This window comes from Oryctolagus cuniculus, chromosome 20, assembly GCF_964237555.1.
Source record: "Oryctolagus cuniculus chromosome 20, mOryCun1.1, whole genome shotgun sequence".
In the NCBI taxonomy this organism is placed as follows: Eukaryota; Metazoa; Chordata; class Mammalia; order Lagomorpha; family Leporidae; genus Oryctolagus; species Oryctolagus cuniculus.
The window spans coordinates 13,507,999-13,648,098 of record NC_091451.1 but is presented as its reverse complement, the minus strand read 5'-3'; the positions used below and the strand labels follow the sequence as shown (position 1 = coordinate 13,648,098).

The 140,100-nt window shown below is 49.6% G+C and overlaps 5 protein-coding genes across 13 annotated transcripts in view; 3 read left to right on the top strand and 2 right to left on the bottom strand.

Annotated features, from left to right (window-relative positions):
* The window catches only part of ZFYVE26 (zinc finger FYVE-type containing 26), a 76,299-nt gene extending 63,599 nt beyond the window's left edge, over positions 1–12,700 (top strand). For all 3 annotated transcript variants that reach the window (XM_017349400.3, XM_002719561.5, XM_070065134.1), the window contains 7 exons: positions 2,463–2,660; positions 3,677–3,876; positions 4,530–4,671; positions 5,536–5,595; positions 6,204–6,386; positions 8,445–8,489; positions 10,618–12,700. In XM_017349400.3, coding sequence (XP_017204889.2) covers positions 2,463–2,660; positions 3,677–3,876; positions 4,530–4,671; positions 5,536–5,595; positions 6,204–6,386; positions 8,445–8,489; positions 10,618–10,821 — 1,032 coding nt within the window. In that variant the 3' untranslated portion in view covers positions 10,822–12,700. The remainder of the gene's footprint in view (positions 1–2,462; positions 2,661–3,676; positions 3,877–4,529; positions 4,672–5,535; positions 5,596–6,203; positions 6,387–8,444; positions 8,490–10,617) is intronic.
* A 15,055-nt stretch (positions 12,701–27,755) lies between these two features.
* RDH12 (retinol dehydrogenase 12) lies at positions 27,756–42,041 on the bottom strand. The gene is made up of 7 exons (XM_002719510.5): positions 41,825–42,041; positions 39,624–39,742; positions 38,488–38,643; positions 36,976–37,080; positions 35,702–35,911; positions 32,012–32,201; positions 27,756–28,429 (listed from the first exon to the last, which is right to left on the bottom strand). The coding sequence occupies exons 1-7, from the start codon at positions 41,890–41,892 to the stop codon at positions 28,327–28,329; spliced, it is 951 nt and encodes a 316-aa protein (XP_002719556.1). The 5' UTR covers positions 41,893–42,041; the 3' UTR covers positions 27,756–28,326.
* A 19,274-nt stretch (positions 42,042–61,315) lies between these two features.
* On the top strand, positions 61,316–81,676 carry RDH11 (retinol dehydrogenase 11). 6 transcript variants are annotated; one of them, XM_008271832.4, is made up of 8 exons: positions 61,465–61,877; positions 65,961–66,079; positions 66,797–66,952; positions 68,745–68,849; positions 69,711–69,920; positions 73,576–73,765; positions 79,735–79,840; positions 79,915–81,676. In XM_008271832.4, exons 1-7 carry the CDS (start codon positions 61,504–61,506, stop codon positions 79,835–79,837), a joined length of 1,257 nt encoding a protein of 418 aa, XP_008270054.2. In that variant the 5' UTR covers positions 61,465–61,503; the 3' UTR covers positions 79,838–79,840; positions 79,915–81,676. The 6 variants fall into 6 exon arrangements, with proteins under 6 accessions (XP_008270055.1, XP_008270054.2, XP_002719608.3 ...); XM_008271833.4 differs by lacking the exon at positions 61,465–61,877 and adding an exon at positions 61,316–61,458 and having other exon boundaries at positions 79,735–81,676; XM_002719562.5 differs by having other exon boundaries at positions 79,735–81,676.
* A 1,195-nt stretch (positions 81,677–82,871) lies between these two features.
* Positions 82,872–104,371, top strand: VTI1B (vesicle transport through interaction with t-SNAREs 1B). 2 transcript variants are annotated; one of them, XM_002719563.5, is made up of 6 exons: positions 82,881–83,143; positions 92,346–92,404; positions 95,646–95,837; positions 100,889–101,062; positions 102,681–102,742; positions 104,111–104,371. In XM_002719563.5, the coding sequence occupies exons 1-6, from the start codon at positions 83,029–83,031 to the stop codon at positions 104,205–104,207; spliced, it is 699 nt and encodes a 232-aa protein (XP_002719609.1). In that variant the 5' UTR covers positions 82,881–83,028; the 3' UTR covers positions 104,208–104,371. The 2 variants fall into 2 exon arrangements, with proteins under 2 accessions (XP_051682311.1, XP_002719609.1); XM_051826351.2 differs by lacking the exon at positions 102,681–102,742 and having other exon boundaries at positions 82,872–83,143.
* Positions 104,372–104,533: 162 nt separating this feature from the next.
* On the bottom strand, positions 104,534–139,772 carry ARG2 (arginase 2). The gene is given in 10 exon segments (NM_001082181.1): positions 104,534–104,798; positions 108,682–108,712; positions 108,714–108,741; positions 108,744–108,818; positions 109,762–109,866; positions 110,376–110,470; positions 111,229–111,388; positions 117,051–117,228; positions 138,927–138,999; positions 139,662–139,772. Coding segments are annotated over 10 exon segments (1,062 nt in total). The 3' UTR covers positions 104,534–104,592.
* Positions 139,773–140,100: the final 328 nt, after the last annotated feature.

The following is a 140,100-nucleotide window of genomic DNA, read 5'->3' as shown; positions in this document are numbered from 1 at the left end:
TTAAAGTGTGGCCTGCAATGCTCAGCTTAGATCTGAGCTTCTCAGGGAGGAGTAGCCAACATCAGGGAAGAGACATGACCCTCACCCGCTGTGGATGTTGACAAAGCCCAGACCTGCCCACTTCTAAACAGCTCCGCAAGCCCCGTGCTGCTCGGCCGGCATGGTGTACTGCCGTTGAGTCGAGTCACCCTGTAGTCTCCAGTAGTTCCTCCTGTCCTTAAAAGCCTAAATGCCAAGCTGATTTCTCTTTCTTTGCTGTGACTATGGATTAGGAATTATGACTCAGGGTCTCTGAACCACAAGTGGGCCTCAGAAGCAGAAAGGCTAATGTGTGCACAGTTTCCTGAGGGGCTGGTCTGGAGTGTTCATCATTATCCATTTGGCTCACAAATATTTCTTAAATAGCCAGGGACTATTCTGGGCAATAGGAAGGCATACAGCACTGGGGGCAGGGCAAGGGGCATGCAAAATTTTAAAAATCTTTCAAAAGGTTTGTGGAAGATGGAATTAAATGATGTGGGTTTTTTTAAAGATTATTTATTTGAAAGTCACAATTAGAGAGAGGAAGAGACAGAGAGAATCTTCCACCCACTGGTTTACTCCCCAGGTAGCTACAATAGCCAGGGCTGGGCCAAGCTGAAGCCAGGAGCCAGGAACTTCCTCCAGGTCTCCCATGTGGGTAGCAGAGTCCCAAGCACTTTGGCCATGTTCCGCTGCTTTTCCCAGGCCATTAGCAGGGTGCTGGATAGAAAGTAGAGCAGCTGGGACATGAACAGGTGCCCATACAGGATGCCAGCATTGCAGGTGGCACCTTTACCCCCTACACCACAATGCCAGCCTCAAAGACATGAGTTTGAAATTCATGTCTGCTTCTTTAATCATGAACTTTCATCATGAACTTTTTAAAACTCCTTGTATGCCTCAACTTTTTGCACTCAAATAGATTTATCTTTTAATTCCATATTCCACAAAGCTTTTGAGGCATGCTCATAGCTGCCCTCATGAAGCTCCCAGTATGGTAGGGAGAAAGACACTAAATGAGGTAAATAGAGTATACCGTGTAGCTGGTGAGTAATAAGACGAAAATAAAGTGAAGGCAAAAGCAAGGATGGCTTGTGAAATTATTGATGGAGAACTCGGCGAAGGCGACACCAGAGTGAAGAGTGATGGCTGTGAGGACTGAGTCATACAGGCAGGTGGAGCACAGGCCAGCAAGAAGGAGTGCCCAGGGCAGAGGCCACTGGCTGAGCAGGGAGGGCTGGGGCTGGGGCAATAGCAGACAAGGTCAGGAAGGTAACAGGTCAAATCACGCAGGGCTTACAGACATTGGGAGGACTTGGACGTTGCCCTGAACATGAGAACCAGACTGAGCCCAGGAGGAGCAGTTGACTTAGGTCTTAACAGAACTGCTCAGGCTGACTTGTTGGTGTTAAACTTAGAAAAGAGGCAGGAGCAGAAGATGGCGGACCAGGGAGGAAGCTCCTGGACTAATCCTGGCAAGTGGGGATGCTGGCATGAGCCAGCATGGTGCAGTGAAGGTGGTGAGAAGTAGTCGAGGCTGAGTGTAATTCCATGGTAGGACCACTAGGTTCTGCTGGTGGATTTCATGCTGGAGTGTGCAGGGAAAGATGACTCCAAGGTTTTTAACCTGAACAACTGGGAGAATGGAGTTCCCATCTGAGAAGGGGAAGACCATGGCGAAAGCAGATTTCAAGGAACCACCAGGAAGGCAGTTGTTGGTATATTAAGTCTGGGAGGTACCAAGAGGACACGTTGAGGAGGTCACTTGATCTAAGCTGGATATGCAGCTCTGGAGTTCAGGGGGAGGGAACCGGCTGGAGATGGGGATTGAGGCCTCATCAGCTGATGGTGAGACTGGATGAAACCACCAAGAGAGTGAGCACAGACAGCAAAGGGGGCAGGCTCCTCTGAAGCCCAGGGGACGCTGGGGGAATCAGCAAAGCAGATTGAGAAGGGGCAGCCGGAGACATAGAGAGAGAACCTGGAGGCCAAGTAAAGAATGTTTTTCTCAGTTAAAAAGTTAAAATTTACTTTAAAAAACAAAAAAGCACAAAGAAGTGTGTTAAGGAGGAGGAAACCAACATCCATATCAAAAGCCGCCAGTAGACCCAGATCCTCAGTTGTTGAGGACCAAGAGTTACCTGTTGGATTTAACCAGCTGGAGGTCACTGGTGACCTGAGGGGCAGTTTCAGTGGCACTATAGGCACAAGAAGCTAGATTAGAGTCGGGTCAGGAGAATGTCCCAGGAGAGAAATTGGAGAGTAGGAGGAAGGAGGGGAGGGGAGCAGTCACCAGAGGGGGTTTCTCGAAGGTTCCTGTGCTGCCCTCAAGGTGAAGAAGCACTGCTGGAGGGGCATGAGTGGAAGGAAACTTGCAGAGGGTCCCACACGGTGCCAGAGCCGGGCCCAACACCTCGTTTTCTCTCCTTGGCCTGCTCCAGGAGAGTCCTCCGGAAGTCTTCATAGAAGGCATTTTCCAGCCAAGCTATAAGAGTGGGAAACTGCACACTTTGGAAAACTTGCTGGAGTCCATCGATCCGACGCTGGAGAGCTGGGGAAAGTACTTGATCGCTGCCTGCCAGCATTTGCAGAAGAAGAACTACTATCACATTCTGTATGAGCTGCAGCAGTTTATGAAGGTAACAGCGGCCCCGTCTCATGCCCTCAACGCCGTGCCGTGCGTGGGAGGCTGGGCTGTGCGAGATGAGGGAGCTGAGGCTATCACTTGGTCCCTGTTCTTGCAGTGTGACCGACCCCAGAGCAAATCCACGTTGCTCTGTAGCGTTGTTGAATAGAGTTAGCGTTTTCATCCTAAATGTTAAGGCAGGCTGTCATCTTGTCACTCGTGGCATTCTTCAGCAGTCAGGAGGTGCCAAGGTTGAAAAAGAAGTCTGGTAGTTTCAGGAGGGGACAGCATGAGTGCAGACCCCACGAGGAATGATGGGAAAGTATCTCTGGAGAAAATGTATAGAGGGAGAGGGAGCAAGCTCCTCCCCATCTGCCCGAGGGTTGCCCATCCTAAATCAGAAAGGTTGAGTTGCTCCGTGCCAGAGTGGGAGGGAAGCTGTTTAGATGGAGAACCAGAAAGGTCCTTTTGGCAGGGGCAGGCGTTTGGCACAGCAGTTAAGACGCTGCCTGGAATGCCCACGTGTGCCGTCAGAGTGCATGGGCTCAAGTCCTGGCCCCTCTCCTTCCATCTTCCTGCTATTGCACACCCTGGGAGGCAGTGGTGATGGCACAGGTGATGGCTCGAGTACCCAGGTGGGAGACCCAGATGGAGTTCTCAGCTCATGGCTTCCACCTGGCTCAGCCCCAGCTCTTACAGGCATTTGGGAGCGAACCAGCAGATGAGAGTTCTCTCCATGTCTGTGTCTGTCTTCCTGCCTTCCAAATAATATTTTTAAATGTTTGTAAAGTGTGCTTGTTTCAGATCTCTTTGGTGGTGGAACAATGTCCTACCCAAGAGCCCAGCAATCAGTTCATGTTAGGACTGCCTGGGCCTTGGAGTGGCTGACCGAAATAGCAGTTCAGCTGGGCTCAGAGTGGGTACTGGCAACCAGGTGTCATGGCTGGCAGTCAGATCAGAATTTCCATTATGACCCACCTTCTGGCATTCCTGATCTCCACTGACCTGAGCGTTCATTTTCCTGTCTAGGACCAAGTCCGGGCCGCCATGACCTGCATCCGGTTCTTCAGTCACAAAGCAAAGTCATACACGGAACTGGGAGAGAAGCTCTCGTGGCTGCTGAAGGCCAAGGACCACCTGAAGATCTACCTCCAAGAAACATCCCGCGGCCCTGGGAGGAAGAAAACGACCTTCTTCCGAAAGAAGATGACGGCAGCTGATGTGTCCAGGTACTCGAGGCTCGGGGAGCTCATGGTGTTCCAGTCGGGGATGAAGCTGCTCTGGCCCTTTCCCTGAACCCTTAAATAAGAAGAGTCGAGAAGGAGCCATCGTGGGCCAACTGTGGCATCTGGCACAGCCGGGAAGCCTGCCGTGGAGCAGACGGAACTCCAAACTCCCACCAGTACCCTGTGTCGCCGGGCCCCATCTTTGCCTCCTGCTGCTCTCTGCTCCCTTGCTAAGCTCAGTTGCTAGCAGCGCCACAGTCTGTCCTGGGCTTTCATGCTGGCTGGCCCCTTGCTCGGAGCACAGGATCTCAAGAAAACGCTCCACCCCGCTCATTGCCCCCTGAGTTTGAATCGCTACCTATTTGATGTTTGTTTACAGTTCCTCTCTCCCCTGGGTTCATATCTGTCTTGCCCTCTGCTGCTGTCCTGGCTTCTAGGTGCTCAGTAGATAGCGATGGATCCGGTGGCTGGAGCACCTTAACTATTGTCTACGCAGGGCACCAGGCCACCTCTTTTCCTCTTGTCATAACCGCTGCAAGGGTAGTTTGGGTCCCTTTCCCATCAGCTGCTTCTTACGACTTCTCAGTCACCCAGCCTGTATCACCCCACCCTGGAAGCCCCGCACGAGGCTGGAGCGTGCTGTCCTGTCACCACAGGCACATGAATACACTTCAGCTGCAGATGGAGGTGACCAGGTTCTTACATCGGTGCGAAAGCGCAGGGACCTCTGAAGTCACCACTTGGCCTCTGCCAACCCTGTTTGGAAATAACCACATGAAGATGGACGTTGCCTGCAAGGTGCGTGCGATGGCTCAGGTTCAGACGCCGGGCAGATGTTCTCATCTTTCAGAACGTTTACCACAACTGTGATTGTCTAGGAATTATTACAGTAGGATTTTGTGTGCTTTTCTTTAACTTTGTATTTATTTGTTTTTGTTTTGTTTGAAAGAAAGATGCAGACAGACAGAGATCTTCGTCTGGCTGGTTCACTCCCCAGATGCCTGCAACAGCTAGAACCGGGTCAGGCTAAGCTAGGTGACTGGAACTCAGTCTGGTCTCCCACATGAGTGGCCGGACCCAAAGACCTGAGCCCTCACTGCAGCCTCCCAGGGTGCACATCAGCAGGAAGCTGGAATCTGAAGCGGGGCTGGGATTTGAACCCGGGCACTCCAGTATGAGCGGCAGGCATCACAAGCAGCCTGTTCCCCCCCTGCCAGCCCCTTGCCCCGTTTCAGTTGTTGGGTGGCTTCCTCACCACTGGAATGTGAGCCACAGAAAGCTGGGACCGAGCCTTTTTTTTGTTTTTTTTTTTTAATTTTATGGTTCTCATTTTTCTCATGATGCATTTTATACTTCAGTGTGTAGGAGCTTTATCATTCACGTGGGGCTTTTGATTTAATCTGGAAGCATTTTTGTTTTTCAACTATACACCAAGTCTGGTTTTAGTTTTTCTCAGTCATAACAAGGTACAAGTATTGCATGTTGGCCGCATTCTTTAAGATATATATAGATATAAAATGCACGTGCTGGCTCTTGGATCCCTAGCACCTGGCGCTGAGTAGGAACCCAGCACATACTGGTTGAATCACTGAACACATAGGCGTACTTGTCCTTGCTCCAGGGCTTGTCGCATCTTCAAGCGTGTCGCCCTCTTCTTTTCAGGTCATGCTCGGGGGGAAAAATGTGGAAGATGGCTTTGGAATCGCATTCCGTGTTCTGCAGGTATGACCCAGCTTATCCAGGATTACGCCGTGGGCCGTCAGTGCCTGGCCACTGTTCTGTGAGGAATTATTCCTCAGAAAAATTTTATCCCAAGAAAAGCAGATTTTCACGTCTCTTAAGGGGGAAATCCAGGAGATGGGTGTTAGGGGACTGAGTCAAATTCATGGCTCTAGGCCACCTCGCCAAAAACCAGTGACAAGCTGATCAAGGCTATCAGATGAATCCCCGAAGCCAGCTTTAGGACAGTTCCTTACCATTGCTCCCCTGCAGAACCCCTGCTCACCCTCACAGGAGAGCGTGGCTGCCACTGGCCCCAACACCTCGCCCTCAATCCTGTCTGCACAGGAGCTGGCTCTGAAGTACATTTTCTGTTCTTGGGATAAGAGGAACAAGGGTGGCTGTGGCACTGGGGCAGGAGCTGGAACAGGCACTAGAACCCCAAGGGGTGGTTTCCCCAAGCCCCCGGCACCACACAGACACCCCAGGAGCTGACTGGGGCATTGTGTGCAGTGTGCATGTCTCAGAGGAGTTTGCACACGTCACCTCCCTGCCTGTGGCTGCCATCCACCACCGTGGTCCTCAAGCCGTCTTCCCTCGTTCCACCCTAGGACTTCCAGCTGGATGCTGCCGCCACCTACTGCAGGGCTGCCCGGCAGCTGGTGGAGAAGGAGAAGTACAGCGAGATCCGGCAGCTGCTCAAGTGTGTCAGCGAGTCGGGCATGGCGGCCAAGAGTGACGGGGACACCATCCTCCTCAACTGCCTGGACGCGTTCCGGAGAATTCCGCCCCAGGTGCTCCGTCCCCGCCTCGCGTCCCCTCCCTCTGTTTCGGTGTCTGCACGTCCCTCTCTCTTTTTTTAAAAAAAGATTTATTTTATTTATTTATTTGAAAGCCAGAGTTACACAGAGAGAAAAGGAGAGGCAGAGAGAGAGAGAGAGAGGTCTTCCATCCACTGGCTCACTCCCCAGATGGCTGCAACGGCCGGAGCTGTGCTGATCAGAAGCCAGGAGCCAGGAGCTTCCTCTGGGTCTCCCACACTGGTGCAGGGGCCGAAGCCAGGAGCCAGGAGCTTCTTCCAGGTCTCCCACGCAGGTGCAAGGGCCCTGGGACTTGAGCCATCCTCCACTGCTTTCCCAGGCCATTGCAGAGAGCTGGATCAGAAATGGAGCAGCTGGGACTTGAACCAGTGCCAATATGGGATGCTGGCACTGCAGGCGGCGGCTTTACCCACTATGCCACAGTGCCGGCCCCTGTCCCCCTCTTTATGTTGCCATTCCCCACACTGTGCCTGAAACACTGCAAGATGCCTTTAGCTTTGTACCTCCTCAGTAATTATGGCCTCACTCTGATCAGCCATTCCCTGAAAAGTGATGACCCTCTGACCCCAGAAGGTGTCCCTCAGTGTCCCTTTGTCTGATGTGATGTGTGCCTGCACGTGTCCCTGCTGATGGAGTTGTGCTTCTCCCTGACCTCCGAGAGGTCAGGGTGGGCTAGCAGGTGACCTTGGAAGCCTGTTGCCTGCAAAACCACGCCCTCTCTCCCCCCGTGATTTCTTCATGGGGTGAGCAGAGCCGCATCCATTAGTGAAGGCCAAAGGCAGGCCTCTCGGGAGCTGTTCCTGCTCTGCAAATTCCCGAGCTCGCTGTTACCACTAGTTTCCCTCTTTGGCTCTTCCAGCAGGACTAAGTCTAAACAGGAAGGGCCTGGCGTGGCACAGCGGGTTAAGCTGCCACTTAGGATGCCAGCATCCCTTATCAGAGTGCTGGCTCAACCCCAGCTACTCTGCTTCTGATCCAGCTTCCTGCTAACGCACCTGGGAAGGCAGTGAAAGATGGCTCAAGGGCTTGGGCCCCTGCACCCATGAGAGAGACCTAGATGGAGTTCCAGGCTCCTGGCTTCAGCCTGGCCTAGACCTGACCATTGCAGCCATTTGGGGAATGAACCAGCAGATGAAAGCTGTCTGTCTGTCTACCATCCCACCACATGTCCCTCTACCTTTTAAATAAATAAATGGATTTTTTTTTTTTTTTTTGACAGGCAGAGTGGACAGTGAGAGAGAGAGAGACAGAGAGAAAGGTCTTCCTTTGCCATTGGTTCACCCTCCAATGGCCGCTGCGGCTGGTGCGCTGCGGCCGGTGCACCGCACTGATCCAAAGGCAGGAGCCAGGTGCTTATCCTGGTCTCCCATGGGGTGCAGGGCCCAAGCACTTGGGCCATCCTCCACTGCACTCCCTGGCCACAGCAGAGAGCTGGCCTGGAAGAGGGGCAACCGGGACAGAATCCAGCACCCCGACCGGGACTAGAACCCAGTGTGCCGGCACCGCAAGGCGGAGGATTAGCCTATTGAGCCGCGGCGCTGGCTATCAATGGATTTTTTTAAAAAAACTAAAAAAGAGGAGTCAGGTGCCAGTGCTGTGGCTCAGCAGGGTAAAGCCATGGCCTGCCATGCCAGCATCCCATATGAGCACCAGTTCAAGTCCCAGCTGCTCCACTTCTGATCCCGCTGCCTGCTGATACGCCTAGGAAAGCAGCAGAGGACGGCCCAAGTCCTTGGCCCCTGCCGCCCCCCTAGGATGCCCAGCAGAAGCTCTTGGCTCCTGGTTCCTGGTTTTGGCCCAGCCCAGCCCTGTCTGTGGCAGCCATTTGGGGAGTGAACCAGCACATGCATGATCTCTGTCTCCCCTTCTCTGCCTCTCTGTAACACTGCCCTTCAAATAAATAAATAAATCTTAAAAAAAAAAAAAAAAAAGAGGAGTCAGGCAGGCTCACCCACCTGGAGTCAGATGGCTGGGCTGAGACTGGTCAGACCCTTTTCCCTTTCTTAACTGCTTTGTTTCTGTTCTGCACAGGAGCTGGAGGGCCTGATCCAGGCAATACATAATGATGACAACAAGGTGAGCCAATGTCTCCTACCCTGGCAGTAGCCATAATCCCTAGGTCCTTACAATGGTTCTCTCCAACTTTGGATCTCAGTGTCTTTGCTGTCCAGAGGTGGAGCTAAGCTTGGATAGAAGGGTGCAGAAGGGAGGGAGTCGATGGGAACCAGGTGAACAATGGCTGCCACTTCCTCCTCCCCAAGACAAGCAGGTCCCAGGCCACTCTGGAGCTTCCCTCTTACTGAGGTCTTTCCACAGAGAGCCCCTGGCGATCCTTCACTTCCATCCTTAGGTTGACTGAATGAATGGGGTTCCCAGACTAGAAAGGCATTTCTTTTCCCCGAAGGGGCAAGGGTACAGTGGTTTAAAAAAAAAAAAAAAAAAAAAACAGTCACCCCTTCGGCCAACAGTGTCCCAACAGTGTCCACTGGTGTCCCATTCTCCAGAATGAGCCTCTTCCCCGGGGTCCATGAACTCCTCCCTGTCCTGGACACTGGCCAGCCTTGGCTTCCACTGCCTCTGTGAGGAGTGCCAGCCAGACTCAGAGCACTCTCAGTAGTCTCCATCTGTGGCCGACCCCAGGATCAGCGCCTTCCTGACTGTAGGAAAACCCCCAGGCCAGGAGAGGCGCGGCCAGGCAGACAGCTCCTTCCACGAGCGCAGGGCCGCTGCCCGTTAGAGATCCCTGGACGGAATGGGATGGCGGCTGAGGGAGTAGGCAGCACGTGTTGTAAATGCTCCTTTGCTATTACTGCAGCAGCCTGGGAGGGGCCGGGGAAGGTGGAGAATCACACTTCTAGAACCACAGTGAGACCCCGACCGCATGACACCAGCTCTCCTGATGCCCAGCGATGTGGTTCTTTCCCAGCCTTCACTGAGCTGCCCGTCAACAGAGGCTTGGAGCCTGGGAAAGACACGCACTCAAGTCTAGGCCATCACCATCCCTTTTTCAGATTTTTTTTTCCCTTCAGCAGCCCTGAAGTGATCTCAGCCCAGAGTCTTGCCAAAAACCAGCTCCAGCCACTTTCCATTCCAGACTCTGGGCAAATTCTTCTTCTCTGGGTAGGAATTCTGCCTGCCAATTTGTGAAATCCGTGTAGCACCATAGATGCCAGGTGGAGCTGACGGCCCCCGTGAGCACCCATCAAGTAGATACCCACACTGCAGGACCGGGTCACTTCTCTGGGCTCAGGACCTGCCAGACCCAGAGCTGTGCGAGCCCATGTGTAAATGAGTTTAGGAAAGAAAGATTTTTGGGACCAAGACAAAAAAAATGCAAAAAAAAAAAAAAAAAAAAGGGCCTCACTGTTCACCATCCCGGAGCACGATTCCCCAGGGGCGTGATGGTGACACTAGGCCAGGGCAGGAAGGGGCTCTCGCCTCCACCAGGCTTGGGATTCTTGAGACGGAGAGCGTGGGAGATACCCATGCCTCCAGTCCAAACAAGAGAAGCCAAGTTCAGCTTTCCTGATGGTGTATGTGTTTTCCTCCCCAAATTTCACATTAAAGAAAACTTAAATTCATTAGGTTGAATACAGAAAAATAGAGAAGGAAGATCTGTGTGTCTGTTGTTGGGGGGGGGGGGGTGAGAGTGTGTTTATTCATAATTTCTTCCATGTAAGATGTATTTATTGAGCATCTACTATGTGCCAGTCCTGGGGCGGGGGTGGGGGGAGCACCAGGAATCCGAGGGGTAGGAAAAGCAGACACTATTCCTGCCCTTCATGGAACTTACAGTCTAGTTAAGAAGACACGAATCAATCAAATAATCAGCCAGACAGCTGTAAAATCACAACCTGGGGGTGGTGACAGTGCTGGCTGTGAAGCCAGGAGAAGGCTGGGAGCCTGGGGTAGTAGGGAGGAGAGCTTTGGGCAGTGGGCAGAGGTGGGACTCAGCCTGGGGAGTGGGCAGACGTGGGAGGAGAGCTTTGGGGAGTGGACAGACGTGAGGGTCAGCCTGCCTGCTTTCCTTTTTAAAGCCTTAGCTTATTTGTGATAACTCAGTGACCAGCATAGGACAGTAACAGGCAAGCCCCCAGCTCCTCGTTTGGCAGGGGAGAAGTGATGTCATTCTGCCTGAGCTCCCGGGTGCAGCCCGCTCATTGGTTGGTGATTCGGTGATGGTGACCTTGTATTCAATCGCCAGGTCCAGGCCTACCTGACGTGTTGCAAGCTGCGTTCTGCCTACCTGATTGCTGTGAAACAGGAGCACTCACGGGCCACGACGCTCGTCCAGCAGGTGCAGCAGGCTGCCAAGAGCAGCGGGGACGCGGTCGTGCAGGACATCTGTGCCCAGTGGCTTCTGACAAGCCACACCCGCGGTGCCCACGGCTCAGGCTCCAGGAAGTGACCATGAGCCAGCAGGGCCAGGAAAACGTAGCCGGGGAATTGTGGCCACAAGAGTGGGGGTTGACGCCCCCCACCGCCATCCTCCAGCGGACTGGGACTTCTCTGGCTCTGCCTGAGATGGGAAAGAGCTGGGTCGGGGCCTGCCTGCCTTCTCGGGCAAGGACAGGACCTTTCACGCAAGTGCCATGTTTCCGTAGCATTGTGGACTCTGTGTGTCGGGCTGGAGATGGCTACTTCCTTCTACCTCAGAGTGAGTGTGTGCACACACGTGTGTGCATGCACCTGCGCACTCGTGTTTACGCCCAAGCGTCTCTGAACAAATGAAACCCTGCCCCATTGAAGAGAGGCACTTTACTTTAGGCTCTGGCCGGTCTGACCCCAGCCCCTGCGTTTTGGTTCTTAACCCGGGTCGTCCTGTTTGTACACAGCCCCCTCCGCGTGGAGACGCTTTAGTGGCTCCTCTTAGCATAGAGCAACACCACAAAGATTGCCTCTTGTCCCTTCTTTCACTGGCCCAAGTTCAGACGTGGCTTTGGGCATGTGCCACCTGTGGAGTAGCGCCATTTGCCAGCAGTCTCCTCTCATGGGCACTAGGGGTCAAGCCGAGAGGCCCTGCCAGGTTGGCTGACTGGGAGAGTTTTCAGGGGATGGCGTCTGAAAGCCAAGGCTGCGTGTGCACACCATCAGGTCTGGGAGGCAGACCCGTGGGCGGGACGAGCCCCAGAGGGGAGCGGAGTGAAGGTGAGCCTCTCCAGCAGGTGTGCAGCGGCGTGGCGCACAGCACGGAGCTGGCCCTCAGTAATGGCCCTGCCGTAGTGCTGTGGGGAGAGAAGGCACAGCTCCCTCTGGGAGGCTGCAGGGAGTGGAAAGGCAGCCAGGGTCCTGCAACTGAAAGGCTAGACCTTGCCTGCTGGAGCTCCAGCCCTGGTGGTGCCCTTCAGTTCGTTAGGAAACTGACTGTTCCTCATCTTACCTGCTTCCCTTCAGTTTTTTTTTTTTTTTTTTTTTTTTTTTTTGACCCTGGGAGAAATACGCAGATGCCCACAATGAGGCAGTGGGAAGGCACAGCACATCTTTGCTCTGTCTGAGCTGTAAGATTCAGGCATTCGGCTCAGAATCGGGCTATAGGAAGGAGTCAGAAAGGGGCCAATGACTGGTCGCATCCAGCTGGCAAGAAACGAGCAAGGGTGCTCCTGTGATGCGTTGGCTTGTCTCCCCGCCCAGGGGACAGTGTTTGAGAAAGGGTCTGTCACACTCAGTGCTGTGGATTTGCAGCTGAGCTGAGCAGCCTGGGCCTCCCACCAGCCGGAGCTCACCTGTTGATCTCCACTCTGATGCTGAGACAAGCGGGGACTGAAGCTGAAGTCAGTGTTCCTGGTGCTTAGAAACCCTGTGGATTTCCCACTGAACCAAGAGTTTTAGGAGTAAAATGAGCAACTACTGTGGACAGCTGTCACATTAAAAGTTTGGGCCCTGTTAGGAGAAAGGCTGTAAGGAAAATTCTAGATCCCTTTGGGGTGGAGCTTAACAAGCAGCTTTCCCTTCCTTGGGCCACAGAACGCGTCCACTCCCCAGGCAGCAGCCTGCCCTCCTCAGTCTGCCTGTTTTGCACTGAACATAAGCACTTTATGAATGAGTTGCAACTCTTGCAGCCCTTAATTTGGGATATTAAGACCAGATTTTTTTTTCTGACTTTTTTCTCTGTTTGAGCTATGAAATGGGCAACCATTGGCCAGACTGACATAAGATGAGGCAATAGAACTTTGAGCATTATGCTGTGGCCTCCAGCAAACAACAGCAACACCAAATCCACTGTACATGTTGAGGCGTTCAATGTCTTACAAGCGAGTCACAATAAAATGTCCTAAAAGTTTCCCGGCTTCCCGACTTCTCTGGGCTGTCTTGTTTTACCCTTACTATCCGTTTTCCTTGTATCCTCTAGAAAAAGAGAAGAGGCTTGGAGTGGTAGCCCCGGTGTTTGGCCTAGTGAGGAAGACGCTGCCTGGGATGCCTGCATCCCATATCTCATTACCTGGGTTTAAGTCCCAGCTCCAGCGCCCACTTCCAGCTTCCTGCCAGTGTGTGTCTAGGAGGAAGCAGATGATGGCTCTGATAGTTTGATCCCTGCCACCCACGTAAGAGGCTCAGATTGGGTTCCTGACTTCTGCCTGGCCCAGCCTCAGCCATTGAGGGCATTTGGGGAGTGAAATCAGTAGATAAGAGGAAGGTCTCTGCCTTCCAGATTAAAAAAGGTGAGTGGGAAAGATCAGATGACCTTCAAATCTCAAAGTTGCTCTAAATGATTCCCATTCATGACTGATGATTCTTTGTTTGGGATTTATGTCAAGTCTCCTATGTGTTTAAAGCTATTCATGGGCCGGCGCCGCGGCTCACTTGACACTCTTAAATGCTCCTCCGCCTTTTGGCGCCAGCACACCGGGTTCTAGTCCCGGTCGGGGCGCTGGATTCTGTCCCAGTTACCCCTCTTCCAGGCCAGCTCTCTGCTGTGGCCCGGGAGTGCAGTGGAGGATGGCCCAGGTGCTTGGGCCCTGCACCCGCATGGGAGACCAGGAGAAGCACCTGGCTCCTGCCTTCGGATCAGCGTGGTGCGCCAGCCGCAGCACGTTGGCCACGGCGGCCACTGGAGGGTGAACCAACGGCAAAAGGAAGACCTTTCTCTCTGTCTCTCTCTCTCTCACTGTCCACTCTGCCTGTCAAAAAATAAAAAAATTTAAAAAAAAATAAAAAGCTATTCATGTACCCTGTATCAGCAGAAAACTGTTTGGTTTTGTTCTTATTATTTATTTATTTGAAAGGCAGAGTTACAGATGGAAAGGAGGAGACAGAGCAAGCTTCTGTCTGCTGGTTCACTCCCCAAATGGTCACAATGGCTGGGACCGGGCCAGGTCAAAACCAAGAGCCTGGAATGCCATCCAGTCTCCCATGTGCATGGCAGGGACCCACTGCCTTCCCGTGCACATTAGCAGTGGAGCAGCCAGAACTCAAAGTGGTACTTGTATGGGTTACTGGCATCATAGGCAGCGGCTTAACCTACTGCACCACAATGCCAGCTCCACCAGAAAATTTATTTTGGCTTCAGCTGAGCTGGTAGGTGAAAATAAGATAACACTCATAAGGTATGAAAAGTGAGTAAAAAGTCCCTCCATCCCTGACCTCCAGCCCGGTCCCCTCCTGGAGGCTGCCAGTCTCTAGTGTGTATTTCCTGAGTACCCTTCTGCCTAAAAAAGCATCAATGACAGAAGTGGTCTATGGTGAAGATATTCCGGAATTATTTAACCAGTCTCTACTGATGGACACAGGTTGTTGCCTCTACAAATAATTCTGCAATGCATTACCTTGACCAGGATTTCTGGGCCAGAGCATATATGCATTTGGTAAGTATCACCAGTTACCTTCTGTATTGGCTTCTCATCACTGTAACAAAGTACCTAAGATAGGGAAGGATGTTTCTTGTGGCTCATGGTTTTGAAGATTACCAGTCCGAGATCAGGTGAGCCCCACTGGTTCAGCAGTCTGGTGAGGCCAGAGGATGAGTGACAGCGGCAGATGGTCACAGGTGAGCCGGGAGGCAGAGAGTGGTGAGCCCCAACCTGGCTTTGACAAACAGCCCTCTCCTGAAGACTTGAGGGCACACCCTCAGTGACTGAAGGACCTCACTAGGCCCACCCTCCAAACACTATTATTGGATTAAGTTTCTGCCCCCTGTAAGTAGCAGACATGATAAGACCCTGGGGTTTAAATGTTATACCTCTGCATGGGTTCAAGAGCCCTGTCTATTCAAGCCATAGCAAGCAATTAGCTCTCCCATCAGCAGTGTAGAGAATGCCTTGTTCCCACACTCTTGCTCCCAACAGCACAGCGCCGGCCATTGTGGCCATTTGGGGAGTGAACCAGTGGAAGGAAGACCTTTCTCTCTGTCTCTCTCTCTCACTGTCTATAACTCTACCTGTCAAATAAAAAAAGAAGAACTTTCTAGATCTTTGCCAATCGGATGGATGGAAAATGCTACTCTAGAACTTTTTTAAAAGCTAGTTGTCATTTTAAAGCTCGGTATGTCCATTTAATGTCAACCAAAATTGTTAATCTTTTTTTTTTAAATATTTATTTGGAAGTCAGAGTTACAGAGGCAGAGAGAGAGGTCTTCCATCCACTGGTTCACTCACCAGATGGCTGCAATGGCTGGAACTGTGCCAATCCGAAGCCAGGAGTCAGGAGCTTCTTCCAGGTCTCCCATACAGGTGCAGGGCCCCAAGGACTTGGGTCATCATCTACTGCTTTCCCAGGCCACAGCAGAGAGCTGGATAGAAAGTGGAGCAGCCAGAACTTGAACCAGCACCCATACAGGAATGCCGACACTGCAGGCTGTGGCTTTACCCACTACACCACAGCACGAGCCGCTGTTAATCATCGAAACCAACTCTGGGGTCTTTGGGGAAAGCAGAGCTCAAACTTAAACTGTTTTCTCGGCACCCTCTTAGGGCATATGTTTGCAATTTGATACCTGAGCTGTGTACAGGGATATCACTGTCGTATCTTCTTTCCCCCAGAAACCTGATATCAATTGCTTTTAAAAGGAAAATAAAGCAACTTTAAGAATGAACACAACAAACAGTCATGTTGAATGCAGACCTGGAAACCATCCGCAGTGAATGAGGCACAGAGAGGAGTCACAACAGTAAATTAGACACTCATCCTAAATCTAGGGTAGTGACCGCTGACTGTGTTTGGAAACCTGAGACACCAGAGGGCTACTGATCTCTTCGGAGTGTGAGCAAAGTAGATCGAAGGCCATGAGAATTTCAATGCTGAAGCAACCAAGCATCAGTAGTCACACAGCCCTGGGGGACACGGGCCTTTCTTGGTCTTTATCATTTCTTCCACAGTGAAAATCTTGACTGGCCCCTCCTTCAAACGCCCAGTTCTACAACAAACTCATTCAACACCTGGTCATCAAATAGCTTCTTTGGAAAAATATCTTCCTGCCCCCTGTTTCTTCCTATTATTTCTGCTTGGAATCCTTCCCCACCCTACAGCCCACCCTCTCCCCAGTGTTCCATTCCCAAAACCCTTCATTCAACCCTGCATCCAGAGCCATCTCCTCTGGAATTGTTTGCTTCTCTCTATATATACTCTACTCCCTCTTCCTCCCAGTTAGAGACTGAAATTCCTCAAGGTTCTAGAAATTTTCTCTTGACACTCTTAAATGCTCCTATGTAATCCCATAGCTTCAGTAATCATCGTGACTGGCTCAGTTCTAAACCAGCTTGGTCCTCCTTAACTCTCTGCCACGCCACACTAGCCCTCTGACTGCCAACTGGAACCCACTGACATAGCTGACCTGGCCTAACAATAGTAGCATGTCCAATTGCTAGTCCACCCACAAACCTCACTTTCCTCTTCAGGAAATATGAGAGCTCTTGAAAAAAATTTATGGAGGGGCCAGAGTTTGGCACAGCAGTTAAGAGGCACCTGCATCCCAAATTGGAGTGCCTGATTCAAGTCCTGACTCAGCTCCCCATTCCAGCTTCCTGCTGTATGAACCCTGGGAGGTGCATGATGATGGCTCAAGTACCTGGTCCATGCCACCCACAAGGGAGACCCGGATTGAGTTCTGAACTCCTGGCCTGGCCCATCCCCAGCTGTTCTGGGCATTTGGGAAGTGAATCAACATCTCTCTCTTTTTCCAGCTTTCAGATAAAATTAAATATTTTAAAAGATAGTAGGAAATGTAGGTTTATTCTGGTACAAAATTTTTTAAAAGATTTATTTATCTGAAAAACAGAGTTACACAGAGGCAGAGAGAGAGACCGTCTATCACTTCACTTCCCAGATGGCCACAATAGCCAGAGCTCACTGATCCGAAGCCAGGAGCCAGGAGCTTCTTCCAGGTCTCCCATGCAGATGCAGGGGCCCAAGGACTTGGGCCATCTTCTACTGCTTTCCCAGGCCATAGCAGAGAGCTGGATTAGAAGCGGAGCAGCTGGGACACGAACAGCGCCCACATAGGATGCCGGCACTGCAGGCAGCGAATACCCACTATGCCACAGCGCTGGGCCCCATCTTAACCATTTTTGAGTGTACAGCTCAGTGGTGTTAAGTCCATCCACAATGTTGTGCCACGGTCACCACCACCCATCTCCGGGGCTTTCATCAGCCCAACCAAAACGCTGTAACCGTTTGACAACAACTGGCCATCTCCCCCTCCCTGTAACCTCTGGTAACCTCTCTACTTTCTGCCTCTGGAATTGACTCTTCTAGGTAGTTCATAGAAGTGGAATCCTTTCGTATTTTCCTCTTGTGTCTCTTCTAGCATAACGGAAAGGATTTTTATGTCTCCAAATGTAATGCTTAAGAAATTTTCAAAGCACTGTAATAATATAAAAAGATCATCAAAGCCTAGAGTGCGGATCTGCGGCCTATTTAATAGTGGTCTGATTTCCATAATTTATCAAGAATTCCTACAAATCAGTTGTAGCAGCAATCCAATTGAAAGCAAGGGAACCATGGGTACAAGTAGTTTCTAGAAAAAGAAATGCCTGGCCAACAAACATGGAAAGAGTTAAACTCATAATAAAAGAAATAAGAGCCACATGAAATGCAATTTGTCAGCAATTGGTAAAGATCAAAAAGTTTGTAAACATTGTCACAGAAGAACATGGGGAAATGGTCATGAAGCACAGTCCATGGGATTGTGCATATTAAATTTATTACATTTATTAAAGTTCATTGTAAATTTCCTTGACTCATCATTGGAAGTATAATAAGCAGATATATAACCTTAAACTCTATATAACAGGGACTGGCATTGTGGCATAGTAGGTTATATGGCTGCCTGCAATGCCAGCAAGCCATATGAACGCCAATTAGAACCCAGCTGTTCCAGTTCCAATCCAGTTCCCTGTTAATGTGCCTGGAAAAGCAGCAGAGGATGGCCTAAGTGTTTGGGTCTCTGCCACCCACACTGGAACTGGATGGAGTTCTTGGCTCCTGGCATCTGCTTGGCCCAACCCAGGCCATTGTGGCCATTTTGGAAGTGAACCACCAGATGGAAAATCTCTCTCTCTCTCTCTCTCTCTGCCTCTGCCCGTCTGCCTTTCAAATAAATAAGAAATAAATCTTAGGGAAAAAAAATCACCAAGAAAAATAGCAGGGGTTAATGGGGAAGGGAAGTTAAAGACTTAACCATTTGCCCTGGTTTTATCCAGCTCATGTAAACCTTTAGTTTTCACCATAGTTATCTTTTGGGAGTGAGATAACAGGAAAATAAGGAGAGAGAGGTTCACTTTGCATTCTGTACTTTATTTGCTTCGTATTTCCATACCACGTGTATTTTCCAGCCTTGGTTGTATACATACTGAACTGTCTACGCTAACAAGCATTCCCTGGCAGGGGTGGGGAACGTCCGGGCCACAGGCCATATAAGGCCCACAAAACATTTGGTCTGGCCCTGCCAAGGCAACTGCAGGCAGGACTCAAAGTTAATTAAATCTACAGCAGGCTAAATTTGTTTTTAAATCAGCTTTTTTATTCTTTTTTTTAAAGATTTATTTTATTTATTTGAAAGAGTTACAGAGAGAGGTAGAGACAGAGAGAAAGGTCTTCCATCTGCTGGTTCACTCCCCAGATAGCTGCAACGGCCGGAGTTGACATCCGAAGCCAGGAGCCAGGAGCTTCTTCCAGGTCTCCCACGTGGGTGCAGGGGTCCAAGGACTTGGGCCATCTTCTACTGCTTTCCCAGGCCATAGCAGAGAGCTGGATCGGAAGAGGAGCAGCCGGGACTAGAACTGGCAGCAGGCTAATTTTTAAGTTGATAAGTTTGTATGATGTGTGCCTTATGTTACAAATACACACATAGCCCTTGGCAGAAAAAAGGCTACTCACCCCTGCCAGACAAGAGAATTATAAGCTGGGTGGTGTTTTTTTTTTTTTTTCTTTGTTACTGTTCTGCAAGAAGAAATAGTGTCTGTGGGAATGGGGATACGCACAGAGGATGACAGAGTGACTGCGGGTAGAAGCCAGGGAGCCTGAAGAACACACATTCCGATCACTGTCCTGCCAGGAACCGTGACCCTGGTTGAGTCACTTTATATCCTGTGCCTCAATGTCCTCATCTGCGAAGAGGACGATGACACCTGTGCCCAGGGGCAAGAGAGTGAGTACAGGTGCAGGGCTTTGAGTGGTTCCTGGCACTGGCCAGCCATTCTTGGTCAATCCTTCCCCTCCTTTGCCGTTCCATCAGATATGCAAGGCTCCTTGTGAAATCTTATTTTATCAGTTTCCTCCTTTCCTTCCCTCTCCTCCTCTCTCTGCTGGATGTGGGTTCTTACTCTTTTAACCCTTCTGTGTCCTGGTTAACATCAATTTTACTTGTCTTTTGGTTGCCTCATAGACCATATGCTCTTTAAAGTCAAGAACCAGGCCGGCGCCGCGGCTCACTAGGCTAATCCTCCGCCTAGCGGCGCCGGCACACCGGGTTCTAGTCCCGGTCGGGGCGCCGGATTCTGTCCCGGTTGCCCCTCTTCCAGGCCAGCCCTCTGCTGTGGCCCGGGAGTGCAGTGGAGGATGGCCCAGGTGCTTGGGCCCTGCACCCCATGGGAGACCAGGAGAAGCACCTGGCTCCTGGCTCCTGCCATCGGATCAGCGCGGTGCGCCGGCCACATCGCGCTGGCCGCGGCGGCCATTGGAGGGTGAACCAACGGCAAAGGAAGACCTTTCTCTCTGTCTCTCTCTCTCTCACTGTCCACTCTGCCTGTCAAAAAAATAAAAAAATAAAAAAAAATAAAGTCAAGAACCACCTCTTAACACCTTCCCAGCAAGCAAAGATTTGCTGAAGTACATTGTATTGAATGTAGTATGTCCCAGAGCATAAATAGTGAAATACTTTGAAGTTATCTAAGAGCTTTTTTCCACCACCAGACTGCAAGATTTTCGAGATGAAGGGACTATATCTCATTTATATATCCCCAGGGCTAAACCTGTCGCATGGCTGGCTCTCAGTTAACTGTACCTGAACCGTGAAAGCGCACTGAACCAATGGGAGCAGCTTGTTTAAGGAAACACCCAATAGAGAAGTGATTTCCTGGGAGGAAAGAAAAGTTCCTCTGTACAGAAAATGGGTAAGATGGAACACTTTTAAAGAAAAGCTGAGGGGCCGGTGCTGTGGTGTAGCGGGTAAAGCCGCCGCCTTCAGTGTCGGCATCCCATATCGGCACTGGCTGCAGTCCCAACTGCTCCACTTCCCATCCAGCTCTCTGCTATGGCCTGGGAAAGCAGTAGAAGATGGCCCAAGTGCTTGGACCCCCGCACTCGCCTGGGAGACCCTCAAGAAGCTCCTGGCTCCTGGCTCCTGGCTCCTGGCTTCAGATTGGCACAGCTCTGGCTGTTGTGGCCAATTGAGGAGTGAACCATCAGATGGAAGACTTCTCTCTCTGTCTCTCTCTGCCTCTCCTTCTCTCTCTGTAACTCTTTCAAGTAAATAAATAAATATTTTTTTTAAAAAAGATGCTAAGAAAAGCTGAGCCATAACACCCACTTCTCTGCAACATAATTAAAAGAAGAATTCCCAGAATGGAAATTGGACTCCTGTCTTTTTTTTTTTTTTTTTTTTTTTTTGACAGATAGAGTTAGACAGTGAGAGAGAGAGAGAGAGAGACAGAGAGAAAGGTCTTCCTTCCGTTGGTTCACCCCCCTAAATGGCCGCTACGGCGGGCGCTGTGCCAATCCGAAGCCAGGAACCAGGTGCTTCCTCCTGGTCTCCCATGCTGGTGCAGAGGCCCAAGCACTTGGGCCATCCTCCACTGCCTTCCTGGGCCACAGCAGAGAGCTGGACTGGAAGAGGAGCAACCGGGACTAGAACCCAGCGCCCATATGGGATTCCAGAGCCGCAGGCGGAGGATTAGCCTAGTGAGCCGCGGCACCGGCCCTGCTGTCTTCTTATAAGTAACTTGTTAAATCATTCGTAAGCCACCTACATCAGACAGGACCTCCAGAGCACCATAGATATTTTGAGCCAGAAGGGATCATAGAGTCCATGGAATACCTGCCTTACTTTATTTTTTCATCCATTTATTTATTCAACAAGTATTGGTTAAGGTTATATTGTGTGCCGCGTACTGGAGATAGAAAGATGATCAAATATACAAAGTTTATATGTTTTACAGTGGTGGCATATACCCGGTCACTTGTTGTAGTCCTATATAGTAAATGTGATAGCAGGAAGTGAGAATGGTAATGAGGGCTCAGGGAGGCCAGTGAAGGCTTTCCGGGGTGTGGTTCACCCCCCACAGACACGCAGGAGCCCCGCCCCCCATCTGCTGTTGAACTTTCTGTGCACTCAGTCACCCTTGACCGACTACAGACTGAAAAGATTAAATGGAAAACTCCAGAAATAGCTCATAAGTTAATTTTTCAAGATTTATTTATTTGAAAGTCTGAATTATAGAGAGAGGAGAGTCTGGGCCAGGCCAAAGCAAGAAAGGCAGAAATAGAGAGAAGGAGAAAGAGGGAGGGAGGGAGGGAGAGAGAGAGCGCGCGCTTCCATCCACTGATTCACTCCCCAAATGGCTGCAACGACTGGAGCTGAGCTGATCTGAAGCCAGGAGCCAGGATCTTCTAGGTCTCCCACATGGGTGCATAGGCCCAAGTACTTGGGCGTCTTCCACTGCTTTCCCAGGCACATAAGCAGGGAACTGGATCAGAAGTGAAGCAGCGGGGACTGAAAACAGCACCCGTATGTGATGCTGGCACTGCAGGTGGAGGCTTAACTTTTTTCTGTTTGTTTATCAATATTTTATTGGTGACAAAGAGCTTAAAACAAATTGACCAAAAATAAAGTTACATTTTCTTGGTACGGATGCTCTTCCATTTGGAAACCTCAGGCTGCGGGGAAGCAGGGGCGTGGTGAGGCGCCCCCGGCAGGCAAAGCAGGGGCACAGCACGAATAAATAAGTCCTTGCTGGAAGAAGGCAGCCTGCGCCACCGCCACCCCCCACGCTTGGGGGTCAGGTGTGGGCCGGCAACAGGGATGGGGGCAAGGAGTCCCATCAGGCAGGGAAGAGCCCTCAGCTGGGGGTCGGGGGTGAGACCACCGCCCACAAAGGCTTAACCTTCTACACCACAGCGCTGCCCCATCTGATCACAAGTTTTAAATTGCACTGCATTCTGAGTAAGTATGATGAAACCTCCTGCCATCTCGCTGTCCTGCCAAGATGGGAATCGTCCCTTTGTCCAGCATACTCACACTGTTTATAGCACCTGCCTGTTCCCAGATGGACTTGTTGTATGGCTGTGCTTTTAGCCTGTATGTAGTGCCTAACACAATGTCACAGAGGCTCCAACAGTCACCTCACTTAATGTATCTCACCACATAAGCATTGCATTGTCTCACATCATCACATAAAGAAGGGGCGAGTATAGTACAAGATGTATTGAGAGAGACAACATGCACATAAATTCTTTTTAAGATTTATTCACTTATTTGAAATGCAGATTTGAGAGAGGGAGAGAGAGAGACCTTCCACCTACTTGTTCATTTCCCAAATGGCCACAACTGCCAGGGCTTGGCCAGGCTGAAGCTAGGAGCCAGGAGATTCTTATGGGTCTCCCACACAGGTGCAGGGGTCCAAGCACTTGGGTCATCTTCCACTGCTTTCCCAGGTGCATTAGCAGGGAGCTGTATCGAAAGTGGAGCAGCCATGACTTGAACCAGCACCCATATGGGATGCCAGCATTGCAGGTATTGGCTTAACCCACTGCACCACAACACTGGTCCCTCACATAAATTCTATTGCAGTACATTATTATAATTGTTCTATTTATAAGGATTTATCTGAAAAGCAGAGCAAGAGAGAGAGAAAGAGAGAGAGGAAGAGACAGAAATCTTCTATCCACTGGTTCACTCCACAAATATCCTCAACAGCCAGGTCTGGGCCAACCCGAAGCCAGGAGCCTGGAACTCTGTTGGGGTCTCCCATGTGTGTAGTAGGTGACCAAGCACTCGTTCCTTCTTCTGTTGCCTTCCCAGGTGCAATGGAAGGAAGTTGAAGTCAGGAGCCCAAACTGGGAATCAAACTTAGGCACTCTGATATGGAATGGGGGTTCTCAACTGGCATTGTATTCAGTAGGCCAAATGCCTGCCCCTTGTTATTATTATTATTGACAGAGTGTGTGTGTGTGTTTATGTGTGTGTTCCTATCCATTGGTTCACTCCCCAAATGCCTGCAATGGCCAAAGCAGAGATGAGATAAAGCTGGGAGCCAGAAACTCAATCCAGGTCTCCCACATGTGTGGCAGGAACCTAGACTTGAAATGTCACCTGCTACCTCGAAGGGTCTGCAACAGCAGGAAGCAGGCGTCAGGAACGGAGCTGGGAATTGAAGCCAGACCCTGCAGTACACGACCTATGTGTCTAACCAGCATCTTAAATGCTGGGTCAAATTCCCAGCACTTACTAAGTTTTTTTTTTTCTTTTTTTTTTTAATAAAGGAGTGATCTGATGGTGGCCCCCAGGAAATCTACAATTTTTAAAAGATTTATTCATTTATTTGAAAGGCAGAGTTTATAGAGAGGCAGAGGCAGTGAGAGAGAGGTCTTCCATCTGCTGGTTCACTCCCTAAATTGTTGCAATGGCTGGAGCTGCGCTGATCCGAAGCCAGGAGCTTCATCCGGGTCTCCCATGTGGGTGCAGGGGCTCAAGCATTTGGACCATCTTCTACTGCTTTCCCAGGCCACAGTAGAGAGCTGGATAAGAAGTGGAGCAGCCAGGACACGAATGGTGCCCATATGGGATGCCAGCACTGCAGGTGCTGGCCCCAAAATCTACAATTTAAGAGACAGGCAGAGGAAGAAGAACCTGAAGGGAGGTCCCAGGGGGAGGAGGAGAATCAGGAGAACAGAGGCCCTGGAAGCCAACTGAGAAAGTGTTGACTGGTTTCCATACGGCTCCTTTCACTCTTAAAAACCAGCGAGGCCAACAAATATCAACAGAAACAGAAAGTCCATCTTTGCTGACAGCAGGAGACAATTGGTAAGGAAGATTCACAATAGAAGACTAAAAAGTGGATGGTGGCCGGCGCCGCGGCTCACTAGGCTAATCCTCCGCCTTGCGGCGCCGGCACACCAGGTTCTAGTCCCGGTCGGGGCGCTGGATTCTCTCCCGGTTGCCCCTCTTCCAGGCCAGCTCTCTGCTGTGGCCAGGGAGTGCAGTGGAGGATGGTCCAAGTGCTTGGGCCCTGCACCCCATGGGAGACCAGGAGAAGCACCTGGCTCCTGGCTTCGGATCAGCGTGGTGCGCCGGCCACGGCGGCCATTGGAGGGTGAACCAACGGCAAAAGGAAGACCTTTCTCTCTGTCTCTCTCTCTCACTGTCCACTCTGGATGGTGTGGCCCTTCTGCTGTGAGATATGGAAAGGAGGACGTGATGAGTGGACCCAGCTAACTGTGTGGGTTTGGTGATAAAAGGTTGAAGGAGTTTACATCTGCTGACTTCTATGAAGGTACTTCCAAACATTTATGGAAAACCAGTATTCAAGGATAAGTTTAGGGGTGAGCATTTGGCCCGGTGGCTAAGTCACCACTTGGGAATCTTGCATTTCATATCAGAGTGCCTGGGTTTGAGTCCAAGCTCTTTTTTCAAGTCCGACCTCCTGCTGATGCACACCCTGGGTGGCAGCAGATGATGGCTCAAGTACTTGGGTTCTTGCCACCCATATGGGATGGAGTTCTGGGTTCTTGTTTTCTGCCTGGCCCATCCCTGGCTTTTGCAGACATTTGGAGAGTGAACTGGTATATGGAAGAACTCTGTCTCTGTCTCTCTGTTCCTCTCTTTCTCTCTCTCTGTTTCTCTCTCTCTCTCTCTCTCTGCCTTTCAAATAAAATAAAAATAAATAATTTTTAATAAGTCTTTTAAGTTAATTTTGGTTCAAAAATTATAAATTCATGCATATGAGGGGTCTTTAAGAAATTCATAGAGAAATGCTTCTCATGGGAAAACTATGCATGGATTTCAAAGTTTTGGCATCAAAATAAGCTTATCTTTTTATTCCAGTTTCCCACAGACTTTCTGACATACTCTCATGTATTCCTCATGAAGTCAGAGAAGAAACCACCTGCTAGCAGTTTAAGGGGAACTGGTGAGCTGAGTGGCCTGAGCAGATGAAGAGGCTATGAACAAGGAGACCTGGAAGAAGCTCCTGGCTCCTGGCTTCAGATCAGCCAAGCTCTGGCCAATGTGGCCTTCTGGGGAGTGAACCAGCAGATGGAGGACCCCCCACCTCTGCCTCTGCCTCTGCCTCTCTGTAACCGTGCCTTTAAAATAAATAAATCTTTAAAAATTTCTTAAAAGATTATCTGTACTGGGATATAAGGGCAGTTATTCCAGTGGATGCTGAAATCAAGTGAAGACGAAAGGTCTTGTGGGTGGAGGAAAAACAAAACAAAGCAGATGTCAACATTTCTCTGGGCAGAGGAGGAAATGAGGGTGATGAAAGTAGGCCAGGACAAAATCTGCCTTAGACAAGCATTAAAGGTGAATAAAATGGGTCCAAAGTGGTTGAGAGCAGTGTTAGATGATCGCACTGTATAAAGGGTCCACATAATGCTATTGTATCAGTTAGGGCATAGCTATAAGCACCAGAGGACAATTTATTATGTCATTTAACGTGATGGCTCAAGGGAAGGTAGCTCCAGTCTTGGTTAATGCAGCGACTCACTCTTGCATCATCAGTAGGCCAGGTTCCTGCTAACTTTCCCTCCACCATCCTCAGCATGTGAGCTTAGTCTCTGGGCTAGTTCAGCTTCCTGCTTGTGGATGCAAGATGATTGTGCCAGCGTAGGGTGTCACATTCAACCTTGACAGCTTCCAACAGAAGGCAAAAATTTCCTCCTATGCATCATTTTTTAATCAATGAAGAAACCTCTTCTGGAAACTACCAGGGACACTTTCCACATCCATTGACTGTGCCTCCATCCCATCTCTTCTGTGACCAGTCACTTGCAAGGGCAATACGATCATTCAGGTTACCTTGGACCCAGCAGCATGTCAGAATCTCCTGACCTTCAAAAACACTGTTCCAGGACCAGCACTGAAGCACAGCAGGTTAAAGCCCTGGCCTGGGCTGGCGCTGTGGCGTAGCAAGTTAAGCCCCCACTGCAGGGCTGGCATCCCATATGGGCCCTGGGTTGAGTCCCGGCTGCTCCTCTTCCAATCCATCTCCCTGCTTTGGCCTGGAAAAGCAAGTTCTTAGGTCCCTGCTCCCACGTGGGAGACCCAGAAGAAGCTCCTGGCTCCTGGCTTCAGATCGGCCCAGCTACAGACATTGTGGCCATTTAGGGAGTGAACCAGCGGATAGAAGACCTATCTCTCTGCCTCTCTGTAACTCTGCCTTTAAAATAAAATAAATAAGGCCGGCGCCGTGGCTCATTAGACTAATCCTCTGCCTGTGGCGCCGGCACCCCAGGTTCTAGTCTCGGTCAGGGTGCCGGATTCTGTCCCGGTTGCCCCTCTTCCAGGCCAGCTCTCTGCTGTGGCCCAAGTCCTTGGGCCCTGCACCCCATGGGAGACCAGGAGAAGCACCTGGCTCCTGGCTTCAGATCAGCGCGGTGCGCCGGCCACAGGGGCCATTGGAGGATGAACCAACGGCAAAGGAGGACCTTTCTCTCTGTCTCTCTCTCTCACTGTCCACTCTGCCTGTCAAAAAATAAAATAAAATAAATCTTTTTTAAAAATATTAAAGTCCTAGCCTGAAGCACCAGCATCCAATATGGGCGCTGGTTCAAGTCCCAGCTGCTCCACTTCTGATCCACCTCCCTGCTGATGCGCCTGGGAAAGCAGCGGAGGATGGTCCAAGTGCACGGACCCCTGCACCCACATGGGAAATCTGGAGAAATCTCCTGGCTCCTGGCTTTGGGAGAGCTCAGCTCAAACCATTGTTGGCCATTTGGGAAGTGAATCAGTGAATTGAAGACTTCTCTCTGTCTCTTTCTCTGTAATTGTGTCTTTCAAATAAATAAAATAATCTTTGTTTTTAAAAAATAAGTTAATATATTAAGTTGGTAAAGTAACCTCCAATATTTAAAAAAAAAAACTTTCCCAAGACGAACCATTAAATATGAGTCTGTGGTAAGGCCTGGGACTACCATTGTAAATATTTTAAAATAAGCAGAAGGCAGGCACTCGGTGCAGGGGTTAAGATACTGCTGGGATGACCGCATCCTGTACGGGAGCGCAGGAGTTCTAGTTCTGGCTCCACTTCTGACTCCAGCTTTCAAATATATATTTATGAAATAATAATGTTGAAGCCGGATGATGAGTACATGGGGATTCATGACACTATTTGCTCCGGGTTTATCTATTTGAAAATTTCCAAAATAAAAGAGTTTTTTTTTAGTCTGTTTACTGTTGAAGAAAGGAGCACAGGAGCATTTTAGTCACCTTTGCCCGCTGAGTGGCTTAGCACTGGGTCGGTTCACTTGGTTGAAAGGTTAGGCGTCCTCCCCACCTCTTTCTGGTGCCCTTCCCGCTTGTGGCAAGAAGCAGGTTGCCTGGGCCACAGCCTCGGAGGTCAGGGAGGCCAGAAGGGAGAAGAGTGATGAATTTCTGCAGAGAGATGATCAGGATCTGAATTTTCTGCCTTTATGTATCAAATCAAAGTCATACCTCTGGCCTTAATCCATGGTGGAGCTCAGAGTCTCTGTAAGTTGAGCCCCTCCTGTCACTTCTCTGACAACAAAAGGCTAGCACTAGAAGAAATTTGAAAAAGTAGGCAACCAGACAATGTATTTTGTACCCAGTTGCTGTGTTCCAAGAAGGCCATGGGTGGGTAGGATGAGATACTACTCACTAAACCAGGAGGCTGGCTTCTCCTCTTTGCTTCATTGTCCCTTTGCTTCCCAAAGAAAACAAATAAGGCAAGGAGATGAATGCAAATCTTTATCTTAACAGCCGAGTTAGAGGGAACTAGAGAAAGAAACCATTTGCATGACCAGATCCAGCTTCACACAGTGGCTCCAAGAACCACTTGTGGCCAGGGCTAGCCAAGATCTTCCCGCCTTGGTCCAGACTCCAGGGTTGTGTCTGGCATTCAAAAGGAAGCGATCCATCGAGAGCTGGGGTCCATGGTCCCTAAAATATTAATACTGATGCTCCTGTTGCCTCGGCTGAACATTCAGGCTGGTCTGATGTGTGATAGGAAGTCGACCCCATCTCCCGGGTTCTTCTGCCACCCCCGTGCCCAGCCTGGACTCTTCCCAGTCCTGCTGCCCACAGAGGGTTGCCAACTCTCCAAGTCCTGGCAAAGAATGCTCTGTAAGTGTGAACATCTCATGCCGTAAGTCAGCCTCATGAGAGCATTGGGCGCACAAAGGTTTCCAGAAAGGTGAGGAGGATCAGAGCGGGCAGGACCCACAGCAGCAGCCGGCCAGTTGGCCCTCTCGGCCCCTCTCGTTAGGACGCAGATTGGGCCTGATAGAGACGTGGCCCTTCCACCAGCTACTCCCACTGGATCCCTAGGAGCTCGCAGCTGACATTCCACAGGCGCTGGGCTGTTTTGTTATTTCGAGCCCTCGGAGACACCCAGGTCCTCTTGCAGTCACTGCAGGGCAGAGAAAGAGGTGAGTACCAGAGTGAGAATCGGCAGCCTAGAGACATGTATGGTCTCTTTTGTTCATATGTTTCTAAATGTACATATAATATGCTGCATTTAAAGAAATGAAATATCTTGAAATTCAGTTTAAAAAAATTTTTTTTTTATTTACTAGAAAGGCAGAGCAACAGAGGGGGGAAAAGTGGGATAGATGATAAACAGGTAGATGATAGAATTTCTATCTGCTGGTTCACATCCCAGTGCCTACAACAGCCAGGGCTGCTGGCCCAGGCCTAAGTCAGGATCCTGGAACGCATTCCGGGTCTCCCATGCTCAAGTAATGGAGCCTTCATTGGCTGCCTCCCAGCATGCAAATTAGCAGGAAGCTGGATTGGAAGCAGAACAGCTGGCTCTCTGATGTGGGATGCAGGCTTCCCAAGCAGCAGTGCAGCGCCACCACACTCACCTAGTTTATAAATATTTTAAGGGTAGGAGATGACGCGTGGCATAGTAGGCTAAGCCTCTGCCTGTGTATGGCACCAACATCCCATATAGGCGCCAGCTTGTGTCCTGGCTTTTTTTGCTCCTCTTATGATCCAGCTCTCTGCGTATGGCCTGGGAGAGCAGCAGAAGATGGCCCAAGTCCTTGGGCACCTGCACCCATGTGGGAGACTCAGAAGAGGCTCCTGGCTCCTGGCTTCAAATCGCCTACCTCTGGCCATTGCAGACATTTGGGGAGGGAACCAGCAGATAGAAGATATTTTTCTCTGTCTCTCTGTCTGTAACTCTCTCAAATAAATAAATGAAATATTTTTAAAAATAAGGAGCTGGTATTGTGGAGTAGCGGGTAAAGGTAAAGTGGCTGCATTAGCAGGGAAAGCGCCTGATACAGCCGCAGAGGAAGGCCCAAGTATGTGGGCCCCTGCACCCCAGAAGCTCTTGGCTCCTGGCTTCAGCCTGGCACAGCCCTAGCCATCACAGCCATTTGAAGAGTGAACCAGCAGACAGAAGATCTCTCTCCCTTTCTGCCTCTCCCTCTCTCTCTGAAACTCTGCCTTTCAAATAAATAAAATAAACCTTAAAAATATTTTAAGAACAGATTTGTGAAACAGCAATACATAGACTTATTTATGAATATATTCTGTAATAAGATCCACCACCAGGACTAACCATATTCAAAGTAGTGGCGAGTAGAAGATGCAGTTTGAAATGTCTGCAACAACAGCGGTGTGATACGAAAACATTTAAATTTTACTGTGACAAAGTTACAGGAATCACTACTACTACTGCAGTTCATTGCCTACATTCATAAGTGAAGAAAATGCTTTCAGTTGGACATGTGAGAAACTAAAGGCGGTATTATTTTCCCATCCAAGTTCACAGACCCCTTGAATATTCTATGCACAGAGCTGCTTGTGTGCCATGAACCTCAGACCAAGTACCCCTGCCTTGTTTTGCAATGAGCACAGGGATGGGGGGGAACTGGGGACTGGGGGGGTAATGCAGTGGAGAGAGAACACAGTTCTAATGGCGGGGCTTGTTAATCATATTTTTAAAAATTATTGAAATCCTGTATAACATTTGGAGAATGCCAGTAAGAGAAGATGAGCCTGTGATTCAGCTGCTTTCTTAACAGTCTTTTTCTTTTAAAGACTTATTTCTATTTATTTTAAAAACAGAGGTACCAAGCAAGGGGGAGAGACAGGGAAGGGGAGAGAGAGAAACACCTTCCATCCGCTGGTTCACTCCCTAAAGGACTGGCAGAACTGGGCTTGGCCAGGCCAAAGCCAAGAGCCCAGAACTTCATCTGGGTCTCCCACAGCGTGGCAAGGGTCCAAGCAGTTGGCTCATTCTCTGCTGCATTCCCAGGCACATTATCAGAGAGATCACAAGTGGAGCAGCCAGGACTCAAACTGGTACTCAGGGGATGCCAGCGCTGCAAGCTGCCGCAAATGCCGGCCCCTCCTTGTAGTCTTGTTTGCTTATATACTAATAGATATGTAGTCTGTCCTTTATATAAAATTGGCATCATACTGTCTCTAGTAGGGTGAGGATATCTTTCTCTTTTTAAAAATATTTGGGGTGGCAGACATTTAGCCTACTGGCAGACGTCCTCGCTTCCCCTATCAGATTTCCTGGATTCAATGCCTGGCTCTGGCTCCTGACTCCAGCTTCCTGCTAATGCACACCCTGGGTCGCAGTGCCAATGGCTCAAGGAGTTGGGTCTCTGCCACCCACATGGGACACCTGGAATGAGTTTCCAGTTCTTGGCTTCAGCCTTGGCCCGGACCTGGCTGTATGGCCATTTGGAGAGGAAATCAGTGGATGGGAGCTCTCTCTCTCTGCCTCTCAAATAGACAAATAATTTTAAAATATTTTAATAAGTATATATATATATATTCAGCACTGAAATTTCTATTCCTGTATTCTAACAGACAATAGCAATCTTTTTTTTTTTTTTTTTTTTTTTTTTTGCCAGGCAGAGTGGACAGTGAGAGAGACAGAGAGAAAGGTCTTCCTTTGCCATTGGTTCACCCTCCAATGGCCGCTGTGGCCAGCGTGCTGCAGCCGGTGCACTGCACCAATCCAAAGATAGGAGCCAGGTGCTTCTCCTGGTCTCCCATGGGGTGCAGGGCCCAAGCACTTGCGCCATCCTCCACTGCACTCTCTGGCCACAGCAGAGAGCTGGCCTGGAAGAGGGGCAACCGGGATAGAATCCGGCGCCCTGACTGGGACTAGAACCCGGTATGCCAGCACCGCAAGGCGGGGGATTAACCTATTGAGCCGAGGCACCGGCTGACAATGGCAATCTTGACAGCACTGGGAGACAGTGCACACTGGGAGACCTCCCACAGCACTTTGTGCTAGGTGGTATTAAAGAATTCATGACTTGGGACTGGTGCTATGGCTCAGCAGGTTATTGCCATGGTCTGCAGCACCGGCATTCCATATGGGCACCAGCTCAAATCCTGGCTGCTCCACTTCTGATCCAGTTCCCTGTTTATGTGCCTGGGAGAGCAGCAGAGGATGGCCCACATGCTTGGGGCCCTGAACCCACATGGTAGACCTGGAGGAAGTTCCTGGCTCCTGCAGACATTTGGGGAGTGAACAAGTGGATAGACGATTCTCTCTCTCTCTCTCTCTCTCTCTCTCTCTCTCTCTCTCTCTCCCCTCCCCTCTCTCTGTTTCTCCTGTTTCTCTCTGTAACTCTACCTCTCAAAAAGATAAATCTTTTTTTTTTTTTTTAATTCATGGCTCAAGTCAGCCAGAAGCTTGAAGAAGGAGAAAACATATCCAGAGGGCGTGCTGATGATCTTTGCACACAGCATGCTGCCGCCGGCGGTCTGAACAGCTCTCAGAAAACTGTCAGTTATAGGGAAACCGGCACACGAACATGAAACAACCATAAAACCACTCTTTCTAACATGAGTTGCCAACGTAAGTTTACTTGGAAAAGTAACCGCATTTGGATTATGGGCCCAGGCCAAACCTGAATTCCGCCAGCAGGCACAGAGTTGCTGGGGATTGAGGCCCCGTGTGTCCCGTGGAAGTGCACAGGTGGTGCAGAGAACGCGCGCTGCCCCCACGCACCTGAAGTACTTGCCGCTCAGGGGCTCCAGGCCCTCAGCCAGGGCGCAGTGCAGGCTGGTCTGCGCCCCCTCCCGCGCCGACTTGACGAAGACGGAGAAGAGCCGCCAGAGCAGGCACAGCAGGAAGGAGTGGCGCACCAGCTCAGAGCTGACGATGCCTGGGTGCACCGCGTACGTGGTGACCCCCGTGCCTAGGGCAAAGAGGGCACAGTGAGACCAGGAATCCACTTGGAGCCTGGGAAAACAGCTCTGCGGCAAACACACGAGGGAGAAGAAGGGAGCCAGGAAAGCTAACCCCGGGGCGTAGGAGGTCCCAGAACCTGCCTTTCTAGGCTCCTATGCTCCAGAAAGAGTGTCATGTTCAAGGTCCTTCTACTTCAATGTCATCTTTGGACTGTGGCTTAAGTACTAATAAAGCAACAGGTCCAAGGCCGGTGCTGTGGCATGGTGGGTTAAGCCGCAGACTGCAATGTTGATGTCCCATACAGATGCTGGTTTGAGTCCTGGCTGCTCCACTTCCCATCTAGCTGCCTGCAGATGGAAGACCTCTCTCTCTGTCTCCGTAACCAGGCTATAGGTAGCATTATCAAGTGCTGACAGTGATGTCGCTGCTTTTTCTATAGAAGAGGCTTAGAGGTAGCAACCTGGTTGGAAAGTGCAGGTCTAGGACTTGGTTTTGAGCTGCATTTGCCTTGCAGGCACATCTAATGAAGTAGATTGAGGGGCATTGACGGAGACTTTGAGAGGTTAATGTGCCGCCCCACCACCCCACCCCACCCCAAGACACCTGTTTTCAGTTCTTATTCTGTGCAAGGGCTATGCTACCTCTTTGACAGGCACTGTCTCATTTAATTCTTAAAGAAGTTTGTGATGTAGGTGAGGAACCTGGGTCACAAAGAGGTTAAATAGGGGCTGGTGCTGTGGCGTAGCTGATAAAGCTTCTGCCTGCAGTGCCAGCATCCCATATGGGGGCCGGTTCAAGCCTCGGCTGCTCCACTTCTGATCCAGCTCGCTGCTATGGCCTGGGAAAGCAGCAGAATGTGGCCCAAGTTCTTGGGCCTTGCACCCGCATGGGAGACCCGGAAGAAGCTCCTGGCTCCCGCCTTTGGATTGGCACAGCTCCGGCCATTGCAGCCATCTGGGGAATGAACCAGCGGAAGGAAGACTTCTCTCTCTCTCTCTCTGCCTCTGCTTATTGGTAACTCTGCTTTTAAAATAAATAAATAAAGCTTTAAAAAACAAAACAGAGAGGTTAAATAAATTGCCTAGGGTCAGACCTAGCAGGCTGCAGGGCCAACCCTGATATAGAGTAAAGGGAACAGATTCCTGAAGCAGGCATTGGGCCTAGTTGAGAAGACATGGGCCAAAACACTCACATCCTACATTACACTGCCTGGGTTCAATTCCCGGCTCCAGCTCCTGATTCCAGCTTCCTCCCAGTGCAGACACTGGGATGTGATGGCTCAAGGAATTGGGTTCCTGCCATCCATGTAGGAGACCCAAATTGATTTCCGAGCTTCTGGCTCCAGCCCCTGGCCCAGCCCCAGTCACAGGAGCTGTGTGTGTGTGTGTCAAATTAAAAAAAAAAAATTAGAAAAAAGTCTGAATACTCTGGAGCTGGATGGTCTAGATTTGAATCCTGGCCCAGGTAGGAAATTAATTGAACTTATTTCTTTATATCTGGGCCTGTATCTTCATTATAAAGTGTGGGAAAATAATAGCTCCTACCACACAGCAATGCTACGAGCATTAAATGAGTGAAGATGCATATTTCATGGCACGCACAAAACTCCTGGTTATTGTTACAAGTATTATTTCTTTTTATGATTACCTTATTCTTCTAACTTTGGCATTCTGATAGTAAAAATCACTATTCCCAAACTCTGGCTTATTTATGGTAGCAAATGATCCCCCAGATTTGGAGTTATCACAGAGCCAGTCGCTCCCCCAAAACCGCAGAGGACCACAGAATCATAAAAGATTAAGAGTCGGCCTCATGGAGCGAGCATTTGGTACAGCAGTTAAGACACCTGGTGGGGGATGTGTGGGATGCCTGCATTCCATATCAAAATGTCAGAGGTTCAAGTCCTGGGTCTACTTCTTATTTATTTTTTTTTAAGATGTATTCATGGGGCCAGCGCTGTGGTGTAGCAGGTAAAGCTGCCGCCTGCAGTGCCAGCATCCCATATGGGTGCTGGTTCAAGTCTTGGCTGCTTCACTTCCAGTCTAGCTCTCTGCTATGACCTGGAAAAGCAGTGGAAGATGGCCCAAGTCCTTGGGCCCCTGCACCCATGTGGGAGACCTGGATGAAGCTCCTGGCTCCTGGCTTCACATCAGCACAGCTCTGATCGTTGCGGTCAATTGGAGAGTGAACCAGTGGATGGAAGATCTCTCTCTCTCTCTCTCTCTCTCTCTCTCTCTCTCTGCCTCTCCTTCTCTCTCTGTGTAACTCTGACTTCTAAATAAGTAAATAAATCTTTAAAAAAAAGAGTGATGGGGAGGAGCAAGGGAGAAGGGAGAGAGAACACACACACACTCAGAGAGAGAGAGAGAGAGATCTTCTATCTGCTGTTTGACTTCCCAAATGGCTGCAACATCTGAGGCTGGTCCAGGCTGAAGCCAGGAGCCCAGAACTTCTACATGGGTGGCAGGGGCCCACGTACCTAGGCCATACTCTGCTGCTTTCCCAGGTGCATTAGCAAGACACTAGATTGGAAACAGAGCCGCTGGGACTCAAACCAGCGCTCCAATATGGGATGCCAACGTCGCAAGTAGTAGTTTAATCTGCTGTGCCGTCACACCAGCCCCGTGGTTCCACTTCTGACTCCAGCTTCCTGCTAATGTGCACCCTGGGAGGTGGCAGGTGATGGTCCAGGTATTAGGAATTGAAGTCAGGCACTGGCGGTTCTGTAGCTCAGCTCACTACGTGGAGCTCAGCATAGGGAACAGAGAAGGCTGCATGCGCCATGACTGGAAGCAGAGCACCCACATTTCAGTTCTTGCCGTATAACCCGGAGCTATTTCCATGCACCTCAGTACTGACCTACTATACAGGAATAAAAATACCCACTTTAGGGGCAGCATTTGGCATAGCAGTTAAGCCACTGCTTGGGACATCCATATCCCACACCAGAGTGCCTGAGTTCAAGTCCCAGCTCTGCTTCCAATCCCAGCTTCCTGCTAATGTGCACTCTGAGAGGCAGCAGGCGATGGCTCCAGTAGTTGGGTCCCTGCCGCCCACGTGGGAGACCTGGATCAAGTTCCAGGATCCTGGTTTCAGCTCTAGCTGTTGTGAGCATTTAGGGAATGAAACAGTGGCTAGAAAATCTCTGTTTCTTTCCCTCCTCTCTCTCTCTCTCTCCTCCTTTCAAATAAATAAATAGCAATTTAAAAATAATACCCTCTCTACTCATTGCTAAGACTGTGAAAATTAAATGAGGTAAAAGTTATGAGATAAGATGTGCCATAAATCCGTAAATGTAAGGTAACAATGAGATTGCTAACTCCCATTCAGTATCAGGTTTCCTAGAAAGCAAGGACTCCATTGTTTTATTCTGTTTATAACCTCATTCTCCATAGAGTGCACAGGGATGAGTGTTTGACAGTGTGTTCAGAAGTGTCTATGAACCTTTCGTGCAGTCAGGGAACCCAGTTTTTACTACTTTAACCCTGGCCCTTTCCTCAAGCTTACCTTGGAGCCTCTTGGCCAGCTCACGAGTGAAAAGCACATTGGCCAGCTTGCTTTGGCAATAGGCAAAACTGCTGCAATAATACTTCTCACCCTGAAGGTCATGGAATCGAATCTTGCCAACATAGTGGGCCACCGATGCCAGGTTCACCACCCGTGCGGGAGCAGACTCCTTCAGCCGCTCCAGGAGCAGGTATGTGAGAAGGAAGTGGCCTACAAGGAGAAGCAGAGGGGGAGATGGCAGCCTGGGCTCAGGGTGTGGGAGCTCACGACAGGACTTCAGTGTTAGCTCACTATCTTCTGGGTGTGAACAAATTTTGCTGCCACAAGTAACAGAGTGCTAACGGTCAGTTAGTGTTAGATTCCCCAAGATGAGGGACAGATCTAGACTACAAGGAAGGCAACAATACCTAATCTAGGCTGGCGCCGTGGCTCAATAGGCTAATCCTCCGCCTGCGGCACCGGCATACCGGGTTCTAGTCCCAGTCAGGGTGCCGGATTCTGTCCCGGTTGCCCCTCTTCCAGGCCAGCTCTCTGATGTGGCCCGGGTGTGCAGTGGAGGATGGCCCAAGTGCTTGGGCCCTGCACCCCATGGGAGACCAGGAGAAGCACCTGGCTCCTGCCTTCGGATCAACGCAGTGCGCCGGCTGCAGCACGCCGGCCACGGCGGCCATTGGAAGGTGAACCAACGGCAAAGGAAGACCTTTCTCTCTGTCTCTCTCTCTCTCATTGTCCACTCTGCCTGTCAAAAAAAAAAATACCTAATCTATACTTATTTGCCCTTGTCCCAGTCAGGAGAAACACCCACCTGCTGGCTTCCAGCTCCCCCGTAGGGCCATGATCGCGCAACCGTGGGACCAGGCACACTCACACCCAGGGAGTGGAACATGTGCCGTGCTCTCCTCTCTGAACCCTAGCATGTTCTCAAGGTTTGTCTACCTTTACAGACCAACCCTGGGCTTCTTTGGCCCTCATCTGGATGTGACCCCATCCAGCCAAGCCCAGATTCCTGCATGCCCCTGGGTCTGGCCCAGAATATAACATGTTGCACTGCCGCTGCCCCAAGCAAGAACAACACTCTCCTCCCTGGCATCCCCTGAGATTTGGGATTTCTTAATGGCATGGGTAGGCTGTCATTATTTTTGACTGCTCATGGGAGGGACAGTGAATGCCAAGCCCTCTGAGGACCCCTGGAGATTCTCCACACGGATACGGGGATCTCCTCCAAAGACTGAGGTGGGGTCTGTCTCACATTTCAGTCACCCAGAGCTACTTACCCAGGTGGTTGACGCCCAGGTGGGTTTCGAAGCCATCGGCCGTCTTGGACTGCGGACACAGCATCACCCCCGCATTGTTGATTAGAATATGGAGCTGCTTTTCCTCTATGGAGCACAACCAAGGAGACCCCGTGGTCAGCAAGGAGCCTGCCAGCTGCCTGTCACAGTGCTGAGTGTCTACCCCTTGCCTTTGTGGGTGAGCTCTCTGTTGGGGTGATAGGTATCACCACTGTCGGTCCCCCTCTTCGCAGAGGAACGACACAGGACCCCGCGCTGTTCTTTTGTTTGCTCAGCCCTCCCCGGGTTTGCTGCTGGTTCTTCCCGGGTTGGCTACCGACCCTTCCACCTCCGTGGAAGGGCGGTTCCCCCTGCCACATTCCCCACTTCCGCGGGGGAGCGGCACACCGCCGGCCGGCTCTCTCGGGGGCTGCACAGGTGTTCCCTTTAGATGTTCCTGGTGCATGTTGTCTCTCTCCTTCTTTATAGTCCTCTTCCACCAATCCCAACTCTGCTACCCACACGCCGAGTATGCTGCTCTCCTCCAATCAGGAGCAGGTCCTGCTGTTTATTGATTGAACTGGAGGCAGCTGTGTAGAAGCTGTTTCCTCCTCTCCCAGCGCCATATTGTGGAAGAGCAGATGCATAGAATAAGTCTTAATTCGAGTAACAGTCTAGTCTGAGTTGCTCCCCACAGATAGTGAGAGAGAGAGACAGAGAGAAAGGTCTTCCTTTGCCGTTGGTTCACCCTCCAACGGCCGCCACGGCTGGTGTGCTGCGGCCAGAGCACCACGCTGATCCGATGGCAGGAGCCAGGTGCTTCTCCTGGTCTCCCATGCGGGTGCAGGGCCCAAGCATTTGGGCCATCCTCCACTGCACTCCCGGGCCACAGCAGAGAGCTGGCCTGGAAGAGGGGCAACCGGGACAGAATCCGGCGCCCCTACCGGGACTAGAACCTGGTGTGCTGGCGCCGCAGGCGGAGGATTAGCCTATTGAGCCACGGCACTGGCCCAGCAAATACATTCTTATTACTGACTCTGGACCAGACCACGCTGTTGGGGCACTGGGAACCCCGTGCTAAAGCAAGGCAGACATGGTCCCTGTGCTGTATGGATTTCATAGTTCCTGGTAGAAGCTGGTCATTTTCTAAGAGCCAGAAAATTCTTGGGAGCAGCACAACCTCGTCTAGTGCCTGTGGCCGCAGAAGGTTGATTCTGAGAATGAAAATAAAAGTGAGTGGCACCAGGGCCACACCTTGATGCCAAGGAGGCAAGCCCAGACAGGGAGCTGACACCTCCGACATTCCCACTGCAGAGGCAAAAAGAGGCGATAAGGATCCTGCCCAGCTCGTCTACCCACCCTGCCCTTGCCAGTCCTCTGTCCTGAGGGTTCATGTGGCAGAACCTGTCCAGTGGGATCCACAGCGGTTCTGATGATGGCTGCAGATAGTCCAGGGTGGGGTGGCCACTCCCCTGCCCAGTTTCCTGCTTTTCCAGCTATCCACCAGGGCCTCACCTGCCAAGAAGCCCTCAGCAAAGGCTCTGATGGATTTGGTGTCAGAGAGGTCCAATTTCCGCACCAGCACCTGGGAGTTCTTGGTATCCGCTCGGATTTCACTGGCAGCAGACTCCCCCTTCAGTATGTCTCGACAGGCGATGTACACTCGAGCTCCTGCGGCCAAACAAAGAGAGGACAATGCGCTCGGATCCTAGGCTAAGAAAGACTGGGTGCGTGTGAGTCAGCTTGGGACTGGCGCTCAGCGCATTCTAACAGCCATCCCTAGAGCTGTGGAGTAGCCAAATTCTCAGTGCAGGATTCTCATGGAAGGACTGCTCAGTATTCTAGGTTTTTAAGAATGTTTATCTATTTTCGACTACTTGAAAGGCAGAGAGAGAGAGAGAGATCTTCTACCCACTGGTCCACTCTGCCCAAATGCCTACAACAGCCAGGGATGGGCTAGGCCAAAGCCAAAAACCCAGAACCCCATCTGGGTCTCCCATAGGGGTGGCAGGACACCAAGCACTTGAGTCATTACCAGCTGCCTCCCAGAGTGCAATAGCATAAAGCTGGATTGGAAACAGAGAAGCCGGGACTCAAACCAGCGCTCGGCTATGGGATGTGGGCAGTGCAGGCAGCAGCTTAACCTGCTGTGCCCCCACGCCTGCCCGGCTCAGTATTCTTGCTGGCAGCTTAATGTCATGCTGGCAACCTAGTTTTATACTCCAATATCTCACATTGCTTAGTGTCTCCTTTTAGAATAACTGACTTGACCAATATTACAAGGGATCTTCAAAAGTTTATGGAAAATGCACATGGGAAATAAAACTCTGATATGCATGGATTTCAAAATCTTTTTGCTCCAAAAATAAATTTGCCTTTAATTCCGATTTCTACAAACTTTTTGAAATGTCACTGCATACGCACGCGTCCCTGGTTTCCTGACTTTATCGAGTAGTGAAGGAGCAAGGAAGAAGGAAGCTCTGTTGAAGGCCACAGAGTGAACTGGTGTCAGCTTCGAGCCTGAATTCCCAGGGTCCTTGAATTCCTGATCAGAACCTCCAAGTCCAGGAGGGAAGACAGGGAGATGTGGTAGAGGCCGCAGGGAGAAGGGTGAGAGGCACCACCCCACAGAGACGGGAGAGGAGACTTGCCTCGGCGAGCGAGCTCCCTGGCTGTCTCCTTGCCGATGCCTGTGTTAGCGCCAGTGATCACCACCACCTTCCCGGGAAGCTGTATGTTTGTTTGGCAGACTCCACCGGCAAAGAACTTCCTAGCAGCAAGGGAAACAAGAGCATCACGTATCTCCCTTCCCAGCGGCACACTGAGACACATAAAATAAAGCCATCCAGGCTCAAAGAGTGATATCTTCAAGGTAGATCAAGGAGGCCCAAAAAAGCTAATCTTCATGGGACAAAGGCTTTTTTTATGTATGTGTTTATTTTCACTTTATTTGAAAGGCAACAAGAAGGGGAAGGGGAGAGGAAAGAGAGAGAGAGACAGACAGACAGACAGAGATATCTTTGATCCACTGGTTCACTTCCCAAATGCCCACAACAGCCAGACATGGGCCAGGCCAAAACTAGAAGCCAGGACCTTATTCCAGCTCTCCCACATGGGTGTCAAGGACCCAACCACCTAAGCTGCCATCCGCTGCCTCCCAGGAAGCAGGAAGCTGGACTGGAAGTGGAGGAACTGGGACTGGAACCAGGTACTCCAAAAAGATGTAGACGTCTCATAAGCGACAACTTGACCACTGGACCAAACACCAGCCCCTGGGACAAGGATTTCCACTGGACAAGGTTGTCACTAGCTCTTCAGCACAAGTTAGACGGTCATGTGCCCAGAAGCTACAAACAACCATCTAGGCAAATTAGTAAGTGCTCTTGAGCCAAGGCCAACAGAGACCTCCCTTGTTAGGTGCCCGACATATCGAGCCCTTCTCTCCAGAGGTCTTTGGAGGTCAGCCTCCTCCTCCAGCCGACATCCAGGACATATGTGTGACCAACATTGGTGGCTTCAATGGTCTGGAGTCCTAGGTCTTTTATTTTATTTTATTTTATTTGACAGATAGAGTTAGACAGTGAGAGAGAGAGAAAGGTCTTCCTTCCATTGGTTCACCCCCGAGATGGCCACCATGGCTGGAGCTATGCCAATCTGAAACCAGGAGCCAGGCGCTTTTTCCTGGTCTCCCACACGGGTGCAGGAGCCCAAGCACCTGGGCTATCCTCCACTGCCTTCCTGGGTCACAGCAGAGAGCTGGACTGGAAGAGGAGCAACTGGGACTAGAACCCGGCACCCATATGGGATGCTGGCACTGCAGGCAGAGGATTAACCAAGTGAGCACGGCACTGGCCCCCCCAGTCCTAAGTCTTCAAAAAGCATCCTTGGGAGTACCTGATCAACAGCACTTGGGGGATTGGAGGGGGTCGACATCCACCCTGGGCTGCCTCTCCAGTTTTAGACGATGGGGCATCCTCTGAGACCCTGTGCCATCATACCAGAGATTTTATTCTGGCCATCAGCACACAGAGAAAAACCTCCCTCGTTTAGACCTCTGTGCATGCGGCATTCCTTTACATGAGGTTGGCATCACAGGTTCCAAAAAAGAAGACCAGAGGGGAGCAGAACTGACATTTCTGAACCGTCTGCCAAGCACTGGGCTAGGCACCTGCCAGTATTGTCTCCACATGAGAGTGGAGAAGACCGAAAAGAAGTTCGAGTCACTTCTATTAGTGATAGAACTGGGATTTGAACCTAGGTCTCTATGCCAGGACCTAGGGAACCCCCTGCCCCTCATGTGTCCCTTTAGCTTCCTTTATCATCAGCCATTTTTAAAAATTCTCCATGCAGAATACATGTGGTTTCAGCACCTCCACAAATCCCACAGGAAAAGAGCCATCTCAGGACATCAGTTGAGGGTCGTCACAAGGGGAACACAGTGTGTCTGTTTCCTTCCCAAAGTGCCTGGTACTGTGGTTCAAGCTGAGTCCCTCAACAAAGGCCACCCATGACAACCCAACAGAGTCACCTCCTCGGTCAGGGACAGAAGAGAGCTCATCAGAGAACCCAAGGCAAAGGAGTGAAAGAGCCAGGGCTCCACCTAAGTTGCCTGGTGAGCTACTTTGAGCAAAGCCAGCCACTCAACCAGCCGCCAGCACCAGAATTCAAATCAGCCTCACCCCTCTCAGCCCCAGGTGCCTCCTTCTTATCTTCCCCCACGGTGTCCATTACCCCTCCTTCCTTCCTGTTCTCCTCTCCCAGACTTTCTCTCCCTTCCCTTTCTCCTCCCACAGCAGGCTCCCTGCGCAGGACTCTGCAAGCAATGGTTAGGAGCTGTTGAATTAAGACAAACCTGATGGACGGAGCTGTCACGTACAAAACAGAAAGGAAGCAGGTGAGCAGTCCCAAGACAACCAACATCTTTTCAACTTCTTCAGTTGCTGCTGCTCCAGCCTCCACCCCAACTCCGGCTCAGGCTCCTGGTCTGGCTCCAACTCTTGGCTGCTTCTTCGTCCTCTCGCTGCCTGCCTGCCTGCCTGGTGCTGAGCAACAGCCTGGCCCCACGCAGCGCCCAGAATCCTATTTAAATCCGAAGGCTGTCAGAGCACAGCCTCCTGGGAGATGTAGTCCTGGCGGGAAGGGGCTGAAGGCAAGATTAGAACCTGACACTCGCGGACCGAGAGAAGGTGGGGGAAACCGGAATGCCTGCCTCCTAATTCTCACACCATCAACGATTTCCCCGCCTCTACTCCTGCAGGTAGAACATTTTTAACTTTAGCAACAGACTCCGTGATGCTTGAAATACAAGCGTGATTCAAGCAGGATGAGGAAGAATGTCGCAGAGGAATGGTGGGAGAAGTCAGGAGAGAGGTCTGCCTTAGGGAAGCTGGCAGAGTGATTAGGCGGGGGCGTGGCTGGAGCGCCTGGGGCACAGGCCATGTCCTGATCCTTAAGCTGGGTGCTAGCATACCCTCCTGTACTTATTTTGGGGGGAAAAAATCTGTTGAGTCACAAATCTGTCGGTTTGTGCACTTTTCTGCATTTTTATCTTGCACTTCGGTGAAACTAACACACACTTGCACGTGCCAAGGAAAGAGTTCAGAGTGCAGGTACCCTGGCCTCTAGAGCCAGACTTGCTGGTTCAAATTCCAGGTCATCTACTTGTAGCTCTGTGACCCCGGGCAACTTACTAAAGCGCATTTCCCTCCCTTGTACAATGGGCATGATAGGAAAAAACATATGCCCACTTGTTTCAAGCATACCGTAATTAAACAGGAGATCTGAGACAGATACTAGCGTGTACTGAGCATGTAAGTCAGCTGTTCGGGTCAGCCGTACTGACGTCTGTTTCCCTGCCGTCCCACTTGCTTTCCCCAACAGTGTGGTGTAGAAAGAGGAGAGGTGATGAAGGAGGGTGAGGTTTCAGTTGAATGTTGTGAAAGATGAGGGGAAACACAAGAAAAAAGTCGCAGAAGCTCTGAGCCTCTGGCTGCCTGTTAGGGGATGGGAGAAGGAGAAGTGGGGTTCGTTGCTCTCCGGGAAAGGAGCTGGGAAATGGGCCCAGGAATCCTGCCCCATTCGTGTGCTCTGCTGTGAAGCCAGAGGAGCCTGCAGACGACTCACGCATGACAGAAGGCTCCCGGGGCAGCAGGTGTTCCCTCCTGTGCTCACCGATCCACCCGTCCAGCAACATGTGAGCACGTCTCAGCGCCAGGCATCGCACCAAGTCCGAGGAAGGCACAGTGCCTGTCCCTTGCACCCGATCAACTGAACAAGGAGCCATCAGATAATTCCCAGGGGGAACTTCTCCTGACTCAGATCCAAGATGCCCTGCCCTCAACTTGTCTTGAGTTTGTCTGGGAGGCAGAGAGCTCTAAAGAGTCTCATGCAGCCCTTTGAAGAGAAGATATTAGAAGGAACATAAGGCATCTAGAATTATAGAAATACACAAATAGTTTTCTAGAAACAAATGTTAAATATTATAATCCCAAAGATCAGCATCAGATCATTGACTAAAGCTACCAAAATGTTAATCTATGAGTATTACGAAGTTTTACTAATTTGTTTTTAATTTACTTATTTTATTGATTTGAAAAAGAAGAAAGAGGGGGAGAGGGAGAACGAGAGAGCGTTCCTATTCTCTGGATTACTTCCCAAGTGCCCGCAACAGCTGGGGCTTGGCCAGACTGAATCCAGGAGCTGGAAACTCAATCCAGGCCTCCCAGGTAGGTACTAGGGACACAGCTACCTAATCCATCACCTGCTGCCTTCCAGGGTGTGCGTTAGCAGAAGCAGGAATGGAGAGTGAAACCAAGACTTGAGCCCAGGCACTCCAATATAGGATGCAGGCATCCCAGGCAGTACCTTAACCACCACACCAAATCTGCCTAAGGCTGTAATGACTTGAAACAATGAGGTGCAGGTAGGTGAATAGATATACAAGTCAGCAGAACAGAATGGAAAGGCAAGAAATAGATCCTCATATATAAGGGCATTTAGATATGAAAAATGTCATTTCAGATCAGTGGGGAAAAGATGGATTATTTAATAAAGTATTCTAACACCTTGGTGTCCAGTTAGGAAAAAACAAACTTATACTTACTGTACTCTTTTCATCAAAATTCCAACAGATCAAAGTTATAAATATGAAAAATGAAACCATTAAATGACCATTGGACAAATTTTAAAATAATTTTAGAATGGTAAGAACTTGCTAGTAAGATGGAAAACCCAGAAACCAAGAAAAAAAAACTCTTCCTGAAAAAGCCTACCATCTACAGCAAGGCAAGGAACAAGAAACTGGGGGAACATTCAGAACACATATCACAAACAAGAGTCTAATTTACTTGGTATGCAAGCAACTCTTAGAAATCAAAAAGAAAAGGAACAACCCTACTGAAGTAATGATTTTCAGAAAAGGAAATATAGTATCTCTGGGACCGGCACGGTGGCGTAGTGGGTAAAGCCATATGGGCGCTGGTTCGAGTCCCGGATGCTCTACTTCTGATCCAGCTCTCTGCTTTGGCTTGGGAAGGCAGCGAAAGATGGCCCAAGTGCTTGGGCCCCTGCATCCGCGTGGGAGACCCAGAAGAAGCTCCTGATTCTTGGCTTCAGATCGGCACAGCTCCAGCTGTTTTGGCCAATTGGGGCGTGAACCAGCGGATGAAAGACCTCTCTTTCTCTCTCTCTGCCTCTCCTTCTCTCTGTGTAAATCTGACTTTCAAATAAATAAATCTTAAGAAATACGGTGGCTCTGCAACCTCACTTGCAGGTAGGGCCTGGAGTCTCCTTGCTCCTTATTGGTTTGGAGCTGGGGGAGGGGGCACATGGTGCTACTCAGTCTGGTAGGGAGGTGCTTGATTTTGTGAGTGCTGTTTCTATCCTGTCTCGAAGTACACACATCACCTTTCTGAAAATGCAACAAGCTGGCTGCCAGTGTGTCACTCGCATTGATCTTTTTCCCCCCAGAGGTCAGCGACCCTCACCTTTAACCTACAGGAGCACTACTGACCTTCTGGGCCAGATGGTTCTTAGTTGTGTGTTGGAGGATGGCTGGCAGCCTCCCTGGCCTCCACCCACTGAGATGCCTGTAGCAATCCTACCTCGGATTGTCCTACTTTCAGACAACCCAAGATAGCTCCAGACATTGCCACTCTCCACTGTGGGACCACGTCATCCCCATTTGGAAACCACTGCCCACCAGGAATGCGGCCTGCAGGGTAAGTCAGGCGTGTGTGGTGTTGAAAAGGATTACTACACAGCAATGTTTCACTCGGTGCTCCACGCCTTTGACACAGCTCCAGCCAAGCTAATCTGCTTACTGTCCACAGTAAATTGTGAGTACCTTCTCAGGGCCTCTGGCCATCTGTTAACCTTCTTGACCTTCAAAATCTCACCTTCCTTATCTAAGCTTAATTCTTTTTTCCTCTGGTGACTCTGTTAGTTTACTATGGCTGGGATCTGTGCACATATATACTTCAGAAACATAGCTCACATGAGTGACTTCCTGGGGTGTGGGAATGCTCCATGTCTTGGTGAGGGTCTGGGTTACATGGGGCTACGCATTTGTCAAAACAGCAATTACACTCATAATACCCGTGCATTTCCCTGTGTGTACTTTTACACCAAAAGGAAACCACTGTAAATAAATATTAAATTCTAGTTAATGATTTATATGCTGAAGTTTTTAGAGGGAAAGTGTACTGATGGCAACGATGTACTTTGAAGGATATTAATAAGATGGAATTACAGAGAAAATGCAATGGGCATTATATGTGAAATAAAACAAATATAGCAAAATGTACAGTTCTAGAATCTAAGTGATGGATATATGGATGTTTACTGTCAAATTCTTCGAAGTTTCATGAAAGTTTGAAAATTTTTGGATTAACACAATGGAAATATGTATGCATACACACAAACCCACGTGCACATCTCTGTCATGGACAAGCAAGATCATTACATTTCAGAATGAAAAGCTGGGGTGGGGTGTTGGCACAATGGTTAATGTACCACTTGAAATGCCTGCATCCCGAATTGGAGTGCCTGGATTCCAGTCCTGGCTCTGCTTCTGAGTCCAGCTTCCTCCCGCTGCTCACCCTGGGAGACAGCTGAGATGGCTCAAGTAGTCGGTCCCTGCCATCCTCGCTGGGGACCTGGCTTCAGTCTGAGCTCTTCTCGGAAGCTGTCACCCATCCAAATCAACCGTCGCCTTCTCTTGCTCCCATGTGCTGTATGTCCCTCTTGTAAGAAAGTCACCACAGTTTGACTTGCAGCTTATTTATGCAAATTATTACCTCGACCACTCAGGGGGAGAAGCTGGAGCTGCATGTTGGTGTACTCGTGGTGCTGAGAGGATGTACAGCTGACGTGCAGTAGACAGTGACCAGCATGGCTCAGTTCGCAGTAAGCACCCTGTGATCATGACACTCTGGAATACTGTAATTTCATTTTTGCAGTTGTAAAAGTTGTTGGAATCAGAATGGGATCACCTGTGTCAACCCCAACAAAAAACATTTTTTTAAGAATTATTTTGGCCGGCGCCGTGGCTCACTAGGCTAATCCTCCGCCTGCAGCACCTGCACACCGGGTTCTAGTCCCGGTCAGGGCGCCGGATTCTGTCCCGATTGTTCCTTTTCCAGTCCAGCTCTCTGCTGTGGCCTGGGAATGCAGTGGAGGATGGCCCAAGTGCTTGGACCCTGCACCCCATGGGAGACCAGGGGAAGCACCTGGCTCCTGCCTTCGGATCAGCGCGATGCGCTGGCCACAGCACACCGGCCGCAGCGGCCATTGGAGGGTGAACCAAGGGCAAAGGAAGACCTTTCTCTCTGTCTCTCTCTCTCACTGTCCACTCTGAAAAAAAAAAAAGAATTATTTTATTTATTTTGAAAGACAGAGGAGTTACAGAGAGAAGCAGAGCCAGAGAGAGAGAGAGAGAGAGAGAGGTCTTCTGTTCCACTGGTTCACTCCCTGAATGACCGAAGGGCCAGAGCTGAGCTGATCTGAAGCCAGGAGCCAGGAGCTTCTTCCAGGTCTCCCACGTGGGTGCAGGGGCCCAAAGAGTTGGGCCATCTTCTACTGCTTTCCCAGGCCATAGCAGAGAGCTGGATCAGAAGAGGAGCAGCCGGGACTAGAACCAGCGCCCATATGGGATGCTGGCACTGCAGGCTGGGGCCTTAAGCTGCTGCGCCACAGTGCCGCCACCCCCACCCCCAACAAAAACATTAACAAAATGGAAGGCTATGAAGGAGAGGAACTCACGCACGTGTGTCTGATAACAAGAGCTATTCACAAAGGCCACTGCCACTTGACAAAAATACTCTGCAAGGATATCTGGCCAGCAACTGTCTGTTCAGCCTCAGACTGGCATCAGCCGTGTACTGAATCCTGTAGCCAAGGATTACTGTTTCAAAATATCTTTTGTAATCCTCTTTATCTCCCCTTTAAAAACTTTCCCTTGCCTTAACCTCCTTGAACAGTTCACAGTTCACTATGGCAAGTGTATTCCCATTACAATGCAATTCTATTCTCGAATAAACTTAATTCCTCTTTGGAGAAAATCTTTCTGATTGTTATTTCGGTTGACACAGTTTAGTGAGCACTGCAAAATCTTGGTTCCAATAGAAATGAATTATGACTCACTCCTACAGAGGATAATTAAAAAAAAAAAAAGAACAGACTAGGTACTAGGAGTTTTTGCTATGAATGTTGGGATTTTTTTTTTTTTTTTTAAAAAGAGCCAATAAGCCCATAGCTTAGACCTACACTGAAATGAAGTATCAAGTTTAAATGGGCAAAACCGCCCAAAGCTTCTGTCGACCTGGGTGCCCATGGGAATCAACAAAGTCAAGGAAATAGATGTAAGGATGAGGACTGATAAAGAAAACAAATGCTTCCTGGACTACTTAAAAATGTCTGGGGCCAGTGCTGTGGTATAGCCAGTAAAGTGACCATGTGCAGTGCCGGCATCCCATATGGGTGCTGGTTCAAGTCCCAGCTGTTCCACTTTTGATCCAGCTCTTTGCTATGGCCTGGGAAAGCAGTAGAAGATGGCCCAAGGCCTTGGGCCCCTGCACCCACATGAAGACCCAGAAGAAGCTCCTGGCTCCTGGCTTCGGATCAGCGCAGCTCCAGCCATTGCAGCCATCTGGGGAGTGAACCAGCGGATGGAAGACCTCTCTCTCTGCCTTTGCCTCTCTGTAACTCTACTTTTCAAATAAATAAATAAAATATTAAAAAAAAGAAGTTGATTTAGATATTGTGCAGCCCAAAGTCTATTAAATTTAAGGGACTATTTTAAAGAAAAAGTAAATATAAATATAAATCAATTACAAGTAAAAAAAGCCAATACATTCTACACATTTGAAATATCTAACAATTGCCACAAATACCAGAAAATGACATTATAGTTTTTATTAATCAAGTACTAGGTGCTCTTTTTTTTTTTTAAGATTTGTTTATTTATTTGAAAAGTAGAATTACAGAGAGGCAAAGGCAGAGAGAGAGGTCTTCCATCCGCTGGTTCACTCCCCAAATGACCGTAATGGCCAGAGTTGTGCCCATCTGAAGCTAGGAGCCAGGAACTTCTTCCAGGTCTCCCACATGGGTGCAGGGTCCCACGCACTTGGGCCATCTTCACTGCTTTCCCAGGCCATAGCAGAGAGCTAGTTGGGAAGAGAAGCAGCCAGGGCTCAAATTGGCACCCATGTGGCAGGCAGTGGCTTTACCCACTATGACTATGCCACAGCGCCAGCCCCTAGGCATTCTTATTGATATCTGTTTCTTGTATTTTGGTTGCATAATTTTAAAAATCCATTTTATTTGAAAGGCCAAGAGTCAGGGAGATAGATCTTCCATTCCCAAATATCTGCTGGACTAAGCTGAAGCTAAGAGCCAGGAGCTAGGAACTCACACTGGGTCTCCCACATGGGTGGCAGGGACCCGAGTACTTGAGCTACCACCTGCTGCCTCCCAGGGTGTGCATCAGCAGGAAACTGGGTGGGAAGCAGAGCTGGGACTGGAGCCAAGCACTCTGATAGCAGATGTGGGCATCCCAAGTGGTGACCCATTAGCTTGTTGAGTACCCTTACATGTATCTGCAGCTCAGAGAAGTCTGGGCAGTCAGATTGCTTTATTCATCACTTTGATTTGATTGGGAGATGAAGCAGGGCATAAAGCTGTCTCATTCTGCTTTAGAACTTTCCACTGGCTTGATGTGGACTCCAGCTTTTCATAATCCAAACACTGTGTTTCTTTTTATTAATTAATTAATTAATTTATTTATTTTGAGAGGCGGAGAGACAAAATGCCCATCAGCCTGATGACTCCCCCAAATGACTGCGATGGCTGGGGCTGGGCCAGGCTGAAGCTGGGAGGTGGGAACTCAATCCAGGTGCAGGAACCCAACTACTTGGGCCATCACCTCCTGCCTCCAGGGATCTACAGGGGCTGGAAGTCTGAGTCAGGGGCCAGAGTTGGGGTTGAACCCAGGCATCCAATGTGGCACAAAGGCGTCTTTGCTCGTTTCTTCACCACTGAGCTTGAACGCCCGCCCTGGCCTGTGCCTCTGACCTTGTCTACCGACCCTCACCCATTCCTACCCGCGTCCAAGTTCTCAGTCGGAGTCCTGCCCCTCGCCATGCCTTGCGTCTGTGCCTGAAATGCTTGGGTTCCCCCTCCACCTCATCTGCCGGCTAACTGGGGTCAACTCTCCCTCCTCCTGACTCCTTGCCTGGCCCTTTCCTGCGTCACTTGGAGCCGTGTGCCCCTCCCCAGGGGTGCTCAGCTTCTCTCTGGCCCCCAAATGCCCTGTGCTGTCTGAACTGTAGCCGCTACCACAATGCATTAACACCGCCAGTCAGAGCAAACACACCACTGCTCTCAGGGCTGCTATGTGAACCAGCGGATGCCTGTTTGTCTTCTCTCCAACTAAGCCTACAGTCCTCTCCCAGACTTCTCACTGGAATCCCCATTGTGTGAATAGTAAATTCCAGCACATCTTCACCTTTGTGTCTAACATCCCGGGCACTTCCTGGCCTCGGCTGAAACTTACTTAGATCTGAGGACACCGCTTTGTTTGCAGCTTCTGAAATGGGGGCTGCTTGTTGCCACGCCCGGCACGCCTCAGCCTCCAGCAGCTGGCTCCCTGTTCTCTCCACAGCGCGCTTCTGCTTCTGGGCCCTGACTCCAACCTTGTATGAAACCACTGCTTCTTTTCAAAATAGTGTTTTAGGGGCCAGGGCTGTGGCATAGTGGGTAAAGCAACCACCTGCAGCGCCGGCATCCCATATGGGTGTTGGTTCAAGTCCCGGCTGCTCTACTTCTGATCCAGCTCTCTGCTATGGCCTGGGAAAGCAGCACAGATGACCCAAGTGCTTGGGCCCCTGCACCCACATGGGAGACCCAGAGGAGGCTCCTGGCTCCTGGCTTCAGATAGGTGCAACTTTGGCCGTTGCAGCCAAGTGGACAGTGAACCAGCAGATGAATGCCCTCTCTCTCTCTCTCTCTCTCTCTCTCTGCCTCTCTTTCTCTCTGTGTATAACTCTGACTTTCAAATAAATAAATAAATAAAATTTAAAAAGAGAGAGAAAGATCATCCATCTGTTAATTCAGTCCCCAAATTTCCTAGGTGGCCAGAGCTGGGCACCTGAAGCCAGGAGACAGAAATTCCATCCACGTTTCCCAGGTAAGTGGCAGGGACCCCAGTTCCTGAGCCGTCACCTGCTGCTGTCTCCCAGATGCAGGTCTTCTAGGCAGCATCTTCAACCCCAGTGCAAGAGTCCACCCCACCCCGCTCCTTGGAGGCCCAAGTCCTGCGGCCAGCGCTCCCCTGCCCAGCTCCTGTGTTCACTTCCCTCTCACGTTCTTTGACTGCAGGTTCTGGTGCCCAGCTCAGTCTTCTCATCCAAGACCTGCAGCAACAGGTGACTTTATTGCCTTCATGAACAAGCCAGAAGCTCACTGGAGCCCCAGGTCCAGGAACATTCTCCTCTAAGTCCTGCCCTCATCCCTGCCCCCCAGTCTGTCGGCGTCTGGAGCCAGCATCCCACACTGGGACCACACACCCTGCTCTTGGGATGAGAATCCAACACGGCACTACCTTAGCCGCAGGGGCACTCAGAACCACTTTAAGCCCCTCTTACCATCACTTCCTTTTCTTTTTTGAATGATTATATTTTTTGTATTCACTAAGTTGCTGTGGGTTATTTTCCATTTTATTTGAAAGGCAGAGAGAGAGAAAGAGAGAGAGAGAGAGAGACCAAGAGATCTGTCATCCACTGGTTCCCTCCCCAGATACCTGCAACAGCTGAGGCTAGGCCAAGCTAAAGCCAGGAGCCCAATAATCGATCCAGGTCTCCCATGTCGGTGGCAGGAACCATTACCTGCTGCCTCCCAGAGTGTGCATCCGCAGGAAGCCGGAATTGGAATCAGAGCTGGGACTGGAAGCCAGGCACTTGGATATGGACTGTGGGCATTCCAATCAGTACCCTAACCCCTGTGCTGGCTGCCAGCCTGCCCTACCTTCACCAGTTTTGCAAATTTATTTTTTCATGACAACAATTAATATTAGATGTTTAAGAGCTTTATTGAAGTATAGAATTGATGTGTAATATTTTTCACGTTTAAAGAGCACAATGGTATAAGCTTTGACATTTATATACACTAATGAAAATATCACCACAGGCAAGACAATAAACAAAGTCATTACTTCCAGGAGTTTCCTCATTCTCCTTGGTAATCCCCACCATCTCAACTCTCTTCACTTCTGTCCTGGAGAAGATTCTGATCTGCTTTCTGTCACCACAATCTACACCCTACAATTTGCACTTTTAAAAGTGTATTTAAATGGAATCATACAGTATGTGCTCCCTTTTGTCTGTCTGCTTGCACTCAGCATAACGGTGGTGACTGGGAATTCATTCAGGCTGTTACGTATTTACAGACACCCCCTTCCTGTAAGGGTGTTGCTTGAGACGCATGCCTGGGTTGGAGGCTCAGGGCTGCTCCTGACTCTGGCTTCCTGTTAGCTTATGTACATCTTGGAAGGCAGCTGCTGATGGCTCAAGACATGGGTTCCTGCCAGCCACGTGGGAGACTTGGATGGAGTTCCCTGGTTTAGCCTGGCACAGCCCTGCCTGTTGTAGGCATTCAGGGAGTGAAACAGTTGGGTGGAAGATATCTAGTTCCTTCTATTTCTCTGCCTTTCAAATAAAACTTTTTAAAACATCTACTCGTTTTTTTTAAAAGGATTTTGTTGTTGTTTGCATTTTTATTTGAGAGGCATAGAGACAGGGAGAGACAGACAGACAGCAGACAAAGAGCTGCCGTTCGATCTACTGGCTCACTTCCCCAAATACCTGCAATGGCCAGAGCTAGGAGCTGGAAACCCAGTCCAGGCCTCCTACATGGATGCAGGGACGCAGCCACTCGAGCTATCACCACTGTCTCCCAGGATGTGTATCAGCAGGAAGCCAGAACTGGAGTTGGAGCCAGGACTCACACAAGAGGAACTCTGACATGGTATGCAGTTATCGTAACTGCTAGGCCAAATGCTAACCCCACAACTGCTAAGTAGCATTTAATTGTATGTATATATCATGATTTGTTTATTTGCTGGTGATGGACATTAGGGTTTTTTGTTTGTTTGTTTGTTTGTTTGACAAGCAGAGTGGACAGTGAGAGAGAGAGGGACAGAGAGAAAGGTCTTCCTTTGCCGTTGGTTCACCCCCCAATGGTTGCCGCGGCCGGTGTGCTGCGGCCGGCGCATCGCGCTGATCCGAAGGCAGGAGCCAGGTGCTTCTCCTGGTCTCCCATGCGGGTGCAGGGCCCAAGCACTTGGGCCATCCTCTACTGCACTCTTGGGCCAGAGCAGAGAGCTGGACTAGAAGAGGAGCAACTGGGACAGAATCCGGTGCCCCGACCAGGACTAGAACCGGCGGTGCTGGCACCACAGGTGGAGGATTAACCTATTGAGCCACGGCACCGGCATTAGGGTTGTTTTTTTGTTTGTTTGTTTGGTTGGTTGGTTGGTTTTTTTTTTTTTTTTTTTTTTTTTTTTTTTTTTTTGACAGGCAGAGTGGACAGTGAGAGAGTGAGAGAGACAGAGAGAAAGGTCTTCCTTTTGCCGTTGGTTCACCCCCCAATGGCCGCCATGGCCGGCGCACCGCACTGATCCGATGGCAGGAGCCAGGTGCTTCTCCTGGTCTCCCATGGGGTGCAGGGCCCAAGCACTTGGGCCATCCTCCACTGCACTCCCTGGTCACAGCAGAGAGCTGGCCTGGAAGAGAGGCAACCGGGAAAATACCTGGAATCATATTATAGGTGTATATTTAATTTAGGCTTAACTTTTCAAGAAATTGCTAGACTGCTTTCCACACTGGTTGTACCATTCTACTCACTTAGAAGCAGTGCTGGCAGTTCCAGTTGCTCTACACCTGGGCGGGGAACATCCAGTCCAGGGGCTGAATAAGGCCAGCGAAATCATTTGGTCTGATCCTGCCAAGGCAACCGTAGATGAGACTTGAAACCCAATACATCTATAGCAGGCTAATTTTTGAAAGATTTATTTGAGGCCGGCCCCGCGGCTCAATAAGCTAATCCTCCGCCTGCAGCGCCGGCACACCAGGTTCTAGTCCCGATCGGGGCACCGGATTCTGTCCCAGTTGCCCCTCTTCCAGCCCAGCTCTCTGCTGTGGCCCGGGAGTGCAGTGGAGGATGGCCCAAGTGCTTGGGCCCTGCACCCCATGGGAGACCAGGAGAAGCACCTGATTCCTGACTTTGGATCAGTGCAGTGCGCCTGCCGCAGCGGCCATTGGGGGGTGAACCAACTGCAAAGGAAGACCTTTCTCTCTGTCTCTCTCACTGTCCACTCTGCCTGTCAAAAAATAAAATAAAATAAAAATAAAAGATTTATTTGAGAGTCAGAGTTAGAGAGAGAGAGAGAGAGATCTTCTATCCATGGGATCATTCCCCTGATGGCTCGCAAGGAGCTTCAGCCAGGTCTCCCATGTGGGTAGCAGGAGCCCAGGCACTTGGGCCATCTTCTGCTGTTTTTCCCAGGCCATTTGCTGAGAGCTGGATTAGAATTGGAGCAGACAGGATATGAACCAGTGCCCACAGGGGATGCAGGCATTGCAGGTGGTGGTTTAACCTTGCTACACCACAATGCCAGCAAGCTAATTGTTAAGTTGATGGTTTTGTTTGGCCTGCAAATTACATTATAAACATCCAAATGGCCCTTGGCAGAAAAAATGTTGCCCAACCTTGCCATTCTTGTCAATCAATACATGATGTGGTCAGTCTTTTTCATTTTGGCAGTTCTTGTGGGTGTGCAGGGATATCTTCCTGTGGTTTTAATTTGAATTTTTCTAATGACTGATGGTATTGATCATAATTGTTTTCATATACCTATTCATCATCCATCTAGCATGCGCAAGACATCCGTTCAAATCACTTGACCAATTAAAAAATTGGGTTGTTTAAATCTCAGTGATGACTGGGGCTGGCACTGTGGCGTAGTGGGCTAAGTCACTACCTGCAGTGTGTCAGCATTCCACGTGGGCACCTGTTTGAGTTCCAGCTGCTCTACTTCCAATCCAGCTTCCCGCTAATGTGCCTGGGAAAGCAGCAGAAGATGGCCCAAGGCCATGGGCCCCTGCACCCATATGGGAGACCCGGAAGAAGCTCCTGGCTCCTGGCTTCGGATCCGTGCAGCTCCAGCCATTGTGACCATCTGGGGAGTGAACCATCGGATGGAAAACCTCTGTCTCTACCTCTCTTCTCTCTGTGTAACTCTTTCAAATAAATAAATAAATATTTTTAAAAAATAAAACCAGATTATTTATTTTCTTAACCCCAAGTTTGGAGAGTTTTTAACATATATTTTGAGTACAAGCTCTTCTCAGATACATGATTTTCAAATATTTTCTACTAGTCCGGTTTCTTTCCACTACATTCTGAAGAGCAGAACTTACTAATTTTACACTCTAGCTTATTGATATTCTCCTCTGCAGGCTCTTATTTTTGCATTGTAAGTACCTACTTTCTTGAGATAGTTTTTAAATGCACTGTATTGCACCACATTCTCCAGTTTGCCTAATGTGCCTCTCAATTCCAAGTCGTCTTTCTTGTCCGTAGATGGACACCTGGCGCAATGCTAAACTTTGTCAATAGATGGCGCTGGAGAGACACGACAGGAGAGTCTGCTCTATTCGGTTCTATTCCGGATTCTGCTCACCAGCGGAGCAGGCTACCGCGGATCCTCAGCTTCCGCTGCAAGCTGGGCTTCCCCACCACTAGGTTCCTGCAGTGCACAGAGCTTCTCCAATGCCTGGCTCCGTTCGCGAGCAGCTTCCCCGATACTGATTTTCAATGGCAGGGTCTCTAGTGAGACGGCCTCTCCCTGTAGCAGCCTCCTCTGCCACCCTAACCATGGGTTTCCAGCAAGTTCCACCGAGGCAGGTCACAACTACTGCACAACTGACGCTGAGGGCCTCATCCTTGTGCCCTCTCCAGCAAGAGCTGGCCTCAGCAAGACGTGCAAGGAGTCTTCCTTGGGAGCTCTGCCAAGTTCCAGATGGAGGTTCATATATATATATATACACACATATACATATATAATTCTATTCTGTTCTGTTCTATTCTATTCTATTCTATTAATAGGCTATTGTGTTGTTCTTTTGTTTGTTTGTTTTTTTTTACAGGCAGAGTGGATAGTGAGAGAGAGAGAGACAGAGAGAAAGGTCTTCCTTTGCCGTTGGTTCACCTTCCAATGGCCGCCTTGGCTGGTGCGCCGCGCTGATCCGATGGCAGGAGCCAGGTGCTTCTCCTGGTCTCCCATGGGGTGCAGGGCCCAAGCACTTGGGCCATCCTCCACTGCACTCCCTGGCCACAGCAGAGAGCTGGCCTGGAAGAGGGGCAACCGGGACAGAATCCGGCGCCCCGACCGGGACTAGAACCTGGTGTGCCAGCGCCGCAAGGCGGAGGATTAGCCTAGTGAGCTGCGGCGCCAGCTGGTTGTTCTTTTTAAAAACCTGTTGCTGTCATCTTTCCTTATTTGTTTTTATTTGAAAAGCAGAGAGAGAGAGAGAGAGAGAGAGAGAGAGAGAGAGATCTTCCATCTCCTAGTTCATTCCCCAAATGGCCACAACAACAACCCAGGTTGGGCTAGGCCAAATCTGGAAGTGAGGAACCCCATCTGGGTCTCCCACATGGGTACAGGGAGCCAGGTACTTGAACTGTCACTGCTACCTCCCAGGATGTGCATAAACAGGAAGCTGGAACAGCCAGGACTTGAACCCAGGCACTCTGATATAGGATCAGGCGTCTCGAGAGGCATGTTAATCATACCCCAAGCACTCCACCTCTGTCTGCTCCTTTATCTTCTTTAGCGTTCTCTTTTCTCTTTCCTAGCCCACAGGTTGATAAACCGTGGCCCACGGGCCAGATCCTGCCCTCTGCCTGTTTTCCTAAATAAAGTTTTATTGGAACCCAACCACACTCATTTGCTTATATTTCACCTCTGGAGGCTTCCATGCTATGAGCGCAGAGCTGAGTCATTGTAACAGAAACATATGACCCCCAAAGCCAAAGATACTTATTATTCTTTACAGAAGAAGTTTAGCAATTCCTGTGTGAGCGGCCCCTCATGAGGACAACACCCCGTGTTAATTAGTAGTTCTTTATATTAAATCTTCCCTATTCAGATTACTGTGAGGTCTCTCTCCTGAGGTGAACAGAGTCAGGTTCATCCCGACCCCCTATGGCCCCTTTTTCGCAGTCCATTTTCAGGTCCTCCTTCTTCTATTTTTTTTTTTTTTTTTGACAGGCAGAGTGGACAGTGAGAGAGAGAGAGACAGAGAGAAAGGTCTTCCTTTGCCGTTGGTTCACCCTCCAATGGCCCCTGCAGCTGGCGCACTGTGGCCGGCGCACCGCGCTGATCCGAAGGCAGGAGTCAGGTGCTTCTCCTGGTCTCCCATGGGGTGCAGGACCCAAGCACCTGGGCCATCCTCCACTGCACTCCCAGGCCACATCAGAGAGCTGGCCTGGAAGAGGGGCAACCGGGACAGAATCCGGTGCCCCGACCGGGACTAGAACCTGGTGTGCTGGCGCCGCTAGGCAGAGGATTAGCCTAGTGAGCCACAGCGCCGGCCTCTTCTGCCTATTTTACAGCATCAGTCCTCCTCAGACTCTTCCCTTTGCTTTCTGGAATGGTCTCTCTAAGCATCTACTTATCAGTGTTCAACTACTGGGCTTAACCAATGGCTTTTTGTTCTGTGGATAACTCCAATGTGTCAATAAACCACCTGAAATCACATACAAAGTTCCTGTAGAGAAGCAAATGTGCATGTTTTGGAATAAGGTATTTTGCTTCATTGTTTTAACGATTTTTATTTATTTGAAAGTCAGAGTTACAAAGAGAGAGACAGAGATCTTCCATCCACTGGTTCACACTCCCCAAATGGCTGCAACAGTCTGGGCGGGAAACCAGGAGCCAAGAGTTTCATCTGGGTCTCCCCCACAGGTGCAGAGGCCCAAGCACTTGGGTCATCTTCAGCTGCTTTCCCAGGCACATTAGCAGGGAGCTGGATTGGAAATGGAAAAATTGGGGGCTGGCGCCGCGGCTCACAAGGCTAATCCCCCCGCCTTGCGGCACCAGCATACCTTCTGCATACCCTAACCCTAACCCTAACCCTAACCCTAATCCTAATCCTAACCCTAACCCTAACCCTAGGGACAGCATCGGGGCGCCGGATGCTGTCCCGGTTGCCCCTCTTCCAGGCCAGCTCTCTGCTGTGGCCCGGGAGTGCAGTGGAGGATGGCCCAGGTGCTTGGGCCCTGCACCCCATGGGAGACCAGGATAAGTACCTGGCTCCTGCCATCGGATCAGCGCGGTGCACCAGCCGCAGCGCGCCAGCCGTGGCAGCCCTTGGAGGGTGAACCAACGGCAAAGGAAGACCTTTCTCTCTGTCTCTCTCTCTCACTGTCCACTCTGCCTGTCAAAAATAAAAATAAAAAAAAAAATTGGGATTTGAAGCAACGCCCATATGGGATGCCACGTCAGAGGTGGGTCCCTGCTTCATCTCTCTCTCTCTCTCTCTCTCTCTTTTTTTTAAGAATCATTTTTTATTTATTTGAAAGGCAGAGAGAGGTCTTCCATCTACTGGTTCACTCTCCAAATGGCCACAAGGGCCAGGTCTGGGCCTGATCAAAGTCAGGAGCCTGGAGCTTCTTCCAGGTCTCCCCCATGGGTGCAGGAGCCCAAGGACTTGGGTCATCTTCTGCTGCTTTCCCAGGTGCATTAACAGGGAACTGGATCGGAAGTAGCAGCTGGGTCTTGAATCAATGCCCATATGAAATGCTGGTGTCGCAGATGGAGGCTTAACCTACTACACCACAAAGCCAGCCCCTACTACATCTTTCTTTTTTTTTTTTTTCTAGGATTTATTTATTTATTTGAAAGTCATAGTTACACAGAGAGAAAAGGAGAGGCAAAGAGGGAGAGAGAGAGAGAATGAGAGAGGCCTTTCATCCATTGGTTCCCTCCCCAATTGGCTGCAATGGCTGGAGCTGTGCAGATCCGAAGCTAGGAGCCAGGAGCTTCTTCCAGGTCTCCCACACAGGTGCAAGGGCCCTGGGACTTGAGCCATCCTCCACTGCTTTCTCAGGCCATAGCAGAGAGCTGGATCAGAAGTGGAGCAGCCAGGACTCGAACCAGTGTCCATATGGGATGTCAGCACTGCAGGTGGCAGCTTTACTTGCTACGCCACAGTGCCAGCACCTACTTCATCTAAAATATATATATATATATATATATATTGTATTAGAAAGCCAGAAAGAGGGGCCGGCGCCGTGGCTCACTTTGTTAATCCTCCACCTGCTGCACCAGCATCCCATATGGGTGCTGGGTTCTAGTCCCAGTTGCTCCTCTTCCAGTCCAGCCCTCTGCTGTGGCCCGGGAAGGCAGTGGAGGTTGGCCCAAGTGCTTGGGCCCCTGTACCCGCTTGGGAGACCGGGAAGAAACACCTGGCTCCTGGCTTTGGATTGGCGAAGCGCCAGCCGTGGCGGTCATTTCGGGGGTGAACCAACGGAAGGAAGACCTCTCTCTCTGTCTCTCTCTCACACTGTGTGTAACTCTGTCAAATAAATAAACAACATCAAAAAAATCTTTTAAAAAAAAGTCAGAAAGAGAGGGAGAGAGAGAAACCGATTGACAAACACCCAGCTCCCCGTGTGTTGGTTTACTCCCTAAATGCCTACAATGGCCAGGACTGGGTAAAGTCTGAGACTAGGAGCCAGGAATGCACTGCAGGTCTCCTACAGGGCTGCAGGAACCCACTTGGGCCATCACTGCTGCCTCCCAGGGTCCACATTAGCAGTTAGGAATCAAACAAGGCACTCTGATGTGGGACATGGGTGTCCCAATCACTAGGTTAAATGCCTTCTCCCTACGGCTTCATCCTTTGGCAATATGGCTTAGTAGTTAGGGCACAGACCCTGGTGACAGACAACCTGCCTAAGTCTGCCATTGTGACTGGACTAACTTGCTTAAGCTCACTGTGCCTAATAAAACAAGGGAAAAGCAGAATGCCTTCTTCACCCCACTGTCATGGTGATAAAGCGAGTTAAAATATGTAAAGCACTTGAACAGGATCTGGCACATAAAAAGCATTATACAGGGGTTGGTATCGTTACCATCTCTGGCTCTCACTCTTGCCCTTAGATCCCAGCTGGACCAACAGTACCTGTTGCTCTACCAAACCTGCCCTCTCTGACTGCGCCCTCAAGGGGCTCTTTGCTCGGAGCACTCTTGCCTTGTGCGTTCCTTGTCCACTAATTTCTGAGCTTGCCCCTGGCCTCAGCTCAAATGCTGTTTTCTCTAAGAAGCCTATCCTGAACTCTGGACCGGGAGAGCCCTGCTGTAACTGCCAAAGCTTTCTGTTGCCCCTCTTTTTTTTTTTTTTGACAGACAGAGTTAGACAGTGAGAGAGAGAAAGAGAGTCAGAAAGGTCTTCCTTTCTGTTGGTTCACCCCCCAAATGGCTGCTACGGCCGGCGCGCTGCACCGATCTGAAGCCAGGAGCCAGGTGCTTTCTCCTGGTCTCCCATGCGGGTGCAGGGCCCAACCATCTGGGCCATCCTCCATTGCCTTCCTGGGCCACAGCAGAGAGCTGGACTGGAAGAGAAGCAACCCAGACAGAATCCGGCGCCCCAACCGGAACTAGAACCCTGAGTGCCGGTGCCGCAGGTGGAGGATTAGCCAAGTGCGCCGGCCTCTGTTGCCCCTCTTCATCATGATTACAGTGGTCTCTCATCTAAGATTTTCCCTGAGAGTCCAGAAGCTCTGGGGGGTGCAGAGGTAGTGTCCGCCTGGCTCCATACTGGACCCCAGAACTAGCACAGAGCCCAGTATACCATAGTAAAAGCAGAAACACTAGTCACACAACTAAGGAGAAAAACAGATGAAAGATGCTTATAAAGTTGTAAAATCCTGGAGCTGGTGCCATGGGGTAGCAGGTAAAGCCGCCGCCTACAGCACAGCCGTTCCATGTGGGCATCGGCTCGAGTCCCAGCTGCTCCACTTCCAATCCAGCTCCCTGATAATGTGCCTGGGAAAGCAGTGGAAGATGAAAACCCCTGCACCCACGTGGGAGACCCAGGAGAAGCTCCTGGCTTCTGGCTTCGGATCAGCCCAGCTCCAGCCATTGCAGCCATCTGGGGAGCGAACCAGTGGATGAAGACTTCTGTCTCTGCTTCTCCTTCTTTGTAACTCTGCCTTTCAAATAAATAAGTAAATCTTAAAAAAAAAAAAAAAAGTTGTAAAATCCTATACAAAGTTCAAGTAACAATAATAAGAGTGTGACAAAATCTGATGGTTACCAGACAACCTAATGTTCAAACAGTAGGAAATTTTATTGTAAGAAGGAAACCCTAATTGCTGTAAAATATACTGGAACACGTGTCATTCAATCAAATGGAAAAGAGGTAGGCAAAAATAACCCCAACTCTTACAGTATATTTTCAGGGAATCACAGACAATATTTTGATAATACAGCCTCCACATTCACCCCCAGGTAAGAGGCCTCAGATGGGCAGGGGTCTGCTTGTTCCCAGAGAACATGTTCGTGGCTCTCGTTCAAGACAGGATTAAATACTTTGGCGAGCTGACAAAACCAACGGTGCCGATCTGAGCAAGGCATTGTTATCCTGGCACTTAGCATACAAGTGAGCCAAGCCATGAGGAAAACTGTAGTCGACCATCAATCAATCAGACACCAGCAACACGATGGCAGTGGCCATCGCAACTCAAAACAGCACAAAGTGAGTCCTGGGAATGTCTTCAGGGACCAAAGGTTGCTTCCTCTCTATTGGACCGAGGAATTCCTGCGGAGGAAAGGTCACCAACCGTCAGATTCCAACGGCTCCGCTGCGGTGCCATCGACCTTAGAACATTCCCCAAGATGCCAGTATTTCCAGCAGAAACGATGCGGTAACTGCCTGGTCACCATGGGGGAAACTGACCCGGGGACTGGACATGGGCCCCGGGGAGAGAGAGAACAGGGAAGATTTCACAAGACCCGCTGGTGGCCTGGGGCTGTGGGAGAGTTGGCTGGATGACTCCACAGCCCCCAGACCCTGGTCCGGAGCTTGGTCGGGCGCCATTCGCTTCTCACGAGGCTCTCCCCGGAGGCTGGCGGTCGCCGGCCAAGCCCGGGACTACATTTCCCAGAGGGCATCGCTCGGGGCCGTGGCTATTTGCATAGGGGCGTGGCCGGGCTGGGAAGCCATAGTCCGCGGCGCTCGCCAGGGCTTCAGCTTGCTGCAGCCGCTGCCGGCAGAGATGGTCGCGCTCCTGTTGCTGCTCCTCCTTGTCCCCTTGCTCCTGTTCTTGGCGGCGCCCCATATCAGGTCTGTGCGAATGCATCGCCTTCTCTTGCAAGATCTCGGAGGCACACGAATCTTCACAGACGCGCTTTCGTGTTTCAAAAGCAGGGAAAGGGAAAACTCCCCTGGGGGGCTCCAAGATGGCGAGGCCGGGAGTTGGGTGGGTTTGAGGCCAAGTGTAGCGATCCTGGATGCGAGGAAGGCGAGTCCAGGGACCCCAGGCCGTGGGAAGGGGCTGCAGCCCGAGGCATCCTGCTTTTGCTTCTCCCTGACCCCCCCCCCCTTTCTCCTTTAAATTCTTTTTTTTTCTAAAAATATATGTACCTGAGAGGCAGAGCTCTCCCATCCGCAGCTTCACTCCCCACCCAGATGCCGGCAGCAGCCAGGGCTGGGCCGAGCCGGAGCCAGGAGCTCCCTCGGGACTGGCACGTGGGTGGCAGGGACCCAAGCACACGAGCCATCGCCTGCTGCCTCCTGGCATCGGGTGGGAGCTGGACTCGGACCCAGGCACTCTGGCACAGGATGCGAGCGTCCTAACCGCGAGTTCAGGGTCCCACCCCCGTAGCCCCCTTTTGACATGTGAGCGCCCTCTACTTATAGCTCCCGGGAACCCCGTAGCAAGACTGCTTCAAATGCTGGGGTCTGCAGCTTTGCGAGTTTCAGACCCTGGAGTGGGTGGGATGCGGCTCCCGACACTGTGTTCCCCGCAACCCCCTGCGCCTTGACCCAGCCTCTTCTGGCTTCCGGCCTTTGGGGTTTCGAAGGGGCGGTCCCACTTCGTGCTGATGGATTTGCTTAGGCGCCGAGAAGGGGAGAAGTAAAGAGGGCAAGTGTGTGATGGTGAGCCGGGTCTGCCTTCCGCACTGGAGCCGGCGGGATCTGAGCTGCGCGCTGCACCGGGGAGGGGAACCGCGTGGGAGAGCCGGGGCTGGGGTGGGGTCTGCGGAGCAGGCGATAGATCAGCCCGAGGCTGCCCCCTGCTCGGCAGGCAATCAGCGGCCGCCTGCACAGCGGGCCGCCTGCTGGTTGGTGCTGAGTGAGTCACCAGGAGTGACGGTGCACCGGGAGGTGGGGTCACGGTTCACGTGGAGCCTGTAGCCAGGGTGGATCGTGGCTGGATCACGCTCTGTACTCCCTGGTACCCCCCCCCTTGAAGACTCACTACTTCCCTCCCTGGTACCCCCCCCCCTTCCCAACTCCAGGCACACGCCGGTGCTCACCCTCAGATGAAAACCCCAACTTTTCTCTTTTCACCACGAAGCAAGCCCTCTTACCACGTGAGCTGAAGCTGAACCGAAAAGAACCGCAAAGAGTGCTCCTAACCCTGGGAGCCTTTTCGGAGAAAGATCCTATGCCAAGGGCTGTATCGTGGGAGCTGGGTCATGGGAGCTGGCCCCAGCTGGACTGTGCAGTTGAGTGTCTCCCTCTCCTTCCTGCTGGTCAAGGAGGAGGAGCCAAGCACAGGTCCCTCTATGTGGCCGTGGGTCCGGGAGCTCAAGCTGAGGGAAGTGAGACAGCCCTGGGAAGAGGGGTGTCGGTTTAGTTGATGGGCCCTGTGAGTTTGTTTGCGTCCTTGTGAGCCTGTTTGCATTAAGCAGATGGCTTCAGTGGCTAGCTGTGTGTACCATGAAATTTCAAGTTCGGTGAAAAAGACCTAAATGCCTTTTAAAAAGGCGTCTGGGGGCCAGCGCTGTGGCGTAGTGGATAAAGCCGCTGCCTGCAGTGCCGGCATCCCATATGGTCACTGGTTCAAATCTTGGCTGCTCCACTTCCGATCCAGCTCTCTGCTATGGCCTGAGAAAGCGATAGAAGAAGGCCCAATTCCTTGGGCCCTTGCACCCATGTGGGAGACCTGAAGAAGCTCCTGGCTTTGGATCGGCACAGATCCGGCCGTCGTGGCCATGTGGGGAGTGAACCAACAGATGGAAGACCTCTCTTGCTCTCTCTGCCTCTGCCTCTCTGCTTTTCAAATAAATAAAAAAAAATTTTTAAAGCATCTCCTGGTTAACAGCTTCTGGCCCAAATTTGCAGAGAAGAGAAAGGACAGTCTGTGGGCAGCTAATATGTTTGTGAGAATGTGTGTTAAGACTGCACAGGTTTCAAAACATGTTTGCACCAATAAATAAACCTTTTACTTCCACTTTCTCATGAAGTTTTTTAAACTTAGATTTTAAAACACGATTTTTTTTTTTTTTTAATTTTTGACAGGCAGAGTGGACAGTGAGAGAGAGAGACAGAGAGAAAGGTCTTCCTTTGCTGTTGGTTCACCCTCCAATGGCCGCCGCGGCTGGCGCGCTGTGACCGGCGCATCGGGCTGATCCAAAGCCAGGAGCCAGGTGCTTCCTCCTGGTCTCCCATGCAGGACTTGGGCCATCCTCCTCTGCACTCCCTGGCCACAGCAGAGAGCTGGCCTGGAAGAGGAGCAACCGGGACAGAATCCGGTGCCCCGACCGGGAATAGAACCTGGTGTGCCGGTGCCGCAAGGCGGAGGATTAGCCTATTGAGCTGCGGCGCCAGCCGATTCTTTTTTTTTTTTTTTTTTTTTTAAGTTTTATTTGAAAGGCAGTGACAGGGCAAGACAGAGGGAGAGATCTTCCATCCTCTGGTTCCTTCCCAAACAGCCTCAACAGTCAGGGTTGTGCCAGGCTAAAGCCAGGAGCCAGGAGTTCCATCTGGGTCTCCCACGTGGGTGACAGGGGCCCGAGTACTTGGGCCATCAGCTGCTGCTTTGCCATGTGCATTAGCAGGGAGCTGGATCAGAAGCAGAGCGGCCGGGACTTGAACCAGCGCTGGGATGTGGGATTTTGACATCACAAGCGGCTGCTGACCTCGCTGCTCCCCGACACCAGCCCTCATGAAGTGTTAAGTCCCCACATATCTGCGTTCATTCGCTTGGAAAGGCAGTGTGGTAACTGGAGTGCTGAGGAACAAGGGCTAATTAGACGAACCAGGACTTGGATTCCAGTTCCCCTTATTTAACTCTTGTCTTCTTTTTAGAATATTTATTTGAGAGGCAGGGAGAAAGCTAGGCGCTTGGTTCACTCCCCAAATGCCTGCAGTGACAGAGGGGCCGAGGGTTAAGCTGGGAACCGGAACTCAGTGTAGGTCTCCCACATAGGTGGTGGGAGCCCAGTTTCCTAAGCTGTTACCGCTGTCTCCCAGGTGCACCTCAGCAGGAAGCTGGGCCCAGGAGCCAGACGCAGGCATCAGACCCAGGCACTCTGTTGTGGATGCTGACATCCTAACCGCTGGGCTAAACACTTGCTTCCCCTTTATCTATTTTTTAAGTGTGTGTGCATGAGTGTGTTGGGGAGAGGTGGTTCTGTATGTTTTGTCACAGATTTACAAACTTTCATAATTTCTTTTTTTAAGATTATTTATTTGAAAGGCAGAGTTAGAGAGGGGGAGAGACAGAGTGAGATCTCACATCTGCTGGGTCACTCCCCAAATGGCCGCAATGGCCGGAGCTGGGCTGATCAGATCCAAGAGCCAGGAGCTTCTTCCAAGTGTCCACCATGGGTGCAGGGGCCCAAGTACTGCTTTCCCAGGCCATAGCAGAGAGCTGGATTGGAAGAGGGGCAGCCAGGACCAGAACCAGCGCCCACATGGGATGGCAGCGCTGTAGGCGGCAGCTTCTCCTGCTACGCCACGGCGCTGGCCCCAAACTTTCATAATTTCACTCCGTGTGTTACGTTAGCATTTCTCAAGGCTCCTCATGCCGGTTGTGGGCAGATTGACTTTGCACAGGCCAGTTCTTTCTTGTTCTCAGCTGAGTCTTATGATTTCCTAAGCCAAAGTACCTTATGGGGAGCTCACACCGAAGTCAGGTGCCTGGATAATGAAATAGTCATCCAGTTTTGGTACAGCAAGGAGGGCCTCTAGGCATTGCCTTTGTAACAGAATATCAGTTTTGTCTTTGAGCAAGAGCAGAAAACTCTCCTCTCCTTTTAAAACTACTCTTTTTCAACTTGCATCCACTTAAACAAAGGACGACAGTGGGAGGAACTAAAGCAAACCCGGGCCTTGGGATCTGAAGACACAGGGAGTTACAGAAGGGCCCGGCTGAGCTGAGCAATGAAGAACTGATGAGCTCTCCTTTGTCTGCAGAAAAATGCTATCCAGTGGGGTGTGTACGTCAACTGTCCAGCTTCCCGGGAAGGTGGTGGTGGTCACCGGAGCTAACACAGGCATCGGCAAGGAGACAGCCAAGGAGCTGGCTCAAAGAGGCAAGTCGTGTGCTTCTGCCCCCCTCCTGCTACTGCCATTGTACCCCTCACAGGGACTGTTCTGTGTCTTCCCAGGCTTGGAATTCAAGAACGCTCCAAATGTCCCATTGATTTGCTAGTCTGAGCCCAGTCCAATGCTCTACATAACACTGTCACTTCACAGAGACGATTGATTTCTTTTTCTTCCCTGATTTGTCCATTTAGATCCCTCTAGTATAAAAGTAGGGGTTAAAAATTCTTCTTTTTTTTTTTTTTTTTTTTTTTTTTTTTTTTTGACAGGCAGAGTGGACAGAGAGAGAGAGACAGAGAGAAAGGTCTTCCTTTGCCGTTGGTTCACCCTCCAATGGCCGCTGCAGCCGGCGCGCTGCGGCCGGTGCACCGCGCTGATCCGATGGCAGGAGCCAGGAGCCCAGGTGCTTTTCCTGGTCTCCCATGGGGTGCAGGGCCCAAGCACCTGGGCCATCCTCCACTGCACTCCCTGGCCACAGCAGAGAGCTGGCCTGGAAGAGGGGCAACAGGGACAGAATCCGGCGCCCCGACCGGGACTAGAACCCGGTGTGCTGGCGCCGCTAGGCGGAGGATTAGCCTAGTGAGCCGCGGCGCCGGCCAAAAATTCTTGTCTTTTAAGAAATCAGTAGAAAATAACGTTCACCACGAGCCTACGAGGAAAATCAAAAGCGGAGCTGACAGTGTTCTTTCTCGAATGTCGGTTGTCAGGAGCCCGCGTGTACATAGCTTGCCGGGATGTGCAGAAGGGGGAATTGGTGGCCAGAGAAATCCAGAGCAGCACAGGGAACCAACAGGTGCTGGTGCGGAAACTGGACCTGGCCGACACCAAGTCTATCCGGGCCTTTGCTGAGGACTTCTCGGCAGGTAAGTGTCGAGCCGGGGACTGTGCTGTGAGCCGTGATCGGCGTGGCAGGCCCACCTAAGAGGAAAACCCTGCTCTCCTACTACCAATACATACGGATGGTGAAAAAAATCCACCTGAGCACTTGGGAGACCTAGCTGAACCCACTGTGACCACGCGGGATGTGACTTTTGTCAAAGGCACACCCTCCGGAGGCAGAAGCAGAAAGGGAATTTGAAAAGCCCTTGCAGCGAGCAAAAGCCGACGCTGAAAATCTCGCGGGACAATCAGAACTCACTGTGGACATTTTCAGGTCCAGGGTCTTAAACGCCCATACAGGGATAGGAGGCGAGGCCACTGGGCCCTTGAGAGCTGGGTCTGTTTGTATCTGAGGCTCCTTGTGAGCTTGAGATTCACAAGGAACCCTCTGGTCCATGGTATAGTGGCCAAAAAATAAACCCTGGCTACCAGCTGAGGGACATGACATAGAAGCTTACAGGACACAGAGAGAGAAATAGTCATCGGCAAGAAATGAGACTTGTTTGTGCGTGTGCAAGAAGCTGGAATTGAAGTTGACACAAAAACCTGTAAAAGCACATTCATGCACACTCTGTAGGCACATCCCCTCAACAACCCGAGGATCTAGGCTTCCCAGGGCAAACAGCGTCCGCTGATGGGAACTTAATAAACCACAAGCCACATAAGGAAATGAACCATGAGAGAGAGTGCAACAGAGATGAAACCGGTATTTCTTTTGGGATCTGAATCCCAGTGGCGGGGGCCCACATAATACAGCCTTTTTGCTTTTTTTTTTTTTTTTTCCCCCTCTCTTGCCTTGGAATCTTTTTCTTGCAGCTTGGGAAGCCTTTCTGCTGGGAGAGGTAAACAAAACACTTCCCCAAAGCAGTCTGTAAGTAGCGCCAGGACTGGAAGGATTGCAAAGGCCACTCGGTAGTCGACAATGAGCTTTTGTAGTAAAAGTAGATGGGATTCAGCTTAAGTCTTACAGTGAGAAACACCACAGAATAAGGGTGAGGGAGAAGTGGAGGAAAGATGAAAGCCCAGCCTCTGCACTTTTTTAAAGATTTATTTTTTTTTATTTGAAAGGCAGAGTTACAGAGAGAGGAGGAGAGGCAGAGAGAGAGAGAGAGAGAGGGGTCTTCCATCTGCTGGTTCACTCCCCAGTTGGCCGCAATGGCCAGAGCTGAGCTGATCCAAAGACAGGAGCCAGGAGCTTTTTCCGGGTCTCCCATGCAGGTGCAGAGACCCAAGGACTTGGGCCATCTTCCACTGCCTTCTCAGGCCATAGCAGAGAGCTGGATCGGAAGTGGAGCAGCAGGTCTTGAACCAGTGCCCATATGGGATGCCATTGCTTCAGGCCAGGGTGTTAACCTGCTGTGCCACAGTGCTAGCCCCTGCACTTTTTAAAAAAAAAAGAATTATTTATTTGAAAGGCAAAGTTAGAGAGGAGGAAAGAAAGAGAATCTTTCATCTGCTGGTTCACTCCCCAACTGGCTGCAATGGCTGGGGCTGGGCCAGGCTGAAGCTAGGAGTCTGGAGCTTCTTCCAGAGCTCCAACATGGGTACAGGGGCCCAAGCACTTGGGCCATCATCCACTGCTTTCCCAGGCACATTAGCAGGGAGCTGGATTGGAAGTGGAGCAGCCGGGTTTCAAATCGTTGCCCATAGGGGATGCTGGCCTCACGGGCGGAGGCTTTACCTGCTATGCCACGGTGCTGACCTGGGTGAGGCAGGTTTCTAAGATGGGACAGCTGTGGCTGGCCATCTCCACGCTCTGTCTTCTCTTCCCTGCAGAAGAGAAGCACCTCCACATTTTGATCAACAATGCAGGAGTGATGATGTGTCCCTACTCCAAGACAGCAGACGGCTTTGAGATGCACATGGGCGTCAACCACTTGGGTAAGAAATCTGGCCCCATCACAAAGCTAGAGGGGCCTAAAGTTCTCCTTGGAAAAGTTAGAGTCACACTGGGACTTCTTTATGGTGTGATTGGACAGCAGGCCCCTAACAGACCATGGATGAATAGTAAGTAGTTTGGTTTTGCTGGAAAGCTAAGAAATAAATGAGGGCTGCCCCAGATTCTGCCCACTTTTTAACAGTGATTAGGTTCAGTTTACCTGGCAGCATGTTTTAAAAAAAACTATTTAAGAGGCAGAGAGAGAGAGAGAGAGACAGATTCCATTCACTGGTTCACTCTGCAAATGCCTGCATCAGCCAGGACTGTGCTGAGCCAAAGCCAAGAATTGGGAACTGAGTCCTATCTCTAATGTGGGTAGAGACCTGCCTAGTTGAACAGTCTCCTGCTGCTTCCCGTGATCTGTATTAACAGGAAGCTAGGATTGGAGACTGGAGTCTGGCATTGAACCGAAGCACTCTGATACGGGGTGCAGGCACCTGAACCAGCCAAATGCATTCTTGGGACATTTTGAACAGTCTTATTGGATTTGGCGCTGGCTTGCTTTTCTTAGTAATGATCCTGTGGCCAGTGAGAGGCCACGTGATGTTGACCAAAGCTGGAATAAGATAGGACTTCATACTCACACAGTCCAGAGCTGCCGCATATTACGGTGTCTCTCATGTCTTTGGCTGTTCCCATTTCCCCAAACCATCCCTGAACTTACTCCCAAGTCAACAATGAAAAGCTGAGTTCCTAGATGTTACTCCTGGTTCTCTGCCTCCCGGAGCCTAGCCCCGCTCATCAGTACTCCTGACACCCCCACACTGACCCCGAACTCTGTTAATTCTGGCTTTTCTCAACAGGTCACTTCCTCCTGACCCATCTGCTGTTAGCAAAGCTAAAGGAATCAGCCCCATCAAGGGTCATAAATGTGTCTTCCCTGGCACATCACCTGGGAAGGATCTACTTCCATAACCTGCAGGGCGAGAAGTTCTACAACGCGGGTCTGGCCTACTGCCACAGCAAGTTGGCCAACATTCTCTTCACCCGGGAGCTGGCCCGGAGGCTGAAAGGTGGGATTGCAGGGCACGAGCGTGGAGACTGGGGGGGGGGGGGGGGGGGCGCTGAAAGCCGCGGGAGTGGAGGCAGGACCTGCCCCCGTGACTGTTAGTGGGTATGGTTTTAGTGAGGTGGTTTTAGGAGGTGGCCAACTGGGGACAGGCACTGGTGGCTGCGTGACCTGCAGCAGGTTGCTTAGCTTTCAAGGCTTACATCCTCCTACTAGGGTGCTTCAAAGGTTCACAGAGAATGGAGTGAGAAGATGTGTTGCTTTGGTGATATCTGTAATGCAGGGTTTTCTTAATGCACATTTCCCAAGGTCTTTTTGAAGATCCCCTCATAGATACAAATCCCCCCCTTTTTTGAAACAGTAAACTTTTACTTTTCCATGAATTCTTATATATAAAACTAGACTATCTGAAGGGTTATTGTCATAATTAATTTAGGCCTTGCATGCAACACAGGGTTGTTTTTTTGTTTTTTAGGTTTTTTTTGTTTGTTTTTTTTTTTTACTCCTAGTAAGACTGAGTGGAAGGGAGGAGGGAGACCCTGGAATGGCACCATCACAGGCATTAGCCTAAAACTCCGGACCCACGTGGGTGGCTAAGCAGTAGCAAAGGGCTGAATAGAGGGAAATGTATGCTTGAGAAGGGAGTCTCCTGTCAGAAATGGAGGGCCTTAGCACGGCCTCCTCTGGATTTCCAATTAAGAGAAAGGAAATCAAGGCTGGGCAGTGCTTAGGACGGGAGCCAAGCAAAATTCATGGTTAAGGAATCAGGCACAGGAGAGCCACTGTTGGAAAAAGGCCTCCGGGCCACACAGGCAGCTGCAAGATGAGGAAGGAAGGAAGCTGGTGGTCCGGGCCATGGCATCTTGTGTCTGGCCGGAGCAGACAGCCGTCGCTGAGGGATGAAGCCCATCCCGCAGGTGATCAGGGAACGAGGGCCATCTGGAGGTGGAAAGGTGGGCCCAGCTGTGAGAAGCAGATCCAAGCAGGCTGTACACGAGGGAGGTAGCTCACTTGGTTGTGAGGACCAGGTGCGAGATAGCCATGGTGCCGGGAAAGAACCCAGGCATGGTGGAGACTCGTGCAGTTCCCCAGCAGGCCACGTGGTCAGCGCCCATGCCATTCCGTGCACCAGATGGCGAGCAGGACAGGTACGCTCGGTCCCTGGACTTGTTCACTCTAACTAGCAAGTCATGTTTTTAAGTGTCACATGTAAAACCAGTCCAGTAATACATGAACAAGTCTCACTGTAGAAAGCACGAATAGTGTGGAAGCAGAGTGAAAGGTGAACCTCCCCCCCTTCATTTCTTCCTGTTTCTCCCTTTCTTCTTCTTTCCGCACCATCAGCAACTTCTTGTGCCCCTTTCCACTCGTTTCATGCATTTCCATGTGTGCATCACACAGAGGAACTGAAATTCCAGCTTTTCCATGTAGCACAAACAGAATCAGCCTTTCGGTACTGCACAGTAAGGGGTTGCTTAGTGTATGTATCCGTTTCCTTAGCAACTCTAGATTGTCTCCTGTCTGTTGTTGCTGGCTAACTGGAAGTGTGATAAGTGCTATCAAGGAGAAGGACAAGGAACTATAATGGATGTTCTGCAGAGAGAGGGAGGGCTTTCCACGTGGACCCTGGGTCTGCATTACTGTGGGTCATCCAGGGCAGGGGTCAAGTAGATGGCCCGACACCATTCAAGCCCCCAGTTCTTTTTGGTTGTGAAATCCACAAAGACCTGGGAGTTTTGGTTTTTCACAAGCTCCGCACCACAACTAAGGCAGCATAACCTTCCCTTAGCTGGGGGATTAGATGATGGAGGCTCTAGGTGTATGTTTCCTGTTAGCTTTCTGAGATCAGAAACAGTTTGAAACATTTCTGGCACCAAGGTTTCAGTAAAGGGTGGCCTACCTGAAATAGCGGGTCTCAAAGCGGCACCTCGCATTCACCACACACCTCTTGCCATTCTAAGTTCTTTTACAAAAGTGAGCCCATTTAACCCTCAGAACAACTCTTATGATTATCCTCATTTTATTTTTTTAATTTAGTTTTTATTTACTTGAAAGGCAGAGACAGACAGAAGACTTCCATTTGTTGTTCACTGCCCAGATGCCTACAGTAGCTGGGGTTAGACTGGGCTGAAGCCAGGAGCCCAGATCTCAGTCTGGGTCTCCTGTGTGTGTTAGGCACCCAAATACTTCAGCCATCACTTGCTGCCTCCCAGGGTACTCCTTAGCAGAAGGTTGGAATTGGGGGCGTAGTCGGGATTTGAACTCAGGCATTGCAGCAGGGGGTGCTGGCATCCCCACTGATGGCTTCATTGCTGTGTCAAACGTCCACTCTTGACTGTCCTCATCTTTGAGCTGAGTCACAAAAACAGGAGCTTGTCCAGGCTTACACAGCTGACAAGTGAAACTGGGACTTGACAGAGTGTATATAGTGCGCCATGAGAGCCCAGCATTTAAAGTTTGGGTAGAGAGGCAGGCGTTTGGTGCAGCCCTTAAATCTCTGGTTGACAGCACCCCATATCTGAGAGCCTGGTTTGAGCCCTAGCTGTAGGACCCCAAAAGCGGTGTCCTCTTGTGACGACCCCAGAAACACAGACTCCAGACCAGACGATGCAATAGAGCAGGAGGTAATTTTATTTCATTTGCGCAAATGGGCCCCCTACTGCTGCAAGCAGCAAGCAAGTGAGAGGAGCCCCGAGCAGCTATCTCACACAGCTTTTAAAGGGCAAAACCACAAAATTAACATATTATAGGCTGGCGTAAGTTCATTGGATAATTTTCAGTAGCGGGCCTTGTATGGCAGTCTAAAAGTGGTAATGTCGGTGGAAAAGTACTAGGTCAAAGGGATACATTAGGGGAGGGGGTCTCCAGGAGAGAGGAATAGGTTGCTACGTGCCTTGCAGCTTTCTTTGTTAACCTTGAGCAAGCGTAGGGAAGGGGCTTATCTACAAGGCAGGTGTTCTGTGTATCTCTGGTTAGTAGCTGACTGCTTTCTCTGTGAACCGGTTTACTCCCCATTTCCCAAGGCCGTCTCTGGAACGGTTTGTCTCAGGAGCCCCATTTTTTTTTTTTTTTTATGGTGGCTCTTGGCTCCTTTCACTGGCTACCCCAGTTCCAGTCCGGCTTCCTGTGATGCACACCCTGGATAAACAGCTGGTGATGGTCCAAGTACTTGGGTTCCTGCAGCCCATGTGGGAGACCCAGATGGAGTTCTGGGCTCCTGGCCTTGGCCTGGCCCAGACCTGGCTGCTGCAGGCATGTGAACCAGCGAATGGAAGACCTCTGTCTGTCCGACTGCCTTTCAAATTAGATGAAAATAAATAAAATTTTTTTAATTTAAAACTTGGGTAAATAATAATGGACTGTCTGGGAAATAGACAAAGCAGCCAGAAAGGTTAGGAAAACCAGGAGAGGGGTGGGGTCCTGGAAGCCAGTAGAAAAGAAGCCTCTAAAGCGACAGCGGCCAGCTGTGTAACGTGCCCCTGAGAGGCTGGCCCCCGGCTCTGCTGCTTTGTAACAGCCCCTGAGAGCAGTGCTGCCACGGGCAGGGGTCCACATGTGGGGTCACCGCTCTATTCACATCGTTGTTCTGATTGGCTGTTCAGCAAAACATCAAGGCATGTCCTCCCCTCTCCCTGCCCCCCCACCCCATCCCACCCCAGGCTCTGGCGTGACGGCGTATTCTGTGCACCCTGGCACGGTCAACTCGGAGCTGATTCGGCACTCGGCTCTCATGAGATGGATGTGGCGGCTTTTCTCCTTCTTCATCAAGACTCCCCAGCAGGGGGCGCAGACCAGCCTGTACTGCGCCTTGACCGAAGGGCTGGAGAGTCTCAGTGGGAACCATTTCAGGTAGGGGCGTTTTTGTTTCCGAAGAGGGGATGTTGTGGCCCGGGGGAAATCATCTGGATCTGTCTGGTATAAGAGTACCTTGCCTACTAGAGCTTTGTCTCTGACGCTAGGATTTTTATTTTTGCATTGATGTGGAAGAATTGTGCCTGTTTGTGGGGTGCAGGGTGATATTTTGCAACATACACACAATGTGTAATGGACAAATCAGGGCCATTAGCTCAGCCATCTCCCCAGGCGCGTGTAGGCTTGTTGTTGGGAGCAAAGCCCTCTCTCGTAGCTATTTTGAAACATACAGTAAGTTGTAATTCACTATACTGACCCTATGGTGCTGTTGGAGACTAGAATTTATTCCTCCCATCCAAATGCAGTTGTGTGCCTTGTGATACGGCCTCTGCCTGTCTCCCTCCTCACCGACCTCAGCCTCTGCATGCGTGAGGTCAACATCTTTACCTTCGAGAAAGGAGTGAGGACACGCAGTGCTGTCTTTCTGTGCCTTGAGTATTTCACTTAGCATTATGTCCCCCAGGTTTCCCTGTGTTGCCACGAATGGCTGACTAGGGCTCCATTGTGTATATTATGCAATGTTTTCTCTGTCCACTCACCCATTTAAGGACACTGAGGTTAGCTCCTTATCTTGGCTGCTATGAATAATACTGCAGAAACATGAGGGTGCAGGTGTCTCCAACATGCTTCCTTCCCCTTGGACGTGAGCCCAGTGGTGGAATCACTGGGAGCGGAACTGATCCACTCACCCATTCACGTTTTTGTGATAACTAAGGTTGGATTCTCTCATGTCATCTTTTTTTTTTTTTTTTTTTTTAGATTTATTTATTTATTTCAGAGGTAGAGTTACAGAGAGAGAGGGAGAGAGGTCTTCCATCCGCTGGTTCACTCCCCTCAATGGTCAGAGCTGGGCTGATCAGGAGCCAGGAGCTTCTTTCTGGTTTCCCACGTGGGTGCAGGGACCCAAGTGCTTGAGCCATCCTCTGCTGCTTTCCCAGGCCATAGCAGGGAGCTGGATTGGTAGTGGAACAGCCAGGACACAAACTGGAGCCCAAATGGGGTGCCAGTGCTGCAGGCGGAGGCTTAACCTCCTACACACAGAACCAGCCCCTCATGTCGTCTTTTTATACTGATAATTTCACTTCCTGGTGTTTTTTTTTTTTGTCAGTCTAGCTTTCTTTATTCCTTTCTGGATTCTTAGCTCTATTTTTTTTATATTAAAAAGAGTTTGAATCTCTATTTTTTTCTTGTCTTCAAGATTGAAATGTTACATATGCATTTCATGTTTTGTATAAGTAAAGACTTAAAATCATTTTATTAAGATTTATTTATTTGAGGGGCCGGCGCTGTGGCACAGCAGGTTAAAGCCCTGGCCTGAAGCGCCGGCATCCCATATGGGCGCCGGTTCTAGTCCCGGCTGCTCTACTTCCCATCCAGTCTGCTGTGGCCTGGAAAAGCAGCAGAGGATGGTCCAAGTCCTTGGGCCTCTGCACCTGCATTGGAGACCTGGAGGAAGCTCCTGGCTCCTGGCTTCAGATCGGCACAGCTCCGGCTGTTGAGGCCATCTGGGGAGTGAACCAGCGGATGGAAGACTTCTCTCTCTCTCTCTCTGCCTCTCTGTAACTCTGTCTTTCAAATAAATAAAATAAATCTTAAAAAAAAAAGATTTATTTATTTGAAAGGCAGAGTTGCACAGAGAAAGAGTGAAATCTCCCATCTACTGGTTCACTTCCCAGATGGCAGCAATGGCTGAGGCTTCACCAGGCTGAAGCCAAGAGCCTGGAACTCCATCTGGGTCTCCCACATGGGTGCAGGGGCCCAGGGACTTGGGCCATCCCCTGCTGCTTTCCCAGGCGCATTAGCAGGGAGCTGGATTGGAAGCAGAGTGGCTGAGACTCAAACCAGCACTCACTTGGGATGTTGATGTTGCAGGTGGCAGCCTAACCCACTACACCACAGCACCAGCCCCTTAAAACGTTTTTAAATGTTTATTTTCCTGTACTTGAAAAGCAGATTGACGGGTGGGGTGGCAGGGGTAGGAAGGGAAAGATCATCCATCCACTGGTTCACTACCCAAATGCCCACAACAGCTAGGGCTGGGCCAAGCCAAAGCCAGGAGCCAGAAGCTCCACCTGTGTCTCCCACATGAGTAGCAGGGATCCAAGCACTTGAGCTGTCACCTGCTGCTCCCCAGGAGGCATTAGTTTCCTTTTTTCTTTTTTCTTTTTGACAGGCAGAGTGGACAGTGAGAGAGAGACAGAGAGAAAGGTCTTCCTTTTGCCGTTGGTTCACCCTCCAATGGCCGCCGCGGCCGGCGTCTGCGGCCGGCGCACCACGCTGATCCGATGGCAGGAGCCAGGTGCTTATCCTGGTCTCCCATGGGGTGCAGGGCCCAAGCACTTGGGCCATCCTCCACTGTACTCTGGGCCACAGCAGAGAGCTGGCCTGGAAGAGGGGCAACCGGGACAGAATCCAGCACCCCGATCGGGACTAGAACCCGGTGTGCCGGTGCCGCAAGGCGGAGGATTAGATTATTGAGCCGCGGCGCCAGCTGCATTAGTTTCCTAAAGCTGGATCAGAAGTAGAGCAGCAGCCAGGGGGCTGGCATTGTGGTCCAGCAAGTCAAGCCATTGCCTGTGATGCCGGCATCCCATATGAGCGCTGGTTTAAGTCCCAGCTGCTCCATTTCTGATCCAGCTTCCCGATACTGTGCCTGGGAAGGCAGTGGATGATGGCCCAAGTGCCATCTCACCACATGGGAGACCCAGATGAAGCTTCTGGCTCCTGGCTTTGGCCTGGTCCAGCCCTGGCCATTGCGGCCATTTCGGGGGGTAAACCAACAGACAACAGATGGAAGATCTCTATCTGTCCTTCTCTCTCTGTTACTCTGCCTTTCCAATAAATAAATTAGTATCTTTCAAAAAAAAAAAAAAAAAGGAAGAAGTGGAACAGCAGGCCTCAAACTGCCACTCCGATGTGAGATGCAGGTGTCACAAACAGTAGCTTGACCCACTGTACCACCCACAAGACTTCAAACCTCTTATTGTGAAGAAAATGTCAAATGATCCAACCTCAGCCACCGTGTCCAGTCCTGCCCCATCCCTATACCCCACACCCTCTCATATTTTTCTTGTATTTCAAAGCAAAGCCCATACGTCACATAAAATCAAAATTTTACCATGTTTTGACTTCTACCTTGAAGATGTTATTGAAATGACCTGAAGTCTTGGAGGAAGGGCTGTAACTGCCTTGGGATTGGCAAGTCTGGTGTGGAAGACCTATCCTGGCAGACTTACGGCGAAGCCACAGTTGTTTAGATAAAAATCATGGTTTGAGAGAGGCCCTGAAGAGGCAGACATTGTATCCCTGGCTCATCACTCATTGAGGGGAGGGGAGGAATTTGGTAACCTGGGTTTCAGGCCTGAGTCACCAGGAGGTTGATGATGACCTCAACTGAGACAGCAGACGCAGGAAAATAATGTGGCTTAGGTGATTCCAAAGTAGTGGGGATGGCTTCTGGGTAACCTAAGAAGAAAATGTACCAAAATTTGGTTAGAAGGGTGCCTGCAGGTCCAAAGGGATGTTAGATTGGATTGGCCAGTCGGCTGACTCTGGCACTTTTCCTGGAGTGAGTGCCAGCTGTCTTTGGTCTTTTTTTGCTGCTTCACTCCCCAAATACCTGCAACCACCAGGGCTGGACCAGGCCAAACCAGGAGCCTGGAACCCAACCTGGATGTCCCATGTGGGTGGAAGGAACCCACGTACTTGAGCCCTTACATGCTGTCTCCCAGCGTGTTCATGGGCAGGAAGCTGGAGCAGAAGTCGAGGAGCTGGGACTTGAACCCAGGCATTCCCGGATGGCATGTGGGCATCTCAAGTGGCATCTCCACCGTATGGCAAACATCTGCCCGGTTTAGTTTGGTTTTCTTGCTTACTGTCCACTCTCCAAGGGCGATGCGTTGGCTCCCCTTCCTTCCTATCCCTTTGCCTCCCCTCTCTTGGCCAAGGGAAGACACACACCTGATTAACAGTCTCATGAAACTACATCCAGGGAGAAAACACAATTCTGCAGGACACCAAGGGTAACAGTGTCTTAATGGACATAGTGTTAGGAGTTTGCTTTATATGGTTAATTAAGACTTGTCCAGTCTCCTTTTGCCTTCAGAATTTGCTTAAAATATCCAGGGCACAGCTTCCTTGAAATAGTGTATTTTTGTTTGTTTGTTTGTTTGTTTTGACAGGCAGAGTGGACAGTGAGAGAGAGAGACAGAGAGAAAGGTCTTCCTTTGCCGTTGGTTTACCCTCCAATGGCCGCCGCGGCTGGCGCACCGTGCTGATCCGAAGGCAGGAGCCAGGTGCTTCTCCTGGTCTCCCATGCGGGTGCAGGGCCCAAGTACTTGGGCCATCCTCCACTGTACTCCCGGGCCACAGCAGAGAGCTGGCCTGGAAGAGGGGCAACCGGGACAGAATCCAGTGCCCCGACCGGGACTAGAACCCAGTATGCCGGCGCCACAAGGCAGAGGATTAGCCTAGTGAGCCGCAGCGCCGGCCAAAATAGTGTATGTTTAAAAATGGCTTCTCACATGACTTTCAAAGACTGTGATCCACTCAATTATTAAAAAAAGAAAAAGTCTTCATTGAATACCTACTGTGTGCTAGATACAGAAAAGTAAAGCATGAGTCAGAGAATTTCTGAGTGGTGTGGAGTTAGGATAGCCCTCCCACATTTAGTATTTGAATTACAACAATGAAGCAGGGGCACATGAAACACCTTGCTATGGTTTGGCTGCATCTCCCAAGGTTCATGTGTTGGAAACTTAATGCCCACACAGTGTTGCAGCTGAGACAGGTGAGTAGGTGACGAGGGCAGCCTCATAAATGGATTCATGCCGTTATTTCAGGAGGGGGTTCCTTATACAAGAATGAGTTGGGGCTGCCAGTATTGTGGCCTAGTGGATTGAGCTGCCCCTTGTGATGCTGGTATCCCCATCAGAAAGCTGGTTTGAGTCCCAGCCTCTCCACTTCTGATCCAACTCCCTGCTAATGCACCTGGGAAAGCAGCAGAAGCTGGCCCAGGTACTTGAGTGCCTGCTACCATGTGGGAGACCAGAATGGAGTTCCTGGCTCCTGGCTTTGCCCTGGCCCAGCCCTGGCTGTTGTGGCCATTTGGGGAGAGAACCAGCAAATGCACGATTTCTCTGTCTCTTGCTCTTTCTCTGTTGTTCTGCCTTTCAAATAAATAAATAGAGGGTATTGGGGAACGAATTGGGCCCTTCTCTCTCTTTCTGTGGCCCACGTGATGCCTTCTGCCGTGTGATGATGAAGCAAGAAGGCCCTCACCAGATGCTGGCCCCTGTATCTCGGGCTTCCCGGCCTCCATAAGCGTGGACCAGTAAATTCCTTCTGTTCCTTATAAATTGCCCAGTCTGTGGTACTGTTACGGTAGCACAAAAGGGACTAAGACACATGTGGTACCTTGTTACCACATCTTTTCTATTACATTTAGCGCCTTTGGCTTATGACGCCAGCTTATCAATATGAGTTTAAACTGTTATGAGTGCAGATAGTCCAGAACTAATTGGTGTTTTCTTTCTACTCCAAGCATTTGTGTGGCCAATGCAGAATCTCAGTTAACATGACACTCTCCAAGGCTAAGCAGAATGGACCTTTTGGACTTGCACAGGTGTCGGCAGATGTTGACATTGGAGTTCAGTACATACAGGCACATCTCAGACACACTGCAGGTCTAAGGAGGCGTCTGTTTTCTCTGGGGTAAAGATAGGAGAAGGAAGGCCCAAGACAAGCAGTGGCCCTGTGCAGCCCTGGAGGCCCTGGGACCCCGGGGTTTCTGTTTTTTTTTGTTTGTTTGTTTGTTTGTTTTGTTTTTCTGTCGTATCTCTTATTCCCAGCTGAGAGCAGACTCTCTTCTTCACCCTCTGCTTCACGCCTCTCTGTTTCCCTTGCAGCGACTGCCATCTGGCATGGGTCTCTGCCCAGGCTCGAAACGAGACGATAGGAAGGCGGCTGTGGGATGTCAGCTGTGACCTGCTGGGCCTCCCCACGGACTGACAGGTAGGGCATTTGGACCCAAAAGAAGACTGCGGGCGACTGTGCAGTACTCCCTGCCAAAATGATTCTCCTTCAAGGTGACCAAGGGCTTGAACACGGAGAGAACAAAGCTTTTCCAGCCTTCCCTGCTTGGTGTCCGGTTACACCCCATCCACTGCCGCATTTGCCTAAACACCTTTCATGGCCTGGACTGGCTCGACTAGCAGAGTTGCTGGCTGTATCACAGGACGTGAGGACCCTTACGTGACCTGCACTGGAGCTGCTCCTACCCCGGGGAAGCTAAGCTACTTGTTTTTTTACCCTGCTCACTCACAACGTCCTTCCTCCCATTCCAACCAATCCCCGCGCAGAGAGGGCCACGCCAAAGCCTCTGCCCAACACCATGGCCGCAGTGCCGTGTGCAGAGTGCGGCTTGTCCCTCCTCTTGTCACCTGTCAGGGCGCCAGCATCTGGATTCTTGGAGGACTGTGGCACGACCTTGTCTGTGACAGCCCAAAGCCTGTGCCATTAGAGGACCCTTCCCCGTCTGGACTGCAGAGGGGCTTCCTCTGCTAAGACGTGTATGGGGCTTGGGACGGCAGAAATAAAAAAAAAAAAAAATCCAGCTCAAGCTCATTTTCCTGCTGTTTCTCAAATCAGTTCAGAGGCAATGAACTCTGAGAAGGCAGGCCACTTCCAAGGCTGCTGCAGGCCCACAGAGGCCTCCCTTTCGTGCCGTAGTTTCTCTTAGAAGACCAGACAAAGAAAGGACAGGCTTTTCTGGGCACTGTCATTGTGTGTATCTTTTGCATGTTTCCTTGTGTTTTTACCTAATTGGTAGTGTTTGCAGGAAATTCAAACTGCCACAAAGGAATAGCATGAAAGCAGGTAAATGATCAGGGATGGAGCAAACCAGTCTTTGATGTCAGTGGATGGAGCCGCAGAGGGAGGCAGACTCCGTGCTCACAGATGTTGGTGACCACTCACCAAGAAGCGCATGCCCTGTGGGGAGGACATCCCCAAACCCGCATCTAGGGAATAATGCATGAAATGCAGGGGTCGGGTAAGGACTGAAATGAATGGAAGGCAGACAGAATTGAGGTGAGCACCGGAGCTGGCAGGACTGATGAGGCACTGTGTTAAAGACACCAGTCCATCAGTGTGGTATCTTAAAGCCTCCAACTGGTAATTCCAGCCGGTCTAACAGCCTTCCAGGGCATTTCCTTATGGTATCTGGACAAGATTTAAATGATTATGTGCTTACATCCTGTGGGTACCAGTTCACGTCCCAGCTGCTCCACTTCCAATCCAGCTCCCTGCTATGGCCCGGGAGAGCAGCGGAGGATGGTCCTAGTGCTTGGACCTCTGTACCCATGTGGGAAACCTGGAGGAGGCTGCTGGCTCCTAGCTTTGGCCTGGCTCAGCCCTGGCCATTGGGGCCATTTGGGGAGTGAACCAGTGGATGGAAGACCTCTCTCTCTTTCTCTCTCTCTGTATCTCTGCCTTTCAAATAAATAAATATTTTTTAGAATAATACTGCTCAAGGAAGTCTAAAGAATTGGTGACATTGCCATCTCCTGTTTGCAGTATGTTATTCTAACAGAGTTTGTGATTTTCTTGGACTGAGAATTTTAACTTTGGTAGGGCAGAGTCCTAAGACTACCGTCTTCACTTCTGTCTGTAAGTAAATATAAATCTTCGGTTGCACTTGTTTTGACCGCTAAACTTGTAAATATTTAGAAATGGTCATTTTATAGGAAAATTGGCAAACTTTTGATAATACGGTAGAACAGATGAATTAATATTTTACTTAATTTATATTGAACATGCAATAACAAATAAAAATCTTTTTCAGTTGTTTGTCATGTTTTTACTTATGAGAATAAAAACCGTAAGAATTAAGCACAAGCTCACTTATAGTCGAAAGAAGACAACACTTCGTCGTTACAGCTTGGCAGTTATTTCTCACGTTAAGGGCCGTTTAGCCCGGAGTTGAGCTGTAATGCTACAATCTGCAGATGACAGTAACCTGGATTGTGTGCTGACTTGACGCCTCGCGCCCATTGCCTGCTTTGCCGACACAGCTGGAGGTCACTTTGTCCTCGTGTTCTGACCGCGGCATGCTGTTGATCTCTGCGCTGTAGCACAGTGCGCTGCCACCGCCACCCTCAGCTCTTGTCATCTCCGTGCTGGGTGTCACCTCCACGCACTGAGAGCTCAGCACTGTTAAAATCAAGCCTCAAATCTACTAGAAATAAGGGCCCGGGAGACACAAGTCACCAACATTATCCTCTCAGCATTCGCGGGCATTAAAATGTGCGTGCGTTTAAACTGGGCTCCCAGGCAAGCGAGAGCGAAGCGTGAAATCAGCGCCAAGGGGCACCTGTGCGCATGCAGTGCAGGAGAGGGCTTTGTCCACCTAGTGGTGGACCAGCTGAGGAAGCCCCGCCATCGGTGGCCCCTAGTTCATGTGCCCAATGAACTAGGCGAGCCCAGCCTAGAGACCAAGAACGCACACTTTGGGGTCCACTGCCCGGGGTTTCATGACCCTAGCCACCTGACATCCCAGTCCGAGGGCAGGCAGGACCCCGGCCCCGCTGTCTTTCCCAGGCTGAAAGCTAACACCTGATGAGGACACTAATTGTGGAAGCCGGGGTAGCACAGCAACGTGCAGACCCCATATCCAATAGATACCAAACCGCTGCGCAACTGGGCAGGAGGAGACGCCAGCTGAAGCAACACGTGACGCCCGAGCCTGCGCGTCCACTGCGCCGAACTACAACTCCCGGCATGCGCTGCGGCGCCGCCCTCACGGGCAGGGCCGTCAAGGAGGCGGCCGAGCTGCCCGACCCGCGGGCCCGTCGGGCCCTTCCGCTGTGACAACTTCCCCCAACAGCGAACCGGATATTCTAAGCGCTCCGGGAATATCGCTCTAACGTGCGGTGCCGCTGTCCCTCAGGACCCGCTCGGCAGCGAAACCCTTCCGACTTTCCATCAGGCTTTCGCGCACGGCGCTCCCATAGCGTTAGGCTGGAGGGCGTGGACGTTCCGGCGCGGGAGGACCCCGCCGCGGCCCCGGAAGCGCCTCGTCCGCGGCGGCGGGGGCGCGGCGGTCGCCGTGATGGCCGTGGGGCTGGGCGGCTGACCGCCGGGCCGGGAGCAAACTCAGAGCCCAGAACCTCGGCGGCCGCGGCCGTAGCTCGGCCTTCGTGATGGCTACCTCCGCCGCCTCCTCGGAGCATTTCGAAAAGTTGCACGAGATCTTCCGGGGCCTCCATGAAGACCTCTTAGGGGTGCCCGGGCGGCTGCTGGGGACGGCAGGGACCGGTGAGGCAGGGGCGGGACAGACCGTGGGCAGTGCAACCCCGTGCGGCCGGGCGCCAGTCTCGCCGCCCCTCATCAGACACGCCTCCCGGGGACCCCCCCCCCCCCCCGTGGCTTCTTAAAATTCGCATTTTGGGTGGGGAGGAGAGGTCTTTAAATCTGTGATCCTGTGTTCTGGGGAATGGGCTTCTTTCGTAGCTCCCTGTGTATTGTTTTACGCATTTAAAGGCCTTATTCTTGGGGGAGGCCCGTCGTTTCTATCAGTCTGGCAGTAGAGGGGGTGGAACGGGCGTTTGCAAAGAGAAGGGGAAAAAGGGGGAAGAAGCTGCGAGGGAGCGCGGAATCTCACGCTCTCAGCTGTGGAGTCGGGGGTACGTGGGGGAGAGCGCGTCAGCCAGGACGTGGAGGGGTCTGATTGTCCACGCCAGACACTTGGACTTGAGGTGGCGAGTCGGGCGAAGCGTTTCGGGCGGCTGGTTAATGCGGATTTTACTTTCGAGAGAGGGTGCTGGTGGCTGGATAGAGGAGCCGCACAAGAGTGAGGGGCCCGGGCTGAGAGCCCTAGTGGCGGGCGTCCGGGTGCGTGGGTTTCTGGGGAGTTCTGCATCCAAGAGCTGGCTCGGAGGCAGGAGCTGACCGGCCGGAGCGGCTGTGGGGAGCGAGGAGCAGCCGCGCAGGGGCCGGCGCGCTCACCTGCAGGCAGCGGAAGCCCACTTGCCCGGGTGTGTGTGTGAGGGCGGCGGGGGCGCCTGTGGAGCGGACATCACGGGGTCGCGTCCGTTGTAGCCTGACGAAATACGTGGTCTGCCGCGGGGAAGAACAGACCGGGGAACTGGGAGGCAGCGGTGAAGCAGGAATCCTAGGGCCGGGGTTCAGATCCACTTCAGCAGTGTGACCGCGGACACGTTTCTTTAACCAAACTAGTGTCCCCTGCAAAATGGGAATAAACTGAACTGTCTGCTTCTAGGGTTTTTGTGAGGAATAAATGCGTGAATCAGGATAACGCCCCTGACGATAGTAGGCAATTTCTTGTCATTAATATGTGGGGAACTGAGTGTTTCGGGCGAGACTACCAGCTCTGTATACTACCTCTCTTAGCTTGCTCTGCGTTTCCCCCAGATCGCTTAGTCTCTAACAGCGTACTAGACACTCCGCATATTTGTGATAGTTACAGTTGTTTGTCTTCTTTCCCCAGAGTAGTTTTTTTTTTTTTTTTTTTTTTTTTTTTTTAATTTATTTGAAAGGCAGAGTTAGAGAGAGAGACAGAGAAAAGTCTTCCATCCGCTGGTTCACTCCCCAATGGCCGCAACAGCCAGAGCTGAGCTGATCCAAAGCCAGGAGTCTCCGGGTCTCTCATGTGGGTGCGGGGGCCCAAGGACTTGGGCCATCTTCTACTGCTTTCCCAGGCCACAGCAGGGAGCTGAATCAGAAGTGGAGCAGCCGGGACTCAAACCCATGCTCATCTGGGATGCGTGGCAGGTGGTGGCTTACTTCACAGTGCTGGTCCCCAGAAACTGTTTTTTGTTTGTTTGTTTGTTTTTTAATATTTATTTATTTGAAAAAGTTACACAGAGAGGAGAGGCAGAGAGAGAGAGAGAGAGAGAGAGAGATGTCTTCCATCCAATGGTTCACTCCCCACTGGCCACGACGGAGCTGCGCTGATCCGAAGCCAGGAGCCAGGAGTTTCTTCCGGGTCTCCCATGTGGGTACAGGGGCCCAAGGACTTGGGCCATCTTCTGCTTTCCCAGGCCATAGCAGAGAGCTGGATTGGAAGTAGAGCAGCCAGGTCTGGAACCGGTGCCCATATGGGATGCTGATGCTTCAGGCCGGGGCATTACCCCACTGTACCACAGCGCTGGCCCCCAGAAACTGTTTTAACAAGCAGTTTGGTTTAACCACCCACCTGGGGATATTTTTTAAATTTACAAAAGAAAAATTGTGTTGTACCCCCCAAGTAGTTACCATATTCTCACTGCATTTCCATTTCCCTATGAACATGTCTTATTACTATATTTGTCAGAATTAAAGAGCTCACACCCAGTTTCCCTTGTTTTTAAACCCAAACTCTTTTTATCCCTTCCAGCACGCCCAGCCTCTAGTAATCAACATTCAGTGTTCAGATTGAGAGGTTTGGTTTGGTTTTGTTGGTTTTTTAAATTTTAGCTCCCACATACAAGGGAGAACAATGCAGTATGTGTCTGTCTGTGTCTGGCCTTACTTCACACAACATGATGTCCTCCGATTCCAACCATTTTGCTACAAATGACAAGATTTCATTCTTTTTTAAAAGTAACACTTCAGTGTATATACATTCCACATTCTCTTCATCCATTCCTCCCATGGTGGACACCTTGGCTGAGTCGTTACTTTGTCTGTTGTGATGAGCACGGTGGAGCAGGCCCGCTGGGTGAGCTCTGAGTCACTATTGAAGTCAGTGCTGTGTTCGTGTGTTATGTATCCTAAGCACTTAGAGTGTCTGGTGCCTCCTGGATGCTCCATAAATAGCTGTTGAACGATTGATTATATAATTGCTGCGAAGAAGGTACTCATTTATGACTGTTGAGACTCAGTGACTGACTTCTGTTCACGTTTTCATTACTTTTAAGATGGACATCTAGACCCATTAGAACCACAGGAGAGATTTTTTTCCCCATAGTGTACATTCAGTTTCTGCCTTTGAAGGATAACTAAGACTGGGGAATGAAGCCCAGATTCAAACCCTCTGCCCGGGCAGGCTCAACCCCACTCTCTCTTTAACCTCCCCCTCTTCCCATTCTGTCTCCCTTAAAATAAAGTTGTCTTCACTTAAAAGACACAGTGTGGCAGTGCTGGTCCATTAACGTGATAATTATCAATCCATTTACTATTACAGTAAGCACCCACAGCTGTCATTTCTAGTGTTTTGCAACATCTGAAGAAATCCCTCCATATATTTAAGTGCTATTATTTTTTTTTTTATTTTTGTGGTTTTTTTTTGTTTTTCTTCCTGCACTTTTTTGGTTTTTTAAAATTTCATTTAGTTAATTATTTGAGAGGTGGAGTTACAGACAGAGGGAAAGACAGAAAGGTCTTCCATCCGCTGGTTAATTCCTCAGATGGCTGCAATGGCTAGAGCTGGGCCAGTCCAAAGCCAGGAGCTTCTTCGGGGTCTCCCATGCTGGTGCAGGGGCCCAAGCACTTGAACCATCTTTCACTCCTTTCCAGGCCATAAACAGAGAGCTGGATCAGAAGTGAAGCAGCCAGGACACGAACCAAAACCCACATGGGATGCCAGTGCTGCAGGCAGAGGCTTAGCCTACTGCACCACAGCTCCGGCCCCAGTGCTGTAATTCCCTAATCTAATTAATAGGTTAAGTGCCTATAGTCATGGTTTCTAGTTTTGGTTTTGCAGTTTCTGAAGACTTCTCTCTGCCCGTCTTTATGAATATGGTGATATCCTTACACGTTTTACATTTTAATTCAATTATATTTCAGTATCTCTACCCAGGACCCCATTATTTTGGGAGCCAGAAAAAATAATCATTAATTTCTTATAGCCTACCAAATTTTAATTACTCTCTTCATATTCTTTGGTGAATTTTTTTTAGATTTATTTATTGAAAGAGTTATGGCCGGCGCTGCAGCTCACTAGGCTAATCCTCCGCCTTGCAGCGCCGGCACACAGGGTTCTAGTCCCGGTTGGGGTGCCGGATTCTTTCCCGGTTGCTCCTCTTCCAGGCCAGCTCTCTGCTGTGGCCAGGGAGTGCAGTGGAGGATGGCCCAAGTCCTTGGGCCCTGCACCCCATGGGAGACCAGGAGAAGCGCCTGGCTCCTGCCATTGGATCAGCGCGGTGTGCTGGCCGCAGCGCACCGGCTGCAGCAGCCATTGGAGGGTGAACCAACGGCAAAGGAAGACCTTTCTCTCTGTCTCTCTCTCTCACTGTCCACTCTGCCTGTCAAAAAAATAAAAAAATAAAAAAAAATAAAATAAAGAGTTACAGAGAGAAGGAGAGGCAGAGAGAGAGAAGTCTTCCATCTGCTGGGTTTGCTCCCCAATTGGCTGCAATGGCTGAAGCTGAGCTGATCCAAAGCTGGGAGCCAAGAGCTTCTTCTGGGTCTCCTGCACGGGTGCAGGGACCCTAGGACTTGGGCCATCCTCCACTGCTTTCCCAGGCCATAGCAGAGAGCTGGATTGGAAGTGGAGCAGTCGGGACTTGAACCGGTGCCCATATGGGATGCTGGCACTGCAGGTGGCAGCTTTACCCATTATGCCACAGTGCTGGCCCCTCTTTGGTGAATTTTTTTTTTTTGCTCTTGGGTCTTGCTGCCTAGGATTCACTTTCTTTTTTTAATTTTTATTTATTTATTTATTTTGACAGGCAGAGTTAGAGAGACGGACAGAGAGAAAGGTCTTCCTTCCGTTGGTTCACCCCCCAAATGGCTGCTATGGCTAGCAAGCTGTGCCGATCCAAAGCCAGGAGCCAGGTGCTTCCTCCTGGTCTCCCATGCGGGTGCAAGGCCCAAGCACTTGGGCCATCCTCCACTGCACTCCCAGGCCACAGCAGAAAGCTGGACTAGAAGAGGAGCAACCAGGACAGAATCTGGTGCCCCAACCGGGACTAGAACCCCAGGGTGCCAGCGCCACAGGCAGAGGATTAGCCAAGTGAGCCGGCCTCTTTTTTTTTTTTTTTTTTTTAATTGAGGTAGAGTTAGAAAGGTCTTCCATCCGCTGGTTCACTCCCCAAAGGCTGCAACAGCTGGAGTGGGGCCGATCTGAAGCCAGGAACCAGGGACTTCTTCTAGGTCTCCCATGTGGGTGCAGAGGCCCAAGCACTTGGGCCATCTTCTGCTTTCCCAGGCCATGAACAAGGAACTTGATCGGAAGGGGAGCAGCCGGGTCTCAAACTGGCGCCCATATGGGATGCTGGCACTACAGGCAGTGGCTTTACCTGCTACGCCACAGCGCCCGCCCCTCAAGATTTACTTTCAAAATCAGTGGTTCCTATTTATCAAACCCTTCTCATGCCTGGCCCTTGATAAGTGCTTGCTATGTGTGTTCTCTCTTTTAACCCTTTCAAACTACCCTGTAAGGTCAGGGTTATATAACCTTGTTATATTCCCTTTTTACTGATTGAGGAAACAGGTTAAGAAAGACCTGATGGTTTTAACTCCTGTGTAGTGGGAGAGATCAAGTAACCTCTTGTGGTCTGCAGAGAGGATGTTGGCCCTAGAAATGTCCAGTGAGGCACCAACAGCAAAAAATCACGTATGTTTGAGATCCTTGTGGAACTGAAGTTATTTCCACGAGTCTAAAGGGACGAGAGCATTTCTGAGCTGGTAATTCGAATCTCCACAAGGAAGACACGCTGCTTACGTGGCCAAGCCTTTAGGTAGGCTTTCTGTAGCTCTGTTTTTCAGAGCTGGCTGTATTCCTTTATCCCAGGTCCAGGAGATGGTGCCACCATGCACCCAGTTTACCAAACAAGACAGTTATTCCCAGGGTGAGTCCCTCACACATAATTGGTTTGGCAGGCCTATGGGGCAGGAGACCACGCTGTTTGGAGTGGCCCGTGCTACCCAGCATGGAGTCTTGCTGTTTAGAAGTTGATTGCAGCCTTAATTCTCATTCTCTTAAAAAAAAAGTAAAAGGTTCTTCAATGTTATTTTTTAATAAATTATACCAGTTTCTAAAAGCTGTATCCCAGGAGCACAGACGTGCCTGTCAGTTGTGTGCCGTAGCATGGAGAAACATGGGCGTGGGTGTCAGGAGAGTCTCCTTTGAGGGCCAGTGCTGCTGTAGACTCACTCCTGTGGTCGCGACACTCTGTTTCTCCAGCTCGAGTCTCCTTGGCACAGAACTCAAGATGGTTTGCCATCATCTGTTTTTTCTTTTAGATCTTAGGCGCCCATAAAGGATCTCATAAATGTGACGTTCTTTGTGTTGTTTTCAGAGGAGGAAGTGTGTGTTCTGTAAGATCTGAAAGTGGAATATTTCCAACTTTCAGAAGATGGCACAGGGCGGCTAGTCAAGGAGAGTTTCTAGAATTTGCCTTGTGGAATGCCGATTTTCTTATCCATTAACAAAGGAGATAAAGGAGACTTTCGCAGGAACACTTGTAGGAGACTGAGCCTGGGAGAGTGTGTGTGCAGCACTGCTTCGTGCTGATCGGCTTGGGTCGGGAGAGCAACTGCTGGAGTTCGGAGGTGTGCCGATTCAGAGTGCTGGCAGTCAGCTTCGCTGCCGCGGCAGCTTATTACAGAACGCCAGGGTGCTGCCGCCTGGAAGTCGCCACTCAGGACTGCAGGGATCACTGTTTCGTTGCTGGTGGCTGAGGACTTAGCCCCGTCAGGAGCGGTAATGGCCACGTTGCTGATACGTACCACTTTCCTTGGCTGAACATTCTTCTGTTTTCTTAAAAAAAAAAAAAAAAAAAAAAAAAAAAAGGAAGTGATGGGTTTGTAAGCAGTGTGAAGGTGTGAAGAGATAGCACACCTGGAGCGCCCCGTGTGTGTGCAGGCAGCGTCACGTGAGAATGAGTGGGTCAGAGAACAGGGGGAAAGGCTCTCAGAGCAGCAGCATCTAAAGAGGTTTAAAGTTCCAGAACTATGGACACAGTAAATGTCCCTGTTCTGGAGGAGTCTGATGTCAAGTTGAGAATATAAAACAAATATACCCAAAATAATTTATGATCATTTGAAAACCAGACAGCTGGCCTGTTAGTTGCTGTTGTGACTAACAAAATGTAAACTCGTATGAAGCATTACTTCTTATGTAGGGTTGGGTTCAAAAGTCAGGGCCTAAGATGAAGATCAGGATAGGCAAAATTATCCAAGAAAAGTCTCAGGACAGCAGAACAGTTACCCACATGCCATCTCTCCATAAGCCCAGCTCATCTGTTTTCTTTAGTATTGGAAAAGGTTGCTCCTCAGCTGGTGACTGTACTGGCATGTGTTTAGGAATCACACTGGAAGAAAAATCCATAACTTAAAAGACTATAACCCTGATCTGCTACAGCATGGGTAACCTTCCAGGCATGCTAAATGAAATGAGTCAGACACTTAGGACAAGTCTCAATGACTCCACTAATATGTTGGACCTAGGGTTACTCTTTCATAGAATGCATAGTTAGTGTTTAATGGGTGTAGCATTTTAGTTTGAGATGGTGAAAAAGTTCTAGAGATAGATATAATTGGGGATGGTTGCACTGAGTTATGTACTTAATGGTCATAGTGGTCAGTCTTACTACCATTAAGAAAATAAAAGCTGTGAAGGTAATTCCAAAGGATGAGTTCAAAAAACATTGTAAGCAAAGGTGACTTTGCGGTAATAAGTAGATTGTGGGTAGATTTCCAGGGAGAACTTTGATTTGAATGTATACATTTAAAAAAGAACATACACAGCTGTTTCTAAATGGGGCTGCTTTTATTATTGTTATTTGGGAGGCAGAGGAGGTGAGAGTGAGCTCCCATTTGCTGTTTGGTTCCCAGATATCCACAGTGATGCTGGGCTGGATCAGACACAAGCCAGGAGCCAGCACCACAAGCCAGGTGTCCCACACGGTGTCAGGAAGCCAGTCCCTTGAGTCATTATGGCTGCCTCTCAGGGTTTGCATTTCCAGGAAGCTGGAGTCAGGAGTTGAACCCAGATGCTCCAGTGTGGGAAATGGGCTTCTGGACTACTAGGCTAAACACCTGTCACAATGGGGTTGATTTTTGTTAATATGAGGGTACATCAGTAATTAAATGGGAAAATGGAATTAAAAGATAAGTTTAGGGGCCGGTGCTGTGGCACAGCAGGATAAAGCCCTGGCCTGAAGCGTCAGCATCCCATATGGGCGCCGGTTTGAGACCCGGCTGCTCTACTTCTGATCCACCTCCCTGCTGTGGCCTGGGAAAGCAGTAGAAGATGGCCCAGGTCCTTGGGCTCCTGCACCCGCATGGGAGACCCAGAAGAAACTCCTGGCTCCTGGCTTTGGATCAGCGCAGCTCTGGCTGTTGCGGCCGTCTGGGGAGTGAACCAGTAGATGGAAGACCTCTCTCTCTGTCTCTACCTCTGTAACTTTCAAATAAAGTTTGGTGCAAAAAATATTTGAAATCCATGAATAGTTTTTTTTATAACACGTATTTTCCATGAACTTTTTGAAGTGCCCATGAATAAAGAGATGGCCCACCTCTCATTTTATAGCCAAGAAAAGAGGTCAGGTTCCAAAGTGCTGAAGAAAACTATCCAAGCCTACATGTTGAGGCAGACCCAAAGCTAGTACCAGAACCTAAGCCCACGACTGATCGCTCTCCCCAGATGTTTCCTGGGTAACAGCATTCCAGTATCCTCTTAGTATTTTTGCCATGTCCAAGTACCATTTTTACTTTTAATTGTTTTCTTTACATAAACTTATTTCACGTAAAACACATCTATTTAACATGTAAAGTTAGAAGGAAACGGTATCATATTTTAAATGGAAAATCTATATAATCTTATTGGAAAAATTACAGTGAAAGCAAAAGAACACTGTTTTACTTAGTTACTGCTCTGGAGCTAGAACCTATATTTGTTAAAGGAGGAGTTTAGTAATTTTACATATAAAGACATACCAGCACCAAAATAACGTGTAGGGTTGAAAAAGGGAATGACACTCATGGTGCATGTCATTACCCATGCCACCACCAGGGGGAGACAAGCACCACACCCTGCAGCCTCCCAAAGGAGCAGACTTGCAGAAAAGCAGTAACTAAGAGTTGTTTTTTTTTTTTTTTTTTTTAATATTTTATTTATTTGAAAGAGTTACACAGAAAGAGAAGGAGAAGCAGAGAGAGAGAGGTCTTCCACCTGCTGGTTCACTCCCTGAATGGCCACAATTGCCAGGGCTATGCCGGCCAAAGCCAGGAGGCTGGAACTTCTTCCTTGTCTCACGTGGGTACAGGGGCCCGAGCACTTGGGCCGTCTCCTGCTGCTTTCTCAGGTGCAATAGCAGGGAGCTGGATTAGAGCTGGAGCAGCTGTGTTTCAAACTGGCACCCATAAGGGATGCTGGCATCGCAGAGGGTGGTTTTACCTCTACGCCACAACACCAGCCCCAATCATAGGTTTTTAAATGCCTTTGGGGTGAATAAATACTGCTACCCCCACCAGGCCAGGAATGGGAAGTTTATTCTAAGCTAAAGGAATGGCCTATATACAAATGTATGGAAGCAGTAATGAGACTTAGAAACTTACCTGTCTTTTCTAGAAGAGAAGAAGAAGTTGATCAGAGATTTTGATGAAAAGCAGCAAGAAGCAAATGAAACCGTAAGAGCAAGTCTTTGTTTCTTTTTCTACCTGGTATTTCCAGAAGTAATGCTATGACCTGATTGCAGATTAACTGTCACTGTCTATTGATTTTGATTTTTACCATTTCTCACTAAATTAGTGAGGCAACTAAAGGGGGTGGGTGTTGAGGGAGTTGACAAACACAAATGGGTGAAGCTTGAATACTCTCCTGAAGTAGAGTTTTGATAACATCTTCCTGATGTGAGTAGTAAGAGTATTCTCAAGCTTTTAACTGCGTGGTCTCTTTAAATCTCTAGCCATTAAGATGGTGAATTTTTTTTTTTTTTTTTTTTTTTTTAAGATTTATTTCTTTGAAAGAGTTACAGAGAGGCAGAGAGAGAAAGAGAGAGAGAGGTCTTCCATATGCTGGTTCACTCCACAGATGGCTGCAGTGGCTGGAGCTGCACCAATCCAAAGCCAGGAGCCTCCTCTGGGTCTCTCACGTGGGTGCAGAGGCCTGAAGATTTGGGCCATCTTCTGCTTTCCAAGGCCATAGCAGAGAGCTTGGTCGGAAGTGGAGCAACCAGGACTTGAACTGGCACCCATATGGGATGCTAGCACTGTAGGCAGTGACTTTACCCAATATGCCACAGTGCCAGCCCCTTAACATTGTTTTTCTGCCTTTTTTTTTTTTTTAAATTGATTTATTGGAAAGGCAGAGAAATCTTTCATCTTCTGGTTCACCAAATGGCTGTAATAAACAGAGCTAGACTGGGCCAGGCCAAAGCCAGAACCAGGAACTCCATCTGAGTCTCCCATGTGAGTGGCATGGGAGCATAAGCAGAAAGCTGGATTGGAAGCAGCAGAGTAGCTGAAACTCAGACCAGCATTCCAGTATGGAATCCTGGCATCGCAAGTGGTAGCTTGACCCAGTGTACCACAGTTACTGTTCTTTGTTAAACTTTTACTGTCACAGAAGCTGTGGCCCACAGGTGGATCTAGCCATGTTCCGTCCTGTCCTGAAAGACAAAATAGTAGCCAGATGTGGTTCCTTAATAGGACGAATTCCCAGATAGGATCTAAAGCTTGTCATAGTACAGCTTATTAAGGGCAGAGGTCCTAAATGTGGAGCCAGTGCACAGCATTATTAATTTAACAATTAACACTTTATTTATGACATCAGTGATCACCCAAGGCTTTTATCATGAGCTGCCAAGGCTATGGAAGCCTTTTGAGTCCACAAACTCCATCAGTATTTAGACAGGGCCATAAGCAAAGTGGACGTTCTCTCCTCCCTTCAGAGAAAGGTACCTCCTTTGATGGCCCCTTCTTTCCACTGGGATCTCACAAAGATCCTTCATGTAGATTATTTGTTACCACAGTGTCTTGGCTTTCCATGCCTGAAATGCTCTCATGGGCTTTTCAGCCAGATCCAAATGCCTTACAGGCTGATCCTGAGGTCAGAGTGCTAATTAGAGCATTTGTCATTCTGTAAGTCTGCTGTGTGGCCTGCTTCCCATGTTGGATCACTGAATCAGTTTTAAAAAGGACCAGGCCACCAGGCTGTGGAGACCATCTCCTTTATAATGGGAGTACTAGAATCTCTTAATACCTTCTTAGTACAGGTGAATATACCCGTAATACCCGTTTTGTGACCAGTCGTCTTGGTAGCATAAAAAAAAAAAAATCTTTTCCCTACCACCGTTCTGTTTGGTGCTTAGATGCTTTATTTCTCAGAACTTAGAAAAATTAACAAAGCTACTCTGGTCACCCAGGCTGATGAGTAATATAGGCCCTCTTGTGAACCTAGCTAGGTGTTTTATCTATCCCACAAAGGGGAAAGCAGTCTGCTCTGTGGTCCCTGGTTATCTTCTGCATGAAGACAAACATAACTTTTTCAGAAACAGGAGGAAGTGAATAATGCAAGTGCCAAACCCTGTCATTTTTACTGTAGACCGCAAAGTGCTCCTCTTTTTAATATTTTTTTAAAAGGCAGAGCAAGAGGGAGAGATCGATCTTCTATCTGCTGGTTCATGATTCTCTCCCACCCCCCAAAATGGCCAAAACAGGTTAGGCTAGTCCAAAGCCAAGAGCTAGGAACTCCATCCTGGTCTCTCATATCGGGGCCGGTCCCAAGCACTTGGGCCATCTTTGGCTGTCTTCACAGGCACCTTAACAGGGAGCTGGATCAGAAGCAGAGCAGCCAAGACTTGAGCTGGCACTCTGGTACGGTATGCCGGCATTGCGAGCATCACCTTAACCCACTGTGCCACAAGGCTAGTCCTCACAGGACTTCTTGGCCGCACTGTTGAGCCAACCAGGCTGAAAACTAGTATATTGAGGAGAGCTAAGAAGTTGATTTTTGATTCCTGACTCCTCTTATTATGTAATCTTGAGCAGTTTTTTTTTTTAAGTCTTATATGTAAGATGGAGAGAGTATTTCCTATTGAATCGATTTATTAAGGATAAAATGACAAAATGTAAATACTTAGTAAGCTATAGGAGGGCCAGCGTTGTGGCACAGTGGTTGAGCTGCCACTTAAGATGCTGTCATCCCATATCGAAGTGCCAGTTCAAATCCCAGCCAGTCCGCCTCCCACCCAGCTCGCTGCTAATGTGCCTGGAAGCACAATAGAAAATGGCACAAATACTTGGATCACTGCCACCCTTGTGGGAGACCAGATGGAGTTCTGGGCACCTGGCTTCGGCCTGGCCCAGCCCAACATTTTGGTCATTTGAGGTGCTTCTGTTTTGTTTTCTCATCAGATTTTTTTTTTTTTTTTTTAAAGATTTATTCACTTGAAAGGCACAGTTAGAGGGAGCAACAGAGAGAGAAAGATCTTCCATCGGTTGGTTCACTCCTCAAGCAGCCACAACCACTAAGGCTAGACCAGGCAGAAGCCAGGAGCCTGGAACGCCATCTGCATCTCCCATGTGGGTGGCAGGGATCCAGGCACTTGGACCATCTCGTCTGTCTTCTCAGGTGCATTAGCAGGGAGCTGGATGGGAACTGGAGCAGCCAGGACTGGAATCGGTATCCATGTGGGATGCCGATGTTGCAGGTGGCTTAACCTGCTGCGCCACAACACCAGTTCCCATCAGATTTTTTTTAATGCTTGTGAGATACTCAGATGAGTTAAGCATGCCAGGTGCAGTTCTGCCTCATGAAGCATTTGGCTGAGGACGTACGTGGGGCACTCTGTGGTTTGATTACTCTAAACCAGGCCCATCCCCCGAGGAACCAGGCCATCTACTCATGACTGACTTTCTGCCTTCCCAGCTGGCAGAGATGGAAGAGGAATTACGTTACGCACCCTTGTCTTTCCGCAACCCGATGATGTCTAAGCTTCGAAATTACCGGAAAGACCTTGCCAAACTCCACCGGGAAGTGAAAAGCACACCTTTGACAGCCACGCCTGGGGGCCGAGGAGACATGAAGTACGGAACATATGCCATGGAGAATGAGCACATGGTAAGCTCCAGCTGTTCTTTATCAGGGCCTGGGAGACAAGAATGAACCACGTTGTAGAGCATAGCCTACATTCTATGTCCTAGATTGTTGTCTTGTGTATACCCTTCTCCTTTTTCCTGTATCCAGTCTCCTCCTCCCCGGGTCCCCACCTAAACAAATCTTTCTAAACCATACACATACCTATTTATCTCCATGCTTCATGTATGAGGGGATCTCCAACAAGTTCATGAACAATGGAGTTGTGCAGTGAAGTCCTCGCGTCCCGTGTCTGAGTGCCTGGTTTGAGTCCCTGCTACTCTGCTTCTGACCCAGCTTCCTGCACGCCCTGGGAAGCAGCAGATGATGGCAGAAGTGTTTGGGTCCCTACCATGGATGTCAGAGACCTGGATAAAGTTCCTGGCTTCTGGCTTTGGCCTATCTGAACTCCAGCTGATGTGGACATTTAGGGATTGAACCAGCAGGTGGAAGATTTAATTCTGCCTTTCAAAGGAATAAAAGTTTTCCCTTTTTTTAATATAATAGATTTATTTATTTTTTATTTATTTGACAGATAGAGTTAGTGTGAGAGAGACAAAGATCTTCCTTCCATTGGTTCACTCCCCAAATGGCCACTACGGCCGGAGCTACACTGATCCGAAGCCAGGAGCCAGGTGCTTCCCCCGGGTCTCCCACGTGGGTGCAGGGCCCAAGCACTTGGGCCATCCTCCATTGCCCTCCTGGGACACAGCAGAAAGCTGGACTGTAAGAGGAGCAACCAGGACTAGAACCCGGCGCCCATTTGGGATGCCAGTGCCACAGGCAGAGGATTAGCTAAGTGAGCCACGGTGCCGGCCCCCAATGAATAAGTTTTCTTAGTTTTTTCGCAGTACGTGCTTTCCATGAACTTTTTGAAGACATATATATAAAACAATGCTTTGTGTGTAGCAGCATGTAAGTGAAACCTGTTATTATATCCGGACTCTGTATCCCTGACCCATTAACGTAATTTCTTATCTTCTTGAGCTTTTATGTTTTCAAATGAGTTTTAGAGTCACTGTCTCAAATATGCCAAAAAAAATTCAGTTTGACTTTTTGTCTTATGTTAATGATTGAGTGGCAGAGAGACAGAGACAGAGATCTCCCATGCTGGCAACATCTGGGGCTGGGCCATGCTAAAGCCAGGAGCCAGAAACTGAATCCATGTCTCCCATGTGGGTGGCAGGAACCCAAGCACACGACCCATTTCATGCATTAGCCTTCATTTCATGTGTACATTAGCAGAAAGTTGGAATTGGGAGTCGGGACTCAAATCCAGCACTTGGATATAGGATATGGGTATTCCAAACAACATTTTAACCACTGTACCAAACACCTGTCTTCATTTAGGTTTTTATCAGAGCATTGTTACAAAACCAATCCAAGCCTTCCTTCACATTAATATCAAGATGACACATAGAGTGGAGAATGCAGGATGCTTCCTAAGAAGGGACTAATACTTTGTTTTGTTGTAATGGGAAGTGAACCAGATTGCCTTTCTTGCCTTCAAGATTCTTATAAAATTGGACTCATTGAAAAATCTGTATTCTGAAACCATCCAGAGATGCTGAACAGTTGGATTCTTTTCTACAAATGCAGTACAAGATAGAAATTGGCAAGTAGCATGGAGTAGAAATGGAAAAGGGGGTCCACCAGTGCAGACTGAACATGTGTAGAAAGGCTGGTAATGTAATTATAAACAAGTTACATTTCATAATGCATCTGGATTATAGTTTGAGACATTCAGAATGATACTGTCTTGACACTGCTATTGTTAAAACTAGACATTGTGGAGCCAGCATTGTGACATAGCGGGTAAAGCCTCTGCCTGCAATGCCAGCATCCCATATGGGCACTAGTTCATGTCCTATCTGCTCCACTTCTGATCTAACTCCCTGTCAATGTGCTTGGGAAAAGCAGTGGAATATAGCCCAAGTACTTGGGCCCCTGCCACCCACGTGGGAGACCTGAAAGAACCTCTTGGCTTCAGTCTGGCCCAGTACTAGCCGCTGTGGCCATCTGGGGAGTGAACCAGCAGATAGAAGTCTCAGTCTCTCTCTCTCTCTCTCTAAATCTGACTTTCAAAATACATACTTTTTTTTTTTTTTTTTTTGACAGGAGAGTTGGAGAGAGAGACAGAAAGGTTTTCCTTCCGTTGGTTCACCCCCTAAATGGCCACTACGGCCAGCGTGCTGATCCAAAGCCAGGAGCCAGATGCTTTCTCCTGGTCTCCCATGCAGGTGCAGGGCCCAAGCACTTGGGCCATCCTCCACTGCCTTCCTGGGCCACAGCAGAGAGCTGGCCTGGAAGAGGGGCAACTGGGACTAGAACCCGGGGTACCGGCGCCGCAGGCAGAGGATTAGCCAAGTGAGCCACGGCCCCGGCCACAAAATATATACACTTCTTAAGACATTATGAGAATGATGTAAAAATTTTAAGTGGATGCACAAGGCATCACACGCTGACACTAAAGGGATGAGCATTATGGTGCAATGGATTAAGCTGTCAGTGTTGGATGTCTGGGTTTGAGTCCTGCTTCTGCTTCCAATCCAGTTTCCTACTAATTCACACCCCGGGAGGCAAGAAGTGATGACCCAGTACTTGGGTCCCTGCCACCCACACAGGAGGTCAGGATAGAGTTCCTGGCTTCTGGCTTCAACCCAGCCCTTATTTGAAAGATACAGAGATCTTCCATCTGTTAGTTTAATCCCAAAATGGCTGCAACAGCCCTGGCTGAAGCCAGGAGCCCAGAACCGTGTGGCCATCATCATCTGCCTTCCCAGATGCATTAGCGGGGAGCTGGAGGAAAGCAGAGCAGCTGGGACTGGAGCTGGCGCTCTGATACAGGATGCCAGCACTGCAGGTGGTGCTTACCCTGCTGTGCCACAGTGCAACCCCTCAAAGTAAACATTTTTTAAAAAGCAGCAGCAGCTGACCTAGGAGACTGGGAAGAGGTGGGCAGGTACAACTTGTTAAAGTGACTTTGGTAATTTGTTACCCAAAAAAGGGGAGAATAAGTCCAAACAATAACTTTTCTTTAAAATTAGCTTCAGAAATTTTGTAAAGACATAATTTAGGTAGACACAGGTTTAGTAGTAGGGGTACTGTTTTATTTGAAAGGCAGAGTTAGAGAGGCAGAGAGAAGTTGGTCTTCCATCCACTGGTTCACTCCCCAGATAGCCACAACGGCCAGAGCTGCACTGATCCGAAGCCAGGAGCCAGGAGCTTCTGGGTCTCCCACATGAGTGCAGGAGCCCAAGGGCGCGGGCCATCTTCCACTTTTTTCCTAGGCCATAGCAGAGAGTCAGACCTGAAGAGGTGCAGCTGAGTTTCAAACTGCCACCCATATGGGCTGTCAGCACTGCAGGCAGCGGCTTTACCCACTATGCTGCGGTGCCGGCCCCAAAACTGTTCCAAATCTGTCTCTTTCACTAAAATTTTTTCTTCCTCTGAGCTAATGTAACGTGGCTTATTTGGACCGGATTCAGTGGTTTCCTCGTCCACTGGTCTGTGTACTTTCCTGTGTGAAAATGTCTTGTCCCTTCTGCTCTGGGAGCTTATCTTTTGGCTTCTAGATGGTTTTCAGCTGGTGTTCACCTGCTCTGTAATAGGCCTGTGAGCTGGGCCCATTTTGACTGCACTTTGAGTAGCTAAAGACTTAGAGCTGCACCCTTTTTGGTCAGTGGTTAATTCTGGCTGACAAAGGCTACTTTTGTCTTCTTGCTGCCCGTGTTTTGGATTATAGGTAGAGAAAATCTTCATTGAGGGCACTGGAGAAATTAGGGCAGCTGGGGAAACTTATGTGAGATGAAATCCACTGTTTGGCAGCTTTGAAAAAAATTTTTTTTTTTTTTTTTTAAGATTTGAGGGGCCAGCACTGTGGTATAGCAAGTAAAGCTGCTGCCTGCAGTGCCAGCATCCCATATAGGTGCCAGTTCAAGACCCTGCTGCTCCACTCCTGATCCAGCTCTCTGTTATGGCCTGGGAAAACAGTGGAAGATGGCTCAAGTGGTTGGGCCCCTGCACCCACATGGGAGACCCAGAACTAGCTCCTGGCTTTGGATCAGCCCAGCTCCGGCAGTTCTGGCCATTTGGGGAGTGGACCAGTGGATGGAGGATCTCTCTCTGCCTCTGTAACTCTTTTTTTTTTTTTTTTTTAAGATTTATTTGTATGAAAGGCAGAGTTACAGAGAGGTCTTCCATCCTCTGGTTCACTCCTCAAATGGCCACAATGCCTAGGGCTGGGCCAGGCCAGAGCCAGAAGCTTCTTCCAGGGCTCCCATGTGAGTGCAAGCCAAGCACTTGGGCCATCCTCCACTGCTTTCCCAGGCGCACTGGCAGGGAGCTGAATTGGAAGTGGAGCAGCTGGGACTTGAACTAGCTCCCATATGGGATGCTGGCTCTGCAGACAGTAGCTTAAGCCACTACACCACAGTGGCGGCCCCAAGTTTTACCTCAGGCCAAAACAACAACAAAAACTTTTGAGCACACCAAGAGTGTAGCCACATAATTTTCTAGAATGTGGGAGTGTCCCAGACTTCTGAATGATTTCTTTATGTGCAAGAGAATAATTCACTCATGGCCATGGGATCCTCAGTGAATTATTTTTCTAGAGCTGCAGAATTTAGTTGGTTTGTTTATGGCACCATTAAAGTTAACAGGCTCCATGCGTTCTCAGGTAGCTCCTGTACCTCTGTGATCTGGGCTGCTCTCTCTCAGAAGGTGCTGGTGAACCAGTTCAGACTCGTCACAGACAGAGCTGTGTTTTGTTTAATCCACCTTTCCTTCCCAAGTGTAACAAGCAGTGGAGTGGCGGGTAACTGTGATCCTGTGGATTGGATTCCAGGTTCTGCTTTAGCTGTGACCTTGAACAGGATCTTATAGTTCATTAGAAGCAGCATCTTGAATTCCATCGTCAGGGTAATGAAAATTATTGTTCACTGTATCCTTTCTTACACAAGGAAGGTCATAAGGAATGTGCTGGCATTAATTTATAATGGAAAAAGTATAACTTTTCTTTCCCATACTCCCGTCAGAATCGGCTTCAGTCTCAAAGGGCATTGCTTCTGCAAGGCACTGAAAGTCTGAACCGAGCCACCCAAAGTATTGAGCGTTCTCATCGGATTGCCACAGAGACTGACCAGATTGGCTCAGAAATCATAGAAGAGCTGGGGGAGCAACGAGAGCAGTTGGAACGTACCAAAGGCAGAGTAAGTCTGGGCAATGGGAATGTAGGGTGGGCGCAGTACACCTGGATGCCATGCTGAGGCCTGCAGCTACAGTATTTTTAGATTTAGGGAGTAATTTTTAGGTACTGATTTTTCAACTTGGCTTTGTTTAGTTGAGGAGTAATTTTACCCCTAATATTTAGATGTCATTGGAAATCATTTTATACAAGGGGAAAAGGACGGAAGGAACCCGATTCTGCATTTATAAAAATCTTAGCCACTCCATTTATATCTATAGTTTCTGTATTGTCTGTCTTTGACAAGAATGTCAAAAAGTACTTAAAAATCTCAGATTGGTAGCTTTGAATCCTTATTTTCTTATACATCTGATGGTATAATCTGCTATTATGAAGACATCTACTTTACAAGGGTGCTTCAAAAAGTTCATAGAAAATGGAATTAAAAGGGGACTAGCATTGTGGAATAGCAGATAAAGCCACCACATGTAACACCAGCATCCCATATGGACACTGGTTGGTGTCCCAACTGCTCCACTCCTGATCCAGTTCCTGCTTAATGGCCTGGGAAAAGCAGCAGAAGACAGCACAGGTGTTTGGCCCCTGCCACCCACACCAGAGTCCTAGATGAAGCCCCTGGCTTTGGCCTGGCCTGTGTGGCCTTCTGGGGAGTGACCAGCGGATGGAGAATCTTTAACTCTGACTTTCAAATAAGTAAAATCTTTAACAAAAAGGGAGTTCAAAGTATGAATTTATTTTGGTGCAAAAACTTTCAGGGACTTCTAATCTGTTACTCTAAGAAGCTCTGAAACATAACTTGTTTCTTCCTTTCCGTGAATGAGTTAATCCATACAGAATTTTAACTAGTGCCTTTGGAATGCTATAATTTTTAATAGCATGAGGAAAATTCAAACAAACATAATTGTAGCCAAGATTTGGACAGGAAAATATCTGCGTACTACCTACAATTCTCCATTCTTAGAGCAGTGAAAATTCACAAACAAGCTTTGGAGAACGCAGCTTGCTTACAGGTTGTGTGGACTGGTTGAATTTAGAAGCTAAGAGATCAGCTTACCAAAGCTACTGGGAATGGGAACAGGTGGCAAATGGCATCCATTTAAATACCCTCTTGCTCTCTAGGTTAGAAACGGTAGCTGAAAGGGAAAGGTTCTTGGAGCCAGTTCCTTTTATAGTTCAATGCACCTTTATCTTAAAGGGGCAAAGAAAAAAAAAAAAAGGAAAACCAGATTCTAAAAGTGGTAGCCCACCAACTTATAAAAACAAACATCACTCAGTAGGCTTTCCTGGAATTTGGCTGATGAAATTCAAATCTTAAATTGCTCACAGGTTGCATCAGTCACTGGCTGGGGACATTCAAAGCCTTCCTCTTCTGAAGAGCCAAGGCACGGGGTTAGCTTAGTCCATCCCCCAGCAACACTGGGATCTCCTTGATGAGCGCTAGAGCAGCTTGTCCTTTCCAGGTTTTCCTGCCAGTATCCAGAGGCAGTCATGCTGTGTATTTACTTTTGTTTTGGGGGGTGGGATTTTTCAACATAAACCCTGTAGTGCCTACCCTTAGTTGAATATTCAGTTCTACAGCATGCACTTTTGAAAAGGAAGTAATTGCTATTTTCTCTTCTCAGCTGGTAAACACAAGTGAAAACCTGAGCAAAAGTCGAAAGATTCTCCGTTCAATGTCCAGAAAGTAAGTTTTAAAATAAGGAGTAACAATTTAACTCTTACCTTCCAAGCAAGAAAGCTTAAAACAGTAACTTACTTGAAAGGGTCCCAAATAAAGCATCTCAGGACTTGATGCCATGTAGTCCCCCTCTGCTCAGTACCTCCCAGCACTTCATGAGAAAGTAGGGGCTGTGGTCTTGGGTAGTCTGCTATCCCAGTATAAGATCCCGTGTTAAAAGTAATCCACTCTCACTTGGAGCAGTGTACATGTTGACTGCTGACGGGACTCAAGTCCCAGTTTATGTTCCTTACAGAAGATGACACCTGGGAATAACAGCTCTGTATGTTTGACAGCTTCATTAGAAAAGCATTTGTTGCTATTGTTAAGTCCTTGTTTTTGGCTCTGCTTGCCCTTCATGAGAGTTGGCCCCTTTTCTCAAAGTTTTGCCTTATGAGCAAGAACTAGACTTTAAAACAGAACCCTACAGGAAAGCAATTTTTTTAAAAAAGATTTTGAGAGGGAGAGACAGATTCTCCATCCGCTGGTTCACCCCCCCACAAATGGCAAGGGCTGGGCCAGGAGCTTCTTCCCAGTCTCCAGTGTGGGTGCAGGAGCCCAACACTTGGACCATCTTCCACTGCTCTCCCAGGCCAGGAGCTGGATCAGAAGTGGAGTAGCACCGGGCACCCATATGGGATTCTGGCATTGCAGGTGGTGGCTTAATCCATTATGCCATAATGCTAGTGCCAGAAAAGGAATTTTTAAGTTAAAGTTCCTAGAATTTTTTTTTTTTTTTTTTGGACAGGCAGAGTGGACAGTGAGAGAGAGAGACAGAGAGAAAGGTCTTCCTTTGCCGTTGGTTCACCCTCCAATGGCCGCCGCGGCCAGCGCGCTGCGGCCGGCACACCGCGCTGATCCGATGGCAGGAGCCAGGAGCCAGGTGCTTTTCCTGGTCTCCCATGAGGTGCAGGGCCCAAGCACCTGGGCCATCCTCCACTGCACTCCCGGGCCACAGCAGAGAGCTGGCCTGGAAGAGGGGCAACCGGGACAGAATCCGGCGCCCCGACCGGGACTAGAACCCGGTGTGCCGGCGCCGCTAGGCGGAGGATTAGCCTAGTGAGCCGCGGCGCCGGCAAGTTCCTAGAATTTTTATATAAAAAAAGACATTCTTGTATTTTGTTAACGCTGTCTACCTCATGACCACAAGTTATCCCTAGGTTATGGCTAACAAGCCTCATGAGGTGTTGCCTACTCATTAAAGAACCTTCGAAGTACTTAGTGCTAAGTGACTGCATGATGAAACTCGATGGGCCTTACAACCCCAAAATACTCAGATAGGAAGAAATAAGGTTATGAGGATTCTGACTACTCCACTCTGGCTTCTCTTCTTAGAGTGATAACCAACAAGCTGCTACTTTCCATTGTCATCCTGCTGGAGCTGGTGATCCTGGGAATCCTGATCTATTACAAATTCTTTCACAAGCATTGAACTTTCTGAGTGGAGGAGTGTGGACCAGAACTTTGACCCTGTGAATGAAGCATGTTACTGCTGTGAACATGCTGTGTAGCCGGAGTGTGGGAGGAGGGGGGGAAGAACAGCGACAAGACGAGTGATATACCAAGGTAATAAATGCTGTTTATGACCCCTTTAAATGTACATAGTACCATAACATGTTCATACCTGTGGACTGGGAAAAATACATTTGCAGTAGGATTATTGGTCACCAAAATGCAGAGGGGCACCTGTACCGTTGTGAGAATGCGCAGATGTGCCCATTAAGGCAGTGCTGACCCAGACAACCCCGTCAGTCTGTCCCCTCAAGTGCCTGCGGTTCTGGAATGCCCGTTGTGAAAGACCGTCAGTGCAGTGTCTCCTAAATTCTCACGCGCTCTGCATTTTCCGATTCGTGTGGTGAGCTGGGTGGAGGAAGTTGCTCATAGACGGTGTGTCCTCCTTCCCTTGTCTGACCAAAACTTGAAGCAATCACATCCACCGCCAGGCTAGCTGTGGCCTTCGCCTCTTCGTCTGAAGCAGCTAACCGAGGATTGACTTCAACCAGGTCCAGTGCTGACAGCAACCCTGGGAGAGCAGAGTGCGACAGAACCTCAGAAAGTCCCCTAGCTGCCACTCATGAGGGTCATCGCGCCTGGGCAGGAAGAAAAGCCCGGGAAGACGAGAAGCATTTTCTACTATAAGGTCACCTCTTGGGCCTCATCCTCTTGGCCATGACTTTAAAATAAGGAAATAAATCATTCTTTTTCTGCTAACGTAGTAGTGCAGCCGTTAGGCTTTCTGAATAAGGAAAGGGAGGGGACAGAATGGTGTTTCACCTGCTTGTTGGGAAAATGTGTGCTGTTTCCAGCATGACCAAAAACCTTCCAGATGCCCTCGAAGTATCAAGGCAGAGGAATCTCATTCTGGGAACTCAGTGGTGTGTTTGTCTCTTACAGCACCAGGCCATGTGCCCTGAAACACGGTCACTACCACAAACCTTACTCTCACCCCTGCAGGCCTGAGCTCTAAGTGCAGGCTCTCCTAGCAGACTGATCCAGTATCTTGCACTTGGTTGGGATTCAGCCATGTGTTCAATTTGGACTCCAGTTACCTTCTGTGAGGTTTTGCAGACTGGTGCCAAAGTTCCCAGCACTATTCCTTTGGCCTGAGGTACGCCGAGGGGAAGGAAAGGTTCGATCAGAACCTAACTAGACCTGTCCTCTGTCCCCTACGTGTTCTACTTCCTACGTTTAGTTGGTTTTCTGGGTAAAGCTAATCTACCTCTAGAGTAATTTGAAGAAGTACTGTATCAGAGTATTTAGGGTAGCATCAAAGTCTAGAACCATGGCTAAGTGTCCCTAATGGTTTATTGACATCACATTATTACAGGGGTGAGGAACCTTTTTTCTGCCAAGGACCATTGGGTATTTATAACATCATTCGCAAGCCATACAAAATTATCAGCCTAAAATTTAACCTGCTATATAGTTGTTGACTTTTGAGTTCCATCTGTTGCTGCCTCGGCAGGGAAAGACCAGATGGGCCAGACATTCCCCACTGCTTAGTGCCGTTGCATTCATTCAGTGTCAGAATGTCTTCCCTTATTAGCAGTGCATACTCGAGTGTACTGTGTGAACTTAGAATGAGCAGGCTTCTATCATTTCTTGCACATGGACCTGTGTCCCTGATGATTTGTCACTCTGGATTTCCACTGGCTAAACCGAACATATCTTAAAACTAATCAGAATGTTTGTACTATTAATGTATTACCTGGTTCCAGATTACTGCTACCCTTTAAATTAGTTTAAGCAAACTGCTGTGTGTATCTAGCCTACAGTGTTGCGACAGTCTTCTGGAATAAAATATTGTAGCAAGGGAAGGGAAGGCCAAGGCCTGACCCCTCTCTGAGTGGTTATTGGAAGCAAAGTGTAACACTGAACTCTTGGAATCTGTTCCCTAAACATAGGATCACTGGCAACACTTTAAGATTGTGACTCAGAATTAGACTGTCTGGCCACTATCCCATCTGATGGACCAACACTGTCTCCTTTTCTGTGTTGCTTTTTCGGTTCTAGTAGGCTCCAGAGTCAGGGAGACCATTTCTCACATGGCAAGGGCTCCTTGTAGCCCTAAACCTTTAAATATGCGCATTATCCTTCTGTGTTTACCCTAGAATTACCTTTATCCTTTCTGTGCCTACCCTAGAAATACCCTAGACTGGCTCTGTCTCAGCCCGTCACCTAATGTTGTTAGTTGAGAGAGAAACAGCTCCCCTCTGCTGGTTCACTCCCCCAAATTCCCGGGGGTCAGGAGGCACATTCTAGGTCTCCTGTGTAGATGGCAAGGACACAACTACTCAAGTCATCACCTGCTGCCTCCCAGGGTATGTATTAGCAGGAAGCTGGAATCAGGAGTGGGATTCTGGGTGCCAAATGCTCACCTATCTGCCTTTATTAAAGCTCCTATCAAATAAGCATAGGTCAAGGGTACTTCAGAATATTTAGGGAAAAAAATGGAAAAGATTTTGGTATAAAATATTATGAAATCATGTATTGTTTTTTCCTAACATACATTTTTGAAGACCTCTCCTGTATACATAGATTTTAAAAGCTTTTGGCACAAAATAAATACCTTTTAATTCCAATTTCCACAAAACTTTTTGAAGTACCCTCATAGGATTTTAATCCTACATGAAAGATCCAAGATACAGTCCACCTTGCAAATTTTTAGACCAGCTTTAATTCTAAATCCCCAACTCCCAATAAACCAAGCTCTTGGCTGTTGATTAAAAAAAAAAATACAGCTACTTGGTCTTACGTTTTTTATTTTGATTTTTGAGAGAGGGAGCACCTATCGGCTGTTTCACTCACCAAAGGCCCATGTAGGAGCCAAAGCATCCAGGAATGCTATCCACGTCTTCCATGTGGGTGGCAAGGACCTCACCGCTGGGTTTAAGAAGTGTTTAGAGGCCAGTGCTGCGGCTCACTTGGCTGATCCCCTGCCTGCAGCGCCGGCACCCCGGTTCTAGTCCCGGTCGGGGCGCCGGATTCTGTCCCGGTTGCTCCTCTTCCAGGCCAGCTCTCTGCTGTGGCCTGGGAAGGCAGTGGAGGATGGCCCAAGTACTTGGGCCCTGCACCTGCATGGGAAACCAGGAGGAAGCACCTGGCTCCTGGCTTCGGATCAGTGCAGCGCACCAGCTGTAGTGGCCATTTGAGGGTGAACTAGTGGAAAAGGAAGACCTTTCTCTCTGTCTCTAACTCTGCCTGTCAAAAAAAATTTTAAAGAAAGAAGTGTTTAGAGGGTTTTTGCTGTGGTGTAGCAAGTTAAACTGCCACCTGCATGCACCACTTGGCAGCCCACGTGGGTGCCAATTCAAGTTCCAGCTCCTCCACTTCTGATCCAGCTCCCTGCTAATGTGCTGGGAAAGCAGCAGAAGATGGCCCAAATACTTGGGCCCCTGCACCCAATGGGAGACCTGGATGGAATTCTAGACTTCTGGCCTAGTCCTGGCTGTTGCAGCCATTTGGGGAGTACACTAGCAGATGGAAAACTTCTCAGTCTCTCCCTAACTCTGCCTTTAAAATAAATCTTTTTTAAAAGAAGTGTTTAGGGGTGTCCTTGAGACCATTGGGAGAGTGAAGCAGTGGCTGTAAGATCTCTCCCTGTGTGCCTTCAAGTAAATCAATATATTTTTAAAAAAATATTTGGGGCTGGTGCTGTGGTGTAGCAGGTTAAGCCACTGTCTGCAGCGCTGGCATCCCGCAGTAGAGTGCCTTTTCAAGTCCCAGCTGCTCCACTCCCCATCTAGCCCCTTGCTAATGCAGCTGGGAAAGCAGCAGAGGATGGCCCAAGTGCTTGGGGCCCTGCAGCCATTTGGGGAATGAATCAGCAAATGGAAAGTCTCTCTCTACCATTCAAATAAAATAAATCTTTAAAAATAAAGTGTTTAAGTAGGGATGGGTGCTGTGGCACAGTGGGTTAAGCTGCTGCTTAGAACACCTGCATCACATATCAAAGTGCTAGTATGAATCCTGGTTTCTCTGCTTCTGATCCAGCTTCCTGCTAATGTGCCAGAGAAGTCAGCAGATGATGGCCCATCCACCTGGGTCCCTGCCTCCCATGTTGGGGACCCAGATGGAATTCTATTCCTGGTTTAGGCCTGGCCAAGTCCCAACTGTTGTGACCATTTGGGGAGTGAACCAGCAGCTGGAAGATATCTGTCACTCACCTTTCAAATCAGTAATCTTAAAGTGTTCAAGTAGACATAGGAGTTTTTGGTATAGCTCAGATTCAAACACGACTCTAAATATGTCCTTTATTAGGCTGGCCTTAGGATTTTTATCTATAAAAGCTCAAGAAAAACGAAAGTCTGCAGTGGCACGGAGTGTTAGAAAAGATCGCCTGCAGCTGGGAGACTTCAGCACATTTACATCACAGTTACTAGGCTTCAGACTTAGTTGCTACATACCTGTATTATGTATTTCCTCAGAAATGTACATGCCTTCTCGATAGGTCAGCCCCCCCACAACAGGGGTTCCTGTGGCCGGCGCCAGTGTAGGGTCAAATGCATCAATATCAAAACTCAGGTGGATTGGCCTTTGTCTTCTGGAAAAGAGGAGGATATGAGAATACTTCAGTTGTGCTTGGATGCATATTCTTCCCATGGCTTCAGCGCCTTACGTTTGTTGCTGTTGGTCCTGGTACTTTGCTGCTATTACAGCTTATTTCCAGGTTTCCTATTAATTATGGCCATTATTAATTATTAATATTCCTATTACTGTCATATTTGCTTCTGTATACCACTTTGTGATGCTGTTTCACATGCCTCAAACTGTATATTTCTGGCTTACCCTGGGCATTGGAACCTTTTACATTAATAACTGTCAGGAGAAAGAATTCCTCACTTCCATGTTTCACTGGGGCCTGACACATTCTAATTTAAGTTGGCTTGATCTAGGTTCTAGTTGCAGTTATTCTCTAATATAACAGGAGCTGGACTTAATTCTGATTTTATGTCTGCATCTTATCTTCCGAGTTAAGTTTAACCCAGGTTTCCAGTGGCTGAAACTAGCATCTCCATGCCAAGTAACTTGATTTGTTAACAGCTTAATTAAGAAATGACATACTAACAGATGACAGTTCTGACATTGATCACCCAGAAGCAGAGACTGAAGCTTTTTTTTTAGCATTCATTTGCCATCTTTCTATGCTACCAGGATTTACTTGATATAAAAACTCAAATGAAGCAATAGCAAGACTATAGGAATGGGACAGCTGGACCGACATCAAAAGATAAGCTTTACAGTGGAGATAAAAAGAAACGCCTGAGAGACAGAGGATCCCGTCAGCAGCTGAAAGGAAACCACTCCCCATAGCCCAGGAGGAAGAATGACCCGAGTTTCACATTCTGCCTTTCTGAACTACCTGAAGTTTTTCTATATACATGTTCAGAGCTGTTCTCGAGGACAGGCTAAAGTGTACTGCCTATTGGGAGTTTGCCCCATTGCCCTTTGGGATGGAGAAGTAGACATCCACTGTAGTTACTTACTTGCCAATCAGGAGATCAAACGTCTGTTCCATGACCTTCTGGATACCAAGCCGATCGATGTCCCTCATGGAAAAATACTGGATATCATACTTCTTTAAAATAAAACTGTGGTGAGAGATGAAGGAAGAGTCCTTAGCTTAAATAGCACTTCTTTTTTAAAAAATTTATTTATTTAAAGGCAGAATGACAGAGAGGGAGAGGCAGAAATGTCTTCCATTCACTCTCTAGATGCTCACAACAGCCAGAAGTAGGCCAGGCTAAAGCCAGGACCTCTGAGTCTCCCAGTAGATGGCAGAACCCGAGTACTTGGGCCATCATCTACTGCTTCGCAGGCACGTTAGCAGAAAGCTGGATCAGAGGCCTGTGCAAGTAGCTGGGAAGGGAACTAGGCCCTCCAGTATGCAACGCAGAGTCCCAAGCAGCAGCCCAACCTGCTGCGCCCCAGCACTTGGCCCCCTTAAAAAGCATTTGTGACAAATGTATATTCAGGAGAAATTTACCTTTATAGTGACTTACAGCCATTAAGTTAGGCATTAAAGTATGTTCCTTTCAAACAGGAGCGTAAGTAGCTAGTATAGACAGACCCAAGGCTCAATCCTAAGGCAGCAACTTACTGTTCAGGCGGATCCACGTCTCTTAAACCGATATACACAATACTTGGAGAAGAGATACAAGGTTTGATCCAGGAAAATCCTGGGAGTTGTGGTACCTATGAAGAGGGGAATGAGTAAGATTAATCAAGAATCCTTAGGTGTGAATTCTTCCCAGGGTATACAGTCTGCACTCATCTCATCCACAGGATGTGTCCAAGGAAAACACTTGATTTGGGAATGACAGGAGTGGAAATATTCCCAAAGGGCAGCTTTCTCTAGAAGAATAAAACTCTGTCCTGAGGTTGTCTCGCTTTCCCATTAAGTAACCTAAATAGCATGAGTACTGCTGCATACCCCTTCTCCATCCTTGTGAACGTTATTGAGTTGTCTAATTCAGTTGCCACCTCAAACTGCCAACTCCCAAATCACAAATTTGTATGGTCCTAGTGCAGATTTTAGTCTGTGCCTAGCATGGATTTCCAGTATATTCCAAACAGCTCAGGAAAACACTACCCACAGGCAGTCCTGATCTTACTTGTCTTTTAGACCCAGCTGTCTGACATGGTGGCCCGGAGCTCTAGCCAGGAAGTCCTGTGGATGTACCTATCACTACAGCTACTATCAGCTACTATCTTCTACTGCCTTACTTTCTTACAGGATACTGAGTCCCCTAAGAACAGGGGCCCTGTCCTCGTTATCTTATGCCCCTAGCATCTAGCAGACTGCCTGGCCCTTAATAGCATTTAATGACCAATGAAGGAACGGTGAGCAACACTCAACCCACCCTTCACCAAAGTCTCCCTGAACTAGACCCCCAGAGGCCCAGGACAACCCTGTACGTCATTCACCTTGCTTTTTATTTCAGCCCACTCACCTTGTCCTGTAGTTCTCGTAGGAGAAATGACACTGGCTGGCCATGGAGGTTTCCCGACGAGGTGGTGAGGGGTGTATTGATGTCAGCATGGGCATCAACCCAGACAACACAAAGGTCTGGGCAGTGCCGGGCGTGGCCACTAATGGTGCCAATTGCCAGGCTGTAAAGAACAAATACAGTCTTCAAGGTCCTCCACTTGGCAAACATCAGCAGTACACAGCTTACACTCTGTCCTTAGGGCAAAGTCGGGGTCTGCACTGAGGCTGGGTTTGGGTGAGACAAAAGTCCTGGGGGTGTAGTTCCCAAAGGTTAACCCTGAGCAAGTTTGAGGGCACAAGATGTACAGCTCTTAAGATTCAGAGCTGACTGATGCTTGCCCTGCAGTGCGCCTGACACATGCGAGTGCTGCCTCTAGATCTTTCTACTGTCATCCATTAGCCCTGTCCTAGAAAAGGAACCAAGCATTTGTTCAGTGAATGAAGTCCAGTTAAATGATGTGGTCTAGAAGTAGCAACTCAACAACAGCAAAAATGAGTGCTTAAAGCATGTTGGAGGGTGGGGTGGGGAGGCAGCATTGTAGCACAGTGGGTCAGGCTGGTGCGTGGACAGCGGCATCCCGGATCAGAGAGCTGGTTGAGTCCTGGTTGCTTCCAATCCAGCTCCCTGCTAATGTGCCTGGGAAAGCAGTGGAAGATGTTCCGACTACCCAGACCCCTGCCACCCACATTGGAGACCAGATGGAGTTCTTGGCTCCTGGCTTCAAAAGCCTGGCTCAGCTCCAACGCATGTGGCCAACTGGGGAGTGAACCAGCAGATCGAAGTTCTGTCTCCCTGTCACTCTGCCTTTCAAATAAAATGAGGCTTTAAAACAAAATTATTTGAAAGTTACAGAGAGAGGGAGAGACAGATACTTTCTTTCTGCTGGTGTACTCCCAAAATGGCTGCAATGGCCAGGGCTGAACCAGGCTGAAGCCAGTAGCCAGGAGCTACTCCCACATGGGTGGCAGGGGCTCAGGAACTTGGGCCCTCTTCTGCTGCTTTCCCAGGCACAGTAGCAGGGAGCTGGATCAGAAGTAAAGCAGCCAAGACACGAACTGGCACCCATTTGGATGCTGGCACCATGGACCACAGCTGAACCCACTGCACCACATTGCTGGCCCCTAAAAATGAGGAGTCTTACAACATATTAAGGGAGACCTGGAAGACCTACCTTACTAACAATGAATTATATTCACTTTTTAAGGATAAAAATAGAAAGCATTACAGGTTTTAGGGAAGCTTCTATGTGATACTTCTTAAACCTGAAATGGCTTGTAAAGATATGAAAGCAACAGGACAACTCAATTAAAGATTACTTAGACCACTGAATAACAAGTTTATTTGGTTGCGTATTAGCATTAACATTCAAACATCTTTTAAGTGTCTGTTTTTGCCTTTCTTTGTCCTTGAATTCCGGTCTACATTAGCAAGCTGTCCATCTTCCTAGTAACCAAGGAATTAGATTGCTGTGATTTGGTTCCTGAAGTCTTACAGATATTTGAACCCCAAAGTCCTAAAATAATGGGAGGAAGGTAGTGATGTTGAACCCTATTGTGCTGTTTAGGAGGTACGCCTAGTAGCGGGGTCCTTCAGTCATGGGGGTTTGCCCTCAGAAGATAATTCACACAAGAAGGTTATTATCGGAGCCTGAGCTTGGCTCCGCCTCCTTGCTTCCTGGGTCACCATTGTGACGCTTCCTCTGTGCGAGCTCTGCCATCACTGTCTGCTGCCGGGTACCCGACCAATGGGGCCACCTTATCTTGCACTTCAAGCTCCCAAAATTGTGAGATAAATAAATCTTCTCTTTATAGTTAGTTGCCTGAGGTATTGTAACAGAAGCTAATACATGGGACGTGGGTAAGAAATGTAGCTTAAGCAACTTAGGAACTAACTGCAACCATCCGTCTTGGTCCATAGAGCATGAGGTAGCACTTTAGGATCCATGCCCCCCACACTGGGCCTTTTTCAGGGGTACTGCCATCTAACACTAAAGGCAGTGGATTGGAGTTTTGGTCCAGGAAGAGCTGTGTGATAAAAGACGCTGAATTCCTCTGGATTTCAGTTTCCCCTTCTGTAAGGTAGGGAAATAAAACTTTTAGCCTGATAAAGTCAGAGCTCGTTTGATGATTAAGGTGACAGTATATACTTACTACGTTAAAGAAGCAGTAACCTACAAATGTCTTCCTTTAAAATGTTTAACAGTTGTTCAAGTTATATACTTACCCCTTTCTCTTTAGAATCTTCAATTGCCTAATTTTTAGCATTGAATAGGAAATAAGCAAATAGTAACATGGTGTATTGGTCAGCTTAACTAAATCCCTGACACAGACCACAGACAGGCTACTCATGAAGGAAGGAGGTTTGTTTTGGTTCATAGTTTGAGGTTGACAGTCCAAGATTGGGTATCCCATTGGGCTGACACCTGTTGAGGATAGTAACTGGCAGAATGTATGCAGAGTAAGGAATACATGATCAACCAGGAAGTGGAGAGGGAGCAAGTGTCTTCTTGCTGTGTCTGTGTGTGTGATCTCCTTGAAAAGCACCATGACTCGATCCACTGGGGCTGTGCTCAGTTTAACCTAGTTCAACCTAGTCACTTCCCAAAGGCCCTACCCTTATTTGAATTTAAGTTTCCACTCCAGGACCAGTACCATAAAATGTCAGGGGCCTGGCCTTTAACACATGGGCCTTTGAGGCACATTCAGTTATCCAATCTAGAGCACATGGCTACAGTACAGATAGCTGCAGGCAAAAAAAGAACCAAGGCCTGGGAATCACATTGCTGAGAGATCCCCAGGTGATGAGACTGGATCAGAAGAAAGACTGTGTAAACTTCCAGAGACAGTAATACTGCAGCTGGGTCTGAGCGCTCTTGGTGTGCCTGATTTGTATTCCTGATGAGGAATCCACCTGCCTCTCCAGTTCTAACAAGGATTTGACTTCTATTTAGAGATCTGAAAACCTCTGAGAACTTCAGTGGAAACTGCTAAATTGGATCTGGAAAAGGAAGTTAATTGCCATGGGGGACACTTCGGATTTGAATTCCCCACTTTGCTACTTCCTGGCTGTAGGCCCTGGATAAGTTATCTAACGAATGTATTAGATAAAACCACATCTACCTCGTGGCATTGTTAGGATGATAATAAAATATGTAAGAAGTACTCATTACTTCAGTGCCTCTTCTACCAGAAATCTTCACCACGTGGCTCAAATCACACTCCCCTGTGAAGTCTTACTGATCCCTTCTCAAATTCTGTAGAACTCGGTATTAGGGATTTTTTTCCCCCTCATTGCATATGGACTTATTTCATCTAGTTCTAACAGATCACAGTTTCCCACATCCCTAGTACTGTTGAGAAAACAGAACAGTGCTTGATAAAGTACACACTGATCGACTAAGAGACCAGGAGCGCAGGATTGCATTAGGCACCTAGGAGACACTGTGGAGGTAGAAATTCCTTTTACACGCCAAGAGGGAATCTTTAACAGACTAATCTGCAGAAATGCCAACAAAATGCCTGCACTCAGCCTGCTGATGGCTACTGCCAAGCTTTCAGAGTGCTGGGTGAAAGTCCTAAGAAACCTTTCCACTAGGTAAGCACCAAGACAGCACCTACAAACCTTGCTCAGCCACCCCTGCACTTAGTATGTACATCTAGCTGTGGATACAACATGTTGTATAGGGAAAACCACTGTGTCTCAGTAGCGCATCATCTTGGGCATAAAAATACTATTACTGGGGGTCATTGTGGTACAGCAGGTTAAGATGCTACTTGGAACACTGGCATCCAATATCATTGTATGTGGTTTGAGTCCCAGTTAATTCTGTGCTTCTGGTACAGGTTCCTGCTAATGTGCCCGAGAGGCACCGGATGATGGCCTAAGCATATGGGTTCCTGCCACCCACATGGGAGACTCTGATGGAATTCCTGGCTCCCTGGCTTTTGCCTGTCCTGTCCCTGGCTATTACAGGCATTTGGGGGGTAAAGCAGCAGATACAAGATATGTTTGTCTCCTTCCCTCTCTCTGCCACTCTGCCTTTCAAATAAAAATTGTTTTAAAAACAAATGCTGGGCGGCGCCGCGGCTCAATAGGCTAATCCTCCACCTTGCGGCGCCAGCACAACGGCTTCCAGTCCCGGTCGGGGCGCCGGATTCTGTCCCGGTTGCCCCTCTTTCAGGCCAGCTCTCTGCTGTGGCCAGGGAGTGCAGTGGAGGATGGCCCAAGTGCTTGGGCCCTGCACCCCATGGGAGACCAGGAGAAGCACCTGGCTTCTGCCTTCGGATCAGTGCGGTGTGCCGGTAGCCACGCGCCGGCCATTGGAGGGTGAACCAATGGCAAAAGGAAGACCTTTCTCTCTGTCTCTCTCTCTCTCACTGTCCACTCTGCCTGTCAAAAAAAAAAAAAAAAAAAGCTACTATAGGGGTAAGCATTTGGCCTAGTGGTTAAGACCAGTAAGGATGACCACCCCCATATCAGAGTTCCTGGATTTGCTAACTGTCTCTGATCCAGACTCCACTTCCTGCTAATGCAGACTGAGAGGTGGCCATAATGGCTGAAGTAGTTGAGCACCTGTCACCTCCATGAGACACCGGATTAAATTCTCGGGCCCAGCCTCATCCCAGCCAAGCCCCAGAGCAGTTGTAGGTACTTAGAGTGATTCAGCAGATCAGAGCTCCCCATTTGTCTCTCTTTCAAAGCAGATTTTTTTTTTTTTAAGATTTAATCATTTGAAAGGCAGAGTTACAGAGAGGCAGAGAGAAAGGTCTTCCATCCACTGATTCACTCCCCAAAAGGCTGCAATGGTTGGAGCTGGGCCAATCTGAAGCCAGGAGCCTGGAGCTTCCCCCAGGTCTCTCACTCCGGTGCAGGGGCCGAAACACTTGGGCCATCTTCTGCTGCCTTCCCAGGCCATAGCAGAGAGCTGGATCAGAAGTGGAGCAGCCGGGACTTGAACTGGTGGCCATATGGGATGCCAGCACTGCAAGCAGCAGCTTTACCTGCTACACCACAATGCCAGCTCCTCAAAGTAGTTTTAAAAAAATGCTATCACGGGCCGGTGCCGTGGCTCACTAGGCTAATCCTCCGCCTGCGGCGCCGGCACACCAGGTTCTAGTCCCGGTCAGGGCGCCGGATTCTGTCCCAATTGCCCCTCTTCCAGGCCAGCTCTCTGCTGTGGCCCGGGAGTGTAGTGGAGGATGGCCCAAGTGCTTGGGCCTTGCACCCACATGGGAGACCAGGATAAGCGCCTGGCTCCTGCCATCGGATCAGTGCAGTGCGCCAGCCGCAGTGCGCTGGCCACGGCGGCCATTGGAGGGTGAACCAACGGCAAAGGAAGACCTTTCTCTCTGTCTTTCTCTCTCTCACTGTCCACTCTGCCTGTCAAAAAAAAAAAAAAAAAAATGCTATCACACGGGTTAAGCCACTGCTTGTGGTCACTAATGTTTCTGGAAAAGCAGTGGAAGATGGTCCAAGTAGTTGAAACCCCTGCCACCCATGTGGGAGACCTGGATGGAGTTCCTGGCTCCTGGCTGCAGCCTGATCCAGGCATGGTATTACAGCCATCTGGGGAGTGAGCTAGTGGATGGAAGGTCTGCTTCTTCTCCCCTCCCTTGCTCTGCCTTTCAAACAAATTTTTTTCAAAATGCTATTATATACTTGTACATCATACCCTAAGCTTTCTACGGGGTATTTCCTCCACGTGAAGAAACAGCTAAAGGATCTGAGGGACAGTCAAAGCATCTTGTGAGCCAGCCCTCCACTAGCCCAGGCTCCCAGCTTACCTGTGATCGCCTCCCACAGTGACACAGCTGTAGCCACCAGACACCGCTCTGTTAACCACCTCAGCCAGCTCCTGGTTGGCAAGGCCCACCGAGCGTGGATTCACTATCAGGTTGTTATAGAGATCATCTTTGGGGACTGGAGTGAAACTCAAATCTCCATAGTCTTTTAGACGGCAGCCTGAAAACAAACGAGGAAAGATGAATTGTATGTGCTATTCCAACTGTGACAGGCCTGGGCCATGAGTAGTCACTTGTGGCAAAGCGTAGGACAGACTTGTTTTGTAATGAATGTCCCTGACGGCGGCAGGATCATCTGGATCCTCCCAGTGATCCCTAGAGGTAGATCCTGTTGTGAACACATTTTGCAAAAGAACCTAGGCTTTCGAAAGTGAATCCAGAGATTTTAATTGACTTAGCCAACAGTCATGAAATCAGTAGCAGTTGGACTTCAAATACCCCAGAGTTATACAGTGGAAGTAAAATACCAAGAGGAAACAGGACTTGAAGAATTTACTATGGACTTACTATGAAAACACAAATTCTTATACACTGTTTCTTAAATAAAAAGTAAATCTGAGAACCTAAAGCATTGTAGAAGAGAACTACATCATCCAAAGCACTATTCTATTCAACAGATTTTTTTTTTAAAGATTATTTATTTGAAAGGTAGAGTTACACAGAGGCAGAGAGAGAGAAAAAGGTCTTCCATCTGCTGGTTCACTCCTCAGATGGCCTCACAGCTGGAGCTTCTTCCAGGTCTCCCATGCGGGTTCAGGGGCCAAGCACTTGGGCCACCTTCTGCTGCTTTCCTAGGCCATAGCAGAGAGCTGGATCTGAAGTGGAACAGCCAGGACTCGAACCGATACCCATAAGGGATGCCCGCACTGCAGGTGGTGGCTTTACCCACTATGCCACAGCACCAGCCCCCCAACAAACTCTTATTCATCTTATGGACAGTTGTATAAGGCACTAAAATATGCCTATTCGTAAATGAGAAAATTGAAGGTCACACAGAGCTGCTAGGTGCCAGAACAGGGATCTAAACCTAGGCCAGCTGGCTTCAGAGTTTGTATTTACTATATTTTGTCTCCCAAAGAATCCCTCCTGATTCCAGCACATTATGAACTAATAAGTATTCTGAGAGCTTTGAATATTTTCCTACCCAGTTTGGCTGCTACTTTTAGGTATAAGTATAAATAACTCAGCTGTATCAAAAAGGGATTTGAATTATCAGGAAATGTTATCATTGATTATATCCCTAGCTTTTGCAGTATAGCTTATGCCACTGCACAATGAGTTTTAAATTTCAAATGCTATAATCATTCACTTTTCTCAAAAGAATAAAATTCTAAAAACAATACTTCAGAGTAGTAGGTGGTATATTTATTGCTCAGTTAAAATTTTTATGGGTGTCCTTATATAGATATAGGAAGGATGGGACATAATGGGTTAAAACCAGCATGGGACTCATCATGAATTTAAATCAGACTGACCTAACTCTTGAACCCAAACTGAGTCCAGAACCAAACTTCTAAAGGAAAGTGACAAATTGAGAAGCAATAATAAGGAACATAAACCCAAGCAGGTGACTGCTACCAAAAGGAATTTTAGAAGCAAAATAGAAACGCTTATCCTGTTCTTGACTGAAGGAAGGACGCACCTATAGCTACAGTCTTTGTCAGTGCATTGTAAGAAATAATCATATGGGAGGAAGGCCCCAAACCAGAAAAGATCCCGAGAACTAAAATAAGAAGGGGGGTGGGAGGGAAGAGGTGGGAGAATATGACAACAGGCCAAAGACATGGGGTACCAAGAGAAAAATGACCAAATAAAACATCTATAAAATATTCTTAAGACATTAAAAAAGGTGTAAGTCATTATAGACTTCACCAGTCTTAAAATCTGGGAGGATGCCGGCGCCGCGGCTCACTAGGCTAATCCTCCGCCTTGCGACACCGACACACCGGGTCCTAGTCCCGATCGGGGCGCCGGATTCTGTCCCCGTTGCCCCTCTTCCAGGCCAGCTCTCTGCTGTGGCCAGGGAGTGCAGTGGAGGATGGCCCAAGTGCTTGGGCCCTGCACCCCATGGGAGACCAGGATAAGTACCTGGCTCCTGCCATCGGATCAGCGTGGTGCGCTGCCCACAGCGCACCGGCCGCGGCGGCCATTGGAGGGTGAACCAACGGCAAAAGGAAGACCTTTCTCTCTGTCTCTCTCTCTCACTGTCCACTCTGCCTGTCAAAAAAAAAAAAAAAAAAAAAAAAAAAATCTGGGAGGATACTTTGGACTTCAGAGAAAAGAAGCTTTAACTTCAAGTCACTATCAGGTCTTGCTTCTGTTGACGGCACGCTCCTGGACTGGACAGTCTTGCCCAGTGGAGCTCATCCCAGGGCGTTCCTGCTTCCACAGTTATCAGCAGTCTCCTTAGACCAGATCCAGCCTGAGTCTTACTAGATAGAAGACACCAGAGCATGTCTGCGGTGTTGTCACATTTTTAGATCTACAGTCATAAAAGATTTTATAATCTAATAATGTTAATATTAACTTTTCAGAACCACTTTCCAGGTACTTGAACTTGCCAAACCACACATGACCAATAAGAAATGCAGGGAAATTAAAGTGATAAGATAAGTACTAGAACTTGGGGAACACTCAAGTCCAATCACAGATACTAAGATATAAACTCTGATAAGTAAAAAACAAGTTAGCAGAGTACCATCTTCTGTCACACTTATCAGAAGAAAACTGCACAAAGCCTAAAAAGGAGTCTCCAGAGATTTGGTCGTCTCATGGTCAAAGGATTTTGGTCAGTAAATGTGTAACCCTTCCTTGCGGTTGTTCACCAAATGAATCACAGCTTGGATGGTGATTCCCCCAAGATTATCCAACCCCATTTGCTCTGGTTCCTTCTCACCATCACCACACAGCCTCTGGTTATTCGCTTTATTTCCCAGATGCCTTCATACCAACCAGAGCTTCCAGCCCATGGGTGCTAGAAGAACTATTTGCTGCACATAGCTATGCACGGGCACTTGGGTTTATGCAGCATGGTCGGCGTGAGCCTCGGGCTCTGCACACCTGGCGACCCCTGCACACAGCAAGCCTTGTGTTTCTGGATCTGCAGAGCTGAGGGATTATCTTGACAGGCCTGGCCGAGCAGCCCACCCTACAGGACTCCATCTGTCCTGCAACTGCCATAATTTTAAGTGTCAGGTGACGACTCCTACAGCAAGCTAAGTTTATTATCAGGGCTGTTTTGCTGTTTCCCACCCTCGTTACTAACAACAGGAATTATTTGTGAAACTGAATATGTAATGGTGGAAAGCCCTGTCCTGCTCCCCATACACTACTCTCTCAGACTTTTATGTGTAAACACGACACATGACGAACGGCACCCCCACCCCAAAGTCGACTCAAACACTGTTTCCTGTTCATCGAACACCCAGGGCAGGGATTCCAGCTCAGCAGGGAGCTTTGGTGATTAGGGCTTTGTGGCTAAGGCCAGGTCTTCCCAGGTGCTAAGCAGCAGAGGGGAAGAAAGCATTGGTGGCCTGAGGTGGCACATTGCCCCTGCTCATGTGGCACTGGCCAGCAAATGCAAATCTAGCTTATGTCCAGAAGAGGCAGAATGTGGATTTTGGTGGATAGGCAAAAACTCTGGCCCATCGAGGACTGTTTAATTCTAATGCTGTAACCCTTTAAGTAATTAACAACTCAAAACACTGAGACCTTGGTTGCTCCAGGATTACCAGTGTTTACTATTTTTTAACTGTTCTAGTTCATTACAGAGCTGAATTGCCAAATACATTATACCATCATGATGTAGCTCTCAGGAGTTTGCTCCACCAGTGCTAACTGTGCCAACAGCATTGAGACACCCATAAGACTAGAGTTGGCCAACTTAATAGGAATGAAAAGTTTGAGTATTGGAGGAGTGGGCCTTTGCCAGAGCTGTCACAACGCCACTTGGGAAGCCCACACCTCATATCAGAGTGCCTGGGTCTGAGCTCCAGTTCTGCTCCCAATTCCAGTTTTCTATCAGTACAAACCCTGGGAGGCAACAAGTGATGGTTCAAGTGGTTGGGTCCCTGCCACCCACACAGGAGACCTGGATTGAGTTCCCGGCTTCTGGCCCAGCCCCACTCTGAGCATTTGAGGAGTAAGCTCACTCCTTTCTCTCTCTCTCCCTCTTAGATAAGATTTTTTTAAATTATTTATTTATTTATTTTTGACAGGCAGAGTGGACAGCGAGAGAGACAGACAGAGAGAAAGGTCTTCCTTTTTCCATTGGTTCACCCCCCAATGGCCGCTGTGGCCGGCACTCTGCGCTGATCCGAATCCAGGAGCCAGGTGCTTCTCCTGGTCTCCCATGCGAGTGCAGGGCCCAAGCACTTGGGCCATCCTCCACTGTGCTCCCGGGCCACAGCAGAGAGCTGGACTGGAAGAGGAGCAACTTGGACAGAATCTGGCACCCCAACCAGGACTAGAACCCAGGATGACAGTGCCGCAGGCAGAGGATTAGCCTATTGAGCCGGCCAATAAAATGTTTTAATATTAGAACAATGTGATATAAGGTTGCTGAGAACGCGAGTTGTAACCAATAGGCTAGTTTTTTGAGTAGGGAGGCTGATGGGAGGTTAATTTTTTCTAAGAGTAGGATGAACTGAGTAATGTTAAAGGTAGTGGTTTGGGGCCAGTGCTGTGGCATCGCGGGTAAAGCTGCTGCCTGCAGTGCCGGCATCTCATATGGGCGCTGGTTGGAGTCCCAGCTGCTCCACTTCCAATCCAGCTCTCTGCTATGGCCTGGAAAAGCAGTAGAAGACGGCCCAAGTACATGGGCCCCTGCACCCGCGTCAGAGACAGAGAAAAAGCTCCTGGCTTCTGGCTCCTGGCTCCTGGCTTCGGATCGGCACAGCTCCAGCTGTAGTGGCCCACTGGGGAGTGAACCAGCAGATGGACCTCTTTGTCTCTGCTTTTGCTTCTCTCTGTGTATCTCTGACTTTCAAATAAATAAATAAATCTTTTCTTAAAAAAAAAAAAAAGGTATTGGTTTATCAGAGTGCTGGTGATGTGGGCAGGCAAGGAGCAGAGAGCAGAGGAGCTGGGAGACGGCAGCAGGCTCTGTGCTGCAGCCCAGCACTGCACCCACGCCACCCACTTCATGCTGATGCGACACAGCTGCAGGCTCAGCACACCCATTCCCCATCACGCCCAAGGTGCCGGGATGACTGACGTGTATGCTGCAGCCCCATTTGAAAACACCAAGAAACTTCCGAGATTCCCCTCCTCCCAAAAAGGGGGACAGAGGTGAGTGGAATTCACGCCCCTCAAACTCTGCCCCATTTGAATATTCAATTAGGGTACCACCTCCTACCCTATAAAGGGGTGGCCCTAGCTTGGTGGGGGCAGCCATCCTTCCTTCCTCATGAAGAGGTTGTCCACCCTCACATCTGAGTATGTGCTATCCCTTTAAAAATAAATCCTGTTGGGGCCGGTCCTGTGGCATAGCGGGTAAAGCTGCTGCCTACAGTGCCGGCCCATATGGGCGCCGGTTCTAGTCCCGGCTGCTCCTCTTCCTTTCCAGCTCTCTGCTATGGCCTGGGAAAGCAGTAGAAGATGGCCTGAGTCCTTGGGCCCCTGTACCCACGTGGGAGATCCGGAAGAAGCTCCTGACTCCTAGCTTTGGATTGGCACAGCTCTGGCCATTGTGGCCATCTGGAGAGTGAACCAGCAGATGGAAGACCTCTCTCTCTCTCTAATAAAATAAATCTTTAAAAAAAAAATAAAAATAAATCCTGCTTTCCTGTACACCTTACATGTACTTCAATTCTTTCATATATGTAAACAAGAGCCTAGAATAAGCCCACCTGGGGGCCCTGTTGGCCACAACACTAGGGCAAATTCTGGTCCATGGGGCATAAGCAGTGGGCTCACTGATGTAGACTCTTGGAGCCATAATGACAGTCAGCACTAAGAGGGAGGGAACCCTGGTGTCTGCCTGTCACGCTTGAGGAAGCTGCGCCTTCCAGTTCTGCTTCAGCCCAATGCTGAATGTCTGCAAATACAGGACAGGTGGGACCTGGTATTCCATAGCTGTTCTTTCCTCTAAGACCAGATGAGCCTGAAACCAAGGAAGCTCTCGTGTCAGATCTGGCACCAATCTGAAAGGACTCTTGTTTTTCACTTGCTGTTTATACACTGGCACAGCTTCACTAGTCCTGTCTCATGTGCTGGTAATGAAATACACCAGTTACTACTGTGCTCTTTCCGGCCCAGACATTGCCTTTGGCCTTGATAAACCTCTCCGGGCTCCAGTGGAGTGGAAAGAGGACACAGGTACATGACACAATGATGCAACCAGGCGGTGGGGAAGGAATCAAAACAGCCCTGCCCGACCTTAGCAGTATCTATGACTGGCACTTCTATTTTGGGGCCAGCGAGTGAGTCCCAGAAAGATGCCAGGGACAGGAAAGAAAGGGGACGTCATAGGGGTCCACTGCCACACATCACACCACGCCATGCTGGGCACCTTACAGACGCCTGGCAGCCCCCACATCCTCCACTGGCTCCACTGTCCACGTTACAGAGCAAACTCCGCAAGGCCAAATCGCTCCAGCTACTTGGGGCAAGCTTGAATGACCCTTTGTTAGAGACCCACACGAGACAGTGTTAAGAGCAGGAGTTTCCCACAGCATCAATGTACCCCATTCTTACTACCGCGCTGACTTTCACAGGTGGCTCCGGTTGCTAGAGACTCAGCAAGTTAAGAAAGCCGGGCGTGAAAGTGGCCGTCTTGAGAGCGAGCCACGGGCAGAGTAACAGATTAGGAGAAAAGCAAGGTGCCTCTTAGCGTGCAGCTGGTTCAGGATGGAAATGTTTACGAGTTACAAATTCAGCTGCCGTATGTGGAACTAGGGCCCTGGGTAAAGAGAATTCCTAGTCATTTAAAGGGATGCATTGCTAATTCTTAGAATGTCAAAGTTGAGCCTGTAATACCAGCTTATGGAGAACAGTTGCAGTGTTACCAGAAAAACGCAGGATTAATTCGGACCAGAATTTCTGTCTCATCTCTAACACTTCTGTTAACAACTGTCACTTAGGTGCACTCATTGGAATACCACCACCAAAACGCAGAGATCTAGACTTAGGGCATTTAATGTCCAGAGGCTGTACAACCCCAAGAACCAGGTGTTCTGAACGATCCACAAGCCAGCGCTTTGCTTCCCTAGCCCTGTCTCCAGAGTAAACGGGGTGCATTGGGGCAGTAAAGCATAGCCAGGAAGCAGACACACTTGCTCCAGCGCACTTCTTCAGAGTCCCAGAGGAGATGGGCCGGCTCAGTAACTCCTGCCTCCCTACTCTGCTCTCCTGTCTCCGCACCAGGCAGGTGCTCCTGGAGGCAGCGAAGACCATGACGAGGAAGAGAGGCAAAGATATTGGCACTGGGGGCTCCAGGATGGACGGGGACCTGAGGATCCAGGCCAGTCACTTAGGATCTGTCTGTGTAACATCCACCAAAGTTAATCTCAGGAGCGGATATAAACATGGTGTCAATAGATGCTTTAGCATGGCTCTGATCCTTGAGTGTAAACAAACCATACTTGAGGATTTAGCTGAAGACAGTAACAGAGGACCTGGAACATCAGTTACATTTTCTACTGATTGGTTCTCCAGCTACATCTGTCCTGGCCTCAGGCGATCAGGTGGTGCCGTCTTCTAAGATGAGCTCTGGAACGGGTGGCCCTCTGACCCACACCTGTGCCAGCCCTCTGGACCACTTACTTGAGCCAGGGCAGAGTTTCTTCGACTGGCCGCTGAGCAGCTTGCTTCTGGCACAGGCAGGATGGAGGCAAGAGGAGGATTTTGCTGGCTTTCTAAGTCAGTAGGACAAGACTGCTGAGCGGCTCTGAGAACCGAAGGCCTACTAGTGTCAGCACTAGTATGTAACCAGAGAGAGAGCAGCAACTTGGGGGTAAAGTACTACTCTAAGCCCACTGATCTCACTGAAACGGCTCATCAGGAGCCGAGCCGTCAGGGGCTGGCATTGTGGCATGGCAGGTTAAACTGTCGCCTGTGACACTGGCATCCCATAGTCAGAGTGCCATTCAAGTCCTGCCTGTCCACTTCTGCTCCAGCTCCCTGCTGGTGCGCCTGGGAAAGAAGCAGAGAACGGCCCAGGTGCTTGGGCCCCTGCAATCACATGGGGACCCGGATGGAGTTCCTGGTTCCTGGCCTGGCCCAGCTCTGGCCCTGGCAGCCATTCGGGGAGTGAACCAGCAGATGGAAGACATCTGTGGCTCTGCCTTGCAAATAAGTAAAAATAAATCTTAGAGTCCAGCTGTCACTCACGACTTGAGTCTGCAGCAGTCCCTAAGGACAGTTTTCCCTTAGCACAGCCACAAGGCCACTCACTCCCTGCTGGGACTCAACCCAGGTCACAAAGGAAGGGGTTTCCACCTCTTTCCTATTCTCTTATCTCTGCAAGAGAGAGGGAGCCAGGAAGATAACAATTTTCTCCACATCTGAGTATTCCCATACACACTTCACATACCCTCAGACGCCATGAGAGTTTGGTCATTAATAGAATTAATAGAGAGGGACAGGTAAATATATTCAAAGGCTGAATTATTTAAACCAAGCACTCAGGTTCTGTCTCGGAAGGGTGCTAGCTTGAGTACTAAAGGGATGACACAGCATCTGTGGGAAGTGACTAGAAGTCAGCCTTAGTCCTGCCCTGGCTTTAAAACATGTTTCAAAAAGGGGCAATAACTGGCCATTATTATCCCACTAGCATCGAGCCTGGATCTGCCAGCTGGTAGCCAGTCGCCTTGCAAGAGTTAAAGTTGGAAATGAGACAGTTACCCTAGGAGGCATTCATTCTTAAATATCTGGGAAACCACGTGGCTTCCAAGTAGCAAATCACTTTGAGAGAAAAGAACTCATAATGGGGCGGGGGGGGGGGGGAATCCCAGGAGTCAGGAAGTGACTGAGGTTTCAGGAGTGAGCTCTGCCCACTCTGTCCCTCAACAGCTCCCGTGTGCTGCCCAGCACCCCGCTCAGTCCGAGGGACCCAGAGGCAAGGTCTGGTGGCAGCCTCACGGAGCAGACGGGTGGGAGAAGACAGGTGGGAAACCAGTAGTCCAGTGCCGACTGTTCTGCCACCGTTGGCACAGGGTGTGGTGGGAACGGACCAGGAAAGGAAGCGCTAGGACTTCTCAGAAGAGGCACTCTCTGAGCCAAGGAGGAAAGGGGGAAGGAGGAGTGCTTGCCAGAGAGGCACAGGGTAGCTTCAGCCCTGCAGAGCAAAGCCCAGCGTGCTTGCAGAGGGCTGGAGAGATGAGGCAGGACACAGGCAGGGCCCAGATGCACTGGGGAGCTGCTCAGGTGGTCAGGTCAGGAAGTGGCGGATCATCTGCATCTCAGACGGACCACCCAGGGAACAGTGCAGGAATGGACAGGCCTGGAGCTCCCGGGCGCTAGATCAAACAGTAGAGCAGGCAGCAGCAGGGAGGGGCATGGGGGAAAGACACGAGGCCTGCCCTTCTGCTCTCTGGCTTGGCTAGAGATCGGGAAGGGAGTGGAAGAGATGCTAAGTTCACATTTGGCTACGCTGGCATTGAGGCGTTAGGTCGATCCCACTGAAAACATGGAGACCGTGAACGGGTCAACTCTAGGTGATACTTGGTGGCCGATAAGATCATGGATGGAAGCGTACATTGCCACCTCCTGATGCAGAATTGCCAACACAACAGCCAACCCGCAAACCTGAACCTGATCAGGGGTCTGGATCTCATGCCCAGCTTACAGGAAATAGAGAAGACAAACATCCCAGGGCATATGGGGATGCAAACGCAAAACCCAAACAGAAACCCTATCTACAGGTGAGATCAATTCCTTTACAAATGAACCGCACGGAAGGAAAACCACAACAGCCAGGGGCTCCAGCCAGGTATCCCACAGGGGAAGCAAGGGTTCAAGACTTGGGCTGCTCTCCTGATAATATCAGCAGGGAACTGGATTAGAAGTGGAGCAACCAAGACTCTGGTTGGCGCTCTGTCGGTGTCACGGGCAGTGACTTAACCCACTGTGCCACGATGTAGCCCTCGCAAAAATATTTAGAGGGAGCAATCATTTAGCTTAGTAGCTAGGACATGGGCATCCCTTAACGGAGTGCTTGGGTTCGAATCCCAGCTCTAGCTCCTGATCCCAGCTTCCTGCTAATGGAGACCCTGGGAGGCAGCAGTGATGGCTCAAGTACTTGGGTCCCTGCCACCCACATAGGAGACCTGCACTGAGTTGCCAGCTCTCGGCTTTGTCCCAGGGGGTCATCGAGGGTATTTAGGGAATGAGCCAGCAAACAGAAGCTCCCTTGCTCTGTCATATAAAAATTAAAAAGTTTTCAAAGCCATGTGTAATTTTGTTTTTTTGACAGGCAGAGTTAGACAGTGAGAGAGAAGAGACAGAGAGAAAGGTCTTCCTTCTGTTGGTTCACCCTGCAAATGGCTGCTACGGCCGGTGCGCTGCACCAATCCCAAGTCAGGAATCAAGTGCTTCCTCCTGGTCTCCCATGCAGGTGCAGGGCCCAAGCACTTGGGCCATCCTCCACTGCCGTCCAGGGCCACAGCAGAGAGCTGGACTGGAAGAGGAGCAACTGGGACAGAATTAGGTGCCCCAACCAGGACTAGAACTCGGGGTGCCGGCACCGCAGGCGGAGGATCAGCCAAGTGAGCTGCGGCGCCAGCCATGTGTAATTTTTAATACTCATTTTTCAAGAACTTTTTGGCAAACCCTTGTCAGCATAGATTTCAACTTTTCTTGCACCAAAATCAGCTTATCTTTAAATTCTATTCTTCCACAAAATGTTTAAAGTACCCTCAGGTGGCTGAAAGTTAATTGTTCACTATCTGTTCTTCTGCAGAGAGAAGATGTTTAAGTGGAACATGATGTAAAATAAACTAAATTCAAGTGGAAGTGGCACATGACCAGTTCTGGCCAACAGGATAAGCACAGGTGCCCTGCAGCAACTTGGGAAGGGAACTTTGCCAGCAAGCCGGAGGCCTTGCAGTAGACAAGAATCTAGACCTGAACTTCAAGGAACAGAGCCACCCAAACAGCTCTGGATCCCTCTACCACCGTCTACCTGAGAGGGAGATGATCCGTTTTCCATAACCCATCATCACTTTGGACTCCAATTTGCAATCTTAAAAGGAGACTGGAGGAGGGTATGCTTTGTTGACACAACTAATTCAGGAGACAACAGGAAGGGAGTTCACACTGGAGTGGGAAAAAAATGCAGACTGGGGGTGGGCATCGTGGTGCATCAGGTTAAGCTGCTGCTTGCGATGCTAGCATCCCATGAGTGCTGGTTCGAGTCCTGGCCCATCCACATTGGATCCAGCCCCCCCACCTGACCCAGCATCCCTGCTGACGTGCCTTGGAAGGCATCAGAAATGGCCCAGGTACTTGGAACCGCTACCTACATGAGAGACCTGGATGCAGTTCCAGGCTCCTGACTTTGGCCTGGCCTAATCCTGGCTGTTGTGGCCATTTAGGATTTAGGGAGTGAACCAGAGGATGGGAGATATGTGGATATGTATGTGTGTGTGTGTGTCTTTCCCCCTTTAACTCTGCCTTTCAAGTAAACAAATCTTTAAAAAAAAAAAAAAGAAAAACAGACTTGAAGATTATGGGAAAATATCTCTAAGGGCCAGCATGAGGAAGGTGAAGATGAAGACACTAAGTAGATGTTTGCGTGTGAGAATTTCCTGGCTCCTGGCCTCAGCCCAGCCCAGCCCCAGCCGTTGGGCATTCGGGGACTGAGCTAATGGATGGAATATCTGTGCTTCCCTCTCACTGCATCTTTCAAAAAATTGACAAGAAACTGCTCACAGTCAGGCAGCGCTGCTCTGAGTAGCTGCAGTCCTGGTCAGAGCGGAGAACCCAGCCGTCTGGGCCGAGCCAGCGTGCAGGTTCTAAACGGCAGGAAGCGGGGCTGTCCACCACCTCCACGACTTTGGAACGCGTCTTAGGCTACCTTTCTTACGTCTCACTTTTATTTACAGTTCAAAACAACATGCCAAAACAGGGTAGAAGGAACTTTCCAAATCCATAGCGCTGTCACGTCCCCAAGGAGCCCAATCATCGAGTGACCACCTATCCTTGTTCTTAATATGAGGGGACTTCAAGAAGTTTCTGGAAAGAGAGACTCAAAAGAGCACATGCATTGCCCATGATCTTTCTGAAGCCCCCTTGTAAATTCCGGTTTTAATTTCTTAGCCAACCTGTCCCCATGAAGCAGTAACTCCTCACTGTCCCTCCTGCCAGCCCCCCCGGCAACCACCACTCTACCGTCTCTAGAGACCTCAAGTGAGTGGAATCATGAAGTGTCTGTCATTTTGAGACTGGTTTATATTCCACTCAGCACAATGTCCAAGGTTCACCCTTATCGAGCACATTTTAGAATTTCCTGTCTTTCTAGCACTGGGTAATACTCCCTTGAACGTGCCACAGTGTGTGTACACATTCACGCATCAATGGACACTGCTTCCACCTTTTGGCTGTTGTGAGTCGTGCTGCTTTGAACCTGGGTGTACAAGTCTCTAAGGCTCTGCATTCAGCTCCTTGGATAGAGACCCGGAAGTGGGATCGCCGTGTGGTAGTTCTGTGTTTAATGTTCTGGGAACCACCACACCGTGGTCTGTAGCAGCTGCCCCACTTTACGTTCCTACCACAGTACCTGGCGTTCTACTTTCTCCACATCCTCACCAACACTTCAACAATGACTTGTTTTGTTCTGAAGGTAGCCATCCTAATGCCTGTGAGGTAGGCATAATTGGTTTTTGCAAATTATACAATGGGATAATGGCCAGTGGCTAGCACAGCATCTGGAGCATGGTGAATGTCAGATATCAAGTAACTTTTTTTTTTTTTTTGGACAGGCAGAGTGGACAGTGAGAGAGACAGAGAGAAATGTCTTCCTTTGCCATTGGTTCACCCTCCAGTGGCTGCCACGGCAGGCGCACCGCGCTGATCCGAAGGCAGGAGCCAGGTACTTCTCCTGGTCTCCCATGGGGTGCAGGGCCCAAGCACTTGGACCATCCTCCACTGCACTCCCTGGCCACAGCAGAGAGCTGGCCTGGAAGAGGGGCAACTGGGGCAGAATCCGGCGCCCCGACTGGGACTAGAACCCAGTGTGCCAGCACCGCAAGGCAGAGGATTAGCCTAGTGAGCCGCGGCACCAGCCTATATATCAAGTAACTTTTAAGAGGGGTAAGGTAACTGCTTTGCTGCCTTTACAAACAAAGACACTGAAATTTGCCAAATCCCAACAGAGCCTGATATGGATCCAGCATGGTACCAGGTACATCATCAGTGATGGAAGCTTTTTCTACAGCACTGGGAAATTACTGAACATTCTTCTAAAAAGAATCTGCAATATAAAGGAGGCCTGGAACACAAAGCAAGTCCAATGCAACTGGTCACTGTTACGGACCTTCCAGGTGGGACTAAGGATGGAGGCCTAAAGACACACCACTTGTAGTGGGTGAAACTGCCGCCTACAGTGCCAGCATCCCATATGGGCGCCAGATCCAGTCCTGGCTGCTCTACTTCCCATCCAGCTCTCTGCTGTGGCCTGGGAAAGCAGTAGAAAATGGCCCAAGTCCCTGGGCCCCTGCACCCTCGTGGGAGACCCGGAAGAAGCTCCTGGCTCCTGGCTTCAGATCGGCTGATCTCCAGCCGTTGCAGCCATTTGGGGAGTGAACCAGTGATGGAAGACTTCTACTACGCTCCCTGCCTCTCCTTCTCAAACTCTGACTTTCAAATAAATCTTAAAAAAAAAAAAAAAAAAAAAAAAAAAAAGATGCCACTTCTCAGCTCAGGCCTCAGCTCCTGTTCCTCCCCAACAGGTGCCCATCCCCCAAAGACAGTGTAGCACAGACAAGGCCCAAAGCAGTGGAGTGCTTGGTCATTCTTTGGATCCCTGCTGTAATTTGAATGTCCCCTCAAAGAGCACCTGTTGGAAACTTAATCCCCAACTCCACAGTGTTAACAGGTGGGGCTGATAGCATTAAACCTAACAGAATAACCTCACCCTCACAGTATGATCCCTTGTGCATATTAAGAATATGGCAGTCATCTGGGAAGTAAACCAGCAGATGGAAGGTTGTGCTTTCTCTCTCCTCTGTGCTACTCTTTCAAATAATTTTTTTTAAGGAAAGTTTACTTTTGGTATAAAAGTTTTGAAATTCAGGCATAAGAGATTTTAGAAAGTTCACGGAAGATACCATTAAAAAAAAAAAAAAACTGCGTAGACTTCAAAACTTTTTGTACCAAAATAGGCTTCCCTTTTAATTCTATTTGCATGAACTTTGTGGAGTTCCTTCATGTTTTCAGTTCTGTTAAGTACAAACATAGGAGTAGAATTGCTGGATCACGTGGTAACCGTATTTCAGGCCCTGCCAGACGGTTTCCCAAGATGGCCACAGTTTTCCATTGCCACCAGCAGTGCTAGCCTCTGTATTCTCACCAGCACACAGCATTGTGTACCTCACAGCCTCCTGCTGACTGTGAAGTATCCCACTGTGCTTTTTATCTGCGATTCTCTAATGATTGCTTACCAGTCACCTGTATCACTTTAGGGAAATGTCTATTAAAATCTACTGCTGATTTTTAAATTCAGATTATTACAATTACTTAAGTATTCAAGACACTGGAACCTTAGCAGATATGATTTGCAAATATTTTCTGCACTCTATGGGCTATCCATTTTCTTGATAGTGTCCTTTGAAATTCAGAAGTTGGAAATTTTGACAAAGTACAATTTTTCTTTGGTCACTTGTGATTTTGGTGGGTTATCTAAGAGACTGCTGCATAACCCGAGGTCCCAGAGATTCATTCCTACTTTTTAAAAACAGTTTTATGGTTATTAGCATCATATTTAGGACTTTGATCCATTTTAAATTAATTTTTATATTGGTACGAGGCAAGTATCCCATTCAGTTGTTCTAAGTGGATCTCCAATCGTCCCAGAACCATTCCCTTGAGAGTATTCTTTTCCTGTTGACTTGAATTGGCCAAATAAAGACAGCCTTGCAAGTGGGGCCTGCTAGAGGCGCGCCACACCGGCCAAGTGACATTCCGTGGGGATCGTCTTCCTCTTCGAAGGCACACACCCGCCCCTCCTGGTTTGCCCTGTGCCTACCGGCTGTTGGGCTTTCTAGGCTGCAGCCGAGCTGGGCAGGGGACGTACGGGGAGAGCAAGTTCAGATGCCACAAAGCTTGCTGTTCTCTCTAGATCCAGCTGTGTCTCTGTGATAAACGCTCCCTGGGTTGCTGCAAACCTTTCATTGTTTTCCAGAGTCCTGAAAAAGCTGATTCTCTCTCTCATTCCTTTTATGAAAGAGAATTTAAGCAATCTTACTCCATCATTTTCACGGACATTGCTATTTGATTTAAAGCAACTCGGATTTACCATGAACGTGCGGGTTTCTGGTTTTCCTTGAAACAGCAGAGATGAGAAGGCTCACCCCTTCCCAGAGGGCAGCGACTGACTAAAGCTCAGTACTGGTTTTTAGTACCAATCCAGGCACATTTCTGCCTCACGGCCCTTAGGCCCTTACACGTACTGTTCCCTGTTTGAAATGCCTTTCTTTCAGATACACAAGGCTCCTCCCCTCCCCTCCCCAAGGTCTACTCACAAAGCAGTCACCAGGACTCCTGTCTACATCTGCAATGCTCCTACCGTCCAACACTTGTCACTGCCCACCCCTGGCTTTCACTCTTCATTACCATCTGACATACTTGTATGTTTCACTTCTGTCTCCTTAGAATCGGAGTTCTACGACAACAAGAATTTGTTTTGTTCTCCTAGAACTTAATAGTGTTCAAACACAAGAACTTCAAAAGTTCATGATGGCCAGCACTGTGGAGCAGTGGGTTAAAGCCCTGGCCTGAAGCGCCGGTGTCCCATATGGGCGCTGGTTCTAGTCCTGGCTGTGCCTCTTCTGATCCAGCTCTCTGCTATGGCCTGGGAGAGCAGAAGATGGCCCAAGTCCTTGGGCCCTGTACCCACACAGGAGACCTGGAAGAAGCACCTGGCTCCTGACTTTGGATAGGCTCAGCTCCAGCCATTGCAGCCATCTGGGGAGTGAACCAGCGGATGGAAGACCTCTCTCTCTCTCTCTGTCTCTACTTCTCTCTGTAACTGTCTCTCAAATAAATAAAATAAAGCTTTAAAAAAGAAAGTTCATGAAAATGGGGGCCAAGGTTGTGGCATAGTGGGTTAGGCCACCGCTCACCACACTGGTCTCCAATATCAGAATGCCGGTTTTGACTCCCAGCTGCTCCGCTTCTGATCCAGCTCCCTGCTAATGTGCCTGGGAAGGCAGCAAAGGTGTTCCAAGGGATTTGGCCCCTGACACCCACATGGGAGACCTGGATGCTTCATGGCTTCAGCCTAACCCAGATGTGGCTGCTGTGGCTATTTGGGAAGTAGACCAGTAAATGAAGATATTTCTCTTTCTTTCTCCCCCCTCACCCCCTTGTCATTCTGCTTTTCAAATAAATCTTTCAAAAATTTTTTTGAAAAGATTTTAAGTAATAGAAAAATATCGTCATATTAACATTTTAGAAAGATCACTGTGGTGGTAATGAAAGTGAATTAGGGGCCAGCGCTGTAGCATAGCCTGCGGTGTCAAATCCCATATGGGCGCATGTTCAAGTCCCAGCGGGCGCCTGTTCAAGTCCCAGCTGCTCCACTTCCCATCCAGCTCTCTGCTGTGGCCTGGGAAAGCAGTAAAGGATGGTCCAAGTGCTTGGGCCCCTGCACTTGCATGGGAGACCCAGAAGAAGCTCCAGGCTCCTGACTTCAGATTGGTCCAGCTCTGGCAGTTATGACCATTTGGGGAGTGAACCATCAAATGGAAGACCTCTCTCTCTCTGCCTCTTTAACTCTGCCTTTCAAATAAAATAAAATCTTTTTTAAAGAAGTGAATTAAGGGAAAGGATATCATTTGAAAGTCATCACTGGATATGAGAAGACAAACAAAACTAAGCAGTACCATTATCGAAAAAACTCAAATCATTTAGGAGGTAAAACCAACATGCCTTCCCAGGCAACAGATGTAAGGGACGAAAGGGAAGAGGCTGAGGGTCTGAATTCAACTAAGAGTAACTAGATCATGGGCAACAGTGTTAGCAACACGGGAGAGAGCAGGAGGAAGATCGGAGGAAGTTAAAATGATCTTTGTTTTGCGCATAAGTTTGAAGTGGGAGAATGAGATCAGGCTACTTAGGGCACAGGTGGAGGAACACGCATGGCATCCTAATTGAAGGTCAGAGCAAAGCTGTGCAAGTGGAGAGTGGATGACTCCATCCCCTAGGGCATCTGTGAGACGATGCCAGTGACCGGACACTGGAGACGTTAACCTTTGAGGGTCAGGAAGAGAAGGATCCCACAAAGGCGTCCAGGAAGGAGGCCCAGGAAGGAGCGGAGTCTTGGCTCACCAAGGAGCACGTTTCAGGAACACAGCTATGTGATGAAGACCAGCCAGCCGAAGGCTGCAAATCGGTGAACCCGCTCAAGGTAATGGCCGTGGGATGACAGGACGGAAGCCAGGCTAAAGCATCACTGTCCATCCAACTGGACTCACGACTCTGAAAAGCCAATACAGATCCCTGAATCCACGCGCCGATCTAGTCACCAGAGATCCTAAGTTTAAACAACTTCCTCAAGCCCTCCATCAGCAGTCCTTGGGGCAGTCAAGCAGATGCTTGGATCTCAACCAAGGGGATTCCTGCTCTATAAGAGCACCCAATGGAAGAATCCATCTGCTCAGTGTAGTTGAAAGGAACTAGAACAGCTCCCAGTGGCTTCCTGGCCCGGTCCCAGTCACTGGGGCTTCCTCAGTACCACGGCTGAGTCAAGTGACCGCAGTCAAAGACGGAGACCTCAAAGTGCGAATCTCAGGTAAGGGCTGATCGTCACCCAAAGAGCGCGCACTCTGCTTCTCAAGGGGAAAGGGCCAGTGGCCGTGGCTGTCAGGGCGGACCACTCAGCAGATGCCTCTTCATCTCTCCTAGGCCCTCTTCACATAACGAAAACAAACAGTTACCTGCGAGAACCACGGAATGTCCTCACCAAGGACAGGGAGATGGAAAAAAACAAGCCCAGTCACAAATTAAAAACATTCATGCAGGAGAACAGGAAGCTTAACCGATGCCATGGCAACACCTCAGCCTCTGTAGCAGGGCAAAGAATAAAGGCAAAGATTTGCAAGAGTTCCCTTCCTGTGGGCTTTCTCTCCCTTGAAATCCGACCCATGCTACTTATTTGAAAGTGCTGGAAGGACTCATTTTGGTACTGTTTGGGAAGAGAGCGATGGAAACGTCTCTTGGTACCTTTCTCCAACATATTCCGGGAGATTTGGCCAAAACCTCACGCTAGAAATCGGCTGAGTGCCGCGATCTCATTAATATGCAATGAGATTCTATTTCAAACAGCTGTGGACACTGGGCGACCAATCAGCTCCAGGGTGAGGATATAAATGCACAACTAGAACTATTTGGAAAAAAAAAAAAAAGAAAGGGACAATGGGATAAGCTGAAGCTTCACCATCACACGAGGCTGGGGGTTTAAAGAGGAAGACGGATAGTTTGTAAGGGAGCGTGGCTACCCCCAGGTTAGAGTGGAAAATTACCAAGAGCTGTGACAGGACAGCATGAGTAAGAGAAGCTGTTGGGAACGCGTCCCCCCCACCACCACCACCACATTCCTCGGCCTCAGCTGCACGGTATAAAAGCCCCCTCTGTAAAAGCCTGAAGCTGCTTCAGGCAGAAGCCAGAGACAACCTGAGCAGTGCCTGGCCCAGCTCATCAGTGGGCCGCAGTCGTTTGTCCAGTATTTAAAAATAGTGATTACAGAGATTGTTGTCTTCAGTGTCAAATGATTCTTTCAGATAGGCAGAACGTACAAGCTATTTTAAGGGACCATAGTCCTATTTTCTTTACCAAGCACGAACAAAAGTTCCATTAGGTAACTTGTGACACACTCACAGATGACGGAATCCTAGCCGTTCATCTTTGATCTCTGCTGGCGAATTTGAAGAGGCACTAAAATGACTGAGAAACGCCCTGTTGAAGGAGTTAATTTATCAGAGACAAGAGGTTTGAGTATTTAATCCAAGGCACCATACCCACATGTAAGCGGACAAACGTGAACTACACCTCAAGCTGGGGCCAGTGTTGCAAGATGGGTTAGGCTGCCATGCGAGACAGCAGCATCTCATGCGAGTGCCATTTTGACTCCTGGCTGCTCCACTTGGGATCTAGCTCCCTGCTCATGCACTCCCACTGGGAAAGCAGAGGAAGATGGCCCAAGTGCTGGGGCCTCTGCCACCCACGTGGGAGACCCAGATGAAGCTCTTGGCTCCACCTGGCCCAGCCCTGGCTGTTGCAGCCATGTGGGTGAAGTAGGCAAGCATATAGGTTAAAATTGATTAGGTTTGTGAGCTGGGAGACCACGCCTTCGCCACGCCCCTGTGTGACTTCACGCCCTACCCAATACCTTACCATACCCCCACGTGACATCAGGCTCTACCTGACCATACCTAAGCGCCCACCTGCCCACAAGCTCCGCCCCTGTAGAAAATATATAAAAAGGCAAGGAGTGTCGCAAAAGGCTCTCTTCCTCTGCTTGGCTGCCTGTGATAAGCGGTGGATAGCAGCTCAAGGCGCTGGCTGCACGTGGCTTTTGGCCTGCTCTCTGCTTGGTATGGACGCTACCCTAGTTTCCAGACTTTACCCTCTCTCCAACCTGAACTAAAGCCCTCACTTTCCTAGATACCTTTCGCACTAAATAAAAGCTTAAAATGTACCATGCTGCCTCGTTTATCTGTGCCGGTATTTAGAATTCTCTAAATATTAGGCAAGAACCCTCTTGGGCTTATTGATATTGGGGATTTATTAATAAGCATATGTGAAGTTGTATGGCCACCCAATTGCCGGTAGTGTTACGCCGTCACAAAACACACCAAACACCGGAGTAAGGGAAAGGGTTTATTGGGGAAAATCCAGCAGACCGGAGGGAAGGGGCGAAAAAGGAAAAAGGGAGAGGAGAGTACAAGAGACAGAGGAGAGGAGCCAAGAGAGCCACGTGTTCAGGTACAGACCCTTTTAAAACTTTGCCGGAGGGCGGGCAAGGAAGCAGGAATAGCCAATCCCATTAGGTTGGGGGTGGAGCTTGGCACCAGCGGCTGAGCCATGTGGCTACCTGGCTTTCAGCAATGGCGGCCGGGGCTAGGGCCTAGGATGTAGATCAGGGTGTAGATCGCGCCATAGATAAAACTGCACCAGTTTCCTAACAGGTAGCACATGTGGCACCCCAGATGGTGCTTCTGGGGAACTTTAAAGGGCCACATGTTTGTGTAGATTTTAAGGGGTCATGCCCGATTTCACGGGGAGTGTACCAGCAGATGGAAGCACTCCCAGGCACGCGTTCTAACTCTGCCTTTCAATTAAATAAGCCTTAAAACACAAAAAGCCTCAACTCAAGGTGATTTCAATGACTTCCTTACTCCTGTGGTGTTTGGAAGGAGATAACTTCTTATTAGGATGGAGATTCCAGAGCCAGTAGGAAGGGAGCTTGCCATTCACCTTGAATCTCTGCCTCCACAGGTGCTGTACTTACAGTGCCAAAAAAATACATGGACGAGTGGAGCGTTGTGCTGCAGCCAGAAGCATGTGGGTTAGATACAAGGAAGAGCCTTCCTCCTATCAACGTACTGAGAAGTGGTGCCCTGTTACTAAGAAGGGTTCCCTGGGGTCGGAAGCCCATGGTTAAGACCTGCATCACACACTGGAGTGCCTGGGTGTAACGCCCCACTCCAGCCGCTGACTCCAGCTGGCTGCTAATGCAGTCCCGGGGAGGCAGTGGTGATGGCTCCAGTAATGGGATTCCTGCCACCCCCGTGAGCGACCTGGATTGAGTTCCTGGATTGAGTCTCTGACTAGCCAGCCATGGCAGTAAACCAGGGATGGCGGCACTCTCTTGAGTGTTCTCACACTCTCTCAAGTAATTAAAAGGGGTCTCAGCTTTACTTTTTTTAAATATTTTATTTGAGAGGCAGAGTGAGGTCCTCCTTTTACTAGTATGTGGCCACAACAGCTGGAGCTGCGTTGATCCGAAGCCAGGTGCTTCTTCCGGGTCTCCCACGTGGGTGCAGGGGCCCAAGAGCCTGGGCCATCCTCTACTGCTTTTCCCAGGCCACAGCAGAGAGCTGGATTGGAGGAGCAGCAGCCAGGACTAGAACCGGCGCCCATATGGGATGCCGGTGCCACAGACAGAGGATTAACCTACTGTGCCACGGCGCCAGCCCCCTCTGTTATTTTACAAATGGCATTTATCTACTTCTAGTTCTGAAAACTTGGTGTAGGATCCTAATTACAAGAACGCAACTTTGATTCTGGCTAACCTGGGATGCCTGTAAAAACACACGTTACTGGGTTCTACCTCAGACCCAATGAAGGAGCTCAGGAATCCTGTGTTTTTAGGTTTGAAAGCCACCGAGGGAAGCCCAGCGAGATCAAGCTGTCAGCCCTGTCGGGGAAATGAATGCTGTCACGAGCGGAAACCACCGAGACTGATGAGTCACAAGCACCTCAGGAGTGAGCCAGGAATGCAAGACTGGGGGGGGGGGGGGTTGCGCCCAGGTTGCACGCTGCGTTCCACCGCCCGGCCTGCCACTCTCTCCACGGCAAGACTTCCCCGAAGCCTCCGGGGGGTCTTAGGCTGCAGCTGGAACCCAGAGGAGAAGGGGAGACGTGGCAGCCTATTCCCGATCCCCGGCCCTGCACCGCGCCTGCAGCGCGACCACTTACCCAAATCCGACAGCCTTTTCACCAAGCCGGCGTCTCGAATGGCAGCTGGACCACATTCCACTCCTTTCCGTTTCTGCCACACAAATGACACAGTCAGGGGCGAGGGACGACCTCGGGGGGCCGGGGGAGTTCAGTGTCCCCCCATACACACACACCATAAAGCAATCGGCGGCGCTCAGCTCCCAGCCCGTGCAAACGTGCGGCAGCATCAGCCCTCGCGTTCCCTCCCGGCGGAGGCCCGGCCGTTCCAGCTAACCCTTGCGGGAGAGGAGAGGGAACGGAACAAAGCCTGCGTGCCGGGGACTCCAGCTTCAGCGCCCCTCTTTGTGAGAAGAGCGGGCAGAGGCCCCACGCGGGGAGCGCCGGGGCTGGCGAGCGCCTCCTGCGCCGCCGCGGGGTCCTCTGCTTAAGGAGAGAACAAAACGGGTGCTCCCAGTCCCTGCTCCCGCAGCCCGTGGGTTTCCGCTCCGAGCACTGCGGCCAGCTCGGCCTCCTTCTCCTCCTCCTCGGCTCCATCACGCACGGTCCTCCCCGGCCCGCACCGCGCACCGCGCACCGCGCCCTCCCTGCCCGTCTTCCACCCCGGGAACCCCACCTGCTCCCCGGCGCCCAGTCGTGGAGCCGACCGGCTCCCTTCCCGCGCCGCTTCTCGCCATCCTCTCCCCTCGGCCCCGGTCCCCCGCACACCACCGCCCTTTTCTCCCGCGTCGGGGCTGGGCTGGGGGTGCCTCTCACCTGTCCCTGAGAAAACGGGGCTCCGATCACTGCCACGGAGTGGACGGATTTCTTCAGGACCGACTGCACTCGCGTCCGCAGCAGACGCGAGACGCAGCTCCCGTAGGACATGGTCTAGCAGCGCGCGGGGACGCCGAAGCGCGACCAGATCCGTGCGGCTCGCAGCCCCGAGTGCGAGCGCGGACCCCTGCCGCGGCGCTCACCTACAGGCGCGAGCGGCAGCCCCGCCCCGTGACGTCACCGCCAGGTCCCGCCCCCCGCGCCCCCAGCCGGCCCCCGCCACACCTTCCGCAGGCCCCGCCCCCTGACCGCGGGCCCGGGACACGCCCCCCCGGCGTCACCGTCGGGTCTGGGCGCTCGGTGCAGTCGCTGCAGCTGGCTGTGGCCGGGAGGCGGGTGGCGAGGTCTGGCCAATGGGAGCGCCGTGACGGACAGGTGT

Excerpts from the sequence above, each read along its gene's own strand:
- RDH12 (XM_002719510.5), bottom strand. The coding sequence starts at position 41,892 with ATGTTGGTTGTCTTGGGACTGCTCACCTGCTTCCTTTCTGTTTTGTAC. Across the intron at positions 39,743-41,824 it reads GTGACAGCTCCGTCCATCAG|GAAGTTCTTTGCCGGTGGAG; the intron begins GTTTGTCTTAAT and ends CCTTGCTGCTAG. Across the intron at positions 28,430-32,011 it reads CTGAGCGGCAAGTACTTCAG|TGACTGCAAGAGGACCTGGG; the intron begins GTGCGTGGGGGC and ends TCTGCCCTGCAG.
- RDH11 (XM_008271832.4), top strand. The coding sequence starts at position 61,504 with ATGGGCCCCGGGGAGAGAGAGAACAGGGAAGATTTCACAAGACCCGCT. Across the intron at positions 61,878-65,960 it reads TTGGCGGCGCCCCATATCAG|AAAAATGCTATCCAGTGGGG; the intron begins GTCTGTGCGAAT and ends CTTTGTCTGCAG. Across the intron at positions 66,080-66,796 it reads CAAGGAGCTGGCTCAAAGAG|GAGCCCGCGTGTACATAGCT; the intron begins GCAAGTCGTGTG and ends GTCGGTTGTCAG.
- VTI1B (XM_002719563.5), top strand. The coding sequence starts at position 83,029 with ATGGCTACCTCCGCCGCCTCCTCGGAGCATTTCGAAAAGTTGCACGAG. Across the intron at positions 92,405-95,645 it reads AGCAAGAAGCAAATGAAACC|CTGGCAGAGATGGAAGAGGA; the intron begins GTAAGAGCAAGT and ends CTGCCTTCCCAG. Across the intron at positions 95,838-100,888 it reads CCATGGAGAATGAGCACATG|AATCGGCTTCAGTCTCAAAG; the intron begins GTAAGCTCCAGC and ends TACTCCCGTCAG.